The sequence below is a fragment of the Mobula birostris genome, chromosome 10, assembly GCF_030028105.1.
Source record: "Mobula birostris isolate sMobBir1 chromosome 10, sMobBir1.hap1, whole genome shotgun sequence".
In the NCBI taxonomy this organism is placed as follows: Eukaryota; Metazoa; Chordata; class Chondrichthyes; order Myliobatiformes; family Myliobatidae; genus Mobula; species Mobula birostris.
Genome location: NC_092379.1, coordinates 23571647 through 23715825, shown reverse-complemented (window position 1 = coordinate 23715825; position 144179 = coordinate 23571647). Strand labels below are relative to the sequence as shown.

The 144179-nt window shown below is 40.9% G+C and overlaps 1 protein-coding gene and 1 non-coding gene across 44 annotated transcripts; one reads left to right on the top strand and one right to left on the bottom strand.

Moving 5' to 3' along the window:
- The first annotated feature begins 22782 nt into the window (after window positions 1-22782).
- On the top strand, window positions 22783-132365 carry LOC140203921 (T cell receptor alpha chain MC.7.G5-like). Of its 43 annotated transcripts, XR_011887425.1 has the most exons (6): window positions 104835-104849; window positions 105929-106056; window positions 128580-128861; window positions 129797-129841; window positions 130566-130673; window positions 131135-132365. XR_011887425.1 is itself a non-coding variant. In XM_072270066.1 (5 exons), the coding sequence occupies exons 1-4, from the start codon at window positions 23838-23840 to the stop codon at window positions 130667-130669; spliced, it is 489 nt and encodes a 162-aa protein (XP_072126167.1). In that variant the 5' UTR covers window positions 23829-23837; the 3' UTR covers window positions 130670-130673; window positions 131135-132365. The 43 variants fall into 43 exon arrangements, 15 of the variants coding, with proteins under 15 accessions (XP_072126167.1, XP_072126168.1, XP_072126177.1 ...); XR_011887448.1 differs by lacking the exons at window positions 104835-104849; window positions 105929-106056 and adding an exon at window positions 22783-22801; XM_072270066.1 differs by lacking the exons at window positions 104835-104849; window positions 105929-106056 and adding an exon at window positions 23829-23895.
- On the bottom strand, window positions 122855-122927 carry trnak-uuu (transfer RNA lysine (anticodon UUU)). The gene has a single exon. It is a non-coding gene; the product is annotated as a tRNA-Lys (tRNA).
- Window positions 132366-144179: the final 11814 nt, after the last annotated feature.

The window sequence follows — 144179 nt, the reverse complement described above, 5'->3', positions numbered from 1 at the left end:
GGCTGCTGCAAACAGTGAAAACCCCGAGCTAGTTCAAAGACGAGCAATTAAGTTCAAAGGATAAGCAATCCAAAGAACAGTATGTACCCTCCAGATGACACTCAGAAAATACAGTCCACATACTAACTGAAAAAAATATATATTTTTCTTTCAAACAGCCCCTGGTGGTGACACATTGCGCACGCTAGGGTTTTTTTTTTTCTGGAGTGAAGGACACTGACAGGTGATATGATAGATGTATACAAGCTGATAAGAGGCAAAGATCGAGTGGTCAGCCAGACACTTTTTCCCGGGGAGGAAGTAGCTAATATGAAGAGGCATAATTTTAAGTTTATTTGGGTGAAGTATACAGAAGGATATCAGACATAAATGGCGTGTGACACACACTGCCAGGGGTAGTGTTAGATGCAGAGAAATTCAAGACATTTAAGAGATTTTTAGATAGGCAGATGGATGATAGAAACCTGAAGAGTTATCTGGTAGTAAGGGATTACATTGTTCGTGTTTGCTTAAAAAGTCGGCACAACATCGTGGGGCAAAGTGCCTGTGCAGTGCTGTAAAGCTGTGTTTCTACGTTCTGCCGTATCTAACTCCAGAGGACGAACAACAGATTTTGTTCGATTTTAGTTTCTCCCGATAAGATGTCAGCCTGTTTAAGACTATTTAAGACAGAAGTTCCCAACCTTCTTAGCATATTTCAAGGGGTGCGTGAACCCCAGGTAGGGAAGTCCTAGTTTAATTGAATCCTGGAATAGAAAATAGGCGCCCATAAGCACAGAAACAGCACACCATACCGATGCATACTATTAAATACTCACCTGCACTAATCCCACGTACATGAACTTGGCTCATAGATTCCTCTGCTCATGTGGATACTTCCTAAATATTGTGCATCAGCCGCCACAAACCCTTCAAGCAGTGTGAACAGCAGTAGGCCATTCGGCGATTCCAACCTGTACAGAAATTAATATTCAACTTATCATAATAATATATGCAACCCTCTCTCCCCGTCACCTTTGATGTCTGATTCGTCTGGATATCAATCCATTCTCTTCTTAAGCATTACCGCCACTTCATAGGTACTGTTTGCTTCTGTGTACGTTTCTGTGAATTTCTGTGATTTTATGTGATTTTTTTTTTAATTTCATAATTTATTTAGCTCCTTTCTCTTTATCTCTTCTAGTGACAAATTCAAGCAGAATTAATGCACAACTGCATAGATTGTCCTATTTCTGGAGAGAAATGCATTAAATGAGGGTAATAGCAGGCCTGACGTCCATGAGCTTCGATGGCCCATGCCCCAGATAGAAACTGAATATCTGTATACTTCAGTTGGATATTGTCCCTGAACTTAAGATGACATAAGTTTTGTGTTTTTAATCATCTTTGGGTTAAGGAAGGGGGAGGGGTGTATGACAACAATACTTGCTTCAGTTTATAGGGCAACCATGCAAGTGCAAAACAAAAATCGTGTTAAAGGAAAAGATGGCCAATTATCGTACCGGGTGGTCTCAGGAGCTCAGACTGCTGACTCTGTTCGTCCTGCGTTGTCATAATTGGCCTGCGCCGTCTTAATCGGATATCTCTTCCCCCTTGTGGAGGTACAGCATATTTTGGAATACAGAGCGTTTTCGGCCCAATGGAAGACTAGAGGTGTGATGAGCTTTAGGATAAAGGAAATGCAGCAGCGAATTTCCCCAAAGCAAGATTGGACACGTAACAATATGACATTGGTCAGAGGAAACACAACCATCAGTGTCGACAGACAGGTAGGCAGAGAGAGAGTGGGGTGGAGCTGATAGTAAAAAGAAAGGAAATCGAATGCTTTGAGAGAGGTGACATAGAATCAGTATATATAGAATCCTATGGGTAGCGAAAAGTATCTGCAAGGGTAAGACCCAGATGACAGCCGCATACAAGTCCCCGAACAGTAGCAAGGATGTGGATTATAAGTTTCAATGAAAAATAGCAAAGACGTGTAATAAGATTAAAGTTACGATAGTCATGGGCGATATCAGAATGCGTGTATTTTAGGAAAGTCAGTTTGGTGCTGATAGCCAAGAAAGGCAATTTGTAGAATGCCTATGAGATGGCTTTTAAAGTAGTTTGTGGTTGTGCCTACTAGGAAAGGCAATTCTGAATTGTTTATTGTGGGATGACGGCACAACAGCAATCGTTGGGGTTTCTGGGAGCAATTCGAACCGTGCAGGAAAGATCCATCCCAAAGATGAACACGTATTCCGAAGGTAGGATGAGGCAACCGTGGCTCACACGGGAAGTTAAGGAGAGGACAAAAGAAAAAGAGATGTCAGAATGACATATACTGTAATACAGCAAAAAAATGTAAAGTTACATAATTAGGAAGCTTTTAAAAACCAACATATCATAAACAACGTAAGGAAAGAAAAGATCAAGTGAATCGAAGGTGAAATATGAGAGTAAGCTAGCCAATCAAAAACGATACCATTAGATTCCTCTTTGTGAAAGAGAAGCAAGAGTGGAGAGTGGACACTGTACCGCTGAAAAATGACGCTGGACAGCTGGTAATGAGATCAAAGAAAATGCCAGGCGAACTACATAAGTATTTTACGACAGTTTTCACTGTGGAAGACACTAACAATATGCCTGAAATTCGAGAATTTCGTGGAAGAGAAGTGACGACAATTACTATTACTGAAGTGCAGTGCTTGGAAAGCTGAAGGATCTGAGGGTAGGTAGGTCACCTAGATCAGATGGACTAAAAACTAGGGTTCCGAACAATGTTGCTGAAGACATTGTGGAAGCATTAGTAATGGTCTTTCAAGAATCACTGGATTCTGGAATGGCTCGGACGGACTGGAAAACTGCAAATGTCTCTCCACTCGTTAAGAAGAGAAGGAGACAGAAGAAAATTATAGGCCAGTTAGCCTGACTTCAGCCATAGGCAAAATTTTGGAATCAATTGTTAAGGATAAGATCTGGGGGTATTAGAGGCGCATGATAAAGTAAGCCAACAGTCAGCATGGTTTCCTTTGAGAAGAAATCTTGTCTGACAACTCTGTTTGGAATTATTTGAAGAAATAGCACCAGGATAGACAAAGAAGAGTCGGTGGATTTTGTTTACTAGGGTTTTCTAAAGGCTTTTGACAAAGTGACTGACATGAAGTTGCTTAACAACATAAGAGCCCATGGTACTACATGAAACATACAAGCACGGAGAGAAGATTAGCTGACCGACAGGAGACAAAGAGACGGAATGAAGGAGGTCTATTCTGCTTAGCTACTTAGCTGCTAAGTGCTGTTTTGCAGAGTTAGGTACTTCCCCGCTTCTTTGCACGATATATGTCAGCGATTTGGACGACGGAATTGATGGCTTTGTAGCCAATTTACGATAGAACGGAAGGTGAAGGGACAGGTAGTATTAGGGAAGCAGGAAGTCTGCAGAAGCACTTGACGTATTGGGAGAATGGGCAAAGACATGGCAGATTTAATATTGTGTAGGGAAGTGTATGGTCATGAACTGTGGTAGAAGGAATAATGGCGTAGACTATTTTCTAAACGGGAAATTTTTCAAAAATTAGGGGTGTAAAGGGACATGGGAGTCCTTGAGCAGATTCCGTAAATGTTCAACTGCAAGTTGTAAGGAAGGTAAATGCAATGTTAGCATTCATTTCCAGCGGATTAGAAATTAAAAATAAGGATTTTATGCTGAGGTTTTAAAAGGTATTCGTCAGACGCTTTTAGAGTATTCAGACGCTTTTAGAGTATTGTGGACAGATTTGGTCCTCCAATCTAAAAGATGTGCTGGACTGGGAGAGTGTCCACGTGAGGTTCAAGAGAATTATTCAGGGAATGACAAGTTTAACGTCCGAGGAGCCTGTGTTCTCAAGAGTTTTGGAGAATGGGGTGGGGATCTTATTGATACCTATAGAATATTGAATGGCCCAGATAGAGTGGATGTGGAGAGGTTGTTTCCAATCGCGTGTGAGTCCAGGACCAGAAGAGAAAGTCTCAGAATACGGGGGTGTTCATTTAAAACAGAGATGAAAAAGTATTTGTTTAGCCAGAGGGTGGTGAATCTGCATGGACGACTGTGGAGGCCAAGACATCTCGAGCTTCCTACCGGGTCCAGGTATTGATTTTAACCGACATTTCATTGACAACCTCCGAAATTTTCATCAGGGATGATGCCTAGGCCTCTCTAGTCCGGTGGTATATATACTCGACCACAGTCACCCGTCCCTAGTAATTGGTTAGGCCTCAACAGTTCAGATTTCCACGGTCCCGCCTGGTTAACAATAGCATTCGAGCTCTTACTTAGAATGTGAAATTCGACTTTGTTGCAATTCTTAGGCTCTGGTCCTATTTCATTTGCATCCATCAGCAGGTAGTCCCAAAATTCATTGGCACAGAACAGTAGTTTCGAACAGTCGAAGTCAATCCTGTAGCCTTTGCATATACAATTTTCTGCTACCACTGATTTCTCACCTCCGATGCTCCTTTATGCACGTTCACACCGTCTGGCTGATGTACGCTGCTCCGCATCCACAGTGATTCCTGTATGTGCCTGCCGCCCTAGGTCCCAGTTTATTTTTGGCCCGCATACGCAGAGCTTTAAGCTTCCTTACGGGTTTCATGATGGTGATTATCCGGGCTTTTTTCGGGATCCTGGCGATCTTTCCAGAAACTATGGAAATATAGGGACAACAAGAGAGCACGTTGTTTCCGAATTAACCAAGAGATATTCAGGTGAGCGGCCGACAAAACTGGGTCATGGAGAAGCTGAATCCTCCTGCACCTGTGCAGTTTACCAGTAATCTAACTGAACATGCTCCAAACAGTAATTCAGTCTACAGAGTGGGGATAGAAAGTTTGTGAACCCGATAGAATTTTCTTTATTTCTGCATAAATATGATCTAAAATCTGATATCTTCACATAAGTCCAAAAGCTAGATAAAGAAACCCCGATTAAATAAGTAACATAAAAGACGTGATTAGTGTTCATTATGAAAAATGATCATATATTACATATATTTGTTGTAGAAAGTGTGTGAACCCTTGCTTTCAGTAACTGCTGACACCCCCTTGTACAGCAATAACTTCAACCAAACATTTCCAGTACATCTTAATCAGTCCTCAACATCAGCTTGGAGAAATTTTAGGCCATTCCTCCTTTCAAAACTGCTTCAACTTGGGTTCCTTGCGTCAGGTTCTTCACAACATTTCTATAGGATTAATGTCAAGACTTTGACTCAGCCATTCCAAAACATGAATTTTCTTATTTTTAAACCATTCTGTTGCTGATTTACTTCTGACTTTCGGGTCATTGTCTTGTTGCATTATCCGACTTCTATTAAGCTTCGGGTAAGGTATTGCTACGTTGACATTCTCCTGTAAAATGTCCTGATACAATTTTGAATTCAGTGTTCCCGCAACGCTGTAAGCTGTCTGACTGCCCAATCCTGAGGCAGCAAAGCAGCCCTAAACGATGATGCTCTTTCTGCCATGTTTCACAGTTGGGAAGAGGCTTTGCTGTTTCCTTCAAACATAGCAATATGCATTTCTGGCAAAAAGTTTAACTCTTGATTCATCTGTCCACGAAATATGGTCCAAGGAGGCTGTAGAACATCCAGATGGTCGTTTGCTAATTTGAGACGTACTGCAATGTCTTTGGAGAGCAGTGGTTTCCTCCGTCGTGTCCTTCCATTAACGTCATTTTTGTTCATTGATTTTTTTTCTCTTATAGTGCACACCTAAACAAAGAATTCAGCAAGTTCTAGAGATTTATGTAGGTCTTTTGCTGTTACGCTTAGATTCTTTTTCACCTCCTTCAGCATTGCACCTTATGTTTTGGTGTGATCTTTGCAGGATAACCACTCTTAGGGAGAGTTGCAGAAGTACTGAAGTTCCTCCATTTGTAGACAATTTCTCTTACTGTAGACAGATGAAAATGCAGGTCTTTTGAAATGTTTTTGTAGCCTTCTCCAGTTTCATTCATCTCTACAATTCTTATTCTAAGGTCTTCTGAAACCTGTTTTAATCGAGGCATGGTGTAAATAAACAGACCTTTCCTGCGTACAGCAGGGTCTGTCAGTAACCTGACTTTTTGTGTCTTTTTATAGGACAGGGCACATCTAGAACTCACACCTCCAATCTCATCTGATTGATTGGAACACCTGACTCAGAGGATCACACACTTTTTCCAACAAACACATGTGTTGTTGGATCACTTTTCTCAATTAATAAATGATCAAGTATAATATTTTGTGTTACTTATTTAATTAAACATAGAACATAGAAATTTACAGCACATTACAGGCCCTTCAGTTCACAATGTTGTGCCGACCATGTAACCTACTCTAGAAACTGCCTATAATTTTCCTACCGCATAGCCCTTTATTTTTCTAAGCTCCAGGTACCTGTCTACGAAGTTCATAAAAGACCCTATTGTATCCGCTTCCAGCACCACCGCCAGCAGTGCATTCCACGCACCCACAACTCTCTGTGTGAAAGACTTACCCCTGACATCTCCTGGATACCTATTTCCAAGCACCTTAAAACTATGCGCCACTCGTGTTAACCATTTCAACCGTGGGAAAAAGCCTCTGGCCATCCACACAATCAATGCCACACATCGTCTTATATACATCTATCAGGTAACCTTTCATCCTCCGTCGCTCCGAGGGAAAAAGGCCAAGTGCATTCAACATATTTTCATAAGGTACGCCGTCCAATCCAGGCAATATCCTTGTACATCTCCTCTGCACTCTCTCTATAGTGTCCACGTCCTTGCTGTAGTGAAGTGACCTGAACTGAACACAGTACTCCAAGTGGGCTCTGACCAAGGTCTTATATAGCTGTAACATTACCTCACGGTTTTTGAACTCAGTCCCACTGTTGTTGAATGCCAACACACCATAAGCCTTCTTAACAACACTGTCAACCTGCGACACAGACCCCAAGATCGCTCAGACTCTCCACAATGCCAGGAATCTTACCATTTATCTTATATATATATATTCTGCCTTCAATATGTAACTTCCAAAATGAACGTCTTCACACTTATCTGGGTTGAAGTCCATCTGCCAATTTTCAGCCCAGTGCTGTATCCTATCGATATCCGGCTATAACCTCTGACAACCCTCCAGACTATCTACAACTCCCTCAAACTTTGTGTCATCCACAAACTTACTAAACCTCCCTTCCACTTCTTGATCCAGGTCATTTATAAATATAAATATAACTAAGAAGAGGGGTCCCAGAACAGACCCCTGCGGAACACCACTGGTCACCGAATACGAACCATCTACAGGTACCTTTTGCCTTCTGCTGGCAAGCCAATTCTGGATCCACAAAGTAAGGTCTCCTTGGATCCTATGACTCCTTGCTCTCTGAAGGAGCCTTGCGTGGGAAACCTTATCAAATACCTTACTGAAAGACATATACGCTACATCCACAGCTTTACCTTCGTCAATGTATTTTGTTACTTCCTCAAAGTATTCAATCAGACTCGTAAGACAGGGCACTCCCTTGAAAAAGCCACGCTGACTATCCCTAAAAAAATTATGTCTCTCCAAATGCTCGTGAATCCTGCCTCTCAGGATTCTCTTCAACAACTTCCCCACCACTGAAATCAGTCTCACTGGTCTATAATTGCCTGGGTTATCTCTACTCCCTTTTTCGAACAAGGGAAGAACATTTGCAACCCTCCAATCATCCGGTACTTCTCCCGTTCGTATGGATGACGCAAAGATCATCGCAAGAGGCTCAGCAATCTCCTCCTTCGCTTCCCACTGTAACCTGGTCCTAGTGAATTGGATTCTCTTTATATGGTTTTAGGACACCCGTCACTTTTTAGATCACATTTATGCAGAAATAGAGAAAATTCTACGGGGTTCACAAACTTTTTAGCAGCAGTGTATTTAGCGGCTAGCGGACCGGAAGGGGCTGATGAAATATTGAAAGTGTTTATTCTTCTACATGTAATTGGACATCTATAACATCTTTCGAATGTACGATGCAGCTTTTACATTGGACAACCTGATGACGAAATTTGTGGAGTATTTTGTTCCAAGTAAAAACATCAAGTTTGAGAGACATAAATGTTTTTATTTTCCCTGTGACCGGAAACAAGGTGTTATATTTGAACAATACTTAGCTGAGCTTCACACATTGAGTAAGGCCTGTGAGTTTGGATATTTGAGAGACTCAAGATAGCGACAGAATAATTTGCGGAATTTCAGGTGAGAAACTCAGAGAAAGACTACTTCCGACAATAGAAATGGCTGCGAATATGTGCAGGGCAGCAGAGACCACACAAGCACAAGTTAAGGAGCTGCGCAGGACAAACACAACTGTGCACGTTGCGAAAACGCGGGACAGCTCAGTAAGCATTCCCTAAAGCAACAGCAAAGCAAAGAGATAGGCTCAAACAACAAATACAGCAAATGTGGATGTAGGCATATTCCAAAGACGTGGCCTGCTTATGGAAAGTCCTGCAATAATTGTGGGGCAAAGAATCGTTTTGCAAAGTGCTGCAAAGCTGTCATTAGGAAGAGAAAGGTGCACACGGTTGCTGAGGAAAATAAGGAAGTCTTTGCGGATTCTCTACAGACCGCTGGTGCTGGTAAATCAGAATTATTTGTTCCAGTGACTGTAAAAGAGACAGTAATTTAATTCAAGTTTGACACCATTGCCCAGGTTAATCCGTTATCCATGGATGAATTCGAAACTCTCAGAGTAAAGAGCAAGAATTACCCAGTGAAATCAAAAGTCACAGGCTATACTGCAGAGAACGTTCCAGTAAAAGGGAGCTGTATAGCGACTTTCAAACACAAGGGACAACAAGTAAGGGCACAGCTACTGGATTTAGAAAGGAGAGTACAGTCAACGTTAGATATGAGTGCATATGAAAAGCTCAACCTGGTGAAAATAATCTTTGTAGCAGGTTCCGAGAGCAAATATGACCAGATTTCTCTTAGGGAAGAGTACGCAATTTTCCTTGAAGGGCTTGTATGCTTATCTGGTGCACACAGACTCATGTGGATGACACAGTAGCTCCTGTTGTCCATGCATGCAGGAAAGTTCCGTTTACGTTTAGTACCAGATTTAAACAAGATACGCATAGCAGTGACAAATGTCATACAGAAGATCGAAGAAGCGGCAGATTTGTTGAGGTCTCTGTTAGTTGTATGAATGAAAAATCAATCATTGCGGATGACCCTAGAATTCTCAATAAATCCATCAAGAGACAGTATTTTAAGTTGCCAAGACGTGGGGAGATCATGTCGCGGTGTGCAGATGCCTTGTAGTTTAACAAACTCGATGTGTCATCTGGGTATCGGCACATGAAGCTGGATGGGGCATGTTCGAGACTGTGTACTTTTAATGCATCACAGGGAAGACATGTCTTTCTTCGGCTACTTTATGGGATCCTTTCCGAACCTAAAGTCTACCATAACACCATCCGCATGAGGGCATATCTGATGTCAAGACCATGATGAATGGCATCATCGTCTGGGGATCCAGCAAGGCTGAAGATGATGCACCACAGAGAAGGATGCTTGACGTCACATGGAATGTCAATTTGAAATTAAATAGAGAGAAAGAGTTTGGTATTAAGACACTGAATTTCAAACGAACTATCATTTTGGAAGAGGGAGTGAAGCCTGATGCAAGAATGAAGTCAGCTATTGAAAACATGGAGAGGTCTCAAACAAGGAAGAGGTGAGAAGTTTAATGGGGGGGGTGACTTATCTGTCTAAGTTCATCGCTAGACTGTCTACTGTGTCTGTACCATTTAGGTCACTCCTGCAGCAGCGAAATGAGTGGGTGTGGTCTCAGGAGAAAGAAGAGTGTTTCTAGATGCTGAAAAGAGTCCTAACTGAAGAGGCCTGCTGATGTTTTATGATCCGATAAGGTGTACTAGAATATCGGCAGATGTGTCCCGGTACGGCCTTGGAGCATTACTACTGCAGCAGCAAGATGGTACATGGCCTATGTATTAAGGGTTTTAACAAGTGCCAAAGCTTTTTAACAAATGCATGAAGATAATCCATACACTGGGAAAATATATATTTGTTGCTGATCAGATGTCTCCGGCAGTCAACATGAAAGAAAAAATATAACCAGGAGTCTGATGTAGATATACAAACCGATGGTGGCATGATTGTCGCTTCCATTGCTATATCTCCCGATAGAACAGAGATGAATAGGACAGTAGCAGTGACAGATGAAACAATCAAAGTACTCAAAGAGAGAATACTGAAATGATGGCCAGCAACTAAGGATGACTGCCGAATGTGTATTCGAGATTTTGGGGCAGACAGAGCTGAACTCTCAGTAGCCTTCAAAAGGGACAGGTTTGTGATTCCAGTGTTGCCACAAATAAACCCTCCAAAAGATGCATGAAGGTCAACTTGGTGAAGAAAAATATAAACGAAGAGCTCGTGTAGTGATGTTCTAGCCGAGAATGAACCAAGACATTAGCCATACCACTGCTTCATGTAAAATATGTCTACTTACAGACCAAAGAAGCAAGCTTACATCATTTCCAAGACAAGACAGGCTGTACTTGAAAGCTAGAGTGTTTTTTTTAATATGATAGGAAGAGTCACATTATTGTAACAGGCTACTTATCCAATTACCCAGCGCTTGCAACATTGCAATCAACATCTATTAAAGCGGCCATCACCTTTCTGAAAGCTGTTGCTTTTTCCATGAGAAGTGGTATCGGACAATGGTCCACAATTTTCAGGCTTTGAATTTGAGTCCTTTGCCACAGATTGTGAGATTTAGATATACATCTTCCAGCCCACATAGCAGGGAGGTAGGTCAAGGTAGAGATGGGGCCTCATGAAACAAGTGCACGGTGGACCAGGAGATTTCCACAAAAGTCTGGTGATGTACAGAAGTGCGCCATTATAGAATGGCCTGTCAGCAGCCCAAAAGCTAAAGGGCTGACGTATCCTTACGATACTTTAAGTGTCAACAGGTTTTCGTGCATCAGAAGGTTCTAGGATATGTGCAGGAGAAATTTGCTCCACATTACTACGGAGCGAAGAACACTTCTGCCAAGGAACCGTGTGGATCTACGATCGCAAGTTACAACCCATAGCTATGACATATCACCTGACAGTACATCAGAGGGGCGAGCAGAGACGTAAAAAATAAACTTGCTGATCAGAGTTGTCACAGGTATTAACGTAACAATTACAGTATAGCAGAATAAAATGGGCCATAAAACAACTTCAAATACTGAGTGAGAAAGGGACTGGCTGCAGAATGCAAATATCGTTTATGGAACGGATTGTTGGCTTTTGCAGGTTTGTGAGGGCATATTATTGTCTCTGTTTCTTAGGGAGGAAGATGTGGTACTATGTGTGCGCATAAAACGAAATTCTGTTCCCATTGGGCAACGCGGGCAGGTCGGAACTGGAAATGACGTTGGTGCGTCGATCGCACACGCTTAAGGGTGATCTAAAGCCACTCTGTAAAAAACTGTTCTAGCGTTAATCAACGCTGTTTATCTTTACTAAGAGCAAACATAACAATGCTCTTTCTCGCGGTCATTTCAAATCTGTCTGTTTTTGCCTCAACTTTATGCTGTATCAGTAGTTTTGTACTTTCTGTACTCATTTAATAGTACTGTTTGTCTTTACAAGGTGCGTGACCCGAGGTCTGTCGCTCACTGTCTTGTGTAAGGTAGCTGATGCATCTTCTATGAAACAGTTCAAGTAACTGCTGTTGGAGTTAATAGTGTGGACTCTGAGGCTTCTGTGCCTCCTGCCCGATGGTTTCTGTGAAAAGGTCACGTGGCCCGAATAATGGGTATCTTTGACGATCGATGTTGCCTATTTTTGGCAACACCTCCTGCAGATGCTACCTATAGTGGGGAAGAATGAGCACGTGATGGACTGGGTTAAGTCTGCTACTCCGCACCTTCCCACATCTCTGCCCATTGCAATTGTTGTACAGCGGGACAATTTAATTAAACTATCCACCAGTTCCTATGAAAAATGAAATATATATGTATATCAAACTATATAGAGAGCGAGAGGTCTACGAGCTGGTTTCGCTTTTCAATTTCGCTTTTCAACGTGGGAAAGTCTCTTCTCTTGGTCATGTGTAGTTTACAATGGCATAGGATAAATTCAGTCCAAAGAGACTAGAGAACTGGCTGCATTATGAGCCCTTTCGCAAACGAGGTAAAATGAATTACAGTCTCTAAATTGTTTTTCATCTCAGGTTGTGGCAGAGATCACATACTTGGCACACTACTGATTGCAGAACCGACAAAATTGTCAGCGTCTATCTCCTTCTGTTGAGTTATGAGTCTCAGATATCACCCACAAGCTAGAAACAAATGCGTAATGTAACTGTCAGGTACAACGAGGTAGTGACCGTCGCGAACGCTATCAATATATGCATGCAGGGAAATTTTATCAAATGTTTCTAGCATCTCAGTGGTATAACGATGTGTATTCTGGTGACTACACTAAAAAGAGACAATACAGGTTATACTCTGGTGGAAAGAATTCGACCTACAATACTAACTCTGTTTCTTCCTCTGCAGCTGCGCAAACAAGGGGCAGCACAAAAGAAAGCCATTTGACATGTCCATTCCATAATGGTTCTGAGGAAGAACAATGTAACTAGTCCCATTGTGCCGTACATCGTTTTCCATTCCTGCACAATTGACTTCTTTCCTGCTATTTAACAAGTCACAAGTTAAGGAGGTGGTCACGGGTGGCAAAGGAGGGGCTGCGGGACTGCTTCGAGTAGGTGAATAGACCATGTTCAAGTACTCATCGGGGGACCTCAATTAAGACGCCATGGTTGACACCGACATATGGAAGAACACTGTTGGACGACAGCATATGTACAGAGTGAAGTGACAGTTCGGAAATAAACTTGAATTACAGAAAGATGTTCAACCACTTTGCCAGGGCTTCAATGCCATCGGTTCTCTACAAAGCAAAAGCAAGAAGCCGAAAGACCGTAAGATCATAAGATGTAGGAGCAGAATTAAGCCATTTGGCCCATCGAGTCTGCTCCGCCATTTCATCATTCCCGATCCAATTATCCTCTCTGTCCCAACCTTCTGACTTTACCTCGTACCCCTTCATTCTCTGACCAATCAAGATTCTATCAAGCTCTGTCTTAAATATAGATAAAGACCATCTCCACAGCTGCCTATGGCAAGGAATTCCACAGGTTCGCCACCTTCTGGCTAAAGAAATTCATCCTCATCTCCGTTTTAAAAGGATGATCCTCTATTATGAAGCTATGTCCTCTGGTCTTAGACTCTCCCACACCAACTATAAAGGTCTTTGCACAGTTTGCTAGGTTTCAGTGAGGTCACCCCTCATTCTTCTGAATTCTGGTGAACAAAGGCCCAGTACCATGAAACGCTTTTCATATGAAAAGACATTCAATTCTGGAACATTTGTTGTGAACTTCCTTTGAAAGCGCTCTAGTTTCAACATAACTTTTCTAAGATAAGGCGCCCAAGCCTGCTCACAATATTCCAAATCAGGTCTCACAGGTGCTTTATAAAGTTTCAACATTATATCCTTACTTTTATATTCTAGTCTTCTTAAAATGAATGCCAACATCGCATTTGTCTTCCTCGCCACAGAATCAGCCTGAAAATTATCCGTCAGAGAATCTTGCACAAGGACTTCCAAGTGCCTTTGCGTGTCAGTGTTTGTATCATTTCCTCCGATTAGAAAAGAGTCAATCCTTTTATTTCTTTTACCAAAGTGCATGAGCATACATTTCCCGAAACTGTAGTTCATCTGCCATTTCTTTGCCCATTCTCCTAATCTGTCTTTCGTTCTCTATCCGCTCTAATTCTTCAAAACTACTTGCCCCTCCACCTATCTTCACATCGTCTGCAAACTTCGCAACAAATCTATCAATTCAATTTTCCAAATCATTGACGTATAACGTAAAAAAAATCGGTCGCAACACAGACTACTGCGGAACACCAATAATCACCAACAACCAGTCATAAAAGGCACTCTATATTACCGGTTTTTGCCACCTGCCAATCAGCCACTGCTTTATCCATGCTGGAATCTTTTCTGCAATACCAGTGGCTCGTAACTTCTTAAGCGGCCTCATGTAAGGTACCTTGTTAAAGGACTGAAAATCCAAGTACGCAGCATGAAGCGATTGTCCTTTGTCTATCCTGTTTGTTACTGTTTCAAAGAATTACAACGGATTTGTCAGGCAAGATTTCCCCTTGAGAAAACCATGCTGACTACGGCCTTTTTTATCAGATGTTTCCAGAACCCTGAGACCTCATCCTTAATAGTTGACATCTTCCCAAATATCAAACATTTTCCCAAACACTGAGGTCAGACTAACTGATCGATACTTTCCTTTCTTCTGCTTTCCCCCCTTCTTGAAGAGTGGAGCGACATTTGCAATTTTCCAGTCTTCTGGAAGCATTCCAGCATCTAGTGATTCTTCAAAGATCATTACTAATGCCTCTATGATCTCTGCAGTCAACACTTTCAAAGCTCTGGAGTGTTCAACATCTGTTCCAGGTGAACCTTTCAGTTTCCCAAGAACCTTCTCTGTAGTTATGGTAACTTCACAGACCTCATGCCCCCTGATACTTGAAACACCCACCATACTGCTAGTGTCTTCCACAGTGAAGACTGATACAAAATGCTCATTCAGTTTTTCCACTATTTTATTGTCCTCCCATTATAACCTCTCCATCTTCATTTTCCAGCTGTCCGGTATACACTCTTGCTTCTCTTTTACACGTTACGTATCTGAAGAAACGTTTGGTATCCTCAGACACTCTTGATATCCATATAAATGGCAATAAGGTTTTGCTTCCACATAAGCTCAATGCATATTATGTTCGCTTTGACGGACAGAACGTAGAGCTAACTTCACGAACCGCCATAACCTTTGAACTTGGTCCAGCGCACCAGCCCGAGTCCATAAGACCATAAGACCATAAGACAAAGGAGCAGAAGTAGGCTATTCAGCCCATCGAGTCTGCTCCGCCATTTTATCATGAGCTGATCCATTTTCTCCTATTTAGTCCCACTCCCCTGCCTTCTCACCATAACCTTTGATGCCCTGGCTACTCAGATACCTATGAATCTCTGTCTTAATTACACCCAATGACTTGGCCTCCACTGCTGCCCGTGGCAACAAATTCCATAGATTCACCACCCTCTGACTAAAAAAATTTCTTCGCATTTCTGTTCTGAAAGGGCGCTCTTCAATCCTTAAGTCATGCCCTCTCGTACTAGACTCCCCCATCATGAGAAACAACTTTGCCACATCCACTCTCCATGCTTTTTAACATTCGAAATGTTTCTATGAGGTCTCCCCTCATTCTTCTAAACTCCAAGGAATACAGTCCAAGAGCGGACAAACGTTCCTCATATGTTAACCCTCTCATTCCCGGAATCATTCTAGTGAATCTTCTCTGTACCCTCTCCAACGTCAGCACATCCTTTCTTAAATAAGGAGACCCAAACTGCCCACAGTACTCCGAGTGAGGTCTCACCAACGCCTTATACAGCCTCAACATCACATCCCTGCTCCTATTCTCTATTCCTCTAGAAATGAATGCCAACATTGCATTCGCCTTCTTCACTACTGACTTAACCTGGAGGTTAACTTTAAGGGTATCCTGTACGAGGACTCCCAAGTCCCGTTGCATCTCAGAACTTTGAATTCTTTTCCAATTTAAATAATAGTCTGCCCGTTTATTTTTTTCTGCCAAAGTGCATAACCATACACTTTCCAACATTGTACTTCATTTGCCACTTCTCTGCCCATTCTTCCAATCTAGCCAAGTCTCTCTGCAGACTCTCCGTTTCCTCAGCAATACCGGCCCCTCCACCTATCTTCGTATCATCAGCAAACTTAGCCACAAAGCCATCTATTCCATAATCTAAATCATTGATGTAGAATGTAAAAAGAAGCGGCCCCAACACTGATCCCAGCGGAACACCACTGGTAACCGGCAGCCAACCAGAATAGGATCCCTTTATTCCCACTCTCTGTTTCCTGCCAATCAGCCAACGCTCTATCCACGTATGTAACTTTCCCGTAATTCCATGGGCTCTTATCTTGTTAAGTAGCCTCATGTGTGGCACCTTGTCAAAGGCCTTCTGAAAATCCAAATATACAACATCCACTGCATCTCCCTTGTCTAGACTACTGGTAATTTCCTCAAAAAATTGTAATAGGTTTGTCAGGTAGGATTTTCCTTTAAGGAATCCATGCTGAGTTCTGCCTATCTTGTCATATGCCTCCAGGTACTCTGTAAACTCATCCTTGACAATCGACTCCAACAACTTCCCAACCATAGATGTCAAGCTAACAGGTCTGTAATTTCCTTTTTCGCTTCCTTGCCCCCTTCTTAAATAGCGGAGTGATATTTGCAATCTTCCAGTCCTCCGGAACCATGCCAGAATCTATCGACTTTTGAAAGATCATCGCTAATGCCCCTGCAATCTCTACAACTACTTCCTTCAGAACACGAGGGTGCATTCCATCTGGTCCAGGAGATTTATTGACCTTCAGCCTATTCATCTTCATAGAAACATAGAAACAGAGAAAATAGGTGCAGGAGTAGGCCATTCGGCCCTTCGAGCCTGCACCGCCATTTATTATGATCATGGCTGATCATCCAACTCAGAACCCCGCCCCAGCCTTCCTTCCATACCCCCTGACCCCCGTAGCCACAAGGGCCATATCTAACTCCCTCTTAAATATAACCAATGAACTGGCCTCAACTGTTTCCTGTGGCAGAGAATTCCACAGATTCACCACTCTCTGTGTGAAGAAGTTTTTCCTAATCTCGGTACTAAAAGGCTTCCCCTCTATCCTCAAACTGTGGCCCCTCATTCTGGACTTCCCCAACATCGGGAACAATTTTCCTGCATCTAGTCTGTCCAATCCCTTTAGGATTTTATACGTTTCAATCAGATCCCCCCTCAATCTTCTAAATCCCAACGAGTACAAGCCCAGTTCATCCAGTCTTTCTTCATATGAAAGTCCTGCCATCCCAGGAATCAATCTGGTGAACCTTCTCTGTACTCCCTCTATGGCAAGGATGTCTTTCCTCAGATTAGGGGACCAAAGCTGCACACAATACTCCAGGTGTGGTCTCACCAAGGCCTTGTACAACTGCAGTAGTACCTCCCTGCTCCTGTACTCGAATCTTCTCGCTATAAATGCCAGCATACCATTCGACTTTTTCACCGCCTGCTGTACCTGCATGCCCACTTTCAATGACTGGTGTATAATGACACCCAGGTCTCGTTGCACCTCCCCTTTTCCTAATCGGCCACCATTCAGATAATAATTTGTTTTCCTATTTTTGCCACCAAAGTGGATCACTTCACATTTATCCACATTAAATTGCATCTGCCATGAATTTGCCCACTCACCCAACCTATCCAAGTCACCCTGCATCCTCTTAGCATCCTCCTCACAGCCAACAGCGCCACCCAGCTTCGTGTCATCCGCAAACTTGGAGATGCTGCATTTAATTCCCTCATCCAAGTCATTAGTATATATTGTAAACAACTGGGGTCCCAGCACTGAGCCTTGAGGTACCCCACTAGTCACCGCCTGCCATTCTGAAAAGGTCCCGTTTATTCCCACTCTTTGCTTCCTGTCTGCTAACCAATTCTCCACCCACACCAATACCTTACCCCCAATACCGTGTGCTTTAAGTTTGCACACTAATCTGCTGTGTGGGACCTTGTCAAAAGCCTTTTGAAAATCCAAATATACCACATCCACTGGTTCTCCCCTATCCACTCTACTAGTTACATCCTCAAAAAATTCTATGAGATTCCTCAGACATGATTTTCCTTTCACAAATCCATGCTGACTTTGTCCGATCATTTCACCGCTTTCCAAATGTGCTGTTATCACATCCTTGATAACTGACTCCAGCAGTTTCCCCACCACCGACGTTAGGCGAACCGGTCTATAATTCCCCGGTTTCTCTCTCCCTCCTTTTTTAAAAAGTGGAGTTACATTAGCCACCCTCCAATCATCAGGAATTAGTCCAGAATCTAACGAGTTTTGAAAAATTTTCACTAATGCATCCACTATTTCTTGGGCTACTTCCTTAAGCACTCTAGGATGCAGACCATCTGGCCCTGGGGATTTATCTGCCTTCAATCCCTTCAATTTACCTAACACCACTTCCCTACTAACATGTATTTCGCTCAGTTCCTCCATCTCACTGGACCCTCTGTCCCCTACTATTTCTGGAAGATTATTTATGTCCTCCTTAGTGAAGACAGAACCAAAGTAATTATTCAATTGGTCTGCCATGTCCTTGCTCCCCATAATCAATTCACCTGTTTCTGTCTGCAGGGGACCTACATTTGTCTTTACCAGTCTTTTCCTTTTTACATATCTATAAAAGCTATTACAGTCCGTTTTTATGTTCCCTGCCAATTTTCTCTCATAATCTTTTTTCCCCTTCCTAATTAAGCCCTTTGTCCTCCTCTGCTGAACTCTGAATTTCTCCCAGTCCTCAGGTGAGCCACTTTCTCTGGCTAATTTGTATGCTTCTTCTTTGGAATTGATACTATCCCTAATTTCTCTTGTCAGCCACGGGTGCACTACCTTCCTTGATTTATTCTTTTGCCAAACTGGGATGAACAATTGTTGTAGTTCATCCATGCAACCTTTAAATGCTTGCCATTGCATATCCACCGTCAATCCTTTAAGTGTCATTTGCCAGTCTATCTTAGCTAATTCACGTCTCATACCTTCAAAGTTACCCCTCTTTAAGTTCAGAACCTTTGTTTCTGAATTAACTATGTCACTCTCCATCTTAATAAAGAATTCCACCATATTATGGTCACTCTTATCCAAGGGGCCTCTCACGACAAGATTGCTAATTAACCTTTCCTCATTGCTCAAAACCCAGTCCAGAATAGCCTGCTCTCTAGTTGGTTCCTCGACATGTTGGTTCAAAAAACTATCCCGCATACATTCCAAGAAATCCTCTTCCTCAGCACCTTTACCAATTTGGTTCACCCAATCTACATGTAGATTGAAGTCACCCATTATAACTGCTGTTCCTTTATTGCACCAATTTCTAATTTCCTGTTTAATACCATCTCCGACCGCACTACTACTGTTAGGTGGCCTGTACACAACTCCCAGCAGCGTCTTCTGCCCCTTAGTGTTACGCAGTTCTACCCATATCAATTCCACATCTTCCCGGCTTATGTCCTTCCTTTCTATTGCGTTAATCTCTTCTTTAACCAGCCACCCCACCTCCCCTTCCTTCATGTCTATCCCTCCTGAATATTGAATATCCCTGAACGTTGAGCTCCCATCCCTGGTCACCCTGGAGCCATGTGTCTGTGATCCCAACTATATCATAATTATTAATAACAATCTGCACTTTCAATTCATCCACCTTATTACAAATGCTCCTTGCATTGACACACAAGGCCTTCAGGCGCTCTTTTACAACTCTCAGGCGCTACAAAGCCCATCTTTGGGGAAGGGACCAAACTGACGGTGGAGCCAAGTGAGTAAACCAGACCTTCTCTTCATCAAACGAAATCCGCGATGCCTGCGGTAGAAATATTCACGGGTCATTAATTTGGGACTGGGAATAAGTACGTGGTATCCCCACTTCGTTTGTTTTAGAAGCCCATGTTAACTCACTACTAACATATAAATTCATCTAATGAATAGGATCTGTTCATTAGTTTCCGTAATGACTGATAAATGTTCAGATGTTTAGTTGGAACCAACAAGGAATTTGACTGAGTTACGCATTTTCTTCTCTAAACAAATGGTTAATGGGTTGGTAAATTTATCCGTTTTTTTTTTATTGAAGCAACACGGCTGAGGGAGCCGGTATAGTGGACCAGTGAAAATGTTTGCTTTTATGAGAGTGAGAGTGACAAAGGCATTCCAACTGATACTTCACTCAAGTGTAGGACATACGGCTGAGCCGAGCATTTTGCTTTTACTTACTGTGCATTACTTTTCGCCGAAGTAATATTCTCGAAGTTGCAAGCATACTGAATTTAGCAGACACATAATGGGAGAAAATGGATCAGCTCATGATAAAATGGCGGAGCAGACTCGATGGGCCGAATGGCCTACTTCTGCTCCTTTGTCTTATGGTCTTATGGTCTTATAATGTCTTCGATTAGCAGAATTGTGCTTCCTGCCAAAGTCCTGTCGATTAAAATGCAGAGAAAATATTCGCCAAAAAGACAGGTTTTTAAATTTTGATCATTGCCAGTTCTTCGGCTCAACAGGACAATGCGAATCATTATGCAATCATCTCTACTAGCTGCTAACTAATTCATTTTTATTACTAATAAGTGACAACTCATTAAGACTCCCATCACAATTTGGTTACTAACAGAATTGTTTCAAAGGGATTTTGTAAGCTGTAGTGTTGTTAATGATCTCGGATTAAAAAATAGGGCAATAAGAGCGAAAGATCCAGTTACACTGGATAAATATTTTCAATTATTTTGGACAATATAGTCTAAGATTCCAGCGAAGGGCTGGTGAGGTATTTTACAGTCATTTCTAAAGTTTTGTTGATAGGACCAGTAAACTTTGATATCAGAGCAGAAAAAGCGCGGGACTCCCGAACGCCATCAGACGAAGAATGCGCAATCCCCCAGCAGAAGTTGTTGACGAACCCAGTTCACGGTAGCTGGGAGGCAACAGCACTACCTGCTAAAGCACTGCTACGTTGTGGAAACTCTGCGCTGGCCTTAGTTTTTGCAGTGTGCTTCAACGCTCAGTGGGTGGTGATACAGGGTCGTATAGGATACCCTTCGCCGGTGGCACCAAGTTGCACATAGAACTCAGTCAGTACTCAAATATTAACGTTCTGTATAAAGTCTAACGTTGCTCGGTACAGCGGAGTTTTGAAACAAAAGTTGGTAGTTGATTTCGGTCAATTGTGGACATTGATAGATCCTCGTAGCTTTCTATCTCTGTCAGTCTCGAGACCGAATGACACAGGCAGAGAGTTCCAAGCTTCAAAAATGGAGTCCGGGTGAATGTCCAGGTGGTAGTGCAGAATCTTTTTTTTTAATATAGAAGTTGTTCCAAATGAGTTTCAGATAAGCACAGCAGGCAGTTTAGGTCATCAGCATAAGAAATAATCTGGAGTTGCAAGTATCCGTAGAAGCCACAAATAGGACAAAACAAAAAAGGCCATCGATAAAGTCATAGAGTGACTCTTCAGGGAAACAGAGGCTTCAACCCATCAGGTCTGCACCGACCATTAAGCGCCATTGTTGCACTAACTCTACATTAATCCCGTTTCTCAGTTCTTCCCACGATCGACCCCTCATCTCCACAATGCGGGCAATTTACAGTGGACAATTAACCCTCCAGCCGCACGTCTTCAGGCTGCGCGGGGTGAACTGTAGCACGCCGGAGAGAACGTGCCATCTCCACACAGGCAGTGAAGGGCAGAGGATAGGAGTATGCTGACCTGCGAGACGGTAGTTCTACTTCCTGCGAAGCCGTTGAACTGTGCTGCCCACTAAGAAAACAGGAAAATAAAATTAACATTTCTGAGCTCAAATGAAGCGTTATCGACCAAAAAGAATAATGTCGTTTTTCTCTCTCTGCAGTCGCTGTAGGCTCCGCTGACCATTTCCGGTATTTTATATTTTTATCATTGTAATTTATATTGTTATTATATAATTGTTATGATCATTATATTTTTTTCTGTGCTCAAACTGATAAAAACTTAAGTACGGGCATAACCAGGCATACTCATTTTTCAATTGCAAGGAACTTTTGGACTGTTCTAGCAGTTTTTAGCATTGTTGTTCTCAGGAGATTTACACAAATATTGGTCTGTTGGCTTAATTGTTTAATGCCGTTGTGTAGTGACTTTGGGATGGTACTTGTTGTAGATATTACTATTGGGGCAACGTATACCCTGTTCATGTTCCACTGTCTTACAATTTCCACTTTTCATTCAGCGTAGTTCAGCTATTTGTCACATTGATCTCTGTATGGTATATCTATTTGGAACGGCTATATTTATTTAGGAAGTTGTCCTAGCTTGTTTATCCTATTATTCATGTTGTTATTACTTGTACTGTTATTATCATCATTAACGATAACCAGTAGTTAAACTTTTGCAGATAACTTTATCCAGTGTTTAAAAGAAACAAAAGATGGGAGTGATGAAGGGAAGGGGGGAGGGGGTCACAAAAAATTGCTCTGTCAACTTAACAGCTGGCAGAGATTTTCTGGTGATGGGGACTTTGTCCTAAGGGACATTTGATGTGTTGGGAGTCTGGAGTAGGCTGTCGAGATCTGGCTCTGGCGACTTCCAATAAGTATGAATGACTCTCTTCTTATTTTCCGTCCATATACAGTATTGCGCAAAAGTCTTACACACATTTAAAGAATTATGTATAGCAAACATAGTTTTGTCATTCTAGGACAGTTTATAAACCATAATGCATCACGGAGATTGACATGTAAATGGCCCAGGTTGTTTCCGATCCTGAAATAAATGACTTCATTGATGAAAACAATACTGAACTGATCCAAATAACATTTGCAAGAGCTCAGAGGTTCTATCTATGGCTGGCATTTATCATCTCAAGCTCAAATAAAAAGCTTCAATATGGATTAAAAATGGCCTATACCCATCCAGACAACGTAGATCTGTCATGCAAGCACTCGAGGAGGAACGGGCAGTGTTTTTTTTCTTGAGGAATCTTTAACTGTGTGGACTACGAGACATGGAGCAAACTCAATTCTGGAGCAGGAACTCGTCCGATCGTGACCCCAGGTAAGTCTCCTGGTGTCTTATAGCGTCCGCAGAAACGAATCTATACCGGGTTTCCAACTCGAATCAAAATCCTAAACAGTAGCTAATAGTCCCGGTGCTGCCTGGTTGCTTCCGCAATCTGATTTTCGGTGCTTTCTGTCTGTTGGGTTTGAACTTACTCATTCTGACTGTGTTGTGCTCATTCTAGTGCTCCTGCTATCCTACGAGCAGGTGTATTGGCCATTGTAAATTGCCTTTAACACACATGGGAACTAATATCAGGGAGATGTATGTTGAAAGGACTAAATGGAGAATAAATGGGTTTAGTTTAAATTTCTCATTTATGGTTGCGGTGAACTCAGTGCAGCGGATGGCCTATTTCTGTGCCAATGAGGCGATGATAATGAAAGGTCTCTGGCCGAAACGTCAACGGTTCATGTTCCTCCATAGACATTATCTCACTTCATCAGATCCTCCAGCATTTTTGTGTGTGTTGTGTAAGCCAGCGATGCACTTCTGTGAATGCGACACAAATCACTGGAAAAAAAAATTCTTCAGTTAACTCCAGTTGGAAGTCAGCAACAGAGGCGGCGGGGGTGGAATTCAGACAAATAGCAGGAATAATTTTCCCAGAGAGTTGTGGGAAACGATGGGAAGAGGGACTACAAACTGGGTGGGGGAGGAAAGGTTGCTGGCATCAAGAACAGCAAGTAATTTTCTTTGCATTTGAAAAGTAATTGAATGAGCATTTCATATCCCGCATCTTTAAAGTGCTTTAGTCCCAGGTTTAGAACAATGGAATAGATGGCTAACATTCACAGAATCACAATCGGTTAAGGTGCTTTATTTGGTTTAAACAAAGTAGAACGAAGGCCATTCTTCTTTAGTGCAAGTTTCTATCATTCTAAGATCATTATTATTGGACAACAGTCCTCTATTCTATCAAGCTCCCGACTCTAGATTTCGTCGTTCACCCCCTGATAGCGTTGCACCCGCGTGTTGTGTGCGGTGAGAGGGCGGGAGTAGTTTTTGCCCGTATGTTTCTCGCTGTGTGACTATGGCAGGGTTAGAGAAGTTTCTGTTTGGATCTGGAACTAAACTCATTGTGATACCAAGTAAGTACTTCCATCTCCGCGACACTAGCTCTGCAGCCGGATTACAGCATTCCTCATTAAATACAGAGACGTAAGGCACGATTGCGGCACGATTGGCTGTACTGCCTAAAGGTCCAAGATTTTACAAATGGGGATCCATTGCAGTCAGACCGAGATTTCACCGAAACTTGAAGTTGTATTTATATATCTGGAAATAATCAGTGGACACACGAGAAACGAAAGCTGGTCGTTCAGCCCATGAGATGCATGTGGCTCTAAGTGGTGCTACCCTATCAGTCCTATCTCATTCGTCATGTTTTTTTTTCGAACTCTGTCACCTCCGCTTCGATAGTTAATTGCATCAAGGGGTAATTTGCAATTATTCTGCTGCATGTCTTCGGAATGTTGGGGAAAATAGAGCACCCGAGAGAAAACCGGGGAGAACGAGTAAACTGCACATAGTTAGTGTTGAATACGTTCTGTGTGGAGTTGATGACTGAACCCGTCCCTCTAACGCTCCGAGTTAGTAAACTACTAAAGGATAGTGCTATCGCGTTATAGTTAGATGTTTTGTTTGAGAAATAATTAGAACAATGTACAGTACCACTTCCGGGAGATTACCTTTATCTGGTAGGAAGGGGATTCTAATTTTGTAGGAGGGAAGGTTGAGAGTAATTTGAATGGGAATCTTAGCTCGGCAAAGGATTGAAACGGGTTGCTCGAGTGTAATTCATTGGAGTTACGGACAGGAAAATAAAAGGCAAAGAAGCGTTGATGCGATGAGATTATGTAAGATAGCTGTGTAGCAACATAAGTCGAGATGCGTAACACGAATCTGTTGTCCTTTTCCTGGGATGTGAATGTTTTGCAATACCTGGGCATAGTTCGCGAGACACTTTTAAGCAATAGTTTTGGCCAGGGATGTCTGCATGGTGTCTGCAGCTCTCCTTCAAATGTTAACTGACATCACGTCAGCTTCCAGTGGAAACTGTGGCTCAAAAAGATTCATTGATCCTCTTCCTGGCAGTCGCTGCAAATCTTTGAGGCAAGCAGAAAGGCTTAGAATCAGCTGTCGCCGCGAAATTGGCTTAAACTTAGAGAGCAAATGTGCGTGTTGTGTGGTAGGAAAGAAAGGACTTTGTTGAGCTGCGAAATAAAACTGCTGAGCTCCATGGGTTTCCTTTGCAAAATCGACTCTGGGGTTATCAATGAAAACTCTTCAGACTGGGTTGGGGGAAGGAATCTGCCTATTTGTAAAATCGAGCAGCTGATTTATTCTCTGTCGCTTTTCTAGCTTCTTCATATTAGAATAAAAGACAGTTTCATTGTATAAGGAGATCAAGTCTAACACTCATCCCCCCTCCATTTGACATTTTTCTCTTCACACTTGTTGATTCTACCTGTGTACACTTCGCTAGTCCCTGTTGCGGTCCTTGGAGGTACCCTAGGGGTAATCTGTGTTTCTCTCACATGCTGAAATATAAATTGTAAACCACTATTTCGTGTAAGAAAGGGACAAGAGAATCAAGAGAAGACGTCTGTGTTCAGGTTAAAGAGAGAAATTTAGCGAGTAAGTGGAAAAATATGAAGGACTTAACCATAATAAAGTAAGTTGTGTGCTTCTAATATTGTTCTTGCTCTTGGAGTCAAAATTCAATTAATGGTCCGAATAGCCTTCTCGTCCTGTGATGGTATCGGCCAGTCTCAATTGGGCATACACTTCACCGGTTCGCTGTACAGCTGTCACAATTTTGTACTTAACCCCCTTCACCATTGCTCATTGGAACGAGTGAGTTATTGTACAGGTGAGTGTCACTGTGTGGAAGATGTTGGAAGCTCTGAAAAGTTGATATTCGGTCCAGGAACGAAACTAACTGTGATAACCAGTAAGTTCCTTAACATGCATGTCCTTATGTACAATTGACGGGCATGAAAGTTGTATTTTTTTAGCAATCTTAAATAAAGCGGACTTGTAATCTTCTATGACAATTCTGCTAAAGAAAGGGCTAAAATAGTGAATGAATGAATATCACAGGACCTAGGGAATTATAGTCGTGTTTTTTTTTTCAATATATCCCTTTTAATTAGTATGTTGTACAGCAGCTTCGTAATTTATCTGACATCATGATAAAACGTCCATCCGGCTTTAATTCTTGCTCAAAGCTACTATATATTCAAAACTACAACATGCCAGAGTAGAGAGTGAAATAGTGTGTTGATCAAAAGTAACGGGATACAGTAATAATAGGTAGATAGCGCATTGCCCCACCTCAAATAATGCGATTGAGTACAATGGGTTTTTGTTAAGGCATAGTCTACTGTGTGATTATGGAGGCACGCAAGGAAAGTTAATATTTGGAGAAGGAACCCGCATAATCGTGGTACCAGGTAAGTGTGTTTCCATTAGCTGAGCTAATATAGAAACAGAACATAACCACAGAAGGATAACTTATATCTCCCAGGACATAATGCCCAGTACCCGCCTTTGCCCCATGTCAACTAATATTAATAAATCAATCGCATCCATGCTTAATTAACTAACAGAGACGCTATCTCTATTTGTCAAAGGCGTCTCCGACTTCGGCTATCCTGTGAGTGCATAATTCTACTGATAAAGACATAGATAAATGACTCTGGGCACGCGTCCATTCCCAATGGAGCAACACAATCACTCTCATTCCTCAACTCCCTATTTCCCTATGTCCTAGCAACATATTCTGCCTTTCATACACATGCCCTTGTTTATTCCTTGCCATTACTTACACTGCGGGGCAATTTATAGCAGCTTCTTATTCTACCAACGTGTCATTGGGAAACGGATGGAAGCTAGAGCATCTGCAGGATAGTCTCATGTTCACAGAACAAACATGTAAACTTAAAACAAGCTGCTTCGGATGTTAGAATTGAACTAGGGTCAATGGAGTACAGAACCCCAGACTTCCACGACAACGGGATTAATTTCTTTCTGCATTCGCAAATGTCTTTGTTGCTTGAAAATCTTTCTCGCTGATTGAATGCATTTGTAAGATGTTATGCCCCGGTTTGGCAAGACCAAATATGGTCCAAATGTTCGAAAGAAGGACCAAGATGATTCCAATCGCAGAATCACAGTTGGCTACGTCTTATTTGTTAAACAGTGCAGACGAAATGAAATTTATGAGACATAACTTTCTATTATTTCATAGTCAGGGATGATCATAAGATGGTGATTCCATCAAGTGCATTGCCCTCCGTGGAGCATGCGGCTCCCGTTAGGATACGTGCGGAATAACAGTCAGCGGGCGAGCGTTTGCTTGGACATTTATTGGTGTGCAAAGGCAGCAGGATCTAAATAGCTCATATTTGCCATAGTGACTAAATTCAATATGACATCGAGTAAATACTTTCTTCTCCTACCACCGCACCAAAGTCAGCAAAATGCCAGTTGCTAGATATTGCATAAATCAAAACTAACGATAATAAGCTAGTAATGGACATCGTAGCACTTCAAGTAATATGGTGGATCCCTGTAAAATTCAGTCTATCGTGTGATTATGAAGCCATGCAACGAAAGCTAGTATTTGCAGAATGAAACAGAATAAATTTGGTAGACAGTAAGTGTGACCGGGCGGAATTGAAGGGATTATAGAGAGAATAAAATGGTTTTAATGAAAGATCAGTGCACTTGGGTACTTGATGCTCTATGCGGAATCGATGGACAGCATAATGTAGTTCCACGATATTCGGTTATAATTCTAAAAAGGAATTAAGATTTTCCCAAAAATGTGGAGGGAAGAAAGTAGAGTTGAAAACAGGCCAGGAAGAAGATGGCGGGTTTCGAACTGGTGAGACAATTTAGTAAGGCAGAAAATAGTTTCAGAGTCAGGTCTGACTGCAAAAGGTTTTTTTTTGCTGGATATTGTGCGAATATAGCAGCAGGGATGCCGTTGATATTTGGCGTCGGAACCAAGCTGACAGTAGAACTCAGCAAGTAAGGCAATATTCTTATGAAAGCTTTAACAGCGATTGCCAGTTGAAAGCAAAAGTGTCGACAACGTATTTATTAACTCCTGCGGAAATTGTATCTTTAAACTAAATCCCTTTATTGTGCGGCCACATAACTCAGATACCGAAACTGCAGTCTCGACTGTAACCGCCGCTGTTTTCTGTCTGTTTGGAGCTTGAGCGTTCTCCTTCTGATAGTGTGGGATTGCTTCGGGATGTCTGGTTCCATCCACGTTACAAAGGCCTGCGAGTTTAGGGAAGGGTTTAGTTCGTCACTGGAATTTGGCACTGGCCGGTGGGTATGTGGTCAAATCTGGAGCGGGAGGGAACAGAATGTGATGGGCATGTGGGGAGAATACAATAGTACTGTTGTGGGTCGTGTTTGGTTGTCAGTATGCATCTTTCAGTCATTCCATTAACGTATTTAAATGTTCAACCAACAAACCTCTGTACCAAGATAACCTCTTGAGCTCCGAACTGCAGGAACTATAATTGGTTCTGTGCTCTTAACTGCTTGTAGAGGAAAATACGAACAGTATCGAAGAAGCATATCACAAAGTAAACCAGTAATGCCTATTATGCTCATAATGCTGCCCAGGCATTTCATTGCCGACTAATAATTATTATGTACACTAAAGCGAGGTTAATGAACAGGACTTCCTTCAGGCACCACTGCTACTGAGGAGTTATATGAAGCACAATGCTAATCATAATTTAAATGATTAAACCAAAATCGTGATTAATATAACTCCTCGTTCCTTCAATGGTGCAGTTTCATAATACAGGTAGCTATCATTATGTCAAAAACGTTAGGACGCGTGAAAAATTAATGTAGCACGTGAAAGAAATTGGAGTCAACCCATCCTCTACAGATCAATATAGACCAAGGTCATTTTGTATTGCCGGTTGGCACTGTGTGAATGTTGGTGGCGGTGCAGACAAACTGATATTCGGATCAGGGACCAAGTTAACCGTGACGCCCAGTAAGTATTTCAAAATAACCCTCGTTAATGTCCTTGCACTCGTAACAAAAAGATAATATCTGACCTAATCAACAGGTCAGACAGAAAGTATGGAAAAAGACTCTTCTGTATTAACGGTTCAGTTCGAAAACCCGACTTGTTCCGTGTTATCCGCCTATTCCCTCCTTAGTTCAGATTTCCAAACTCTTCAAGGACGTTTTACGGTTTGTAGTGCTGGTTTTAGTGTCCAATTTGTAAACAGACAAATTTTGTTCAATGCGCATTAGATGTAGGCACTCAGCAAATCAGGCAGCATCTGTGGAGGTAAATGAGACATCAATATAAGCTAGGAGTCCCATAACCGTTCACGATACAGCAATCTCATCTGACACTTCCCCTTTTTCCTGTATCCTTCAACTTATTCTCTCTCATATGCAAGACATTCAATCAATCAATAATTATAATTGTAAGGCTGACTATCAATCAATAATTATAATGGTAAACCCTCAACTCGACACCACATTAAGCAACTAGTTCAAACGGTTGCTCCGGATTTCAATGATCTATAATATTGGCCACGTACCGGCGTAACCGTGACAGCCAGTAAGTATTTGAGATAGGCAAGTCTCAAAATATTATCCTCTAATTTGTAAAACTGCTTTCCTGTCCTGCAAGACATTCGGGCGCAAGAATGCCACAGGCAATTATACTTAAGTTGAAATAATTTACGAGAACATAACAGTACAGCACAGATGGCACAGTGGCGCATCACACAGAGCTGGTGCCGTCCAGCTCCAGATATCAATTTTCAATCCTAACCTCCAATGCTAACTGCATGGAGCTTGCACGTTCTCGCGAAGACTGCGTGAAAATCCTCCCACAGCCTACAGATTTGCAGGTTGGGAAGTTAATTGGCCACTGTACATGAAAATTCTCCCCGGTTTACACGTGTAATCCGGCGGAATTGATAGGATTGCAGAGAGAATAAAATGGGTTCAGTGAAGGATCAATGTATCTGGGCTCTATGCGGAATCGATGGACAGAATTATGTGGCTGCGTAATATTCTATTATAATTCTGAAAGAAATAAAGACTTCAATGAAACATAAAGGATTTTATTGGGAACATGTGTCGAATGACAGAGATTCCCACAAATAGTGGAGAGGAGAAAACACTGTTGAAAGTCGACCAGTAAGGAGATGGCAAGTTTCCATCTGGTGGACAATTTAGTAAGGCAGAAGAAGATAGTTTCAGAGTTAGGTCTGACTGCAAAACGTTTTTGTGATGGAGTTGAACTATGTGTGAATACAGCACCAGGAACGCCGTTAATATTTGGCGTCGGATCCAAGCTGAGGGTAGAACTCAGTAAGTAGGGCAATATATTTATGAAAGCGTCAACAGCGATTGTCAATTGATAGCAAAGTGTCGACAATGTGTGTATTAACTCCTGCCAAATTTTTATCTTTAAACTAAATCCCTTTATTGTGCGGCAACATAACGCAGATATCGGAACTGCAGCCTCTACTCCAACCTCCGCTGTTTTCTGTCTGTGCATGGAGCTTGAGCGTTCTCCTTCTGACAGTGTGGGATTGCTTCGGGTCCTCTGGTTCCATCCACGTTACACAGACCTGCGAGTTTGGGGAAGGGTTTATTTCGTCACTGGAATTTGGCACTGGTGGGTGGGTACGTGGTCAAATCTGGAGCAGGAGGGAGAGAAGTTTTTTGGGTATCTGGATAGAATACAATGGTACTGATGTGGATCGTTGTCAAATAGTTGTTTGGCTGTCAGCATGCATCTTTCGGTGACTCCATTAACTTATTTAAAAGTTCAACAAATCTCTGTACCAAGATAACCTCTTCAGCTCCGAAATGTAGGAGCGTTAATTGGTCCTGTGCTCTTAACTGCTCATAGGGGAGAATACAAACAATGTCCAATAAATATATCACAAATTGAACTATTAATATGTGTTATAGAAACATAGAAAACATCGAAAATTGGTGCAGGAGTAGGCCATTCGGCCCTTCGAGCCTGCACCGCCATTCAGTATGATCATGGTTAATCATCCAACTCAGAACCCTGTGCCAGCCTTCCCTCCATACCCCTGATCCCTTTAGCCTCAAGGGCCATATCTAACTCCCTCTTAAATATAGCCAATGAACTGGCCTCAACTGTTTCCTGTGGCAGAGAATTCCACAGATTCACCACTCTCTGTGTGAAGTTTTTCCTAATCTCGGTCCTAAAAGGCTTCCCCTTTATCCTCAAACTGTGACCCCTCGTTCTGGAATTCCCCAACATCGGGAACAATCTTCCTGCATCTAGCCTGTCCAATCCCTTCAGGATTTTATACGTTTCAATAAGATCCCCCCTCAATCTTCTAAATTCCAACGAGTATAAGCCTAGTTGATCCAGTCTTTCATCATATGAAAGTCCTGCCATCCCAGGAATCAATCTGGTGAAGCTTCTTTGTACTCCCTCTATGGCAAGGATGGCTTTCCTCAGATTAGGGGACCAAAACTGCACATCCCTTATGCTGTCCAGACATTTCATTGTTGACTAATGGTAATTATGTACACACAAACGAAGTTAATGAACGGAACTCCCCTGAGGCACCACTGCTTCTGATGAGTTACATTAAGCACATTCCTGATTTAGATGACTGAACCGAGAATCGTTATTCATTTGACTCCTCGTTCCTTCAAAACGTTCCTTGGATAAAACGGCGACATGGCATTAGTATGGTTGCTTTCTCTGCCCACTTCGTTTCATGATACAGGTAGCTATCATTATGTCAAAAACGGTATGTCGCGTGAAAATTTAAAAAAGCCCGTGAAAGAAACTGGAGTCAACCCGTCGTCTACAGATCAATACAGTTCCAGAGCATTTTGTACTGCCAGTTGGCACTGTGTGAATACTGGGGCCAATGCGAACAAGCTGACATTCGGATCGGGGACCAAGTTAACCGTGACGCCCAGTAAGTGTATCAAAACAATGTTCGTTAATGTCCTTGCTCTCGTAACAAATAGATAAAATCTGAACATAATCAACAGGTCAGACGGAAGGTAGGGAAAGAGACACTTCTGTATTAACGGTTTACTTCGAAAACCTGATCTGTTCCGTGTTACTCGCGTATTCTCCTCTTAGTTCAGAATTCCAAACCCTTCAAGGATGTTTTATGATTTGCAGTGCTGCTTTTAGTGTCCAATTCGCAAATAGGCAAATTCTGCTCAATATGCAGAAGTTGTAGGCACTCAGCAAGTCAGGCAGCATCTGTGCAGGTAAATGAGCCATCAATATAAGCTAGGAGTCCCAGAGACATTCCTGATAGAGCAATCTCATCTAACTCTTTCACCTTTCCCCTGTATCCCCGCAAATTATTCTCTCTCATGTGAAAATTTCCTAGGCTGACTATCAATCAATAATTATTATAATAGTAAGCCCTCAACTGGACACATCGAATGTGTTCTTAAACTACTGGTTCAAACTGCTGCCCTGGCTTTCAATTATCTAAAATATCGGCGGCGTACCGGCGCAACCGAGACAGTCAGTAAGTGTTTGAGATAGGCAAGTCTCAAAAATATTATCCTCTAATTTTTTAATCTTCTCTCCTGTCTTGCAAGACATTCGGGCACACGAATACAGCAGGCAATTATACTAAATTTGAAATAATTTACGAGAACATAACAGTACAGCACAGATGGCAAAGTGGTGCCGTCCAACTCCAGCTATCATCTTTCAATCCTAACCTCCAATACTACCTGCATGGAGTTTGAATGTTCTCGCGAAGACTGCGTGAATTTCCTCCTATATCCTACTGATTTGCAGGTTGGTAAATAAATTGGCCACTGTAAATTCTCCCTGGTGTGCATATGTAATCATAAGGAATTGATAGGATTACAGAGAGAATAAAATGGGTTCAGTGAAGGATCCATGGACCTGGGTACTTGATGCTCTATGCGGAATCGATGGACAGAATTACTTGGTTCCGTGATATTCTATTATATTTCTAAAAGAAATAAAGAGTTCACTGAAGCATAAAGGAATTTATTGGGAACATTTGCCGAAAAACAGAGTTTCCCACAAATAGTGGAGGGGAGAAAACAGAGTCGGACGATGTGTGAATAGAGCAGCAGGAACGCCGTTGACATCTGGCGTCGGAACCAAGCTGACAGTAGAACTCAGTAAGTAGGGCAATATATTTATGAAAGTGTCAGCAGTGATTGTCAATTGATAGCAAAGTAATTGACAATGTGTGTATTAACTCCTGCCAATTTTTCATCGTTAAACTAAATCCCTTTATTGTGCGGCAACGTAACGCAGTTACCGAAACTGCAGCCACGACTCTGACCTGCAGTGTTTTCTGTCTGTATGGAGCGTGAGCGTTCTCCTTCTGATAGTGTGGTGTTGCTTCGGGTCCTCTGATTCCATCTACCTTCCAAATCCTTGCGAGTTTGGGGCGGGGTTTAGTTGGCCACCGGAAATAGGCACTGGCGGGTGGATATATGGAAACATCTAGAGCGGGGGCGGGATTTGATGGGAATGTAGGTAGAATACAATGGTACTGATGCGGATCGTTGTAAATCTCTGTGTGGTTGTCACTATGCATCTTTCCGTAACTCCATTGACCTATCTAAGAAAATTCAACAAACCACTGTACCTAGATAACCTCTTGTGCCCCGAACTGTAGGAACTTTAATTAGTCCTACGCTCTTAACTACATGTAGGGGAAACTACGATAATGTCGAAGAAACATATCACAAAGTAAACCAGTAGTGCGTATCACGTCCATTATTCTGTCCGGGCATTTCATTGCCGACTGATAATAATAATGTACACTACAACGAGGCTAATGAACAGGACTTCCCTGAGACACCACTGTTATTGAGGAGTTATATTAACCACAAAGCTAATTTAGATGATTGAGCCGAGAATCATGATTAATATAACTCCTCGTTCCTTCAGTGCTGCCGTGTTTTCAGATGCGAGCTATGCCGAGTTGAATAAAATGGCGAAATGTCAGTCGTATGGTTCCTTTCTCTGCCCAGTTCGTTTCGTGATACAGGTAGCTATCATTATGTCAAAAACGGTATGACGCGGGAAAATTAAACGTAGTCCGTGAAAGAAATGTGAGTCAACCCGTTGTCTACAGATCAATACAGCCACAGGGCATTTTGTACTGCCGGTTGGCACTGTGTGAATACTGGTAGCGGTGTGAGCAAACTGATATTCGGATCAGGGACCAAGTTAACCGTGACGCCCAGTAAGTGTATCAACTTAACGCTCGTTAATGTCCTTGTACTGGTAACAAAATGATAAAATCTGAACATAATCAACAAGTCAGACAGAAACTATGGAAAGAGACACTTCTGTATTGACGGTCCAGTTCGAAAACCCGACCTGCTCCGTGTTACCAGCGTATTCTCTCCTTAGTTTAGATTTCCAAACCCTTCAATGATGTGTTATGATTTGTAGTGCTGGTTTTAGTGTCCAATTTGCAAATAGGCAAATTCTGATCAATACGCAGAAGTTGTACGTACTCAGCAAGTCAGGCAGCATCTATGGAGGTAAATGGGCCATCGATCTACGATAGGAGTCTGCATACATATATAAATAATGCTGAAGATTAAAGGGCAATACTAGGAGAAGCCACACACTATGGGATACAGGTAGAACAGGAGGGATAACAATAAGATATAAAAATTGGAGTTATGTCAAAACGGAAAAGAATTGAATAACATTTTGTTTCAAGGTTTCTGAATTGTTCACCTTTGAGTCTGAAAGCAGCTCTTTAGAGTTGAGTAAATTTTGACCGGTAAAGATTTTGAGACGAGATTAAGCGTTTTGTATATACAGGAGAAACTCCACCGATATTTGAAAAGGGAGCCCAATTGAACATCATCCCCAGCAAAAAAAAAAAATTATGCTGATGAACCCATTCAGTGCCAAGCCCATTGCTCAGGAGGTACCTAGAACTGGGTGTGAAATATTACAAACTGCAAATGAAGTATATAAATACGGTTAATAAATAGTCAGCCTTGAAATAACTTCCGGGTCTGTGAATGAAGGATATGCTTTCCGCCCTCGGTATTTCTTTTAGTCAGAAAGCAGCCGTGGTGTTATTCTGAGAGTTAGCTTTTTTTTCCTGTTAATAGTGCCCAAAATGGGAATTAATTCGCAGGGGAGCGTAGCGAGGATTCACTTCACTGGTTACAGAGATGTCGAGTTTATTGACAGCAGTTGTGGAGAGTGCCAGCTTGAGACTTTATGAAATAAGAACAGATCTTTTCAAAGCTTGCAATATTATTCAAGTGATTGTCAGGCTGAATGTTTGCTATTCATAAGTGAACCTCAACAGCTCTTCAACCGTGAGTTATTTACAGTGAAATTAAAGAAAATGAATATGATATGGAAACAGTAAAATAATCGGTCCATATAATTATACGGTCTAGGAAGTTTTCGTTATGTTGTCGACAACACAAGACTTATCAAATAGAAACATTTATAAATATTACATTAGTGAGGCCCTTAATAAACGCACACAATCTCTAGATGTTTTGTACTGCTGGCTATTGCGGTGCAGGTACTCATACAAACGTCAATATGCTATCACTCGTCCGAGGAACGATGTTAGCCACTACACTCAGTAAGTGTTTCAGATGGTGATTACTGGTATCTAATTTCTAAACGTCCACTCCAGGTGATCGAAAAGCGTAAATGATTCACGGAAAGAGCCAGCATTAATTAGAGGGGCGAATGTCTGCCGTTAAATTGTAATATAGCATAAAAATATATATCGTTAACCTACAGTGTAAAACACGCAGAGTAAGTCCCAGTGGGCATAGTAGCGAAATTAGTTAACGTCGTTGCTGTTAGTAATGAAATGTCCATCCCTGGAAATGGGGTCAGAATTGGGCAATTGGGGAAAGGTTGGCGATAGACCCCCTTGAAGTATAAGCAGGAAAATTCACTGAGATTGCAGTGTGTCGAGATCTGAAGTTACTTAAGGAAAAGCTTCCATTTAACTTGACATGGCCACATATTAATCTTCCGCAATTAAAATAATCAGTTTACTCAAGGGATATAATTGTTCAACAGAATAGCTTGAAAAGAGTCATTTATTCGTTGCCTTCATGGCGTTTTTTGGTGGAAGAAGTGTCCTTTCTGGGACAGGAAGCGGCAAAAACTGTTAATGAGGAGACTGGGGAGGTTTTTGTGAAGGAGTCAGGCGTTGTGTGAATACTGGAGGAACTACCCCTCTGATATTTGGAAGTGGGACCAGGCTGACCATAGAACCAAGTAAGTAAGATAACATGCTAATAAATAGAATCGCCATCCACAGCCAGTCACTCTAATCGAAGTCAGAAATGTATAGTTCAGTAAAATATTATTAAAGAAGTGTATCTGTGAAACAGTATTTCCCTATCGGTACACCACCCAGACATGTAACCAAAAAAAAGTGTTAATATATATCTTGTTACCTCTCTTCGTTTGCTAATTCTCAACAAAATTTGTGGAATCTCACCATAGGAACAATAAGGGGACGGAAGCAATTAAGTGTGTGCAGACAAGGAACGGTGTTTTAGAATTGCATCGATTATTCAAGGGAAGTGATTGAGGTCAGATAAAACGTACGTTTTCGTAAGGCTCCTCAGATACAGAGGCCATCACATAAACCATAGCCTTTAAAAGTAAATGTGTAACAATTCTGTTCATTATAGCTGAAGGACGCTAAGTCCTCGAGTCTGACTTCTGCGGGAGGATGAGTCTGTTAAGATTAATGTAATTTGGAAAATGTGTTGAATCAACGATTCAGATAATCATATAATCAAGATAGGAATCGTTATCGTGAAGTCAACTCAAGATTTGATATGGAGAGGCAAAGTTTCACGCGGAGGGCGGTGTGTATATGGAATGACCTGCGAGAGAAAACTGTAGGGGCAGGGCAATCGCCAGGATTAACAGGCATTAGAGGTCAATACGTGGATATGGAAGGTAGAGAGATATGGAAAAAATGAAGGAAAATGGGACTAGCTAACGTTGACACCTTGGTTGCCATAGATGATTTGGCCCCAATACCCGGTTTCCATGCTGTCTAACACTATGATTCTGCTAAAAAGAAACAGTATTCATCCTGTTTATCTTTTCACTGATTCTGCTTGGTCTGCCGTGTTTTTACAGGATAGCATATTTAGTTGTAGATTTCCAGAATCTGCAATTATTTTATTTAAAATTCCAAGAATTTTATGAGAAGTCTGCCTTTATAGATATCAAAAGAGCTCCATTTTTTTTGAGTTGGTGAGTATCATTGTGTGAATGCTGGTGGATCCATAAGTGGGCTGACCTTTGGATCAGGAACCAAGTTAAGGGTGCTACCTGGTAAGTGCTTCAAACCCCAATTACGCTGTGTCCTTGGCAACATTTCGAATTTGGAGCACATCTTCAGAGGAAAAAAATGTTCTGAAGGAATCAATGGTGTACTGTATAGAAGCTATGTTTTAGCACATATATGCAAATATAAAACTAAATAATGCTCGTCCGAAGAAGTATGCTAAACATTCAATGAAATGAAACGATATGTTCAGACTGTATCAGGAGAAGGTCAATTAGGTACAGAACGTTGATGGAAGTTATTAAAATGTAATTTTTGGCTACCTTAATTGCGCATCAGAAAGCTATGAAGCAGCAAATGACCGGAGACCGCTATGTCACGGTTAGGTTTTAAGAGAGTGTGTTTTTCCAATACATTCTGTTATTTAAATGTGGCGTCTCAGAACACAAGAAGTAAGCCAGCTAACTGTATGAATGTAATGCACAAAAATAATCCCTCTAAAATGCAAAATGGTATGATAAAATCTTATAGGCGTGTGCAATGCAGTCTAGTTTTAAATATTTCTCACTGTTCTGTAAAGTATTAGGACAGTTTTGGCTAACATTTGGCTCGGGAGTTAAGTTAACCGCGACACCGAGTGAGTACCTCAGACCATGATTCTTAAATTTCCTTGAGCTCGGTTTAAGTTTGTGGATACGTCTCCACATAGTTGCCGCATAGCTCCCGTGACCTGCTTTCCATTCTGATCTCCGGTGCTTGCCGTTTGGGTTTTCAAGGTTCTGGTGAAGGAATGACTTTACCAGGGTGCTCCGTTTTCCTCCCACTTCCCAAAGTCGTGCTGACTCACAAGTGCATTTGCTGCTTCAATTTTTCTTCAGTGCGGGTGGGATCCAGGAGAGTTAGAACGAAAAGATTTTATATTCCACGTCTTCGAGGAATATAGGAAGGAGAGGATGATTTGTGGTATGTTCCAAGTACCTGCATGGGCTTGATACAGCCAATATATAACCAAAGATATATAACGAGTAAAATATAACCAATAGCTGTGCAAATCACTAAGATTTCATGCGCTCGTGTTTAACGAAGTTAGAGAGGCTGTTCCATGGTGAAATGATTTATGGATCATAAATGTTAACTTGGAGTGGTAAATTACGTAGCAGAAACATTACGCTTTTTCTGAAAAAGATTGAAATTTTAGTAACCTTTGCAAGGGTCTCAGGCATTGTGTGGATTAATGGAAGCACCAACAAGCTAACATTCGGGAGTGGAATCCGACTAATTGTAGAACTCACGAAGTTCTACTATTCTTATTTCGTAAACAAAATAAGTTGAAAAGTTGATTATTAGCGTCTTTTAAACTGACCTAACCCACAGGCTCCTATGATTAGAAAAAAAAATAGTTGTTCGTCGCTAAATCTGGTTTATAAAAAGACGCTCTGTGTATATTTCCCCTCTTCTGAATGACTGCGTGCCACGTATTTTCATCTAAGCGTGCGTGATGAAAGGTTCAGTGTCCACTGTAAACTGCCATAGCATATATGGATGATAGGAGAATTAGGAGGGAAAGAATATGAGAAAGAATAGTTTACACGGAAATAAGTGGAAACACGGAACTGAGGGAATGCTCAGAATAAACTAAATGAGACAAATGGCATCCTAAATTAATATGAAAATTGAATTAAGTCAATTTTATACAGTTTTTTGATAATTAAATGCAATGGAGTGTAATAGGACGTTTAGATGGAGAATGTACTCTATTACACAAGGCAACGCAAGTTATTTGCCCCCAGCACCCCAATAATGGATCAGGGAGATGAAAAGGGTGAACAGGAGAATGTACACGAAGAATAGGAATCGGATTTATTTTATTTCCATTATTCTATTGCCCTGTAACTGGACCAGAGAACTGAACGAATAAGTGTTCAGTCGGGGGGTTTTTGTGACAGGCTCACGCGTTGTGTGTATGGAGGAACAGCAACTCCTCTGATATTCGGAGGTGGGACGAAGCTGACCGTCGAGCCCAGTAAGTAGTACCAGGTGTTGTTAGTTACAGTCGGTTCCTCAAGAAGAATGTATGGTTTAGTAACATATCACCATACTGACATTAATCTGTGTTTGGAGAATATCTGGGCGAGTAAGGAAAGATATATAGTATATCCGATATAATACCTCGTACTTTAATGGTAGCAAGGTAAATGTTATCCCGTTTAGAGGGTAAAGCGGATATAAATTGCAGAAGGGCGAGAAATTGGTGTGATTCTAACTATCGGTTAAAAGGGAACGACAAATGATAGAATTTTGAAGTATAACTACAAAATTGGCAAGTCAACGGCGTCAATGGACAGAGAAGTAGAGTAATGTTTTAAGTCGAACACGCCATGTAAGTAGTGCATCTCTCAATATTGCCATAGGTAGTCCATCAATAGTCTTAAAAGACGAGTTCCGCTCAAGGTGCTTCAGATATTAACCTCTCTTTACGAAATGTTCATTATTACTGAACGGCTCCATTTAGTCGGGTGTGAGTGCAATGCAGTGTCCAGTCCAGTAAGTGACCACACACTGTTTCTTGCCATGATCAAGAACAATCTTAAAGATAAGATATAAACAAATAATTTATGCAAAAAAAATCTTTTGTCTAAAATGTTGCCAATATTAGCACTGCCTCTGGGTGTCTTAGCAAATGATGCGTCAGGTTCGCAACGCATCCAGGAGGCAGTCTGATAAGTCTAAGCCATATTTTTGATAAACACTAAACCCCCTGAAAGCATTATATCAGTGAACTGTCTGAACTGATTACAAACCGATTCCCCTTAAAATAAAGAGTTAATAAATGATCCCATAAACTGCAGGGTTTTCAATATTAGCGTAGATTTGATTTATCTGAGGATCAAAAGAGCATGCAAAGTAATTGTATTATATAAATCTGGAAGCATAATCTGTGCAATTGGAAATTTACTTAAAGGATTATCCATTGTATGGAAGGTAAAGCAGGATTAATATACACAATACATGGAAAGGAATGCAAGTATATAGAACGATACTGATGCTCTCGGACGTTTTTGCACTGTACATTAATACTGTGTGTATGCTGGTGATAATAGGTTAACATTCGGCCCTGGGACGAAGTTAATCGTTACAACCAGTGAGTGCTTCTTCGTGCAACACACATCAAAGTTGCTGGTGAACGCAGCAGGCCAGGTAGCATCTGTAGGAAGAGGTGCAGTCAACGTTTCAGGCCGAGACCCTGACGAGACCCTGGCCGAGACTTTGATGTGTGTTGCTTGAATTTCCAGCATCTGCAGAATTCTTGTTGTTAGTGCTTCTTCGTAATGCTTCTTTTTCTGGATTGATATAGTGCTGCAGGTGCACTTGAATGGGATATGGAATCTCTAGGAGAATGGTTTAGGAGATGGTACATATGGGGGAAATGCGACTTCATCCGATTTGATAGAATAAAGATAAATGTTGCTATTAGTTGTGGAAGCAGTTAATATTTAGAGGGAGATTTGTAACATGAATAGCAATGCACAAGCGAGGTAAACCAAGTAAAGTAAACTATATTACAAGCGAACCCCAATTGCAAAGTAAATGTACCCTACTACAATTATATTGGGTCCTGATCAGACGGTGCCTTAAATGCTCTTTGCAGAAAAGCCTTCCTAATTGAAGAAGAGATTACTAAAGATAGAGGAAGGTTATACAACCGTTGTCCAGATTTATTTCTGGGCCTGGGGGACGGCATTTGGTTATTTTGAGGACTGGGGCGAGATGTGGCTATTCCTGAGGAGACATCAAGTAGATTGACAATTTGAGGCTCAGACGAATGAGGTTTCATCCTGTGGAAAAATTGAAAATTCCTCTGGTTCCTCGCGGGGGGGAGTTTTAATTTTCACAATCAAAGACAATGCAAACCGCTTAATCTGGCAAGAATTCTCGTCCAAAGTAGCTCATAATCTAACGACTCAGGACAAAGGATGCTAGAGACAGCATGCTTACAGTAAGATGTAATCACTGAATAGGCGTCCGCTGGGAAGGTTCCTGTGAGGATGTTATGCATTGTGTGAGTTTAAGTGGTGTGAATCTAATGATATTTGGAAGAGGGACCAGACTGACCATAAAACCCAGTAAGTAAAACAACGCATTAATAAATTTAATGACCACCATTCTGTAGCTCCATTGCATTTCAATAAGATGGTGCTACTTACTGTCCAACGGGGAGAGCAATTTCGTATTTGGAAAAGGAAGATAGAACTGTGTACATAATACGTCAGTGTTCATTTGTAACCGAAATAGGTTATTTTGATTCTGAAGAGTTTCGGCCAAAAACGCATTTCTCCTTGAAACGCTTCAGATGTGAAATGCCAATGTCTAAATTCGCTTTATTTTTATATAAATAACTGTCTTTACTGATGTCCATTATCTTTCTTCTTTGTTGAGTTGCAGCTCGATCTGTTTAGTGAGGTTGCAAAAACTCTCATTTGGCAGAGCTATTATAAGGTCATGGAGCGAACCTCAACAATTCGAAGAGAACTTTGTCACACAAGTAGACGGTTTTATACTAGACTCTGAACGCTCTTCTGTATAACAAATTGTCCCAGGGTGTTTTTGCATCAGTGACAGTTACTGTCTGGGTGGATTCTGATAATTTCAGACTAACCTTGGACACGGGAACTGAGAATCAGAATCAGAATCAGGTTTAATATCACCGGCATATGTAATGACATCTGTTGTCTTTGCAGCAGCAGTACAATGCAATACATAATATTAGAGAAAGAAACTATGAATTACAATGAGTATATTTATTAAATGGTTAAATTAAATAAGTAGTGCAAAAAAATAAAAATAAAAATGTAGTGAGGTAGTGTTCATGGATTCAATGTCCATTCAACAATCGATGGCAGAGCGGGACAAACTGTGTCTGAATCGATGAGTGTGTGCCTTCAGGCTCTTGTCCCTCTTTCCTGATGAAAGCAATAACAACAGTGAATATCCTTGGGCCCTTAATGATGGATGCCTCTTTTTTGAGACATCGCTCCTTGAAGATTTCTTGGATACAATGGATGATAGTGTCCATGATGGAGCTAGGAATACAACTCTCTGCAGCTTATTTCGATCCCTTGCATTGGGTGCCCTCCACCCTGCCGTACCAGACGGTGATGCAGCCAGTTATTATGCCCTCCATGGGAGAAATTTACGAGTATCATAGTATGACATATAAAATCTCCTCAAACGCCAAACGCTGTCGAGCCTTCTTTGTAGCTGCACCGACATGCTAGGTCCTGGATAGTTCCTCGGAGATTTGATACCCAATGGCTTGGAATTGCTCACTCTGTCCATTTTCTGGTCCCTCTGTAATGATTGGTGTCCTTATAGAAGGTTCATAATCTCACAGTGACATCCAGTAAGTGGGAATTCTTCACTTATTCTCAAACATGGTGCTGACTGGCAGATCTGGTGACGGGTTCTTTCTTTTCAATTCACAAAGAAAACAAAATAAGGAATGTTCAGAAAGGAATTCGTGGAAAAAGAGGTTTTATAGGAATGAACGATGTTGGAATAGGAAGAACCCTATATTTCATATTTAAAAGCATTTTCAATGCTTTTCGTCTTTTTTCACATCGATGACATCTCAGGCATTAGAAAATCAACGAAACAAATTGGTGGAAGCCATTCCGTTGGAACGGATGAAGTAGTGAAGAGGTGATTGAATATGACCACAGAGGTTTTTGTGATGGTGTTAACGGTTGTGTGAATCAAGGAGTTGCTAATATATTGGAGTTTGGGAGTGGAACCAGACTTACGGTAAAACCCAGTAAGTAAGAAAGTCTGCTAAAATATTCAGTAATTAAGTGCCTTGTCATGCAGTAGCATATTCCTTAATCTATAACCAAAATTTTTCGATAAATTGATACAGCAGCTACCTTGCATTAAAATGACTACTGATTGGCAAACATGGCCATATTCTTTACATACCGCATATAATTCATTTGTAATTTAGAATGTGCCTTCTATTAATTCTATTTTTTAAAAAAAGCAATAACATTTTACAGAGCAGCACTTGGAAACATCACAGGAGAAGCCGGTAATTAGCATTATTCTGAATATCCTCTTCAAATACTCGATCTTAGATTCAAACTAATTATTGTCAAAAATAAGCCTCTTCAGGTTGATGCCACGTCAGATAGTAACAGACCGTGAATATTTTTCTTCATTCGTCATTATTACTGAGCAATAACTCTTCATTCGCCAGTGGTGTATAGTTTACTTTTCATATGTCTGTCATGATACTAAAAAATGCAACTCAGCCCATCACGTGCGTACCAGTTCATGGAAAAACAATCACATCAGTCCTATTCCATTTTTGACTTCCCTGTCTGTTGAATGCCCACAAACCCCCGTTTGCAGTCGCCAGATAACCTCCAAGCACTCCTTTAAAAAGTAGGAGGAAACCAGCGCCAGTGAGGGAAGCCTTCGCGATTACTGGGAAAAAGTGCAACCTCCACACAGCACACGGGATCAAATGCTGTGAATTATTTTGAAAGAGAACATGATTAAGATCGTCATACGTTAAAAGTCGATGAAAGTAACAGACTTAGAGACTAGCTTAATGCTTCGCTGTCTGATTATCCGAGGTTAGTTTTTATATTGGTGATAATGGCTGTGTGAATGTGGGTAATGACAGGCTAATATTCGCTGCGGGAACAAAACTAACCGTGATGCCAAGTAAGTGACTGAAATGGCTATTCCACAAAGATCCCATCGTCGGGCCTTCGGGTGTTTTTTTTTTTTTTTTAAATACACGGCTCTCCAGATAATGTCAGAGACAAAACGAAGCAATTAATTGTTTGTTTCCTGAAATTATTAACCAAAGTAGTCAATTGTTTTCCGGGGGTGGTGAATGATAAATGGAAACTCTAAATTATTTTCTAAGAGACTCTAATGTGCAGTTATCCGTAGAAATGCAGTAGTAGAGAAGTGAAAGGAATAATGTTAGAATCGGACGTTCCATTGCAGGTTCACTGAATATAATAACGATAGAGTTGATTGGTCGGGGAAGGTAATAGCGGAGGGAAGTTTGTTGGTAAGGATTTTGTGACCGTAATGGGCATCGTGTAGGATGCAATAAATCGATTGTTGTTTGGCAGGGGCAATTCTACTGATGAGCAACACAGGAGAAAATGTTGGAACAGCTCAGCAGATCAGACAAAATGTATGGAGGGAAATGAATAGTAGACATTTCGGGTCGAGAGGTCGACTCTTCTCGGTCAATTTAGTATCTCTCTCTCTCTCTATCTCTCTCTCTCTCTCTATTTATCTATCTATCCATCTATCTATCTCGGCGAGAAGGTCGCTGAGGGTAGAAGAGAATACGGAGCTGAAATATTAATTAGATCATCCAAGATATTTTTGAATCTGTGACCTGATTACTACGAGTGGTCTACATCTGTTCGCAATATGCAAGGTCAATTTCTCTTCATTCTTACAACTGTTCTTGAAGAGAATGCATCTTAATTGTTGCTAAAAATCGTTCCCCATGTAGAATTGGCACTTCGAACTCAAAAGCATCAATACTTGAGCAAGAATTTGAGCTTCAGCGAATTACTATTAAAAACGAACTTTAGTTGTAAATCACATCAAGGAAATATGGCTAGGTGATTTGCTCATCTAATAAACTGATCGAGAAATATTTCGCTCCCATGAAAGAGAATATTCCATCTGAAAAGTAAACCTGAAAGACTAGAGAAAAGAGAAGTCCTTCCCGTGACCAAAGATACTCCAATTTTTAGTACCGCTGATTGACACTGTGTGAGTTATAATTATGACAAGATAATATTCGGACGTGGTACCAGGTTAACTGTGAAACCGAGTGAGTTCCCTCTGCATGACCAAATCAGGACTTTGTTGTTCTAGCATTGAATTTGCAACTGAATTTTCACAAAGAAACTGTAGATATTGAAGAAAAATTATATAGTGTATGATCTAAACAGTCAGCAGGTAAGGCAGCTTCTGCCGATGGTCCTGGTGAAGCTGCTTAAATTTTGGCTTCGTTAGAAAACACGCACCTATTCTTAACCTGAAACAATTCAGAGAATAAGAAATCTTAGTTTATAAAAAGATATATTGGCGTGGAGATCCTGTGCCCCAATCAAGTAATATTGGGCGTATCTGGTGCTAAATTCCAAATGCAGACATTCCATTCCTCGCTCTACGAGGCCGATAGAGGGAAAAGTTCAGTGATATGTTAAATATTTAATGAACACCTGGCTCTATTTAACCTGTAGATTATTGGAATGGGTACCAGGAGCCTTTAATTTGCGTCGTTTAGGTGGATAGGCTCCTGTCTCTTCGTCTTTGCTCTCTTCTGAATCAAACTGCAGGCTTATCAAGATTTCACTCGCTTTCGTTTCTTTCTCCCTGTATCGTTTTAATTATGTTTCACATTCATCCAACATAAGCCTCAAGTGCATTTTAGAATGCAGTCTGTACAAATTAAAAATATCTCCGTACAATCCAAGAATAGAAACGAAAGAAAGACAGATCGAAAAAGAAATAGCAAGATGATGAGCTCAAGAGAGAAAATCAGTAAAATGATTGCAGAGCGGGTTTAATATTATTCCGCTGATGCTCCATTTTAACAATCGTAGCAATTCGTTAATCAGGAATTCAGGCATAGAACCCTTTTGACAAGGAAATCTTGTACTTTACAACGTGATTGATAAGCCTTTCATAAGTAACATTGAGAGCAGCACAATGACAAGCAGGCATAATAACTCAAAGATATCTGAAGTCAGTAGAATGATACCACTAGAAAGAATACAATTACTTTTAACCACACGGTGTTTTTGTAACTGTAGTTGGCATTGTGTGAATGAAGGTTCAGGATATGGAAAATTAATATTCGGCCAGGGAACCAAGTTAACCGTGACACCCAGTAAGTATATTAAGCAGAATTTGCAAATCTTATTGCCCTGGTGACAAAGGTGAGATCTTGTTCCCAGTGTTTCAAAAATCTTGTGGAAATCTAGACAAGGTATAATAGTCAGCAGCAAAAAATAAAGGAACCAGAGATGCCGAAAATGGGTGCATAGAGGTGTAGGTGAAGATTTGAGGAAGATGATGGGAATGTAGGGAGAATAGAATGGAATTCCTGTAGGATTTGTGTAAATGAGTTGTTGACTGACTCACTTGGCTGAAGGGCCATCTTTCCGTGATGTACGGCTCTGTGAATCTGTCCTGCAATATGTGTGCAATATTGTCTGTTTTGCAACAAGTCACTCGTGACAGTCAGCGCCAACAAGAAGTTATTCGGCTCCTTGCATGAAATATAACATCTAGAAATAGTGCCACTTTACTCTTGGAGTATCAGCAGTCTTTTAATATTTAATTAACAGCTGTGTGTTTTTGCTTAAGCGTCCAGCGTATAATCTAATGTCAAAATACCTCATATACAAGGATTCCTATGTATCTATCTGATCACGTTCAAGGAATAATATATGTATCTGAAAAGTAAAGGATGTTCTACATTTAATCACAAGAACAGCACGAAAATCCTTATTTCCTTTAATTATTTCTGTGAAGTCAATACTGCAGAACCGCGAGATTAAAGAACGCAGTTTGTTCAGCTGTACTAAAGTGATAGAAGCGCAGAACATTGAGCTGATAGTGATTATCTTCGAGAGAAATCGGTTATTGCATACGAAAAGGAGGTGGAAAATCAAATTGCAAAGAACTAAGATGTCAGTTCCAGGATCAAAATAAGCGTGGTGTTTTTGTATCAAGGATTAGCACTGTGTGGATGCTGGCAATCAGAAGCTAATATTCGGGTCAGGGACGAGATTAACAGTGACTCCAAGTAAGTGTTTCCGACAGAATTCTGTTCTATCTGTTACAGTTTTTGATCTGGACACGAGAACGGGCCCCATTCCAATTTATATATGCAGAAGCCTTCTTAAAGAATAGACTTTAATGTGCCGCAAATAGTATTGGCAGAAGATGTCCAGTTATAATCCGGAGAGGAGACAATCCTGTGTTGGGAATGAAAAGAGTGGGGTGGCGAACAAACGGAGGAAATATTCTGAAATGGACTAGGGGCAGGTCAGAGGGGAATTTAAGATAGACTGTTTGCTTCGCTGTGTAAGAGTTGATTGTGCTTCTCTTTTCGACGGGATTCACTGATGCTGGTGGGGGGGGAGAGAATGCGGGAACAGCAAGTTCACTGATATATGGAGGAGGGGTCAAACTGACCAAAGAACACAGAAGACAGAAGTCACGTTGTTGTTTCAGTTATCAACAACCACCAATTTGTCAAATACTAATAGAAAGATTATGTGCTTTTTTGAAGATTTGTTGCCATATACTCAAAGGATACCCTTAGATCCAAGAATAATTTCCTGTTGGAAGAACATCTAGGCATGTCAGCTACAATATGTTGTCCCCTTATGTCATTCCTGTGATCAATTGGATGCTCAATAATCATGATCCATTATGATTTATTTGCAAATGCTCACAGTTGTCTGCAGGTTCTTTTAGTAATGTTGTACCTGAATAGAAAAGTACATGTTAATCCACATCTGGAGAAATTTCCCGTTAGATAAACCCCCGGTAGGATCTAACAATACTGCTTAGCCTCTGCATTTCATATTAAAACTGTTTCGAAATCTAATCAGAAGTATACATTCCTTAATTCGAAGGACATGTTTCCCTAAGCTATTCCAGAAATTAAAGTCAGGTTACATTCAGGTGTCGGAGGTATATCTTGTTCCCTCTGGTTTATTGTTTATAATTCGTGCAACTGTTCATTTGAGAGTTCTACAGAGTGAACTATGGTAAAGTTTTCATATCAGTGAGCCATGTTTTTAATATTGTCATCGAGGGCACTCTTTTAACATAAAACAGAGAATTGTGTTCTGGCGAGATCATTATAAGGCTTGGGGCCCGAAATACAAACGGAACCCAAATATAAAGACAATTGAGGAATTGCGCATGAAACACTTATTGTCTGTAACAACGAATGCCCAGGTGTTTGTTTTTCTTTACTGGTAGTGGTACTGTGTGTATTACTGCTGGGGGTATTGGAGATTTAACGCTCGGTTCAGGAACAAGGTTAACCGCGACACTTAGTAAGTAAATTTAAACCCAATTCGCAAGTTTCCCAAACGATTGATCTAGTTCACGGACTGTCAAAGTCCTCGTCGAAATCAAAAGAGGAAGTAGCACGCAGAGAGCAAAAATTAAATTGTCAATGCTGAAAACTTGAAATGCAGGAAATATTTAGCAGTGATACACTGACACAAAGCTTCAACTCAGTGACACTGGCAGAGCAGGTTCAGCATCTACATCACAATTCTAGAGGCTCACCTCCAAACCAGCGATGTCTATGTGAAGTTTGCCATTCTCCCAGTGACCGAGTGGGTTTCCTCTGGCAATTTGTTCCCCTCACAAATCCTAAATAAGTACGTATCAGTAGGTTAATTTACCACTCTAAATTGCTCCTGACGTGTAGGTAAGATTCTGGGGTGTTGATGGGATTATGATGAATATACTATGGGATTCATGTAAGATTAGTGGAAATGGATGATGAACTCTATGAGCCGCAAAGCCTTTTTCCATGTTGTGTGACTCAATGATTCTGAGCTGCGGGATATGTCACGTATTTACAAATTTGCAACAAATTCATTTAGATATTTTGGTACCAACTTGCAGAAATCCCGGTCCCAATCTAATTGATAAAATCAAAAAATAAGATTTCCTTATTCCTTAAATCTGTTTCAGGCAGAGGGAGCAATCACTGGGCATTATTTCTCTAACGATCAGAGATCAATCTAACGTCAAGTTTCTAATGTATCGAACAGCCATCTTTTAGCCATTCCAGGAATCAAGATAAACCCAAAGTGTTTTTGTACCGGTGATTAATACTGTGTGAGTTCTGGTGGAGTAAAGCTAACGTTCGGCCCAGGGACGAAGTTAACAGTAACGCCTAGTAAGTGTTTCAAACAGAAATCCAACAATTTTTTCTCTGTCCGTTTTTTTCTGTCTGTTCATGGAGAGAAAAGAAGGAATTATTAAGGAAGTGGTCCCAATATGGACCAGGAACAGGTCAGGATGGAATGAAATTGGTGCCTAGTTCCAAAACTTGCTTTCTTTGGCTAGATTGCATAGGGTAAAAGAATAACTCAGTGATGACTGGAAATGATTTTTGTGACGGAGTTAAGCGTTGTGCGAATGGCATGGGAGCAACTCCTCTCATATTTGGCGGTGAGACCAAATTGACCGTAGAACCAAGTAAGTAGGAGAGTATTCTGGTGATCCAGTCATCAGCAATCAGCAGTTAGTCCAGTCCCAATATTAAGTCTATCTGGTTTAGTGAAGTATTAGTACTTCATACCAAGAGAGCCTAGTATCCTTTTCTGCTGGAACGAAATCCAGACATGGAAGCGACGATATCTTGCTAATTCATGGCCTTCTACTGCTCTCTTCAACAGTCAAGATATATTTCAGGGCATTATTTAGTTATAAATGTATGGAACTCTGTTGAAACTAAATTAAACAAAATAATTGTGATCCACATCTAGAGAAGTCTTCTGTTAAAAAAGTACTTGTATTTGTCTAAAAGTTCAGTTTCAATATTATATTTTTTGGTAAATCTAATCTAAAATTTTGTTAGAGGAGGCATTCCTAATTTGAAAGGACTGGTTTCTTAAAGATGCTTAAGAAACGCAGGATCTCAGTCTGATGTTAGAGATACATATTGATCCATATTGTTCGTTGTAATTAAGTCGAGAAACTGTTCAATTGCGGCTTCTACAGAATGAATTCCAGTAAGGTGATTTGGAGAAGAAGAGAGAATTCACTATGACAATCGTGGTATTTAATCTAATTTTGAATAGGGGATGTAGGCTGACGTGATAATTGAAAGGCTGGGAAACAGATTTGCAAAGTGGTCACAAAAACCATTGGGGAATGGCTAGTAAATGTTCTGCAGATCTTTCCTCGAGCAATGCAGAGCGTAATCTTTTTGTACTGCTAGTTACCACTATGTATACACTGAGTTCAGTTGCTGGAAAGATAATATTCAGACCAGGAACCAGGTTATTCGTGGCCCCCAGTAAGTGTTTCAAAATTGTTGGTTCCAATTTGCACAAATGGTTTCTAATCTTCTAAATAATCTGTCGAAACTTAAATCAGGCATAACACAGAAAAGGTCAAATGATCTGCAAATGCGGGAAATCTGAAACAGAATCAATAAATTCTGGAAATGAAAAGTACCATCAACGGGCCTTGCAATGATTTTGACTTTCTCTGTATAATCGTTTCTGCCTTTCACTCTCTCCTTCTTAACTTTTGTTCTTCTTCTCGTCTCCCGTTCTCTTCACCCCTTCGTTCTCCTCCATTTGTCTCAGTGCTTGCCTTGTTCCCTCCCTCTATGTGTCTCTGTACCTACCTATCTTCATCTTTCTATCTATCTCAAATCTGCTGCACTCACTTATTCTCTCCGTTTCCTTCTCTCACTGTCTGTCTTTACGTCTTGTCTTTCTCTCTTTCTCCCGTACGACCTTATTCCTAGTTTGTCTTTAAACAGAAGCAGCGATTACGCCAATCTACACAATAAGTATGTCACGATATTTCATGTCTTGAAAGTCCTTACTAGCATTCTGAAACATTTCAGACAACAATATTTGGAATCAGGAAATAATATAAATTCTGAAGATATTCACAAGCAAAATACGAAGAGACTTCATTCTCAAAATAGTTGGATCTCTTACAAAATCCATATAGCCCTGACGTGCGTTGTGCCAGCGGTTTGTACCGTCTAGATGTTATTAACGTTAAGGTAACGTTCGGCACATGAAAGAGGTTAGCAATATCTCCTAGGAAGTGTTTCAAATGGAAATTTATCAAAATTCTTGCCTTTGTATTTTGGTTGTTACCATAAACTTGGTACAAAATTGAACAATTCATTTTCTTCACAATTAACTTCAAAGAAATAATTTGAGTCAGATGCAAAGGATTAGAGAAGCATAGATCCTATTATAATTTATATCATCCAGAAGTATTTGAGAGATGTGACAGTAATCAGACATACAGATGCATTGCAATGAGATGTAATGTTAAAATACGGATAGGGGATAATCCTTTCCCAGGAACTGAGAAAGAAGGGGATGAAAAAGAGAAGGGAAGATCCCAAAACGTACCCGAAGCAAGGTAATTGTAATAAGATTGCAGTCGAATGTCATGACTTGGTTCCTCTCCAGTTAGACTACACAAAGAAAATGGATAACTGTGTAACTGATGACTGGAAATATTTTTGTGACGAGGTTAAGCATTATGTGAAAGGCATGGAAACAATTCCTCTCATTTTTTAGCGATGAGTCCAAACTGGCCGTGGATCCAAGCAAGTAGCTCATCACATTAACGGTTCAGCCATCAACAACCACTTCTTCCAGTACCAATATCAAATTTGTGTGGAGTAGTGCAGTGTATTATAACATAACTAAAGTCTACTCTGGCAGAAAACAATAATTTTCAAACAGTAGTTTTGAAAAAAAAATGTTGGCTCTCATTTGTAGAACTGGCTATCAATCTTTCTAATATCCTGTCAAAATTCAGGAAATACAGAGCAGTGGAAATGTCAAATGAACTGCAGTCTTTAGTGCACAAAAATCTGTACAGGTAGACAGCATTTTTCTAGCAGAAAGAGATGTCACATCCTAACAAGTCAATGAGGATTTCCTTGACTCCGTTACTGTCTCTCTCCCTCCCACCCACCTCTCTCTCTCTCCCTCTCTCTCTCTCTCTCTCTGTCTACCTAACTGTCTGTCTGCTTCTATCTATCTACTTATTTATGTGTTGATGGGATGTAAGGAAAATACTGTGGGATTTATGTAAGTTTAGTGCAAATGCGTGATGGACTCTGTGACCCGCAAAGCCCTTTTTCGTGCTGTGTGACTCCATGATCTTGAACTAGAGTTTTGCAACAAATTCATTAGTACTATTGGCACCAACATGCGGATACCAGGCTCCCAACCTAACTTATAGAATTTAAAAAAATAGTATTACATTATTCCTGAAGCTTGTCTTTAGGCAAAGGGAGCAAACTCTGGGCATTATTTCTCAAACGCCCAGAAGTCAATTTAACGTCAAGTTACCTCATCTGCCAGGAAGCCATCTTCTGATTATTCCAGGGATCAAAATAACACCGAAGTGTTTTTGTACTGGTGACTGGCACTGTGTGAAATCCGGGTTAGACACACTTACATTCGGCTCAGGAACGAAGTTAACAGTAACGCCTAGTAAGTGCTTCAAACACAAATCTATCCTATTCTTCCCTTTTTTCAATCGTTTGTGGATGTGGTCGCCAGATTTTCAGTAATGTGCTGTAAAACAGGGTAATGCGTAATATTCACAGATATTTGCAATGGAATAACTTCCTTCGGCTGTAATTTGTAACGGGAACATGGCACCTGGAGTTATTCGTATAAATTAGAGGCTGATAAAGCTGATGCCTGTTAAAATTCAGACTCGGGTGAATCTTGTTCCTGGAGGGGAAAGAAGGAATTCTAGAGGAAATGATCATGATATGGAACACAAACAGGTCAGAAGGGAATGAAGTTAGTGTTATATTTCATGACTTATTTCCTGTTTGGATTACTGCATGAGGTAAAAGTATAACTCTGAGATGACTGGAAATGTTTTTGTGACGGAGTTAAGCGTTGTGTGAATAATATGGGAGCAACTCCTCCCATATTTGGCGGTGGGACGAAATTGACCGTAGAACCAAGTAAGTAGTAAAGTATTTTGGTGTTCGGTCATCAGTAAACAACGGTTACTGCAGTCCCAATATCTAGTTTATCTGGTTTAATAAAGTATTATTACTGCATACCCAATTTTACCTAGAGAGCCAACAATCATTTTCGGCTGGAAGGATATATGGGCAAGTGAGCGACGATATTTTATTTAATCACTGCCTTCTACTGATCACTTCAAGATATATTTCAGGGGATTCATTGTTTGTACATGTAAGTGGATAGCCTTTGAAAGAAATTAATATTGATCCACATTAAGAGAAATCTTTCGTTGAGAATGTCCTTGGATCAATCTAAATCTACAGTTTGAATAACTAATTTGAAATTTTGTCAGTGGCGTGATTCTTCATTTGAAAGGATAGATTTTCTGAAGCAGGAAAGCAGGATCACAATCAAGAGTTAGAGAGACATCTTCTTCCATATTGTTCGCTGTTAATAAGTTGAGAAACTGTTCGGTTGCGAGTTCCGCAGGGTGACCTCCGATAAAGTGAATTTGAGAGGAAGCCAGGCATTTATTATTGCAGTCGTGGTATTTACTATAATTTTGATCGAAGCATGTGGCCTGACATGATAATCGAAAGGCTAGGGAACATATTTCCAAAGTAGTCTCAAAAGTGTCCACTGGGAAGTGGCTAGTGAATGTTCTGCAGATATTCGCGGGAGCAATACGGATACGAGTATTTTTGTATTTGTAGTTAGTACTGTGTGTACACTGATTCAGCAGCTGGAAAGTTAACATTCGGACCAGGAACTAAGTTAAACGTGGGCCCCAGTAAGTGTATCAAACTGCATATCGGCAATAATCTAGTTGTTGTCTCCAATTTCTGGAAATGGTTCCCAATTTTCCAAATAGTCTGTCAAGAATGAGGAAAATCATTACAACCGAAAGATCAAAACAACTGCAGCTGCGGGATGGCAGAAACAAATCTCTCTCTCTCTCTCTCTCTCTCTCTCTACCTATCTATCTATCTATCTATCTACTTGTCTAACTAAATCTTTGCCCGTTTCTATCGATCTACTTAACTATGTGATTATCGTTGTCCATCTCTATATCTCCTCCACCACCATACACTGCATCTCTTTTCCTCCCCTTTCACTCTTTCTGTCTCGAAACTCCCAGTATCTGTCGTTGTTTTTCTCCCTCCCAGTGCTCGTCCCTGCCTGTCTCACTCAGTCGCTTGCTTTCACCCAACATCTCTTTTTCTCACCCTCCCTCTCTCTATCTCTGGCTGTCTCTCCATCTTTCTCCTTGGCTCTCCTTCGCTCGATCCACCCCTCCCTCCCCCTCCCTTCATATCCCTGTTTACCTTATTCCTGACTAACGCTAAAGGGAATTAGCAAACTTTATGATTTGGTGTCTGGATGTTTAAAGCATTAAGCTCACCTTAATACTTGATTTACAAAGAGACCTTTGAAGCTCCTGATCACTTTATGAAAAGTTATATAAATGGATAATCTGAAGGTAACCACAAGGTAACAAATTATAAGGATAGTTGTCAAAATAGCTTGAACTCATATTAGATCATGTATGTATTGTTAAGTGGACTAAAGCACTTCGAGTACGAAAACAATTCATTGGAGACCTCTCCTTGATCAAACTTTAATTGAATTTTCTGAATTGTTCGAAGAAGGCTGATTATTTGGGAGTGTGCAGTAAGGGTTTACAAATGGATTGTAACCTATGTGGTTTCATGTGATAGATTTGGTTGTAGGTCATTGAAAAACTGATGCTTCCAGTCAAAAAGAGTTCAGAATCAGAACGTTGAAGAACTATTGTGTTATACCCAGATTCAAAAGAGCCCCCCGAGTTTGTGTATTCCTTGTTTGTTCAGTGTGTGTTATGGCAACGATAAAATAACATTCGACCAGGGAACAAGACTAACAATGACACCCATTTAGTGTTTTTGCAAACAGAAATTCTCCAGCAACTTTCTCTCTCTATGTTTAATTTGTGTATCTGTTTACCACTTTTCCATAAATACGCTATATAACTGAGTAATTCGTAATATTTAGGAATGCGCATCGAAGAAAATACTTTTATGCCTCATATGGCAACGAGAACAAGGGAAATGATGTTCCGGGAATGTAGGGTGTGTGAGGAAGGAGAAGCAAGATTAATTCCTATTTTATACCCTGCTTTGACCCTTGGAGCTACATGAGATTTCAGGATAACTGAGTAACTGTGGTCAGCGAAGTTTTTGTGACGGGATTAAGCGTTGTGTGAATACTCTAGGATCAAATACTCTCATATTTGGAGGTGGGACCAAACTCACTATCGAACCCAGTAAGTAGAACAATATGATGGTGGGCTCAGCCATCAGCTAACACCAGTTGCTCGAGTCTTAATATTTAATGAATATAGTTTTAACGAATTATTAACCTAACCTGAACCTTACATTTCGAACCAACTATAATGTGTTATGGAAAGAACATCTGGTATTATAGACAATCATATATCAATTATTGTTGGCTATCTGTTATCCATCTGAGCGATCAATACACACCGCAAAACATATTTTATTGATAACGGTAAGGAGTTGCTTCTTGGATCTTGTAATAAGGTTACAGTTTATTGGAAAGAGATGTTGTCCCACATGTGATGCAAATGCCAGCTGTTTCCTTCTCATTTCCAATGAAATAACGTAATCTTACAGAACACTTGCTGACTCACGTCTAATGCTAATCATATGCAAAGAAGTACTTGGAATTAATTTAATAATGCAGCTTGAGCTTATAGCAATACATGTTAAAACTCATTTGCGAAAACCTGTCAAAGTCCTGTCAAATAGAAATAGATCTCGTTACGCAGATGTTTTTTTATTCTCAATTGTTGCCAGGTTTTCATCTGTGAGTTGTGTAGAATGAGGCATAAGTATCATGACAAGAAACTCTGGAATGTAATAATAAATGGAATATTTCCATGTTAAAAGAACCCTGCGATAAAGGTGTCTTGCATACCAAGAGAGGCCGGGTAGGTCGGTTTGTATTTCTTAGAGCTTAGAGGAATAAGGATGGAGGTATCCGCTGTTTGTGGGAGATTAATGGACAAAGAAATGTAGTTACATTTTAAAGGCGGAAGCCATTTAAAACTGAGATGTGTAAAACCTCTCCGAGGGTATGGAATCGCTAGAATTAGGACTCTGAAATCCAGAACATTATAAGTATTAAAGACGGAGATGACTGGTTTCCTATTCCCGATCCTATTTTCGTGTGTTCCTGTGCTCCTTAAAAGAAACGAAAATAACCAGATTGAGGACGGAGGCGACAGGTTCACGCCAGCACTAAATTAGACTCTGACGTTTTTGCACTGCTGATTGCCACTGTGCGAATAATAGTGGAGGCGATAGGAAGTTAACATTCGGACCAGGAACCAGATTAACCGTGATTCCTAGTAAGTAATCCTGAACATTCTCTAGATTTTATGCCTGGATTATCAAAAAAAATGGAAACTAGAAAGGTTGAATGGTCAAAAATCCACACTCATCTAAATTTCAAGATACTGGGGGAGAAAAAAAAGAAATGAAAATGTGAAGTTAGAAAATATTCACCAGGTCAGCTAGCCTCGATGGAGAATGTGAAGGAGGGGGAAGAAGGAGAGTGTAAATGCCTCAGTTTAATAATCCATTTGTTGACTCTAATTCTTTCTGCGTAGTTTTCTCTCTGTGTGGTGTAACTCATCCATAACAACAAGAAGATAACCCTTTTCTATATTCACGGGTTCTCCAAATGGAAGGATGGAGTGAGAATTATATAGAGCTGAGTCTCTTTTCTCCGGACCAGAACAGCCCCAAAATGGCTTTGGTACTGGTGAATAGTACTATGAGAATTCCAGTATTGACTACCTAGCGTTGAAATCAGGAACGAACCTGACAGTCATACCAAGTAAGAATTTCGAAAGGAAATTCATCTGCATTAAACTCTTTGGGTTTTACATGTTAGAAAAATGGACCAAGTATATTCTCCCGACAAATATCTGAATATATTCCTGCAATGCATTTGTAAGGGGCACTAGGAGTGGGTTTCTCCGTTGCAATATCGATTGGGATGAATCCTGAGTAGTGACAGAGAGGGAAATGAGAACAATTGAAAATCCCAAGATGTAAAAATCCCAAGATATACGAAGAAGAGCGCAAGAGAAAACTAAAGATAAAGTAAAATTCTATTTGTCTGGAAGTTTGCTTGCATTCAGCAGGTAGCAGTACTAAGTAACTGTTGACAGGGGAAGATTTGCGACGGTGTTGGACATTGTGGAGTATAGGGAAAAAGTGTCCCCTCATATCTGGAAGCGGGACTAGACTGCCCTTAGTACTCTATAAGCAAGGTGTATATTTTGTGGAGACTTATACTGGCAACCATCTATTAATCCTGTTGAGCTCCTTGTTTAGAATTTCGTAAAAATAATTTCAAACCAAATATAAACATCATAATAATTTTTATCAGTCCAACGTCTGGGAATATGGATGAACTGCATTACTCAGCTTGAGCTCTGTTCCATATACTGGCAATATTAAATGTAATAATTCAGTAGGTGTACCAGTAGCTTTGGAGGGAGGCATGATGCCAACGTTTCAGGTCAAAGACATTTTTTTTTTAACACAGGCGAAATAGAATCAGTGAGCTCTAACGAGGTGCAGCACAAAAATCAATCCTTCAGCCTGCTGAGTTCGTGCAGACCATTCACATCAATCCTACATTACTACTTTATTTTATTCTCCTTTCTTTCTTGCACTTTCCTGCAAACTGGGAGCAATTTGCGGTGGTAATTCTCCGAAGGCTGTGGGGATAAAGAGTATCGCCGTCAGTTAATCAGGCAATCACAGGGAGAAACAGCAAACCCCACACATAAGGCACCCCAAGGGTAGACTGATCCTTTGTCTCCGTTCCAGCAACTTCGCTACCTGCGTTACTGCACCAGTGAAAGATCATCTTCCTAGGACGCTGGCTGTTGTCTCTCTAAATCCCTAAACTAATTTCAGAAATTTAAGAAATCTGTTATTCAAAGGCAAAAGGTAAGTATGGGGAGTCAGTGGACTTTGACAGGCTGCCTGGCTGAGAGGTAGACAGTGGCAAACTGAGTTAGCATTGTCTGGAAATGTTCCCGTCACTGGGTAAGATGTTGTAGGAGGAATGTGTCCTCACGGAAGGATTCGAGGGTGAATCGTTTGAAAGATAATGACGGTTTAGAAAAGAATTGAAGTGCCAGAACAGAGTAGAATTGAGAAACAATTGTGTTAAAATGTTGCCCCTATAGTTTACCCATCAGAAGGTCATCATGAGTACGTAAATATTCATTGAACAAGTTTTTGTGGCGGGGTTAGACACTGTGTGTATACAGGAGCAACAGATCAACTGATATTTGGAGGTGGAACTCGGTTGATCATCGAACCGAGTAAGTAGTTCAGCATGTTGACGAGTTCATCAGATTCTTCCCAGTCCGAATTTTAAGAAATAAATGGTGATGCTCAGCAGGAAAGGCAGCACCCGTGTAAATGGAATTGAAGACAACATTGTAGGCCAGTTTCTATTTCCACAGTATCTGCCTGACCTGCTGGATTTTTCCATGAAAAATAATCAAATTTTTCGAGAGCAGTCTGATGTGTTTGTTTTATCATGAAAGGTTTTACATAAGTCGAGGTAACACTTTCTCAACATTGAGTCGAGCTCTTGTAACTGTTATTTTCTCTGCTATTTCCTTCAATTTGAAAGAGAACCTTGCTGATCTTATGTCATTAAAATCACAAAGGGCATTAAACAATTCCCCATTAATTAATATGTCTAACAAAAAAAAGCAAAGCAGCTTAAACGAAGACCTCTTACGAAATCTCCACGAAAGGATATCATTCCAACAACACAGCTTAAACAGTATGTCGTTGTTAATAACATTATGCAAAACAAAATTCTCATGCAATAGCGCAAAATACGTCTCTTGGTGATATAACACAAACGACAATATTCCCATAATAAAGCTTAAACATTATTTCATATTAATGTTTCACAGAGCAAAGTAGTCTAAAATACAGCTTGAATGCGTCTTATTAATATATCATTAATAACACTGTGTCTTCCTGTAATTCAGTAAGAGCGAAAGACTTGGAACAAAATTTGCTTCCAAAGGCTAGCATCGGAAATAATTAGCCAGCTCTTGCGAAGGCTTAAGGAAATCCCTGTGCTGATTGATAAGAGACTTGTCGTTTAAGCTCCATTGATAGACTAAATTTTGTTCTGCATAATGTTATTAACAACGACATACTGTTTGAAGTAAAGTGAAGTAAACAAAAAGTGGTAAAGTGAAAACTTAACAGTGTTCTCTTAATAATGTGATTAATGCAGTCAGTATTATTTATCAACACCCCGAATGTAATGTTGGAGAGCGTTTATCATGATGGACGCTCAGGTGCAAAGGGGATGTTTTTTGTACATTAGCTTCTCACTGTGGGATATGATGGATCTGGCTCTCGGCTTATATTTGCAGCTGGGACCAAGCTCACTGTAATTCCAAGTGAGTATTGATTATTCCGATTATAATTTGAGTTTTCAAGCTATGTAAAATGTAACTAATGAATGAAATACGACTTAGCATTGATGTCCATAACGTTAGGTTGGATAAACCTATAGAGCAGATAGCTTAATTAGCAAAACAGCCGAAAATGGGTCCTTGGCAATAGTATCTACCATTTCTCCGGACGATATCTTCATAGGCTGTACATAGTTGATAGAATGCTTCCGGGGTTTGTGTTATCGGGTAGGATGAAGTAGATCATCACTAACAAATTGAGTTTTGAAAAAAGGGCAATATTAATCGTATAACCAATTACGTATGGCAAATGGGCACATTTCATTATAGAATGTTCACGGCACAAAATTACATAATTCTATGCATTGGGAATTGCTTTTGCGGTCATTGGAATTCACACAGTTCCGCAGATTAGATTTACCGTGGTGTTCTTCTATCTTTTAGTTTAGTCTGTCTCCTCTGCCTTACAACGGACATGTTCCAAATTATAGCTTTTCCCAATATAAGTAGGAATATCCTCACCTCCACAGCCCCCATAGTTTGAAACATGTGCCAAACTAAAACAGAAGAGTTTCTCTCCTATTCATCGTCTCTAACCCTATCTCCGCAGCCAATAAATACCCCAGAGACAAATTTCACTCGTATAAGGATTACGGTAGTCTTTACAGTACAGCAAGGTAACTGAAAACATAATTAGCCCCATTGATATAACTGGGGAGTTTCTATAGAGATGACGACGATCATTTTCTTAGGGACTATGCAATGAAAGATTCCAAAGATAGAATGCAAGGAAAACACTTTAAATTTGTCGATACATGGTGGATTTACCCACCATAATGCAACCCATGAAATTCAACCCAGCGGTAGGCAAACAATTTTGGTTAATAGATTGAGTTTACACCGTTGCTATATTTCTATTGTTTCAGCATTTGATGGCGTACTGAAAGAATGCAACAGTGAAACGTTGATAAGTATGCATCAGAATCACGTCTAGTCATCAGAATTGGAATGGTGCTGCTGCTAGAGCTCTTGTTTCACAGCTCCAGAGTCCCGGGTTCTATCCTGACCTCTGGTGCTGTCTTTATGGAGTTTATAACTTCTCCTTATGACGGAGTGGGATTCCTGCTGTTCCCTGATGTATTATTAGGTGAAGAGGATTAATAGGTTAATTGGTTCTGTGCCTGCGAGCCTTAGGAAGTAGATGGTAAAATGTTGTAACAAGTAAGAACAGTGAGCTGAGGGAACCTTCACTAATTGTGTAATAGATGCAAAAAGTTCTGAAAATGTTCCACATTGCGGGTAGAGCTTGTGGAGAAAAAGCAGGGTTTAAATTATCTCTGTTACAAAACACATAGCATTTCATACAGTTGCCCAGGAGTTTTTGAGCGCCATGTTGCCACTGTGCGAATGATGGTTACACCCTCACATTTGGATCTGGAACAAAGCTGTCTGTTATTCCGAGTAAGTTTGGAATAGTTTGCATTTGGTTTGTGTCATGCCGGAGTAATTACAGCAAGTTTCACCAAAACTGCTGTGTGCAAATTTGAATGTTTGGAAGCTTGAGTTATAAGGTTGAATTGGATTTGAACTATTGACTCCAGTTAAAATGGCGTCACAGTGGCGTAGAAGTTAGGTCGTCAGAGTTTGGAGTTCTCCCCGAGACTCGACTTAACGACTGAGGAACAACGATCTCTAAATAAATAGAGATTGTTTATTTAGACTTAGACTCAGGCTTAGACTCTTCTTTGGACTGGAACAGACTATGTAGTAACCTTTACAGTCATGAATGGGATAGATAGTTCCAGTCTTTCCCTCAGGGTCATTGAGTCTGAACACAAAGGCATTGGTTAAAAGGGGAAAGGGACCCTTGAAAGGAAGATTAGGGGCTCATTATATGGAATAGGCTGTCAGAGGAAATGATAGAGGCAGCATAATTATGGTGTCTAAAGATCACTTCGCCAGGTACTTGGTTGGGAAACGTTTGGGGGGTGGGGTTTGGTTAAAGCAAAAAGCGAATGCAAATAGGATATGAAAATATATACATCGTGGTTGGCATAGACGTGTTCTGTCGAAGTTCCTTATTATCTGTTCTGCTATTTAATAAGATCGTTGAAATCATCTTCCTACCTTTCCCACTACCCCTAGATTTTTTTCTAAAATATAATCCACGCTTATAAATATGATCAAAGATTCAGCCTCTACAGCCGTTCAGCGGACAGAATTCCAAAAGTACATAACTCTGGAAGAGGAGGTATTTCTCTTGAATCCAATCCCAAATTGATAACCACTGGTTGTGTGATTGTCCGAAAATTATTTTGAGAGTTGTTGCTCATTTGGATTTCGGCCAGAAACGTCGCCTGTACTCTCTTCCATAGATGCTGCCTGGCCGACTGAGTTCCTCCAGCATTTTGCATGTGCTGCCCACTTATAGGACTTTGTAGTTTGTTGCTCACCTCTGACAATGTTTTTTGTCAACCTCTCACACACTGTGGGTGAATGATGCTGGATACAAGCTCATATTTGGATCTGGTACCAAACTCACTGTTCAACCAAGTACGTAACAGAAAAATTACCTGAGCTATTGGTGAAGAGTTTTGATCTGTTTTAAATAGCTGTCATGTATGCTGCGATGATGTTACAGAAGATAAAATAAGCATGAGATCAATACCAGCATCTATATTTATTAATAAGACCATAAAATATGCAAACAGAATTCGTCTTTGTTACTTCTACGCGTTTTGCTGTTTTATCTGAGTGCTACAATGAGTTGATTATGCAGGAATGGTCAGAAGGAAGTGAGGGGTTTGTGTTTGGGGATATGGCACTGTGTGACTTATGGCAACACCAACATTTTAACTTTTGGAACTGGGACACGCCTAACTGTACAGCCTAGTAAGTCTTATTTTGTACTTCTAACAGCACAGAAAGAGACTGCTGACACATCGCCTTAGATTAATGTGATTGTCATAGACGATTACAAGATAATCACGTCCATGAATTAACGTATTTGGAATCTTTGGGGTAATTCTTTATAGCTCAGAGCGAGGACTAAACAAGAGTGCTGTAATTTTATTTAGAACATGAAGAAGCGATGTATCTGGCGATGGAATGTATATAAGGGCTTCGGTAGTGTAAGGAAGCGTTGTGCAGTACTTTCGTAGGACTTTGGTTTGGCCACAACTGGAGCATTGTATCCATTTCTGGCAGCTAAACTTTCAAAGCAACTGGGATTAGAAGGGACTTGGAAAGTGTGTCCATAGGCCGAAAGATAGAATGGGTAAATCTGGCGTGTTTCCACTCTGAAAAGACAAGGCGAGGGAGTACATGAGATAATTGTCCATTGAAGTTAATGGCAGGCAGATGAAGGGAAAAAAACACTCCAACTGACAGAAGCATCGAGATTGAGACACAGATATGAGATCACTAGCCAGGAAGAATTTATTCAATGAGAAGCTTTGGTCTACAGCTTAGTGAAGGGGATTTGGAAGCACATTCCACCGTAGTTTTCATAGGGAATGTGGATTTCTACGTGTGGCGGAGTGGAAGGGATGTAGACAGATAAGGAAGGGGACTGGTGATGAAAAGTATTTGACTTTGATTTTACAGAAAAGGTCTTCACAGGCTAAAAGTGCCGATTAACCCCAAAATGTACTGTTTGAGCTTTCTCTATAATCAAAGAACATGCCGAGGCAGAATCGCCGCTGTGAATCAGATCTTTCTTAACACAGGATAAACTGGTGTCAATTAACATTTAACAGTTGGGAATAATTAAATGTGTCATCGATTCATACAATTTAGAGCTTTTGCATTCATTTTATATTTCTAAGAGGCTTGACCAGGAGTTTGCTCAGTACATATATTCAGAAACATATTTGCTAATAAGGAATAAAATACATTGCATTATTATACATCACTGGAAATAATGAGATTTTAGGCAATTTGGACAGTCATATACAGCTCTTGTGATATAGTCCTGCATTGAGAAATGGGAGCGTAACGTCTGACCAGCAAATGTTTTGTTACTGGGATTTCATGCTGTGTGAACCTTGCTAACAACATCATCTTTGGATCTGGCACGAGGCTTCATGTTATGCCTAGTAAGTAGGAGTTTTAGCATATTGTATTTATGAATTGGGAGTCAGATGTATCACAGAAGTTGAGCAGAAAAGTGTGTCAACTTGTATCAACATGATTTCTCTCTAAAGTCCTTCTACCTCCATGGACAGCAGAAATGAACTGCTTCAAAATGTTGATCAAAGTAATCCATATCATCTCCTAGAAACTTGAGTCTGTCTGTCTGTCTGTCTCTCTCTCTCTCTCTCTCTCTCTCACTCTCTCTCACTCACTCTCTCTGTCTTGGAATGAAAGAGACTGTGTGAGAAATTTATAGCTAATAATACCACTATGGGGGACATGCATAGGGTAAAAACCTCCAGTCTTTCTCTCAGGGTCATGGAACCTGACTTTAGAGCTGTTGGCTTATAGGAAGAAGGGAAAGAATTAAAGGGGAGCTGAGGGGAATGTGTTCAGGTGGTTAGAATATGGAATAAGCTGCCAGAGTAAGAGATAGAGGCGGCACAATTATGGTATGTGAAAAAACAGTTGGAAAATTACTTGGTTGGGAAAAGTTCGGGGTGAGGCGATTATAGATAAAAAAAAATCAAACGCAAACCGAATAAGCACAGAAATGAACATAGAACATAGAATAATACAGCGTAGTACAGGCCCTTCGGCCCACAATGTTGTGCCGACACTTAAACGCTGCCTCCCATATAACCCCCCACCTTAAATTCCTCCATATACCTGTCTAGTAGTCTCTTAAATTTCACTAGTGTATCTGCCTCCACCACTGGCTCAGGCAGTGCATTCCGCGCACCAACCACTCTCTGAGTAAAAAATCTTCCTCTAATATCCACGCTTGAACTTCACGCCCCTTACTTTAAAGCCATGTCCTCTTTTATTGAGCAGTGGTGCCCTGGGGAAGAGGCGCCGGCTGTCCACTCTATCTATTCCTCTTAATATCTTATATACTTCTATCATGTCTCCTCTCACCCTCCTTCTCTCCAAAGAGTAAAGCCCTAGCTCCCTTAATCTCTGATCATAATGCATACTCTCCAAACCAGGCAGCATCCTGGTAAATCTCCTCTGTACCCTTTCCAATGCTTCTACATCCTGGTCCGAAGTGTCTGTTTGCATGTTGTATTACTGTATGGATCTGATACAACTGCAATCTTCTTAACAAACCACACAGCAAACTCCTTCGACTATGGAAAGGATTCGGTTAGGAAACACAACAAACGAAATGTAGCTGGAAGCCAGTGCCGTTAACCTTCATCAATATTCCTTTTAATAGTGGTCCGATAGGGAAGTAAAGCCTGAGGAACAAAGGCAGGGAGAGCCCATTGAGCCCCTCCAGTCTGTTAAATCGATGAAATCAACCTCCTATCTTTCTTTTGATTTCTTTAATTATAATTCCACTGTTGTGGATGCGGTTAGCGCTTCATCATCCACAGTCTTTCAGCGGAGAGAATTCAAAATATATATCTGCCTGTGAGTGAAGGTATTCCTCTTTAATTCAATGCGAAATAGACGTGCACTGATGGCGAGACTATCCCAAAAATTCCTTTGAGGGCTGTTGCCCATTTATAAGACTTTGTACTTTGCTGCTTACCTCTGACAAGTGGTTTTTGTCAACCTCTCACACACTGTGGGCGAATGCTGGTGGATACAATCTCATATTTGGATCTGGTACTAAACTCACTGTTAAACCAAGTAGGTGTCAGACAATTTACCAGGGTTAATCGTGAAGGGTGTGGATTTGTATTAAATGGCTGTCATGTATATTGTAATGATGTAACAGAAGATGAAATAAGCATGCGATCAATACTGCTATAATAATACCATAAGATATAGTAACAGAATTGTGCCATTCGGCCCATCGAGTCCTTGTTTGTGCGTTTTGGTATCTACGCTTTTGGCTGTTTTAGCTGAGTACTACAATGAGTTGATTATGTAGGAATAGTCAGAATGAAGTGGGGGGTTTGTGTTTGGGGATAGGGCACTGTGTGGCTTATGACAGCACAAACGTGTTAACCTTTGGAACTGGGACACGTCTAACTGTACAGCCCGGTAAATCTTATTTTGTACTTCTAATAGAACAGAAAGAGGCCATTGATATGTTAGATTAATGCGATTATCGCGAACGATTACAAGATAATCACTTACATAAATTGACTCATTTGGATGATCTTTGAGATAATTCTTTATGGCTGTGAGCAAGGACAGACTAACGATTATATGCTTTTATTTGGATCACAAAGAGGCGACGTGACATAACGAGGAATATAAAAGGGTGGGGATCAAAGGGAAATCGAGTATATGCCGATGGTAACAGGATAGCGTGAGAAAACATCGGATGAAAATGCAGGGGACCCGGCAGAAAATTATGCAGCACTATCTTAGGATGCTGGTTTGGCCACAACTGGAGCACTGTATCCATTTCTGGCCCCCAATCTTTCGAAACAATTAGACTTAGAAGAGAGGTTGGAAGTGTTTCCTTGGGTAGAGGGATAGAATGGGTAAATCTGGCGTCTTTCCGGCCATAAACGTCAACAGTACTCTTTTCCATAAGAAAAGGCAAGTCGAGGGAGGACATGAGATAGATGTTCATTCAAGTTAATGGCAGGCAAAGGAAAAGGTAACCACTCCCATTGTCAGAAGGGATACCGAGACTGAGACATAGATGTGAAGTCATTAGCCAGGGAGAATTGACGACTCGAGATGTTATGGTCTACAACTCAGTCAGGAGACTTAGAAGCAAATCCCACCGTAGTTTTCATAGAGGATGTCGATTTTTTCCTTGTAGAAATACGTACGAACTCTAGACGCATAAAGAACGGGTCAAGGGATAGAAAATGTTTGATAATAAGGAAAAATCTTCACAGGTTAGAAGTGCCAATTATCCTCAGACTGTACTCTTTGAGGTTTCTCAGTAATCAAAACACATACGGAGAGACAGAGACAGAAGGACAAAGAGAGAGAGAGAGAGGGGGGGGGAGGGGAGAGGTGGTGTCGCTTTTGTGGCTCAGAGCTTCATTAACACAGAATAATCTGGTGTCAATTAACATTTAACAGTTGGGAATAATTAAATATGTAATAGATTCATACAATTTAGACAATTTGTAGTCATTTAATGTTTCTAAATGGCTTGGCCAGGAGTTAACTCAAAGCATATATTCAGAAACAAATTTGCTAATCAAGAATAAAATGCATTTCATTATTATACATCACTGGAAATAATAAGATTTTGGGCTACTTTCGACAGTTATTCATAGCTCCTGTAATGTAGTCTTGCATTCAGAGCTGGCAGTGTAACGTCTGACCCGCAAAGGTTTTTGGTACTAGGATTTCATGCTGTGTGAACGTTGGTAACGACATCATCTTTGGATCTGGCACGAGGCTCCGTATCACGCCTAGTAAGTAGGAGCTTTTGGGATATCATATTTATGTATTGAGAGTCAGGTGTATCTTACGAACTGAGCAGAAACGTAGATAAACTTTTGTTTCTCTGATCGCTTTCAAAGCCCTTCTGCGTTTACGTACAGTGAGAGGGAATTGCTTACAGATCGTCTCAATGAAACTTGAATCATTCTTCAAAATTATAATTTATTCCATAGATAAGTTAATGTTGATCACTACAAAATGGTAGTTAGGGATTCTCGCTGTCTGTCTGTCTGTCTGTCTCTGACTCTGTCTCTCTCTCTCTCTCTCTCTCTCTCTCTCTCTCTCTCTCTCTCTCTCTCTCTCTCTCTCTCTCTCCTCCCTCCCTCTCTCTCTCTCTTTGTCCCTCTGTCTCTGTCTCCGTGCCTCTTTCTCTCTCTCTGTCTCTCTCTCTCTCCCCTCTTTCTGCTCCCCCCCCCCTTCAGTAGACCTCTAAAATGAAATCATTAGTAGACTTTTTTAAACAAAATCATTTGTTCTTTAAACTTCAAATCCATAGTCAGACTATTTGAGGAGAAAGGGTCGGAATGTTGGTCATTTCCCGGAAATGTACGGGTTCGTTCTATTTAAATGCCTTTTAAACATATTTATAACTTCTTGTGCAGCTCCTTCCATAAACACACCATCATTCGGTTTTGTAAAATTTGCTTCTCAAGTCCTCTTTATGTCTTTTTCTTCTCACCTTCAACCTATACTATCCAGTATTACACTCCCCTAAATGATTGTTCACTTTTTCTATTCTACTCGTCGTTTTATATGCTTCTATATGTCACCCCAAATCTTCCTGCGCTTCAAGAAATGAAGCTCAATTTGTCCACACTTTCCTAACAACTCAGGATCTCTGGTCCCTGTAATGGACCCATGCAAATCTTTTCTGCATCCTTTACAATTTAATGCCAACCTCTTCCTATAGCAGTGTTTGGGTGATCTGCTTTAGCAATCATCTTCTCTTCTGAGCTCTTTCTCCATATGCTTCATTTCCAGTTCCTTCAAACAGTCAATTCCATCTTCTCATACTGCACCCAGTAATCTAGTTGCCACAGCTCTCTGATGCAGAGATTTCCAGAGATTCACCAAGGAGTCTTATGGCAAGCCATTCGCTTTCGTGGTCGTCATTGCCGAGACGAGTTTGCCGTTTCCATTTCAAATTGACCTTCTTGAATATCAATCATTAACCACTACGGTTAAGTTTCATATTCAAGTCCTTGGATAATTGTTGCAGAAGTTCAATTGCTTGTTCACTAACAAAGATTACACTATCATGTGCCACTTTAAAATTAATAATAACTAAGCAGAGTATGGTTTTTAAACAAAAATCTCTTTCAAAGTAATTAATGAGTGTTGATCAGCATTCCTTTGAAAATGAGCGTCCTGTGGATAATTCCATTGAATGATTCCAAGCATTCAGATCTAGCAACCAATAGGTGTGGTTATCTACTAATTCTGGCCTAATGAGAGTTTTTGGTTTGGAGTATAGTACTGTGTGAATGCAGGAGCTAATACCAAACTTATCTTTGGAACTGGGACTAAGCTATCTGTGTTGTTAAGTAAGTATTAATTAACATTTAACCTGAGTCTATTTCCTACAAGTGTATAGAAGTTCAATTTCTCGATATCCATGCATTATGTACTTTAGTTCCCTGTTATATTTAATAAGCTGGAGTCTGAATTCATTTGGTTATGACTACTCAGGGCAATGGCAGAACCGTTCATTTCCTAACACTTGATATGTTTGTAGCTTTAAAGAATTCTTAGAAGTAGAATTTGGATTACAGGAAAATAAATGCAATGGGAATGAAAGGTTTGTTTTAAGGGCCGGTATGGGCTTCTGGTAAGGAAATTGCAGAAATATGATAAGCCAAATCTACTCTTCTGAAAAAAAAAATTCAGATAACGTGTGCTGTCAAACAATTTAGTGTACTAAAACATGACTCTTGTCACTGGACCAGTAACTGGCGATTATGCTCATCGATTCAGGGACAGGAAATTAGACCTTTGGAACACCTAGACAATTCCGGTCTCGCCTTTTAGAAATGCTCTCATCTTAAAGTAACTTATTTTCTCACTTTATGTTTCTTATGAAGGCTCTTAGACCAGATCCATCTGCTCTGTTTCTCTTTGCACATTTGCTACCGGGCCTACTGAGTGATTCCAGCATTTCCTGTTCTACTAGATCCATGAAAATTTTGTTCGTGCTCTGACTCAAATAGCGAAGTGTACTGGAATATTTCAATCGTTTTAGAAAGTATCACAAATCTCAGCAGGTCTAACCTGTATTCAGAGTGAAAGAAAATCTGAATCAAAATTTCAGATCACGAAAATTGTACTGAAGATTTGACAGTTCAGAATTCACGGCAAGTGGAAGATCAGTTCCTTTTCTGCTACAAAATGCTATAACAGCAGTAGCATGTCTTTTTGGTTAAATAGGTGAATTCTTAACTAGTGAGAATGGGTTAACTTAACTGAAAATGGGTTTATGTTATGGCATGGCTTACTGTGTGGACTATGGACAGATACTCTTATTTGGTACAGGGAGTAAGCTGACAGTTTTACCAAGTAAGTTCAATGATATCCTGCATCCAATAAACTAGTGTTTTAGGATATTACTTTGAAAATCTGAATTCCTGTTTGTTATCTTTAAATCTTTGAAAACTCATGTTTTGCAAATGGTCTGCATGCTTAGGATCAAATGGGGTTTCAGTACTGATGTGTAACACTGTGCGTTTGCTGGCAACGAGATAATATTTGGATCTGGGACCAAACTCACCGTACAACCAGGTAAGTGTGGCAATGCCAGACTCTGGAGTTCTCTGTTCATAACTATTGTGAGATTGTTAGAATTAAAACAGTAAATAGTTTCCCAGGTCATCTTTAGATGAAGTCCTCCTTTATAAACAAGTTGGATGAATGATAATCTAATAAAGAATGTCTCTAATTATATAGACATAAGGAAAGGCAGATATTGAGAAGATCTCTCTGATTTTAAGGAAGAACAAAATTAGGCATCTAAATGAGGTACCGTCTGATAGATCCAATTCGTTATAGCATTCTTTGCATGAGGAGGAGATATAAAGCAGATATACGTCAGAAATAGCCTAGATACCTGTGGGAAATTCGAGCAAGACCTGTATGAAGGAACATTTAAAGATATACAAAAGTGAGGCAAGTTCTGGCAAGTTGGATTTTCAATTAGCTCAATAGATGGAAAGAAGAGACGACAGTTCTAAGTGTTAAGATGCAGATAGGGAAGGGGGAGAAGAAATATATAGACTTAGCCTAAATGCTCTGTAGTTTAGAACACTGAGAGGGCATCTTCCATGCCGCTACCTCACTGGGGTGGACCGGGGTGTATGTTCTCTCGGGCGCGGAATCGAGAACAATGTGCCACAATACACAATAAGGGGTATGACTGGGATATGCAGCAGTTCCTTCGTTTGGAGGAAGTGAGTCTTTGGAATTCTCTAACCGGATCGGAGAAATGTGAAGGTTCGGGCATTAATTTCATTCAAAACGGCGTGGGGTGGTATTTGAATTCATGGATACTAGGTGGAATCAAGGGATCTGAAGCTGACGAGTAACAATATCTGTCATGATCTTGGAAATTGGAGAGCAGGAAGAAAGGTCGAAGGGCCCAGTTCCTATTGTCTTGCTAATGGTTCAGGACGTCGGATTTCCATCAGGACTGGTGGTGAAATAAAGGGAAAACAAGTATTTGGATTCTGTAAACAGGGGAGCGGAAGGTGGAATAGTTTAGAAGGAACAGGACAGCTGAATGGTGGTGACCACCGTGTGATTAGCAGAGAGCAGAACTGAAAGAGAAGGAAGTTGGAAAATAATTTCGCATCAATATGGGCTGCAGGAATTATATCACTGCAATCATCCAACACGTGAAAAAAAAGGGATCTTCCCTTGGCGTGCATTGGAAGAAACAAAGTTGAATCAATAGATTTTTGTCTGAGGGTATGATGCTGTGTGGATGATAACACTGGCAGGCTGACATTTGGATCTGGAACAAGGCTTAAAGTTCAACCTAGTGAGTGGTTTAATATCTCCTCAGTTTTTTGCATAATCTTTTAAGCTGTGTACGACACATTTTATTTTTAAAAGCAAAAGGTGTTTTCAATCTCATTGTCAATCTTACCATAAACAATGAGTAAACTGAAGTGCTTTCCATATGTGTTGCTTGTAGAAAAATACATAACTATATTAAACTTCTCTCGGAATGTGTGACATTCTTCACTAATGTGATAAGGGCTTCCAAAGTCATGAATGGTAGCTGAGATTGAAACTACCCGAATGAGTAATACCACACAATCATTCCGATGCTCTTAAATGCTTTGTTATATCCCCTGCTAATGTTTGGAGTAGGATAATAGTTATGTAACTCTATACAGTTCTATTGTACAATTAAGGGATTTTAACTCCAGTGGGGTAATGGAGATACCTATCGTTAATATATTACCAGCCAGAGTAATCACACTGCTAATGACCGAGGGAAAATCATGGCACAACCAGGCCGTAAAACATCATAACTCCACTGATTTAATTGAATAACCTCCACATTTTGCCCTACATGATGTTTGGGTGTAGTTTGAGGATAAAAGCACAAATTCCCCTACTGTGCTTTCTATTCTCTTCACCCTGGATAATTTGTCTCATTGACATCTGACACATGCCTTCGCCCCTCCAGTCCAATTCCGCTTCCTCTATCTGTCCCCGCTCGGGAATTTACGGCAAACTTGTATGTCGGTATCTTTGCGCTCTGTCACGGGAGCAGACGCTTGGAACAACCAAGCAACAGAAGACCCACTCTTTCTGCTGAGACTATGTAAGGGCCTTTTAGAGGGTAGGTATTTTCCATACCCTGTCCTGGGCTACATCATTAATATAATGCCGATAACATTCACAATTTAACCTAAATTCAGTCAGTGTAAATATTCATTCAATTACAAAATACTTAGTATCTTTCCATATTTTAGCAACTTCAAACCCGTACAAATTTTGCGTTATTGCCAGGCAAACATGGTGCAGTCTCGAATGATGTAGGAGTCAAACAGAAAATGGCAAAGAATACATGGATTCGGTAAATATCGTCCTTTGAACCGATGTGACATTACTTCCGTGGAAATATTCTCGTTTATTTGCAATGAAGCATTCAGTGTGCTTAAGAAGTCGGGTTATATTAATGAAGTGAAGACAATACACTTTTGGCACTGACTCGCTTTTCTATGGTCCCTTGGAATACTACTGTGATTAGTTTCCGAAGTGTAATTGAAATCTCTGTAGATACTGTCAGCACTGCATCAAGTTGAGTGTGTGTTGTGTCAAAGGTTACGTAGGAACGTAATGTTCTTGAGGTTGTTATCTATTGTCCAGTGTGGAACTCGACATCGGAATAGGGTGATAGGTTTTCCCACTAATATGACGTGCAATGTGATATATGAGAAGCTTACGTTCGGGTCTGGATCCAAGCCAACAGTAACACCAGGGAAGTAAATTGTAATAAGAATGTGATAAGTGGAGGATAATGGATCAAATGTTTGGGGTGCTAGTTACACAGTCCATGATCCTATCTTCGTTGTCCTATTATTAATATGTAACCAAATCAGATTATACATATTCCGGAGTATCTTGTCAAATTAGCGAATTCTCCAACTTCATGTAGCAGAAACAGACATTTGCACCAGTTGTCACTAGGCTCGGTTTTTCTTACCCCTTGGCTCTGTCTCACAACGCTTTCCCAACGCTTTGCACAAACTAAGGTTGTTAAATGCGTTTGTACTATCCTCATTCATCTACTTAGCCTTTCCTATCAGATATTTTTCCTACACATTGTCTCTCCTACTGAAAACTCCCTTTTCTTTTGTTCTTTCCATTCTAGGACACAGAACGCTTAATGTTTTACTTTACACAGTTGCTGCCTGGCCTGTAGAGTGTTTCCAGCATTTTCAGATTTTACTTTAAATTTCTACTATCAGCAGTTATTATTTTCCACTTGTTTACTGGATGATTTTGTGACTTCTTCTCTATAGTTCGTCTACACCTGGGAGAAAAGTTTGGAATCTATTACTAAAGCCCTTATATTAAACTGGGACTAAACTAAAACCTTTGGACATTGTTGAAAACTAGCATCCAATGTTTGTTATAATTTCAAGGGGAATTCTTAGAGAACTTTGCCTCAGAGGACCTTGTCTTAATAAAAGCAAAGCTACGAACAAGATCAAACAATTTTAACTCAAATTTACCAATTCACGTTGAACGAGACTAAATGAGTAGTTACCAATGAGGTTGCTAATGAAAATTAACTAAACAGTGGGAATTGGTTAACAAATTGCTTTTTGTAGAGGGGGCAGTCACCGTGTGAATTTTGCACAACAGTTAATATTTGGAAGCGGAACTAGAGTGACTGTTGAACCTAGTAAGTAAATAAATGGCACATCCTAAAGAACAATTTACCTTGGACAGTACAGAGAATGTGATCAATTTTTAATATTGCGTGTAACTTCTGTTAAATGATGTGATAAAATTCTCAAGATGCTTTATCCTTCATAATTATGGATCGGCTTTGTAATTGATATCCTCAGGTTAGAAAAATTGATAGCATTATATTTTGTGAAAGCTCTTTGTGAAGGATGGGCTGCATTTTTCACAGATAAGACAGGCGCTGGTTTGGCCAGAAAGTATTTTTGAAGGAGGGCCGGGGACTGTGTGAATCTTGGAGGCAATAACAAGCTGATATTTGGAGGAGGAACTAGACTAATTGTAGAACCCAGTAAGTGCGATTTTGGTATTAGTTCTCATAACTTAGTAAATAGATACATTCTAACTTTAATTAATAGATTGGACCACTAAAAAGTCCAAGGGATATGCAGTAGTTTGTATCTTCCTAAACAAAATGCGTATAAATTATGTTCCAACGGCGATTTCACCAAGAACAACCAAACAAAACTCAGTCAAATACCATATTCCAGCAGCCAGTTATGCAAACAGATGCATATAGACAGGCAAATACATAACAGGATAGATGGACAAAAAGAAGGTGTGGAAAAGGAGAAAACTAGATAGTCAGACAAATATACGGGCAACATTTCTAGAAGGATATACAGAGAGCTTGATAGAGACGGGGGAGGGAGGAGATGGATAAGCAACCACTCGAATCAAAATATGTCACTGTTTCCCATAACCGTATAGAACTAGAGCAAATCGCAAAATGATGAGGAAGAAGTATACATAGGGGTCGGGCAAGGAGTAAATTATGTGGGCAGCAATTTAATATTTGCAATTTGAACCGCTAAATTGGCACACCTCATGTTTGTTTCTTTCAGTGTTTTCCAATAGTTAGCGCAGGAGTATGTCAAAGATTAGAAACCCTTGCTTATATTTTTGGGATGGTGCATGATTATTTGTGGATCTCAGTAAGCATTGTACTTTGATAAATAAGGCTCCAGATCTGCAGAAAGAAAAAGCTATTTTCCGAACTGATCAGGATATGGAGGAATACTACTTGCGAGGGTATTTATTTCTGTGTGTATTCTGGAGGGCTTATCAAATTAGTATTTGGAGGCGGCACTGCAATATTCTTAATGCTCGTGTTAACCAATATTGAAAATTAGTTTTCAAGCAAATTCTATATCCTGGTTTACATTACATTTGTAAAGGAATAACAAAAGGTTACCCTGTTTTCTGTAGTAACAGAGTACACAATATGTGAAAACAACTAAATCTACACCGATTCGTTACATGGAATGAAATTTATATGTTTTAACAACTGAACATGGGCATGGTGAACAAACTTCCATTGTGCTGTATGAATATAAGACTCTATAGCAAAAGTTGAATATGAGACCAGGGAAGGAGTTTCTGCCCTGGTGTGTAGTGCTGTGTGAATAACATCAATCAGATAACATTTGGATCTGGAACCAATTTAAAGGTGAAACCCAGTAAGTCCAATTCGTCATATAATGTCCCTACATTATGTGTGTCGGAATGTAGTTCTGGTGTTAGATGTGGGTTTACATTTAGTTAAATAAAATTGTAGAGATTAGGAGTGAATGAGAGTATAACCTATTAAGTGATTTCTACCAATGGTTTAACATGAGGAAACCAATAACTACACTTCAAGGGGCATTCAAAACTGGTAACTATTAAAATGAGGTAGAAAGTAGCCAAATTAGTGAATATTTTATTAATCGAATAGGGATTGAAGATGTCGCCTTCTCACCCAGAGAACAGTTTACAGGAAGTGTATACTGCAATTTAAAATGATTCTTGGACATTTATTGACCTCAGGATAATGGGTGCAGGAAGAAAGAGACAAATCAAGTTGAAGTTGTTGTGGAAGAGATGGAGCGGCCACTGGGAATACCCCTGAGAAAATAAGATTGGCGACAAAAGCAGCAAATGCTGGAAACACTCAGAAATTAGGCAGATGGCAACATCTTCCCATCTCTGAACCACTCGCCCCGACCTTCCCTCAAGTTCAGAACGAAGCTCTTTTCTCTCTTCCCCAGTTATAATCAAAGGTCTTTGACCTGAAGCTCTCATTGTTTCTCTCTCCACTGACGCTGCCCGACCTGCTGAATTCTTCCACTATTATGTGATTTTCCATAGAATTGATTGAGAGGTCAATAACTTTGGGAAGGTTGCTGGAAGAGTGCAATAGTGATATATTATCATATGACATAGAAGAAGGCCACTCGGGCCATTGTGTCTCTGCCTGCTCATATAGTAATCAATTCGCCTTCTAATTTTTTGTAATACCTTTTCCCACCACAACCTCGACAATTCTTTCTTCCACCTCACCTGCAGCAGTTCAAAGTAGACTATGAACCTACAGACCCGCGTATTTTGGGGATTTAGGAAAAAGGAGCTCCCTCGGGAGACAGGACAGAGATAGAAATGTCTGAGCAAATGAGGACGAACGAGACAGAAATTGCGGAAGTGACTTTCAGCAATAAGATGTTTTTTGAGAATTAATGATACAGAGGTAACTCTAAGGAGAAAAGGATCATAAGAAATTATGTGCATGATTCTCTTGAGGTAATACGGATAAATCTTATTTTATGATTATGTTACGTACGCTTATAGAAACTAAGTTGCAAACGAACTTATTGTCTGCATGAGGCCGATATTGAGCAGGACAGATAGTACAAGACATGAAACTATTTAATAAAATTAAAATATCTTGAAGAAAAAATATTAAATGGAGATGGCTTTGCGCTCACTAATTGAATTATGCTGAGTTAGGCATTGTCAACAATGTTAAAAGCAGTGTGTGTATTTGTAAGGGGATCAAGCGCTGTGTGGGTTATGGAGGCAACAGTGAAATAATATTTGGAACCGGCACTCGAGTAATTGTTCAACCAAGTAAGTACTGATAGGGCCTCTACATCTGACAACAACAAAAAAAAAGCTCGCTTACTCAGAATTTTCACTACATTTTCGAACATAATAAATTGTCAATCACACAACTGAAACAAAGCTACCGACAGGTGGGCAGGTATACGGACAGCTAGACAGAAAGAAGAAAATAGATAAATATGTAGATGGGCGTGAGCTGCAGGGACACTGTGAGATTCAGATAGTTACACAAGCGGACATACTAATTGGCCAATTCATAAGCACGTTAAAATAAGTAGCTATTTGCATTATTACTTCAAGCAATCAGCTAATATTGCATTCGAAGGTTCTAATTTGTCAGAGGTTTGAGCACTGTGAGAAGTATGCAGGCAGCAAGCTGATATTTGGAAGTGGAATCAGAGTGAAGGTAGAACCAAATAAGTGTTACATTCCTAATGCAACTTCTATTTCGGTTTCCATCTGTTAGTGCAGGAAGTGTGTGTTGACGGTTGTAAACTCGTGTCTATATTTGCAGGGAGAATTTTCTGAAATCTGACTCTCCGCAGGCATTGTATTTTGCAGGAATAACGTTTCAAATCTGAAAGTAAGCTTTTTTCTCCAGATTAATGACGGTCACTTGACGAATAGGTGAAAGGTTGATTTTATATTCGGGTTAAAATGAGCAATATCAATAGTGCACTGGGGACACTGGGACAGCCTTTAATCCGAGCTCAGGGGATCATTTGCTTAATATGATCTTCAGGGATCAATAAGTTGGTGTTTCGAAGCGGCCCCAAATTTATTATTAATCCTGATAAGATGTTAATATGGAATATGAGTTTTCAAACAAATTCGATATACTGGCCATCCTAACATACAATGAGTAATGGATGCCAATAGATTGCAGCTATATCTTGCAATAACATACATTGGGACTACCTATACGTGAAAAGAACTGAATCTACAAGGATATGATTCGTTAGATAAAATTAAATGTATATATATTTAATTTAAATACAAATGAACATGGCGGGCCGAAGTGACTGTTTCAAGTTCTTGGAATCTAAGAGTCCACAATATAGGTTGAATTTTGGCGAATGCTCTTCACTATTCACTATGCTCCTCCCTTTTCTCTCAGATACTGTATCACCTGCTGAGTGTTGCCATTATTGTCTGCTTTGAATGGAATTGGTTAGTTGTTCAATAAGGATGTGTTGATTCTAAGGAAAATGAAAATGGGATTTATTAGGAGCAAGCAAGTAAGGGTGAACGATAAGGAAATTACTGAAATCTTTTTCAACACTGAACTTTTTCTACGGAGAATCATATACGCAGAAAGCACTCCGATGAATAATAGAATTACATAGATACCTGTGCACTGATTTCCTTTGAATTATACATATAAGCATTATTTTTTTTGTCGTGATTTATTATTTTCCGGGAACTAAGTTGGCCAGGATTTCGATGTTGTGTGCTGCAGGTATTGGGGAGGAGTCAAGTGAATTATATAGGTCTCAGAAAGATTTCAACCTATTCAGAAAAAAAAATAGAGTAGATTGAAGAAGAATCCGTAGCTATCAAAAGCCTTGCAATGTTCAGAGGAAGACTCTAACAAAGACCAAAGGGTGTATTTGTAAGGGACCCAGGCACTGTGTGGGCAATGAAGTCAACACTGGGTTAACATTTGGAACCGGGACTTGGGTAATTGTTAAACCAAGTAAGTGGTGAGAAAGCCATTCTGTCTTTCACTCAAAATAAAACATCTCGCATTTTCAGATTTGTTGCTGCATCTTCACAGATAATAAACTGGACAGCACGCAAGTTAATTTAAACCACAGGCATACGGACGGATATACAGTTGGATAAACAGAGTAAAAGATTGAGAAGTAGAGAGAAGGTGGGCCCTAGACAGAGAGATAGAGAGAAAGAGAAATTAACACAGACAGGTAGCTACAGAGATATGTAATATGAATGTGCAAGAAATGAGTTGCTAACTGCCATGTTGCTTCATTCAGTTAGATAGTTTTAAATTGTCCTGGGTTTTTTTGTAAGAGGGTTCAGCACCGTGTGAACTATGGAGACAAGCTAATATTTGGAAGTGGAACCAAGGTGACTGTAGAACCCAGTAAGTGCAGACATCCCTAATATGTGGTCTATATTGATGGTTTCCATCTGTGAGTGAAAAAGCTTGTCAATAATTGACCATTCGTGGTTATATTTTGAGGAGGCATTTAATTAATTGTGGGTCCTAGTAACAATTATTGTACTTTGAATGAATGATGCCTGGAATCTGAAAGTAAACTATTCTGCCAACGTATCAAGAAAAAATTCCTAAGTGATGAATGTTTCTTTGAAATAAAATAATCAATGACAATAGTGCACAGGAAGCAGTCACGAAACAGAGTTTTGTCAGGCGGGTCGTTTATCGTGCGGTTTCTGGAGGACTGGACTAAAATGTTTTCGAACTCGGCACCAGACATATTTCGAATACTAGTAAGGTGGCAATTTATAATTCAGTTTCAAGCAAGTGCTATATTCTGGTCAATATAATATGATGTAAGCAGTGGGCGCTGGAAGAGTTCATTTGTATTTTATTAACTTACGTATGCTCCGCTAACACTTATAGACAACTAAAATCCACACAGATCCAACTTATCGGATGGAATTATCGATGTTAATTTAAAGTTAACTTAATAAGCCTGAAAGTGCTGGACCGTAAGCCTATCTCATGCCGGGGAAATCGAAGAGCCTATAACGTGGGTTGAGTTTGCGACCACCTAAGGGTTTTCTATACTGGTCTATGGTGCTTTGAGTTGAGTATAATTTCAATGTGCTGACAAATTGATCTGAAGCTAGTGAAGAAAGTTTATTAGGTTGTGTCACTACAGCCTAGGTACCTTATGCAGTTTTGCTGATGGAGGTCAGGTTGCTGGCATTAGAAGCAAACGTTAGAGATTAAAAGAGATTGGGTACTGGAAAGTATTATAGTAGGTGCTTGTGCACAAGTTTAATAAAATAGAAATAAAAACAACTTAAGAGGTGTACAAAATCCCTAGCCATTAGACTACAGTAATGAGTAGCCAATTAATTCAACAGTGTGCTAATTCAACAGAGAATACGAAGGAAGCTTCCTTGTCTGAAGTATAATTTACAGGAGGTGCATACTGTTAAATTGAATAAGATTCTTGGGCATTTCCTGTCTTGAGGGTAGTGGGGTCAGTGTAGGGAATACAAATTTGAATAAATCAATTCAAAGATACAGAGGAGGTAGGGAGGGATGTTAGGGTCACTGGGAACATTTCTGACGGAGTGAGATGGGAGACAAATTCAGAAAATACTGGAAAACCTCAGGGATTAGGCAGATGGCAATCCAGTCCACTCTCCCCGAATCTCTGTCATGCCCAGAACCAAAACCTCTCTTCTCTCGTTCCCAGTTTTGATCAAAGGCTTTTGATCTGAAGCATTCATTGCTTCTGTCTCCACAGACGCTCTCTGACCTGTTGAAATCTTCCTGTATTAGCTAATTTTCAATGGATAACACTACGTCCATAACTTTGGGAAGATTGCTAGGAGAGTGCAAAAGTGATATATTAGCATTAGACATAGAAGCTGGCCAGTCACGCCAAAGTGTCTCGGTCTGTTCATATAGTAATCAATCCCTCATCAAATTTTCTTTAATACCTTTTCTCACCATAACCTCGACAATTCTTTCTCGCACCTCACTTAGAGCAGTTCACAGTGGGCTACTAACCTATCATCTCGCATAGTTTAGGAATGTGAGAAAAAGACAGAGCACCCTAGGGAGGCAGGGCGGAGAGAGAGAAATGACTGAGCAAACAAGGGCGAACAATAGAAAAATTACGGAAATGATTTTCAGCCATACAGATTTTTTTTTCTGAGAGTCAAAGATACAGATGTAACTCTAAAGAGCAATAAAATCACACAAAAATATACGCAATGATTCTCTTTGGATCAAACAGATAAATCCTATTTTTTTTTATTCTGTTACCTTCACTTATGGAAGCTAAATTGCGTACGAACCTATTGTCTGCATAAGGCCGATATTGAGCTGAATAGATGGATAAAACTATTTTTTAAAGAATGAAAGTATCTTGAAAAAATGTTAAATTGTGTTGGGTTTGCACTCGCTACATTGCATGTGTGGAGTAAGACGATGTGAACAATGCTAAAAGCAGTGTGTGTATTTGTAAGGTGGTCAAGCACTGTGTGGATTATGGAGGGAACACTGGGTTAATATTTGGAACCGGCACGCGAGTAATTGTTCAACCAAGTAAGTACTGAGAAGGCCAATCAGCAACAAAAAATAGTCGAGTACTCAGAGTTATTGCCTCATTTTCCCTGATCATAAATAATGATAAGTTTCACTAATAAGTTTCCCTGTTACTAGGTTAAACAAAGCTACAGGAGGGGGCAGAAAATATCCAGATAGGCAGACAGAAAGAAAAAAAAAGATGGATATGTAAAGTAAGAGGAAGCTATAAAGCAGCAGTGAGATTCAGATAGATGCACAGGCGGACATACCGATTGACTAATACATATGGAAAATAAATACGCTAAAATGAGTGCCTATCTGCATTATTGCTTCAACGGTTAGCTAATATTGCATTGGAAGGCTGTATTTTGTAAGAGGGTTGAGCACTGTGTGAGTTATGCAGGCAACGAGCTAATATTTGGAAGTGGAACCATAGTGACGGTAGAACCAAGTAAGTGTTGACATTCCTACTGCAATTTCCCACTTCAGTTTCCATCTGTTGGTGCGAGTGCTGATTAATGGTTGGAAACCCGTCTTTATACTTACAGGGAGAATTTTCTGAAATCTAGGTCACAGCAAGCATTGTATTTTGCAGGAATGATGTTTCAAAATAAGCTTTATTTTCTCCAACCTAATCAAATCCACTTGCCGTATCTGTGATGAAGTGATTTTAGTATTTAGAAATGTAATTGGCAATGATAATAGTGCACTGGTAACGGCCACTAAATTCAGTGCTCAATAAATTGCTGTTTGGAAGCAGCACCTAAATTATTGTTAATCCCGGTAAGATGTTAATATTGAAAATCATGTTTCAAACAAATTCGATATTCTAGTCATCCTAACATGAAGTAGGCAATGGGCGCCAAGAGATTTCAGTTATATGCTGCATCATACATCACTACTAATAGGGGAAAAGAACTTAATCTACACAGATATGATATATCATATAAAATGAGATCTAGGTATTTTAATTTAAATTGACACGGACATGGTAGGCCAAAGAAACTGCTTCGTGTTCTAGAAATCTAAGTCTTCATAACGTAAGTTGAATTTGGGGTGTGGGTAGTGTTTGTATATTGGCAGTGCTGTATGAATACCTTCAATGTGATAACATTTGGATCTGTGGCCAAACTGAAGTAACACCCAGGAAATCCGACTTGTTATGTCATTTGTCTAATTTCTGCAGAGCAAAATGCAGTTTTGCTTTTATGTGCATTTTTCATCGTCATTAAAGACAAATTATAGAGATTATTAGTGATTGCTAGTGTGGGTGTATCGTGCTGAGTCCATTCTGTGCAAGGTTTCTGAGGTGGGAAACAGGAGTTATTTAAAAAGCTGTTCAAAATATGCCACTATTAAAATAAGGTAGCAGATAACTCAACAGCTTGTTAATCCAATAGAAATACAGAAGAAGCCTCCTTATCTGGAGAGTGATTTGTAGGAGGTGTAGATTGTCACTTTGAATGTGCTTTTTGAGCATTTCTGGAATTGAGATTCATGGGATCAGTGCAGGGAAGAGGAAAGTTAGAAAAACAAGTTCACTTTGTGGACAGACTGGGAAGGAAGCATCTTACAGCCAAAAACGGGAAGGAAACAAACAACAATCTAGCATTTTCAGAATTATTGCTACATCTTTACTGGTAATAAATTGGCTATCGTGCATCAAACAAAGCAGGGACACTGGGAATATTTCTGACTGTGTGACGTTGGAGACTAATGCAGAAAATGTTGGAAATACTCAGATGTCAGGTGAATGGCATTCATCTTCCTGCTGACCAGTTAATCCACCCAACACCCGCCACCCTCCCCACCCACTCCCCCCCCCCACAACATCCCCAGCCTCCCTAAAGCTCAAAACCGTAGTGTCGTATGCCTTTCCTGATTCTGGCGAATGGACTTCGCTGTTCACCATGCTCCTCTCTCTGCTCTCAGATAGTGTATCCCCTGCTGAGTGTTACCACCATTCTCTGAATTGAATGGAATTGGTTAATTGTTCAATGAAGGTGTAATGATTCTAGGGAAAATGAAAATGGAATTTAACAGGGCCAAGTGAGTAAGGGCAAACAATAGGGAAATGAGGGAAATCTTTATAAACTCTGAACTTTTTCTACTGAGAATCACATATCCAGAGAGTCTCTGAGAAGGAATAAAATTTCATTGATACCTGTGCACTGATTTCCTTTGGATTATGCACATTGCCATTTTCTTTTCTTGCTAAATTATTTTGTGGGAATTACGTTGGACAGAAATTCGATGTTGTATAGTGCAGATATAGGGCTGGAGTCAAGGAAATTAGAGAGGTTTCATAAAGATTTCAACCTATTCAGAAAAAAAATAGTGTGGATTGAGGAAGCATTCTTAGCCTTAAGAAGCCATGTAATGTTTAGAGGATGACTGTTCTAATGAAACCCAATGGGTGTATTTGTAAGGGAACCAGGCACTGTGTGGGTTATGGAGTCAACACTGAGCTAACGTTTGGAACCGGGACCCGGGTAATTGTTGAACCAAGTAAGTGGTGAGAAAACCATTCTGTCCTTCAATCAAAAAAAAATCTCGCATGTTCAGAGTTGTTACTGTATCTTCACTGATAATAAACTGGCCATCACGCATGTTACTTAAAACCACAGGCATACAGATGATATGAAGATAGATAGATACAGAGTAAAAGATGGAGAAGTAGAGACATGGTGGACTCTAGAGAGAAAGAGAGATGAGCACAGACAGACATTTAGTTGCATAGATAGGTAATATGAATGTGCAAGAAATGAGTTGCTAACTGTCATGTTGCTTCATTCAGTTAGCCAATGTTTGATTAGCATGGGGTATTTTGTAAGAGGGTTCAGCACTGTGTGAATTATGGTGGTAACAAGCTGATCTTTGGAAGTGGAACCAAGGTGACTGTAGAACCCAGTAAGTGCAGACATCCCTAATATGTGGTCTATTTTGATGGTTCTCATCTGTGAGTGCAAGAGCTTCGTGGTTATATTTTGAGGAAGTATTTAATTAATTATGGGTCCTAGTAACAATTATTGTACTTTGAATGAATGATGCTTCGAATATAAAAGTAAGCTATTTTCCCAACGTATCGAGCAAAATTACCAAATAATTGATGAATGTTTCTTTGAAATAAAATAATCAATGCCAATGGTGCACAGGAAGCAGTCACTAAACGGAGTTCTTGTCAGGTGGGTCACTTACTGTGCGGTTTCTAGAGGACTGGACAAAATGTGCTTGAAATCGGCACCAGACGTATTGTGAATCCCAATACGATGGCAATTTTCTAATTCACTTTCCAAGCAAATGCTATATTTTGGTCAATATCATGTGATGTGGGCAATGGAGGCTGAGTGGGTTCCTCTATATATTTTATAACTAAGTAGGGACCACTATAACAGATTCGACATATCGTATAGAATGCTCCAATTTTAAGCGATCTTTATAAGCATGAACATACTGGACCGAAAGTTTATTTCATGCTGTAGAAATCTAAGACTATAACCTAGCTTGATTTGCGCCCAGGTAAGAAGTTTCTATAGTGACCCATGGTGCTCTGTGAATAACCTAAATGTACTGACATTTGAGTCTTGAACTAGTGAAGATGAGACACTTTAAGTCTGTATAATTGTGCAGTGCCTCTGCATTGTAGAGTGTCAAATGCAGTTTTGCTGATGGAAGTCGGTTTGCTGGCATTAGGACAATTGGTACAGATTAAAACAAATTCGGAGGTCTTATAGTGGGTGCTTTTGCTCAGGTTAAATAAAATAGAAATAAAAGCAGCTAAAGCGTTGTACAATAGGTCGCAGGTTAATTCACAGAATTCAGACGGAAGTTCGTTACCTGGAGTATGATTCACAGGAGGTGCATACTGCTACTTGGAATATGACCTTGAGAATTTACTGTCTTGAGGTTATTGGGGTCAGTGTAGGGAAGATAAAAAGAAATAAATCAATTCAAAGTTTCAGAGAGGGTGGGGAGGGATGGTGGTGTCACCGAGAATATTTATAACAGATTGAGATGGGACACAACATCAAGAAATATTGGAAACCTTCAGAAGTGGAACGAAAATAAAACCGCTCTCATTCTGCCCTGCAGAGCTGATGTACGGTTAGAATGACAATGAATTTTTTGAATCTTGAAATCTTAAATCTTGAATAGCAACATTTTCCCACTGTCTGATCTGTACCTTTCCTACCTTACCAGAAATTCAAAACCGATCTATCCTCTCATTCCTACGCCTGTCGTAGGTTCTTCCACCTGAAATGTTTACTGTTGCGAGCTCCACAAGTGCTACCTGACCCGCTGTGTGTTTCTACCATTCTCTGTTTCTGTATGGTATTTATCAGTATGTCAATAAGGATGTGAATGTTCTATGCTCTGTTCAACATACTATGGTATGGATAATGGATGCTATAAGATTTCAGCTATATTTTATCACAACATACACATGTACCATGAGTGTGTGAATGAGCTGAATCTACATTAATTCATTGGTTCGGGTGAAAGGTGCATATTTTAACTTAAATAATTATGATCGTTGGACTGAATGTCCTGCTTTCCTGCTATATTCATCTGAGACTCGATGACGTAGATTGAATATAGGGACAGGTAAAGGGTTTATGCATTGTTGTATAGTGATGTGTGAATAGCTACACTGAGCTAACATTTGGATCTGGAACCAGACTAATGGTGGAACCCAGTAAGTCCAACTTATGATGTAACATGCCTACATTCCAGAGTGCAAAAAGCCATTTCATTAACAGACATTTGTTGTATTCATAGAGAGCACTTTATAAAGATTAGAAGTGACTAGGGCGTGTGGCTTCTTCTTCTTCTAATACGTAGCCCGGTAGCTCAATATCTTGCTAATCCAATGAAGGATTTATTAATGAAAATTTTCCTTCCTATTAAATAATTTCTGGGAAGTATGCACTGCTGCGGTGAATATGATCCTTGGGCATTTGTTGAGTTGATGGTAAGAAGGCCAGTACAGGAAAGAGGAAAAAGGGAAAATAAATTAAGGTGCAGACAGAGGCTATAGAGGAGGCACTGAAAATAACTCTGACAGATCAGGTCAGAGTAAGGTTAGTTAAAATCAGATTCAAAATCATAAGATGTTACAAACATTCAGACATTAATCGGATGGCACAATCTTCCCATTGTCTAACATATCCCTTCTCAACCCTTCCACAAACTCAGAACCATCCTGTCTTCTCTCTGCCTGTTCTGACGAAGGGTTTTCCACCTGAAACGATTCCACTTGTTCTTCTCCCCACAGATGCTGCATGGCCTGCTTAGTACTTCCAGCATTCAATGTTTCTGAGTGGAATTAATTAGTGGATCAATAAGGATGTGACATTTTTTGGGATGGTTCAAAATGAATTTATTAGCCTACGACAAAGAAAGCGACTATTCGGTTTACCGAGTCTCTACTGTTCAGAGAGCAATCCTATTCACCCAGTAATTTCCCCTGCAACTCCTTTCGCACATTTCCAAAAATTCTACCTCACATCATCTCTGTAAGCAGTTTAGAGCAGCCAGCTAATGTATCTGGCACACACCTTTCGGATGTGGGAGAAATCCGGAGAGCCTAGTTGAAACTTACACTGCAGAGAGGGGGAAATCACAGTGCAAATGAGGGAGTCAAAAATGCGATTTTTTTCTTCCAAGCATCTTTAACTGGGAATCAAACATACAGAGGCATCTGTGAAGCGAAGTTAAATCGTACAGAAACCTAGCCAAACATTTTTGGTAGTGAAACACGGTTGCAATAATGCTTGATTCCTTGATTCAATCCAAGTTCAACAGGACTTAGTTGACTGCATGGGGCAGATCTGGGGTTCAGCCATAGGATTTAGATGACTGTAAAATTATTTAAAGCTATTTACTAAAATGAAGCTAGAATAAAGAAAAATAACTTCGATATAATGGACATTTCGGCCAATACGTCGCATTATTTGAAATAAGGTAGCGTGGACATAGTGGGGACCATTTAGTGTATTTGTAAAGGGGTTAGGCACCGTGCTAATAATACAGCCAGCACGGGGTTACTATTTGGAACTGGGACTCGAATAATTGTCCAACCAAGTAAGTGCTGCGAAATGCATTTTCTCCTAGAACTGCAGGTTAAATCATTTTATTATTATTATTTATTTTAAATGATCGCGCTTATAAATTTCATGTGATCGATCTCCTCAGCTGGAAAAGAAAATGTATTCTGTAAACCATGTTCTGCATTTGATGCCGGCCAAAGAATAATTTCCTTGTTGTTCATTCCTACTCTTGGTTCTGTGATTTTCCACTTGTAGTTTCGATTAGTTAGTACAAAATAATGTCATTATTCGTAAATTAGTTGATTATTTCACATGTACTGATGTAGAGTGAGATTTTCTCTTGTATAGAGTCATGCATCTGCTTTATTGAGGTGTTTGATAAATCATGGACCCCAGTATCAATTGGACTTCGGATGAATAATGCTCCAAAATCTAATATAATCCATTTTCCTAAATTGTCAGTCTTTAATCTTCGAAGTGAAATATCCAAAGACAACAATGCACATTGAGCAGCCAATAAATTGAGCTCTTGAGAAGGAGAGGTGGTTGCTCTCTTCGTTCTGGTGAGCTCTGCAAATTAATGCTGGAAGTGACACCAGAATTCTTTATCTTGTTCAGGTGTTAATATTCAAAATCGATGTTTAAAGAAATTCTATATCCTGGTCAATATATTATGGGATATGTAAAGGATCACAGTAGATTTCAGTGATATCTTACCATTAAATTCATAAGTGCTATAACACGTGAAAACCATTCTACCAACATTAATTCATCAGATGCAATGGAAGGGGACTTAAATAAGTATGTATTCATATGGCTGAATGATCTGTTTTGTTCTAGATGGAATGAATGTTGAAGTTGGGACTAGGTGAGGGGTTTCTGTACAAGTCTGTGGTGCTGTGTGAATAACATGAATGTACTGACATTTGGATCTGGAACCAAACTGAAGGTGAAACCCAGTAAGTCTGGTTTATTATGCAATGTCTCACATGCCAGGAATTCACAATGAAATTTGATGATCAGCGTCATATTGGTGCCGTAAAAGTAACTTGTAGTGATCAGAAGATGAGGTTTGTCGGAGTGGGTGACTTCTATGCTAGGTATTGATAAAATGGATATAAATACGCAAGCTAAAAAGAAAATTCAAAACGTGGTGCTATGAAAATACATAATAAATAACCAATTCAATTAACAGGAAGCTTCTGTACCCAGAGAATGATTTATAGGAGATATCCACTGTCACTTTAAATATGATTCTTCAGCATTTATTGACTTAAGGGTAATTCTTCTGGTGTGGTTAAGTGAAAAGAGAAAACAAGTTAAAGTCGCAGAGTGGCTGCGGAGGGATGAAGGGGTCAGAGGGAATGTCTCCGACAAGATGAATTTGGGGACAAAAAAAAATCAGAAAATGCTTGGAACACTCAGAAGTTAACCCCAGCTTGCCTTTTTGCTTCCCAGTTCACTGTTTTTGAATTAAAGTGTTGATCAGGTCAATAAGAAAGTAAACCTTCTAGAAAGAGGGCAAAGGGGATTTATTTCAAAACGACATTCAAGAAGTCTAGTCAGCACAAGAACCTCTGCCGTTCACAAAGCAATCAAATTCCTCCACAGTTTTTCCTTGTGACTTCTATTCCGAGAATTTCAAACACTTCTACCTTCCATTATCATTCAGCGCAGTTGACACCTATCAACTAATCTACCGACCTGCAGATCTGTGGGATGTTGGAAACACTGGGGATAACCCGATCAAACCCATAGGACAGTAAGGGGGAACTACCCGAGCATATTCAAGAGAAGTTACATCAATATCTTTCACCCTAGTCACCTGCTTATAGAAATTAATCATGCAGATGGCACTCTGAGGGAAAATAAAATCGCACACAATCTTACACATTAATTCCCTCGGGGCCCATAGATAAATCACGGGACCATATATTTTTATTGTGTTACCTAAACACCTGTTACCGGGATTAAAAAAAAATACAGAGGGAACACTGAAGATGAAACAAAACACACACAAGCTATTAAAATTATTTCCTTTAGGTCCCATAGATAAATCATGTACGGGACCATGTATTCTTATTATGATATATTTGTGTGTGAAGACTAAGTTGAACAGGAACTTAGTGACTTTATGAGTAGGAACTTGGGCTGCAATGAAGTGAATTTGAATGGTGTGAAAATTATTGTAATTGCTTCCTAAACTAAGGCCAGATTGACGAAAAAATGAAACTTCAGGGTCATTGAGGTCGCTGAATTGCATTATTTGGGAGAAAACCACGGGGATATTGTTAAGACTAGAAAATGTATTTGTAAAGGGGGCAGGCACCGTGTGAATTCTGGAGGCAGCTGGCAGTTAATATTTGGAACTGGAACTCGAGTAATTGTCGAACCAAGTAAGTTTCAAAAAACCCATTCTTCCCTAGAATTCTTGATTAAAATTCCAAACCATCTTATAAATTCTAAAAACAAGACTTCAGAAAAAATGTAAATGTAACCTCATCTCCTGTTAGGTAATATACTATGTTTCTTAATGGCCCACATCAAGAAAGAGTATGTCACTTAATACATTCTATCATAAAATTATTTTCGCATTTTCAGAGTTTTTGCTCCAGGTTTGCAAGTTAAATAAAACTGCAGACAGACGAGGAGACACTAATACGTTTAGATGGAGCTGGAGAGAGGGAGAGAGGAAGAGCGGGGAGATAAGAGCGAGGAACAGAGAGGAAGGTGCGCAGACGGAAGTATAGAAGACAATATATATATAATAAATATGATACACTGAGTATCCATCTGCAATATTGTTTCACACAGTCTGCCAATATTGGATAGGCAGGGAGAATTTTGTAAGAGGGTTGAACACTGTGTGGATGCTGGAGGCACAAAACTAATATTTGGAAGTGGAACCAGAGTGACTGTGGAACCCAGTAAGTGCTGAATCTATGTTCTACTTTGGTAATTTTCATGAGTTAGTACAAGAGTGCGTTAATAATTGGAAACTTCTACTCATAATTTCATCAAGTGTTGATAAATTGTGGGTCCCAATAACACTTTCCATTGAATGATCAGTGCCTCAAATCGGAAAAGCAGCTGTTATCCTAAACTGTCAAACAAAATTACGAAGTAGATGATGAAGTTATTTTACTGCTGGAATTAAATATGTCATGCCGATAGTGCACAGGGAGCAGCAATTGAAATGTGTTCTTGCAAAAGAGCCATTTACTGTGTGGTCTCTGCACTCTTCAGCAAATTAGAGTTTGGAAGCGGCACCAGGCTTATTGTTAAACTTAGTAAGTTATCAATATTCAAAATTAGATTCCAATCCCATTCTGTAACTTGAGCAACCTGACATGAACTGGGAAATAGACACCAATAGATGTCAGCTATATTTTGTCATAAACTACTTAGGTATCAGTAATACGGGAAGATAACTCGGGCTGCACTGAATTGATTCATCAGGTAAAATGCAAGATGAATATTTGAACGTATATGATTGATAATTCGCAACTATAGCTTCTAATCTGGAACCAAACTGAGGGTGGAACCCATTAAGGCCAATTCATCATGTGATGCGTCGAAATTCTGAAGACTGCAAATTTTATTTTGTTAATATATATCATGTTCTACTCATTTAAAGCGAATTGTTGAGATTAGGAATGATTGAGTGGATGGGTGTGTCTTTGTAGTTGACTACAGTGCAAGGATTGATGGGATACCAAAACAACCTAAACTTAAAGAGCTTTTCAACATTTAGATAATGTAGTAAAAAAAAACAAATAACTCAACGGCTTATTAATTCATTGGAAAATATAGATATAAAAATGCTCTCCTGTAGGTGCTTTCCCTATCACTTTGAATGTGATTGTTGGGTGTTAAAGGAATTGAAGGTAATGAGATCAGTTTTGGAAGGAGGAATCTGAGAAAACCGGTTAAAATTTCAGATGAGGATAAGGAAGGGATGGTGGGGTCGTTGAGAATATCTCTGAGAGTGTGAGATCAGAAACAATTTAGAAACCCACGGAATTCAGACAATGACATCATCCTCCAGTTGTCCAATCCATACTACGTGACCCTCTCTAAAACTTAAAGCTAACTAGTCTTCGCTCTTTCTCAGATTGGAGAAAGTGCACCGTGGGGGGAGAGGGAATCTCTGAACAAATGAGAGTGAACAGCGAAGAGGTTACTCAATTTTTCACCTATAAACTTTTTGCTGGGAATCATAGATACACAGAAAACTCTGAAACGACAGAAAATCACGTGCAAACACTGGCAGTTATTTTGTTTCCAGAGCCCAGATAAATCTTGCTTACTTTTAATTATGTTGCATTATTTTCTGGAATTCAATACATTTATGCAACATGATTGCACAGATTCAAAGGAATTAAATAGCTGGAAAATAATTAAACATTATTTACCAAAGGCGAAGAGATTGACGAGAAAAATCTGAGGTTTAATGGGCGTTGCTGTCGCTACATTTCATTTTCTTAGAAGAAGGCATTGTGGACATGGTTAAAGCCAGTAGATGTATTTGTAAGGGGGTCAGGTACTGTGTGAATTCTGCTAGCAACGTGAAGTTAATATTTGGAACGGGGACTAGAGTAATTGTTGTACCAAGTAAGTGTTAAGAAAGCAATCATACTTACAACTCCTATTGAAATTAAATATAACTGTCATTTATTCTAATTGCAGCCTTACAGCAAATATGGCAATGCCATGAGATGTGGCCGCTGTATCTTAATTTAGAACACGGTTTTCCGCACAATCTGGACAACCAACCAATTCCCCGTTTTCAGGATTGTTCCAACATTGTACTCGTAATTAACTGGTTATCACCCCTGTTAAAGGAAGCTATGGGTGGCTGGAGAGTTTGGACAGGTTAACAGGCAGAGATAAAAATTTGAGAGACAGATAGAAAGAGACAGAACGTGATGTAGGGAAAGTGAGGGACAGCAGCTGACAACAGCTCAATACGTGCACAGTATGTATTGCTCCAGTCATGAAGGTGGGTCTCGGCACAAAACATTCACTTCCACGGATGCTGCCTGATCTGCACAGTTCTTCCAGCATCTTGTGTATGTTGCTATGGATTTCTAGCATCTGCATAATTCCTTATGCTTTGAATACATATATGATATAAGTATCTAAAACGTGGAGTTATCTACATTATTGCTTCAATCAGCCAATCTTCGATTGTCAAAGTTTTATTTTCTAAGTGTTCAGCATTGTCTGAATTATGCAAGCAACCAGCTAATCTGTGGAAGAGACAACAGGGTGATTGCAGAGCCCAGTGAGTGCTGAGTATCTCACTTCGTTTCCCTCCAGTTAGTGCAAGAGTGTATCAAAAGTTCGAAATCCGTGGTTGTATTTTGAGGAGTTATTTGATAAATTGAGGGTCCTAGTAAGCATTATACTTTTAATGAATATTACTCCAAATATGAAACCAATTATTCCCTCAACTAGGCAACGAAAATGACCAAATAGATGAAGTTATTTTAAGGTTTGAAATAAATATGTGGTGCCAATAGCGCACAAGGGGGGAGCCACTGAAATGAATTCTTGTCAGGGGCTCATTTACTGTGTGAATTCCGGGGGGATCGACAAGTTAGTGTTTGGAAACGGCACAAGGCTTATTGTTAAACCTGGTAAGTTATCAATACAGTATTCATTATTAGATTCTAATCACATTCGGTATTCAGATCAAATGATATGCTGTTGGTAATGGACGTCATCTATGCTTTCTCATAACATGATTAGGTGCTCCAAAACCATGGAAGCAACTGAATCCACACTAATTTCATTCATCAAATAAAATCTTAGGTGAATTCTGTGAATCATAATTCATAATGATAACTTGGGCATAGACTTAGAGTAACCAGTAAATGTTTAAATGGGGTACAAAGAAGAAATTCTATTTATGCAGTGTATGTAGTAATCTGGCAGGCACTGCTGAAGAAGTGATAGTGACAGGGACTCTCGCGCAATTAAGGACTTGAGTCGCCAATGCCCAATGAGTGACAGTCATATAGCAAGGAAACAGACCTTTCGTCCACAAACCTGTGTAGATCATCAACTACCCAGTTTCACTTAACTCACAAAATCCCATCCATGCTCCAAATACTCCTCTCACATCTCCCCAGAATCTGCCATTCAGCCACACACAGGAGACAACTATTACCAGCCAACTCTCTCACTCAGGGAGGGATTGCAGTCTGTCTGAGAACTTGGTGGAGGCAGTTACAAAACTAACAAGTATGTGGACAGGCTCTTGAATCACTACTCCATAGAAGGCTATGGATCAAGTGTAGGATAATAGGAGTGGAAGGTTATAATAAGGCTTAATACTTTATGCTAAGGCTTATTAAGGTATTGATCAGACCTTGCTTGGAATATTGTGAGCAGTTCTGGTCCCCCTTATCTAAGAAAGAATATGTTGGCGTTGGAGAGGTCTAGAAGAGGTTCACGAGAATGATCCCAGGAATGAGAGCTTTAACGCATGAGGAGCGTTTGATGGCTCTGGGCCTGTATTCGCTGAAGTTCTGAGGAACGGCAGAAGGGGGTCTCATTGAAACCTGCATAATATATATTGGCCTAGATGGAAGGGATACGCAGAGGATATTTCCTATAATGGGGAATCTAGGACCAGAGGGCACAGCCTAGGAATTAGAGGGCTTCCCTTTAGAACAGAGATGAGGAGGAATTTCTTCAGCCAGAGGGTGGTGAATCTGTGGAACTCATTGCCACAGGTGGTTGTGGAGGCCAAGTCCATGGACATATTTAAAGATGAAGTTGATAGGTGTTGATTAGTAAGGGCTTCAAAGGTCACGGGGAGAAGGGGGTTGACGGGGATAATAAATCAGTCATGATGAAATAGCGGAAGGTCAACGAGCCGAATGGCCTAATTCTGTTCCTGTGTATTATTGTCTTATATTTATCTGATGGGCAGCATGCAATACTGGCCGAAGGGTCTGTAATTGTGCTTTGTGAATGTAAGACTCTGTGGCGTATGTAGAACCTGAGACCAGAAGCATGTTTCTGTACTGGTGTGTAGTACTGTGTGGATTCCTTCAATGTCATAACATTTGGATCTGGAACCAAGCTGAACGTGGAACCTAGTAAGTTCGACTTTCGGTGTTAAAAAATGTTGCTTTGGTGACAAATATCAGAGTCTTGGCATTCAAAGAAAATTGCAAAGATTATGCATGATTGAGAGGAAAAGGTGTGTCCAGTGTGTAACCTCTGTACAAGGGTTTGATAAGATAGAAAAATGCATAAAGTTAAAGAGATGTTCACCATATCAATATGATAGTACATATCAAAATATCTAAATAGTTTGTTAATCTAGTAGAAAATTCAGAGAAAGCCTCCTTACATACAGATTGATTTATAGGAGATAAATATTGCCCCATTTGGAATATGATCCTTACGTATTTATGGAATTGAGGGTACTGTAGTTCAGTCAGGGAGGATGAAAAAAAAAGAAAGCAGATTAACGTTGCAAAATTGATAAGGGACGAATGGTGTAATCACTGGGAATATCTCTGAAAGCGTGAGATTGGAGAAAGAATCAGAAAACACTGCAGTCATTCAGAAGTCAGGCAGCTAACATCATCATCCTGTTGTCCAATCCATCCCTAAAACGGAAACCCATCCTGTCTTCTCCCTTTCTCTGTTCTAACAAGGGGTCTCCGACCTGAAATGTTCGCTAGTTCTCTCTCCAGAGATGTTGCCTGACCCGCTGTTTTGTTTTCCGCTATTCTCCATTTTTGGATGAAAGTTATTAGAGGGCCAATAAGGATGTAGAGAATGGGCAAAAGGAATTTCTTTCCATACGACTTAAGGGGAGGCCATTTGCATTTGCTCTCAAATATTCCCTGTAACCACTTCTCCCCACTTTCCAGTAATTCGGCAGGAAGCAGTGTATACCAGTCACCTAACCGTAATGCACATCCTTGGGATCTGGGAGAAAACCAAAACACTCTGGGAGAAACACATTACAGAAGTGTTGGGGCGAGCAAACAACTAAAAAATGAGGAAGAACAAAACTAAAATGTTGAAAATCGAAGCTCCGTAGAAGTCTTAGGAGAAATAATAACAAACACAACTATAACACGATTGCGCAAATAAATCTTGTTTCATTCTGGGTTGTTTTGTGGATGTTCGGTTTGAAATGAACTCAGCAGCAGAGTGGGGCAGCCTTGGAGGTGGTGTCCACAGGAAGAGAAGGTTATTAAAAATATTTTAAAACTATTTATAAAAATAAAGACCAGATGACTAACACACATCTTAGGTTTAGGGGGTATTGCGATCAATGCATTGTTATTTGGGAAAGGGCTAGTGGAGATTGTTAAGGCCAGTAGGTGTATTTGTAAGGGGGGCAGGCACTGTGTGAATTTTGGAGGCAGCCAACAGATAATATTTGGAGCTGGAACTCGAGTGATTATTGTACCGAGTAAGTTTCAAGAAAGCCATTTTTGTCTTACTTCATAATTAAAGTCGAACGTGTGTAATTTATTCTAAATGCTAGGTTTAAGCAAATAGGAAAAGAGTCTATGAGATGTTATTTCCCATTGCTGAAAAAGGTGGAAGTACCCAAGCGTTAGACAACTAGCATCATCTTCCAGTTGCCCGATATATCCCTCTCACACCCACACTGAAAATTAAGAACAACTTGTCCTCTGTCTTTCACACTTCTGACAAAGGGTCTCAGACCTGAAATATGCGCGGTTCCTCTCTCCACAGATGCTGCCTGGCATGTTGGGTGTTTTATTTTTCTGTCATTGATTTGAATTTATTGGTCTGTTAACGAAGATGTGAAAGTCCGAAGGCGAATTAATAGAAGTGTACTTTCATAAGACATAGAAGGTCAATCGGCCCACTGAGCTTCTGCCCGCTCACAGAGCAATTCTATTCACCGAATAATTTTCCTTGTAACCTCACATATTCCCAAATATTTTGCTCCCAGTTTCACAAGGGGAAGCTTACAGCAGCTAATCATCTTGCTGATTCGCACATCCTTGGGATGCGGAAGTAAAACAGCATTCTGAGGAGTCCCATGTGACGGGGAGGAGGAGATGTCTGATAAAATGAGAACCAGCAAGAATTAAAATTTTCATTTTCACCCGTATTTTACTTTACTGGAAATAATGGATACAGGTGAAACTCTGACATAGAGAATATTAAATCCTACAGAGACGTTGGCAGTGATTTCGTTTGGAGCGCAAGATAATTCTTATTTCTATTGAGTTGTAGTCTTTTTGTGGAAGTTAAGTCGAGCAGGAATTCTGTACAAATCAGCTTTGGGTCTGGAATTAAATAGCTCAGAAAGCGATTAAAGTTGTTTCCTAAAATTAGATCAAAGAAAAAAAACTTTGGGGTTAATATTTGGAACCGGACCAGGTATGGTGATAGTGGCAAATACGGTTTTAAGAGACGTTTAGATAGGCACATGGATGTAAGGAAGAAGTGGAGATATCGACATTGTGCGGGTAGGAGGGATTAGTGTTTGGATGTTTTTGATTTGTTTTTTTTAGATGGTCAGCACAACATTTTAGCCTTTTCCTGCGTTGTACTGTTGTATATTTTATGAATAATTGTTTGACCAAGTAGGTGAGGAGAAAACCAGTCTGTCTCACAGCACTTGACTCAATGAAAAACATTCGCTATTTGTCCTAAATGGGACATTTTAGCAAATACGCAAATGACAAGAGATGTTATTGTATATCCCAAATTAAAGAAGGGAGCATATTAATTAATGTACATTCTTCAGAAAATGCGTATCAGTGAGTTATTTTCCTATTTTCGGAATTGGTATTTCATTGTTGCTGAAAATGACCGGGCTATCAAACAGGTTAAGCATAGCTGCAAGCAAGCATACAGACGTACAGAGGAGAAGATAAACAAGTGCATAGGTGGACTGTTAGTTAAACAGATATTCAATAAGAAAAACTGAATTCTAAATTAAAAATGCTGAAAACCGGGTCAGGCAGGCAGCATCTGTGGAGATGAGAAGTGTTAATAGAACCTTTGGCCCAGGCCCCCTTAAGGTATTACAATATCATATAGAATACTAATTGCATTAAGTGTAATCGGCATAGATGTTACGGGGTTCTGTAGAAAGACGAATATTTCAGTAAAAGTCGTTCAGAACTTTATCCCATAAAACTCATCTCTCCATTGGCCACGGTGTTGAGTTTTTGTGTGGTTTTCTGATGCTGTGTGTCTAGTACTTATGAAATAACATTTGGGTCTGGTACCAGACTGACCGTGACACCAAGTAAGTAATGTACTCTGTAATAAATGCCTAATTAACAATATTGGAAACAATTAACGTTTATGAAGAAATGAAATGCATTACACGCAATATATATTTTAATTGAATTGTGAAAGAACAAAACGATATGAAGGACAGATCGAAGCAAAGTTGCGGAAAGTTCTATTGAAAGATCAGATTCTGGGTGCCTATAGATTGCTCCGCCACTACCACTAAATAGGGTGAACATCAGTTGTCGTGGAATGTTTTAATCTCCGTGTTTATTGGGATAACTGAATTGGCTAGGATATTGCAGAGAAGGTATTTGTGAATTACGTCAGGGATCGCTATGCTACAGAACCTACCAGGAACAGGCAATGTAAGATTTGATCATGAACTGTGGGGAAGAATCCTCAAGAGAACTTGCGGTGAAATATCTCCTAGAAGTAGTGACCATGATCCAAGTTCAGTTTGAGGAAAAGCATGACGGGACCAATCACACTGTCTTCGGCTTCAAGAAAAGCAATTATAATAGTGTGGTGGTGGAGTTGTCGAAAATGGAGTGGAAACATAAGTTGATGATTTGGTTGATGACGAGAGTCAAAAGGTGAACACATTAGTCCATAACACTCAAAAAGAAAGAGTGATACCCTGAGAAAGATGCAAAATCTGGTTCATAAATTAGGTCTAGGATCATGCGAAAATTAAGGGATGGGGCATCCAAAATAGCAAGGACTGATAGTAGGCCAAAGAACTAGGATTCCTTTAGGATCAAGCAAAGAAAGACTAAAATGGTCACAGAAGGGTCGAATTTGTTTTTCAGAGAAAACTTCCACGCAATAACAAATCAAGCAATAAGAGTTTCTATCGATATATAAGCATGAAGAAGGAAATACTGTTTGTGTCGGACCTCTAGAGAACGAAGATGATGAATTAATAACAGGAAAGAAAGAAATTGAGGATAATACAGATGGTTCTCGGTGTTCTAGTGTGTAAATCACAGAAGGCAGATGCTCAGTAGGAACACAAATTTTATTATTTCTTGTGAATCTGACTAAAGTTTAAGAATAGGGCGATTTTGTTTCAATTTTACAGAAATAATGAGGTGTTTTCTGGAATATTATGTACATATATAGTGTCATTAGCAGTCCAAATGAAAATCCCCAGGCTAATTCATGGGTCGGAGTGTTGTCCTATCAAGAGACGCTTCCCTCATGCTCTAAATTACTGCCACTTTCTCAAGGGCAATAAATGCTGATTGACCAGCTCTGCCCAGATCCCCAAAATAAGGAAAGGTTATTTGGAATTTCATATGAGAATTTCAGGAAACGAGAATGGAAACAAGCCTAAGTGTATCGACCAATAAACATAGGAAGTATGATTATGTTCTCATTCTTGGCAAACCAAAGACTATACAACAATGTTAATTGCTGTAAGAACTTAAAGTTGGCAATAAAGTATCATGAAGTACTCAACTATCCATTTAGTAAACAGAGTCGATATACACTAGTTAACACAAATTCTGGTTGAGATATATAAGATTCTGAGGGTGACAGATTGCGTAAATAGTAAATATTTCCTATGGTCGTGACATCAAAAACAATGGGGAGAGGGTTTAAAGTGGGGGACGGAGCTTCATAGGGGTTCTGTGGGGAGGTGATTATTTTTTTTCACACAGTGATTGATATCTGGAATGACTGCTAGAAGAGGTGGTGGAATGAAATAAAATCCCGTAGGTAGTGTCATTTAGAGAGACATATTAACAGGCAAGTGATAAGATATGGTGGTCATGCCAGGAAATTGAATTAATATAGACGGGCAAAAGGGAGGGATAAAAATGTTAGGCTATTGGACTAGCTTCTCTGCTGTCCAGCTCTGTAACTGTAAAAACATAAAATACTGGAAACACTCAGCAGGTCAGACACCAGCCATGGAAAGAGAAGCAGAGATAAAGTTTCAAGTCAAAGGCTCTTGATCAAGCTTATAAATAACTCCTGTTCTGCTTCCACAGACGCCACTAAGCCTGTTAATTTTCCCTGCACTTTCTGTTTTAATATAGAGAAATAGACAGATTGATGAAATCATGACAAGCACATATTAAAAGCATTCATAATCATGTGATTAATAATGAATAATTTTAAGATTCATTCGTAATTCCTGTAAGTCTCTTAATATCATCAATAGTAGTCAGTAGTTTTATCTCTTAATCTGCAGCATGAAAGTAATATTTAGCTGTATACGGTAAAAAGCAACTGGTAATGGCACAGAGGTTTTATGTGAGTGAATGTCTCCATGTGAACAATAATTACAGACTATTTTTTGGATCAGAGACCAAAATCGTTGTAATTCCAATTAAGTTACTCTTGGTTCCAAATTTTTAAAAATCCTTTATTATTTCTAATTGACCAGAGATTGACCAGAGATATTTCTGTTAGGAGGTCGTTGTGTGCTGAGATTTTCAGAAAAACAACATGGATTGGCTAGTGGTGTTATTGTATGAGAATCAGGTACTGTGTGAATTATGGAGCGGGAGACAAGCTGGTATTTGGAAGTGGAACGAGACTGATTGTGGAACCTAGTAAGTGTGAAACAATCGTTATTTTGCAGCAATTTTGCTTAAAACATATTTGTGTGTTTTTTTTTCATAAAAAGTAGGAAAATGTCATTTGTCTGCTCTATCTCTTAAATCAAACCCAGAGGGTGTTGCAAATCATGTTCAATATGAAACGATTGTTATGACGGTTATGTTGATCGGTGGACCTGCAGAGATAGAGAAAAATGTGCAGGAAAATAATATAAGAGAAGATAAAAAGAGGAAGTTAAAATGGATGGAGAATGCAAGCGGTAAATGATTCCAATGTAAGCTCATTCATTCACTGAAAAGTAATACTTGTTAAAATGGCCGCTATATTTCAAAACTAATTATGAGCATATTATTTCCATTATAGCAGACTTCTCCTCTTTAATTGCTGCTGAGGTTGTTGGTATTTATTTGCCTAGTCAGCAAAATCTTTAATACAGCCCCTGCAGTTTACTGCATTGCCCTATCTCGGCCATCTCAAAGTCCCTCACAGTCTCTCACAACCCCACGTCCCATCGCCTGCAAATGTCCAGTGAAGAACTGTCTTGACTCTGCATAATTCGAGGGTCATTTTGGGAGTTAGCACCAACGTTTACATGCGGAGCTGGCTTGTTGCATCTGGAAAATATATTTGTTATCCTTTTTTCCACAAGCTGGCAGTGGCTAATCTTTCAAAGTGCTGTATTGACAGTGAACTGAGTTAGGGATGCGAGGCATGCTATAGAAATACAATCCTTTGGACATTTAGTTGGTTTCTATGGAATTACGGTGGTTGTTCTCAGGGATAAAACTTACAAAATATTGACATCAATTGGGGTCAGTTAACGAGGAAGGCCCTTCACAAAGTAGGATGAATTGGATGAAAGAGAGTGAAGCGGATATATTTGAAAGAGGGTCAATCATTATGTGAATTATATGGGTAATAACACTTTAATTTTTGAGATTGGGACAAGTGTGACTATGGAACCCAATAAGTGTTTACATTTGTAGATCATGAAACATAAATTGTAACACATACGGCATGAAAATGTAGCTTGAAGCAACTTCCAACCCGTAAATCTAGTTACAGGTCAATTTGGCTGAGGCAAAATATATTCTCTTTTCCAAATTATTTCCTTCTTGATAACCAGATGAAAATAAAATTGAAATACACACTCTTTAATTGAAAGGACTTGAACTTCATGTATCAGTGCATGGATGGGGAGATCTTTTTTGGGAGAATAGAAAATTGAAGAGATAAACGTCACACACAGATGGCACAGTGGAGAAGGTGGTAAAGCCACTACAGCTCCAGAGATCCACATTCCATCTTTAGTTCCTGGGATGACTGCACAGAGTTTGCAGGTTCTTCCTGTGATCTACAGGATTGTTGTAATTCCTCCCTCGTTCTAAAGGAAGAGAAGTTAGTAGTCTAATTCGTTACTGCAAATTGCTGCTGGAATCTGAAAGGAGCTGATGTGCAAGAGGGTCAGTCAGATTCATTGAGCCAAACGGCCTCAATCTGTGTTGTATGATCCTATGATTAGTACAAATTAGTGTTTGATGGTCAGAACGGACTCATTCAGCTGAATGGCGCGTTTCTGAGTTATATCATTTTGTGACTATGAGCTAATATGTCCACTCCTCAACTGATGCCTACGTTAGCAAAGAAAATTAAAGTAAGATATCAGCAATTACTTATACAAATTGAATTTGTAGTTTACGAAGAAGAAAAGCAAACGTTATAGTTGGGTGCACTCATTAATATTTCCCTTAATAGCTCAGGGTTATTGTAAGACCATCTAACAGTGTGTGAATAGTGGCCTACCATTAACATTTGGATCAGGAACCATACTGAATGTGATTCCAAGTAAGTCGCCAACACTCATTGTTAGCACAGACTGCTTATCGTTATTACCGACATTTAAGATTCATTTTGATAGCTAGTTTGCCTTCTTTTTTTTTAAATACTGTAAGGGGTTAGCCAGCGGGTATTTTCTGTAAGAAGATCAGGCATTGTATATATTACCCAATGGGCAACAAATTAAAGTTTGGAAGAGAAACAAAAATCTTCGTGGAATCCAGTAAGCAAACTAGCAGTGTCTTCCTTTCTCAGTAAAGGAAAACACAAGACATTTAATTAGTTAAGCAGAGAATGGAAGCTCTATCTTCGAAGAAAAAGTGTAAAATTTGCAATTAACTCGCAGGATTTGAGAGCAAAATTACCCTTAGATTGTACAGAATCAATCTATTCAGTCCATCACAACTACCACAATCTTCGAATTTCTACCTATATTATTCAGAAATAAAAGCACTTCGTTCATGTCCTTTCATGTCTCAGGGATTCCAGTCCTCGTCTACGTATTTCTTAAATGTTGTGAGTACTGCTTATTTCACTCCATCAAGCAATGTGTTCTAGATACCAGCCATCCTCATGGTGGAAAAAAAACACGATCCTCCAATTATTCCCACAAGGATTTTTATATTTCCCTAAGCCTTTGTCCTCTATTGTTGTTTAATTTTGCTACAGGAGAATGTTTGCTACTGTATCTTAATGCCTCATAATTGTGCGCACAGTTATCAGGTCCTTCCTCCACTCAATATCCCTCGCTTCAAAGTAGTCAAACCCAGACTATACAGTCTCACAACATACCGAAACGTTCTATCCCAGACAGCAACCAGGTGAACTTTCTCTGTACGCTCTCCAGTGCGAGTAATTCTTCCTGTAGTGAGACGTACAGAACGCTTAATAACATTACAGCTGAGGCAAATGATCCTTTTGCCTCTTTCACCATTTTCTGCTTCTTTTAAAAATCACTTTCAGAACTCACAGACTAGGAAAGTAATTTTCGACTGTAACCTATAATTTAGTATATAGATAGACAGGCTGGTGAATTGAGGGTCAGACGAATGGGCGAACTACTGTAAAAGATACTTGAGAGACTGAGAGGTGTATGAGGGGAATATTCAGTCTGATGCATGGTGTAGTATCGGTAGATTGATAGATGGGCAGGTAGATACAAGAACAGCCAGCATATAGACTGATAGATGCTGACTCCTGAAAGATCGACAGGAATAATATGGATGCAATGTTATTATTATATCTCAAATGCAATGCTCTATCACTATTGGCAGTAATTATATCGTTGCAAAAAGCGCCCAGATATAGTATATGGCACTGAGATGGTGGATCAACCATGATTGCATTGAATGACAGAACCAACTCGGAGGGAAAAACAGTTGATTCCTGCCCCTGTGCCTGTTTTCTGGAATACAATTTCCCTCCAAAATGAGAAGTGTGAGCATCATATTTATGTGTACAGTATCCCATGAGCCAAACGCCACGAATGACCGCTTTTGGGTGGAGGTGTCAGACTGTGTGAATGACAACCTCAAAGTAATCTTTGGATCCGGAACCAAACTCACTGTAACTCCGAGTAAGTCACCCTTGTTCTTCAAACACTTGGTCCATTGTTCCCGCTTGGCATCATTATCGTCTAGATATATTAACAGTGAGATGCTTTCTGTGGACTTACTGGTGGGATTGATACCATATACGTATCTTGGTATTAGGTCAGACACTGCTTGCATCTGACGAAGACAGTGCTATAATATTCAGTAGTGCGACCATCCTCCTTGTACAAAGTGTTGAAAAGTTAGATTAAAGACATGTCAGAAGAATGATGGGTGATCTTATTGAAACGTGTAAGATTCCGAGAAGGCTTGACAGTTTGATGAGGAGATGTGTCCACCAGTTAACATTTTTGAATAAGGGACAAACAAGGGAAGGGATCTTTAATTTGAAGCTGTGGAATTGGAGATTTACGCTTTCATGGAGAGTGAATCGCTGGAATTCCATACCACAGCCGGTTGTAAGGGTTGGACCATCAACGATATTGAAGGACTAATTAGATATAATTCTGGAAGATCGGAAAATACAGAGCAAATCTCGTACAGCAGAGTAGATGGAGTCTGGGGACAATCAGTTCATGTTGAATAGTGGAGCAGGTCCGAGGGACCGAGTGGCCTATTCCTGGTTCTTAAGTGTTTCTTTGTCATCCGAAAAAAAAAAGCAGCTGCTGCAAACCCAAGATTAAAAATAAATAGCGAATCCTGGTAAATTTCAGTCCTGGGGCCATCAAATTCCGTAGCCACCAGTCCCAAAGGTTTACATATCTATAGTTCCAATCACACGTGCTTTTTGTGAGGCTATCCGCTACTGTGTGGGTGGCAACTATGAAATAACATTTGGATTAGGAACCAGCCTGACTGTATCTCCGCGTAAGTCGACTTTGCTTGTATTGTGTGCAAATTATCACTAAGAGAACTTTGTAAGTGTGAAATCAGGAAAATCTGGCTGAATTGTGTCAGGTGACAAAAGGCATATAATCCAAAGGTTCTAAAAGCTCAAAGGTTCATTGATTATCAAAGTATTGATGCAGCACTCTGAAGTTATTCTTCTCCAGGTAGCCTCAAAACAAAGAAAAACCACGGAAGTCAGATCAGAGAGAAACAGCAAACCCAGGCAGGCTGAAACGCGAAAATATATACTGCTCCTCTTTTTGAATATAAAATGGCAAAATTGTTGTCCCTAGCAGCTGACATTTTCGATCAATTTATATATTCGGATACTGTACAGAATTTCAATCAGATATTTTCTACCATTACCTATTGCCTATCGTGGTCCATTTTGGATCCAATTAGCTAAATCGCCATGACTCTCATCTACCTTAACCATTCTTGATCACGTAGAATTTTGTGGTAGAACCATCAGGGAAGCCTTGCTGAAGTTCATATAGGCAACGTCTACTATCCTGCCTTCATAAGTCTTAGCTGCCTCCTCAAAAAAATCAATCATATTAGTGAGACAAAATTTACCACACTATACCATGCTGACTACTTTATGTATCATTGTTTTCCCAAATGTACAGAATTCCTGCTCCTTAGAATTTTTTTCAACCACTGACCACTGACTTTAGGCTCACCCCTGTAATTCTCTGCTGTAGCCATATTGCTGAAATAATAGAAAAAGCTAGGTGACTTCCAAAGTTTTGACACCTCACCTATGACTACAGAAGATGCAAGATCTCCATCAGAATCTCAGTAATATTTCCTTTGTTTTGTATAGTATTCTGGGAAACATTTCACCGACTTCTCTCTCTCTCTCTCTCTCTCTCTCTCTCTCTCTCTCTCTCTCTCTCTCTCACACACACACACACACACACACACACACACACACACACACACGCACACACACGCACACGTTTCGCTATCCTTCATGTCCATATCCTTGGCGATTACTGACAAGCAGTACTAATTTAAGACGTCGCCCTCATACACTAGATTCAAAAATAGACGGCATCTTTTGGGACAGTTTGGACTGCAAGGTTCGGACTGAACCTTTCTGCACAAGAGGTGGCTAAACCTTCAGAAGCTACATTGGCTGTAAACTACTTCAGGTTTTTGATGTGTCTGTAGAAAGACAACTGGGCTGGTTTCTGTGGAAATACTATCGTTGGTCTCAGGGATAAAACTTAACTTAATATTTTTTATCATTTAGCGTCAATTAACAAGGAAGGTTTTAAAACTGAAGCGGATACTTTTCAAAGAGAGTCAAGTACTTTGTGAATCACATAGGCAATAACAAGTTATTATTCAGGAGTAGGACCAATATACTATGGAACCCAGTAAGAGTTCATATTTGTCTAAATTGAAGAAAGAAGTGTAAAGTTGGGACATAACATGTTTGAAAATATGATTTGGTGCAACTTCTAACCCTTAAACAAATTAGTTAGCTTTCAGTATCGTTGTAGGTCAATTACTTTCAGATAAATATGTTCCTTCACTAAATGGTTACCTTCTCAAAGATTAGTTGAAAATATAACTGGTTAACGCACATTTTTATTGAAAAGTTTTTCTGTTTAGATGGACCGGTGGGGAGAAAAACAGAGTTAATAGAAAGTCAGAAAGAAATATATGTCACAAATAGATGAGATGGCAGAGTGAGGAAACTGGCAACGCCACGACAGCTCCAGAGATCCAATTTCCATCCTCGGCTACACAGCTGAATGTGTGCAGTTGGCCTGATTTTCCTGCGACCCTGTAGATTTTCTCCGACTGCCTTGGATGGGTAATTGGTTACTGTAAATTTCCCCCAGTGTGTGGGAGAGTGCTGGAATCTGAAAGGATTTCATGAAAATTTGGGAAGAGAAAATAGCTAGGGTACAATGCTGTAATTGGGTACAAGAAGGTCGGTGACGACTGATTCGGCCTAAGGGCCAGTGTCGGTGCTGTAAGACAATAGAATTAGTGCAAACGAGTGTTTGATGGTCAGCAAGACTTGCTGGGCGGAAGGGTCTGTTTCTAAGATGAATTTTTCTGTGACTGAGCTAATATGTCCATTCATAGATTGATACATACTTTAGCAAATAGAAGTAAAATGATGTATCTGCAAATGCTTACATTAGTTATGTTTCTGTTTTATAATGCAACAGGGCAGACATTATAGTTTCCATAAAGTGTCCTTTACTGGATCCGAGTTATTGTAATGTTATCTAACGGTGTGTGAATAACAACTTACCACTAACCTTTGGACCAGGATCCAGATTGACTGTAATTCCAAGTAAGTCACCCGCACCTGCTGCTAACATGGAAGGTTTATAAGCATAATTAGCTCCAATGTGCCTGAATTTAGGATTTGCTGCGATAACCAGGTTGTTTTCTTTTTCAGGTACTATAATGGGTTGGTCAGATGATATTTGTTATATAAGTTTCAGTTGCTGTATGAAGTATGGAATGAGCAACAAATTAATGTTTTTTTTTATTTTTTATATTAAATTTGAAGTTAATATAAAAGTTACAGTGCAGAGAATGAGCTGTTTCAGCTCAACATATCCACACCAATAATGAGCTTTCTACCTACCCATTTTTCAACGGATCCCCAGAGAACTTGATGAATTGGCAATTCAAGTTGTCGTCTACATAATTCTGAAACACTGTGCGTACTGCTTCCACCACTTTGAGCAGTGCATTCCAGATCCCAACCATCCACTAGATGAAAGCTCTCTCTATGAATAACCATAAAAGATCTAATCCTCTCTAAACCTATGTTCTCTATCTTTAAGTATCTTTGCCATAGCCAAATTTTGACACAAACTGGGGCTATCAGTTATAGCTAAAACTCTTCATCCTGGGCAGCAGCCTGATTAATCTTTTTTGGCACACTCCAAAACAATCAAATCCTTCCTATAGACTGGCTGTAGAATATTCCAAGAGTGACCAAACCAATCGTTTGTAAATATGTTCCATAACCTTCCTGCTGTTATCTGGCTGGTAAAGACAAGTACTCTGTATGCTTGCTTCAACACTTTCTCCTTCTTTTGAAAACCATTTTCAGATGTCACAGACTGGGAAAAAGTATCAACTATAGCCTACAATCTAGTAAGACAGACAAACAGGCAGACCGATGAATCGAGATTCACATGAATAGAATAACTGAAATATGCAGAGTCAGAGACGGTTACGGGAAAACAAACAGGCTGATGAATGGCAAAATGTATATAGACAAATAGATAGCTGAATGGATAAGTGCTAGGATGGATCTGTTTCTGCGTTGTAAATTTTCGTGACTGGGCTAATACGTCCATTAATAACTTATTGCATGCATTAGCAAATAGAAGTAAAATAATGTATCAGCAGTCGCTTACATAAGTTGCATTTGTGGTTTATAATGAAGCAGAGCAAACATTGTATTTAAGTGGACTCACTAATATTTCCCATAATGAGTCCCTCAGTGGCTCTGGGTTATTGTAATGTTCTCCAACAGTGTGTGAATGGCAACTTACCATTAACCTTTGGATCGGGAACTAGACTGCCTGTGATTCCAAGTAAGTCACCCTCAGCTGCTCTTAACATAGACGGTTTATGATGGTAATCCGCATTCATATGCCTGAATTTGGCATTCGCTGGAATAAACGGACTGATTTCTTTTTGAAACACTACAATGAGTTAGTCAGCGGATATTTGTGCAAGAGTTTCTTTTCCTGCGTAGACTATGGAATGGGCAGTAAATTAATGTTTAGAAGTGGAACAAGACTCTTTTTGGAACACAGAAAGCAAAATGACTGAGTTTCTCTTCCTCAGTGAAGGAAATGCAGGACATGCTATTTATTATGCCGAGAATGGAAGCCGCATATGTCAAACCAGGCAAAATATGCAACTAACTCACAGAATTTTAAGGTAATATAAAAGTTAGAATGCAAGACATGCGGCCTTTCAGCACATCATATTCAAGCCAATCATCAGCTTTCTACCTACTCAATTACGAATTAATCGCCTATACACTTTGATCATTTGACCATTCACGCTATCCTCTACATAATTCTTAAATAACATGCGTACTGACCCATCCATCCTCTGGGTGAAAAAAAACCCTCTTTGGATAACCCTAAGAGCTCTAATCGTTCCCTAAACCTATGTCCTCTAACTTTAAGTACCTTTTTCATGAACTTTAGTTGGCCAGCTCCAAAAGCAACAAACTGACGTTATCAATCATAATTGAAACGCCCCAACCTGGGCGACAACCTCACGAATCTTTTATGCACACTCTCCAACACAACCAAATCCTTCCTATAGTGAGGCGTGCACAACATTCCAAGAATATTCCAAGAGTGACCAAACCAATCTTTTGAAAACTTGTTCCATAACCTTTCTGCTTCTGTATTCTATTGCCTAGCTAATGAAGACAAGTATTCTGTGTGACTCGTTCAACACTTCCTTCTTCTTTCAAAACCATTTTCAGGTCTCACAGACTAGGATAGCAAATATTCACCGTAACCTATAATCTAGTTGGACAGACAGATTAATCGAGATTCAGACGAATGGACGAAGCGACAGGTACACAGACAAAGAGATTCTGATTCATTCTGATGCATGGGAAAATACAGATAGATCGATAGATGGGTAGGTAGGTTAGTACACGGACTGACAACATATAGACAGAAAAGTGCTTACTCTTGACAGATAGATTGTCAGGAATTGCATGTATGGAATGTTACCATTATATCTCAAATGCAGTGCTCTGTCACTTATTTCCCGATAATTATCCCTATGCAAAAAGCACCCTGAAGTGGTGTATGGCATTGAGATGGTGGATCGTCATGATTGTACTGAGTGACAGAGCCAGCAAGGAGAACCAAATTGTTGATTCCTGCCCCTGGGTCTTTCCCTAGAATACAATTCCCCTCCACAATGAGAAGTATGAATATCATATCTATGTGCACAGAATCTCATGAGCCAAACGCCACATCTGGCAATGGGGCCAAGTTTTTGGGTGGACGTCTCACACTGTGCGAATAATAACGTCAAAGTAATATTTGGATCGGGAACCAGGCTCACTGTAACTCCAAGTAAGTCACCCTTGTTCACCAATCACTTGGTCCATTATTCCTGCTTGGCATTATTGCCGCCTAGAAATATTTACTTTCTGGTCTTTCTGTGGCCTTGCTGGCGGGATTGATAGTATCTTGATATTGGCTTAGCTACTGTACGGATCTGAAGCCGACAGCTGTTATAATAGTTGTTAGTGCGACCACGCACCTTGTACAAAATGTTGAAAAGTTAGAGTTACGATCTATTGGAAGAACGATAGGTGATCTTATTGAAAAGTGTGGATTTCGAAAAGGTTTGACAGTTAGATGAGAAGATGTTTCCACCATTTGAAGACCAGTAAATGAGGGACAAGCAAGGGAAAGGATCTGTTATTTGAAACTGTGCATTTAGAGATTTATTCTTTCAGGGACGAGTGAATCTCTGGAAGTCCACACCGCAACTGATTGTGAGAGGTGGACCATCGGTGATATTGAAGGAGTAAGTAGATGAATTTCTGTGTGATTGGAAAATTCAAGCTTATGACGATCTCGTGCAAAAGAGGAGATGGGACCTGGGACAAATCAGTTCATGTTGAATAGAGGGGCAGGTCTGAGTGACAGAGTGGCCTCCTGTCCATAAGAGTTTCTTTCTAATCAGAAAACAAAAACAAATTCTGCTACCCCGAGATTTTTTTTAAAAAAGAAACTCCTGCTAAGTTTCAGTCCTGGGACCACCGCAATCTACAGCCATCATTACCAAAACAAAGGTTTACATTTCTATAGCGCCTAGCACACGAGTTTTTGAGAGGCTGCCCACTACTGTGTGGGTCAGAGCTACCGAATAACATTTGGATTAGGAACCAGCCTGACTGTAACTCCACGTAAGTCGACTTTGCTTGTGCTGTGTGCAATATATCCCTGAGTGAACTTCGTAAGTTTAAAAATCAAGAAAACCTGGTTGAATTGTGTCATGTGAGAACAGGAGTAGACTCCAAGGTGAAAAGCAAATACACACACACACACACACACACACACACACACTGCTTCTTTGAAAGTAAATTGGGATATATGTCCTATTGCTGCTGCGAGCTGATGGCATTTAAATATTAATATATTCAGATACTAGAATTCAATCAGAAAAGAAAATTATTTTACCATTACCAATTTATTCCTATCATAAAGTCCATTTTGCATCCAATTAGCAAAATAGCTGTGACTCTCATCTGCATCATTCTGAATCATGCTACCACGCACGTCTTTAGTGGTAGGACCATCGGTAACGTCTTACTGAAGTTTGTAGAGACATCTATTGCCCTAGCTTCGTAAGTCTTCTCGGTATTCTCCTTTTACAAAATCAATCAAATTAGTAAGGCAGAATTTACCACACACTACACCATGCGAACTGCCTTTATGTATTTCGTTTTGCCAAATCTACAAAATTCCTGCTCCTTAAAATTTACTCCATCCACCGACCACTGATTTTAGGTTCACCAGCCTATTTTAGCCATACTGCTGAAATAACAGAAAACGCGAGGAGTCCTCCAGTGTTTTGACACCTTAACTGTGAACACGAAGATGTAAAATTCTCCATCGGGATGCAGCAATATTTCCCTGGTTTTCCACAGTATTCTGGAAAACGTTTCACCGATTTTGGGGAGTTAAGTTATCCATCCATATGCGTTCCAAGCCACATTTTCAGAACTGTTCTATATCCAACCCACCACGTTAACCGCTATCCTTCATGTCTTTATCCCTGTCGATTACTGATCATCAGTGCTAATATAAGACCTCTCCCACATCTCCTAGATTCAGATACAGACGACATCATTGATAAAACCTACTTAGTATTTTTACTAATTAGGGTCAATTAACCAGGAAGGTATTGCAAATGACCCTTTCAAAATATAATGAAACTGGTTCATTTCAAAAAGGGTCAAGTAGTTTGTGAATCATACAGGCAATAGCAAGTTAATATCCGGGAACACGAGGAATTCTGCAGATGCTGGAAATTCAAGTTGCTGGTGAACGCAGCAGACCAGGCAGCATCTCTAGGAAGAGGTACAGTCGACGTTTCAGCCCGAGACCCTACGTCAGAATATCCGGGAGTAGGACCAATGTAATTATGGAAACCAGTAGGTGCTCATGTATGGCTATCCTAAAGGAAGAAGTGTAAAGATGGGACATAACATGTTTGAAAATACGATTTGGTGCAACCTCTAACCCTTAAATAGATCGGTTAGCTTTCAATATGGTTGCAGGTCAATTTACTTCAGGTAAAATATATTCCTTTTCCAAGTGATACCTTCTCAATGATTAGTTGAAAATAAAATTGGATAACGGACTCTTTTTATTGAAATGTCTTAAACTTTACGTACATATGGAGGGGCAGGAAGACAAAGAGTGCTAATTGAAAGACAAAAAGAGATATAAGTCCCACATAGATGAGACGGCAGAGTGGGGCAGTAGGTAACGCCACGACAGCTCCAGAGATCCTCATTACATCGACAGCTCCAAAGCTGAATGTGTGCAGTTGGCCTGAATTTCCTGCCGACCTTGTAGATTTTCTCTGACTTCCTTCCTCGTTTCAATGTCAAGCAGTTTGGAAGGATAATGGACATATTGCCTCCAATGTGTGTCCGAATGCAGGAATCTGAAAAGACTTGATGAAAATTTGGGAAGAGAAAAATAGCTAGGGTAGGATTTCTGTAATTACGTACAAGAGGGTCTAACTGGGCTTAAGGGCCAGTGTCGGTGCTGTACGATCTTATGATTAGTGCAAGTGGGCGTTTGATGGTCAGCACGACTCGTTGGGCTGAAGGGTCTGTTTCTAAGATGTATCTTTCTGTGACCGAGCTAATATGTTCATTTATAGGTTGAGACATACTTTAACAAATAGAAATAAAATAATGTATCCGCAAATACTTACATTAGTTATATTTGTGGTTTATAATGCAGCAGGACAGACATTATATTTAAGGTCACTTATCAATATTTCCCATAAAGTGTCATTTACTGGTTCAGGGTTATTGTAATGTTATCTAACAGTGTGTGAATAACATGCAACCATTAACCTTTGGACCAGGAACAAGAGTGACTGTGATTCCAAGTAAGTCACCCTCACCTGCTCTTAACATGGAAGGTTTATGAGCATAATTAGCTCCAATATGCCTGAATTTAGGATTCACTGCGGTAACTAGGCTGTTTCATTTTTGGGGTATTATAATGGGGTGGTCAGCGGGTATTTATTGCATTAAGCTCAGTTTCTGTGTGATATATGGAATAGGCAACAAGTTAACGTTTGGAAGTGGGACAAAACTCGTTGTTCAACCTAGTAAGTAAAATGGCAGATTTTCTCTTCATTAGAAAAGGAAACGTAGGACATGTTATTGATTAACTCACAGAATTTGAAGGTAATATTACTGTTACAGTGCACAGCCCAACAAATCCACGCCAGTAACGAGCTTTCTACCTACCCATTTTTCGATGGATCCCCATAGACTTTGATGATTTGGCGATTCAAGTTGTCGTCTACATAATTCTGAAATATTTTGCATACAGCTTCCACCACTTTTGACAGGGCGTCCGGTATCCTAACCATCCTCTAGATGAAAGATCCCTCTATCAATAACTATAAAAGCTCCACTCCTCTCTAAACCTGTGTCCTCCATCCTTACGTACCTTTAGCGTAGCCAACTTTTGTTGCTGAAGTTAGCACCAGACCACTGTGTGCAACTTAACCAGGACACTCTCACCTTCGCCAGATCCAAGTGAAACAAACTGAGACTATCAATTATAGCTGAAACTTTCCAACCTGGGCAACAGCCTGATGAATCTTTTCTTTACACTCTCTAACACCATCAAATCCTTCCTATAGAGTGCCTGCATAATATTCCAAGAGTGACCAAACCAATTGTTTCTAATTTTCTTCCATAAATTTCCTGCACTTATCTGGCTGGTGAAGGCAAATATTCTGTATGCCTCCTTCAACACTTACTCCTTCTTTTGAAAACCATTTTCAGATGTCACAGACTAGGAAAAAAAATGTCCACTATAGCCTATAATCTAGTTAGACAGACAAATAGACAGACCGATGAATCGAGGTTCACATGAATAGACGAACTGAAAAATGCAGAGTCACAGAAAACAATTGGGAAAACAAATAGTCTGATGAATGGTAAAATGTAGATAGACAAATAGATAGCTGAATGAATAAGTGATAGGATGGATCTGTTTCTGTTTCGTAAATTTTCGTGTCTGGCCTAATACGTCCATTAGTAAATTCATACATTCATTAGCAAACAGAAGTAAAATAATGTATCAGCAGTTGCTTACATAAGTTGCAATTCTGTTTTATAATGAAGCAGAGCAAGTATTATGTTTAAGTGGACTCACTAATATTTCCCATAAAGAGCCCCTTAGTGGCTCCGGGTTATTGTAATGTTATCCAACAGTGTGTGAAAAGCAACTTACCAATAATCTTTGGATCGGGAACTAGACTGACTGTGATTCCAAGTAAGTCACCCTCAGCTGCTCTTAACATAAACGGTTTATGAGTGTAATCGGCATTCATATGCCTGAATTTGGGATTCGCTGGAATAAAAGTACTGATTTCTTTTTGAAACACTACAATGGGTTAGTCAGCGGATATTATTGTAAGAGTTTCTTTTCCTGTGTAAATTGTGGAATGGGCAGTAAATTAATGTTTAGAAGTGGACCAAGACTCCTTGTGGAACACAGAAAGCAAAATGACCGAGTTTCTCTTCCTCAGCGAAGGAAATGCAGGACATTCTGCCTTTTTGCCAAAACAGGCAAAATATGCAACTAACTCACAGAATTTTAAGGTAATATAAAAGTTAGAATGTAAGGAATACGGCCTTTCAGCCCATCATATTCACGCCAATCATCAGCTTTCTACCTACCCAAATACGAATTAATCGCCTATACACTTTGATCATTTGACCATTCACGCTATCCTCTACATAATTCTTAAATAACGTGCATACCGACCCATCCATCCTCTGGGTGAAAAAAAAACCCTCTTTGGATAACCCTAAGAGCTCTAATCGTTCCCTAAACCTATGTCCTCTAACTTTAAGTACCTTTTTCATGAACGTTTGCTGGACAGCTCCAAGAGCAACAAACGGACGCTATCAATCATAATTGAATTGCTCCAACCTGGGCGACAACCTTACGCATCTTTTATGCACATCCCCAACACAATCAATTCCTTTCTATAGTGAGGCGTCCATAACATTGCATAATATTCCAAGAGTGACCAAACCAATCTTTTGAAAACTTGTTACATAACCTTCCTGCTTTTGTGTTCTATTGCCTGGTTAGTGAAGACAAGTACTCTGTGTGACTCACTCAACACTTCCATCTTTTTTCAAATCGATTTTCAGGTCTCGTAGCCTAGGAGAGCAAATGCCCACCATAACTTGTAATCTAGTTGGACAGACAGATTAATCGAGATTCAGACAAATGGACGAAACGAAAGGTACACAGACAAAGAGATTCTGATTCATTCTGATGCATGGGAAAATACAGATAGATCGATAGATGGGTAGGTAGGTAAGTACACGGACTGACAACATATAGACAGATAAGTGCTTACTCTTTACAGATAGATTGTCAGGAATTGCATGTATGGAATGTTACCATTATATCTCAAAGGCAGTGCTCTGTCACTAATTTCCCGATAATTATCCCTATGCAAGAAGCACCCTGAAGTAGTGCATGGCATTGAGATGGTGGATCGTCATGATTGTACTAAGTGACAGAGCCAGCAAGGAGAACCAAATTGTTGATTCCTGCCCCTGGGTCTTTCCCTAGAATACAATTCCCCTCCACAATGAGAAGTATGAATATCATATCTATGTGCACAGAATCTCATGAGCCAAAGGCCACATCTGGCAATGGGGCCAAGTTTTTGGGTGGACGTCTCACACTGTGCGAATAATAACGTCAAAGTAATATTTGGATCGGGAACCAGGCTCACTGTAACTCCAAGTAAGTCACCCTTGTTCACCAATCACTTGGTCCATTATTCCTGCTTGGCATTATTGCCGCCTAGAAATATTTACTTTCTGGTCTTTCTGTGGCCTTGCTGGCGGGATTGATAGTATCTTGATATTGGCTTAGCTACTGTACGGATCTGAAGCCGACAGCTGTTATAATAGTTGTTAGTGCGACCACGCACCTTGTACAAAATGTTGAAAAGTTAGAGTTACGATCTATTGGAAGAACGATAGGTGATCTTATTGAAAAGTGTGGATTTCGAAAAGGTTTGACAGTTAGATGAGAAGATGTTTCCACCATTTGAAGACCAGTAAATGAGGGACAAGCAAGGGAAAGGATCTATTATTTGAAACTGTGCATTTAGAGATTTATTCTTTCAGGGACGAGTGAATCTCTGGAAGTCCACACCGCAACTGATTGTGAGAGGTGGACCATCGGTGATATTGAAGGAGTAAGTAGATGAATTTCTGTGTGATTGGAAAATTCAAGCTTATGACGATCTCGTGCAAAAGAGGAGATGGGACCTGGGACATATCAGTTCATGTTGAATAGTAGGGCAGGTCTGAGTGACAGGGTGGCCTACTGTCCTTAAGTGTTTATTTCTAATCAGAATAAAACAAATTCTGCTACCCCGAGATTTTTTTAAAAAAGAAACTCCTGGTAAGTTTCAGTCCTGGGGACATCACAATCTACAGTCATCATTACCAAAACAAACGTTTACATTTCTATAGCACCTAGCAGACGTGTTTTTGTGAGGCTGCCCACTGCTGTGTGGGTCAGAGCTACGGAATAACATTTGGATAAGGAACCAGCCTAACTGTAACTCCACGCAAGTCGACTTTGCTTGTATTGGGTGCAATATATCCCTGAGTGAACTTTGTAAGTTTAAAAATCAAGAAAGTCTTGTTGAATTGTGTCACGTGAGAACAGTAGTAGACTCCAAGGTGAAAAGCAAATATATATGTGCATATATATATATGTATACACACACACATACACTGCTTCTGTCTTTGAAAGTAGATAGGGAGTATATGTCCTATTGCTGCTGCGAGCTGATGGCATTTAAATATTAATATATTCAGATACTAAAATTCAATCATAAAAGAAAATTGTTTTACCATTACCCATTTCTTCCTATCATAAAGTCCATTTTGCATCCAATTAGCAAAATAGCTGTGACTCTCATCTGCATCATTCTGAATCATGCTACCACGCAGGTCTTTAGTGGTAGGACCATCGGTAACGCCTTACTGAAGTTTGTAGAGACATCTATTGCCCTAGCTTCGTAAGTCTTCTCGGTATTCTCCTTTAAAAAATTCAATCAAATTAGTAAGGCAGAATTTACCACACACTATAGCATGCGAACTGCCCTTATGTATCTTTGTTTTGCCAAATCTACAGAATTCCTGCTCCTTAGAATTTTCTTCATCCACCGACCACTGATTTTGGGTTCACCAGCCTCTTTTAGCCATACTGCTGAAATAACAGAAAACGCCAGGTGTCCTCCAGTGTTTTGACACCTCAACTGTGACCACGAAGATGTAAAATTCTCCATCAGGATATCAGCAATATTTGCTGGTGAACACAGCAGACCAGGCAGCATCTCTAGGAGGAGGTACAGTCGACGTTTAGGCCGAGACCCTTCGTCAGGACTAACTGAAGAAAGAGCCTGAAACGTCAACTGTACCTCTTCCTAGAGATGCTGCCTGGCCTGCTGCGTTCACCGGCATTTTTGATGTGTGTTCCTTGAATTTCCAGTATCTGCAGAATTCCTCGTGTTAGCAGCAATATTTCCCTTGTTTTCCATAGTATTCTGGAAAACGTTTCACCGACTTTGGGGAGTTAAGCTATCCACCCATATGCGTTCCAAGCCACTTTCTCTGAACTGTTATATATCCAACCTACCACATTAACCGCTATCCTTCGTGTCTCAATCCCTGTCGATTACTGATCAACAGTTCTAATATAAGACCTCTCCCACATCCCCTAGATTCAGATACAGACGACATCATTGACAAAACCTTCTTAGTACTTTTATTAATTAGGGTCAATTGACAAGGAAGGCATTGCAAATGACCCTTTTAAAATATAATGAAACGGGTTCATTTCAAAGAGGGTCAAATACTTTGTGAATGATACAGGCATTAGCAAGTTAATATCCGGGAGTAGGACCAACGTGATTATAGACCCAGTAAGTGCTCATGTTTGGCTACCCTAAAGGATGAAGTGTAAATCTGGGACACAACATGTTTGAAAATACGATTTGGTGCAACCTCTAACCCTTAAATAGATCGGTTAGCTTTCAATCTGGTTGCAGGTCAATTTACTTCAGGTGAAATAAATTCCTTTTCCAGGTGATTACCTTTTTAATGATTAGTTGAAAATAAAATTGGATACCGGACTCTTTTTATTGAAATGTCTTAAACCACGTATAAATGGAGGGGCGGGAAGGCAAAGAGTGTTAATTGAAAGACAAAAAGAGATATAAGTCCCACATAGATGAGACGGCAGAGTGGGGCAGTAGGTAACGCCACGACAGCTCCAGAGATCTGCATTCCATCCTCAGCTCCAGAGCTGAATGTGTGCAGTTGGCCTGAATTTCCTGCGACCTTGTAGATTTTCTCTGACTTCCTTCCCCGTTTCAATGTCAAGCAGTTTGGAAGGATAATGGACATATTGCCTCCAGTGTGTGTGCGAATGCAGGAGTCTGAAAAGAGTTGATGAAAATTTGGGAAGAGATAAATAGTTAGGGTAGGATTTATATAATTACGTGCAAGAGGGTCTAACTGGGCTTAGGGGCCAGTGTCGGTGCTGTACGATCTTATGATTAGTGCAAGTGGGCGTTTAATGGTCAGCACGACTCGTTGGGCTGAAGGGTCTGTTTCTAAGATGTATCTTTCTGTGACTGAGCTAATATGTCCATTTATAGATTGAGACGTACTTTAACAAATAGAAATAAAATAATGTATCAGCAAATACTTACATTAGTTATATTCGTAGTTTATAATGCAGCACAGCAGACACTATATTTAAGGCCACTTATCAATATTTCCCATAAAGTGTCATTTACTCGATCCGGGTTATTGTAATGTTATCTAACAGTGTGTGACTAACATCCAACCATTAACCTTTGGACCAGGAACTAGAGTCACTGTGATTCCAAATAAGTCACCCTCACCTGCTCTTAACATGGAAGGTTTATGAGAATAATTAGCTCCAATGTGCCTGAATTTGGGATTGGCTGCGGTAACCAGGCTGTTTCATTTTTGGAGTATTATAATGGGGTGGTCAGCGGGTATTTATTGTATTAAATTCAGTTATTGTGTGATATATGGAATGGGCAACAAGTTAACGTTTGGAAGTGGGACAAAACTCGTTGTTCAACTTAGTAAGTAAAATGGCAGAGTTTCTCTTCATCAGAAAAGTAAAAAGTAGGACATGTTGTTGATTAACTCACAGAATTTGAAGGTAATATTACTGTTACAGTCCACAGCCCAACATATCCACGCCAATAATGAGCTTCCTACCTACCCATTTTTCGACGGATACCCATAGATTTTGATGATTTGGCGATTCAAGTTGTCGTCTACGTATTTCTGAAATATTTTGCGTAGAGCTTCCACGACTTTTGGCTGGGCATTCCGGATCCCGGCCATCATCTAGATGAAAGATTCCTCTATGAATAACCATCCAATCCTCTCTAAACCTATGTCCTCCATCGTTACGTACCTTTCCCATAGCCAACTTTTGCTGCTGAAGTTAGCCCGAGACCACTGTGTACACCTTAACCAGGACACTCTCACCTTCGCCAGATCCAAGGGAAACAAACTGAGACTATCAATTATAGCTGAAACTCTCCAACCTGAGCAACAGCTTAATGAATCTTTTTCTGGACACTCTCCAACACCATCAAATCCTTCCTATAGAGTGGCTGCATAATATTCCAAGAGTGACCAAACCAATTGTTTCTAATTTTCTTCCATAAAGTTCCTGCAGTTAGCTGCCTGGTGAAGACAAATATTCTGTATGCCTCTTTCAACACTTTCTCCTTCTTTTGAAAACCATTTTCAGATGTCACAGACTAGGAATAAAATGTCCACTGTACTCTGTAATCTAGTTAGACGGACAAACAGGCAGACCGATGAACTGAGATTCAAATGAATAGCCGAACTGAAAGATAGAGTCAGAGACGTGTATGAAAAAACAGACAGGCTGATAAGTGGTTAAATGTAGATAGACGGCTGGATAGCTGGATGGATAAAAAAGATAAGGTGGAAAGATAGATAAATAGATAGCAATTATGCATATCTATTATTGGCTTTATAGATTTTAAAAAGATGTTTTAGCCAATTGTGTACTCAGCAGCTAATTATGTCTATGCATAAAGCACGGAGAAGTACAGGGCGAGTTGTGCATGTTATTGCGATGGTGGATCAACCATGTTGTATTGACTGGTAAAACCGGCTCAGAGGGCCAGACGAGCGACTCTTGTCCATATGTTTTCATTTCTTCGTTCGGTGCACAATTTCCTTCCAAAGCGTGAAGTGTGAGCATCATTTAAATGTGCACAGTATCCCACGGGCCGCACGCCACAATTGATCGTAGAGATTTTGAGTGGATGTGTCACACCGTGTGAAGAGTGATTTCAAAATAATATTTGGACCTGGAACTGGACTGACTGTAACTCCAAGTAAGTCATCCTTGCTTATCAATCATTTGATCTGTTATTCCCTCTTGGAGCATAGAAATATTGACAGAAAAGGCGCTCTGTTGACCTGTTGGTGCGATTGGCACCATAAAGGTATCTTTTAAGTGATCAGGGACTCTGTATACCTTTATCCGTCAGCACATCAATACTTGCTACTTAGATCATGCTTCTTGTACAACCAAGTAAGTCTTGAAAATAAGCATATTAGAAGGATGATAGCTGATCTTATTGAACCGAGTAAGATTAAGAGAAAGCTGGGAGGTTGGGTGAGGAGGATTTTCACCAACTGAAGATTCTTGTCTAAAGAACATATGGGGGAAGGGATCTTTTATTTAAAATTGAGGATTCCTGTGATTTCTTCTCCTTTAAATTGCGCCATTTATTTCTTCCTTCTGGGTGTTTCTGAGTGTTGGACTATCAACGGGTGAAGTTCTGGATGATCAGAAAATAGAAACAGATGGCTAAAGCGGTTCTGCAGGTATTAGTAATAATCTTTCAAGAAGTGATGGAGCATGGTTCCAGGGGACTGTAAAATTGAAAACGTCACTCCACTCTTCAAAAGAATAGAGAGGGAAAAGAAATGAAATGAAAGCCTGTTATTATGACCTCAGTGGTTGGGAAGATGTTTGAGTTGATAGTTAAAGCTGTGGTTTCAGTGTACGTGGAGGCACATGTGAAAATACGCCGTAGTCAACATGGTTTCCTTAAGCGAAAATCTTGCCTAATAAATCTGCTCATATTCTTTAAAGAATGAACAAGCAGGGGTATCGGTGGATGTTGTACACTTGGATTTTCAGAACGCCTTTGCCAAGGTGCCACGCATGAGGGCTCTTTAGCAAGTTAAGAGCCCATCGTATTTCAGGGAAGATATTAGCATGGATATAGCATTGGCTGATTGACAGGAGGTAAAAAGTGGGAATAAAGGAAGCTTTTTCTGGTTGGCTGCGGGTGACTAGTAGTGTTCCACAAGGGTCTGTTTTGGGACCGCTTCTTTTTACGTTATATGTCAATGACTTGGATGACAAAATTGGTGGCTTTGTGGCCAAGTTTGCGGATGATACGAAGATAGGTGGAAGGACAGGTAGTTTTGAAGAATCAGAGATGCTCCGGAAGGATTTATACAAATTAGGGCAATGGCCACAGAGTGGAAGATGGAACACAGTGTCGGGAAATGCATGGCCATGCACTTTGGTAGAAGAAATAAAAACGTGTTTTCGAAATTGAGAGGAAATTCAGAAGTCTGAGGTGCAAAGGGATTTAGGAGTCCTCCTGCAGGATTCTCTAAAGGATAACTTGCAGGTTGATTCCGACGGTGAGGAATGCAAATACGATGTTGGCATTCATTTCGAGCGGACTAGAATATAAAAGCAAGGATGTAATATTGAGGCTTTGTAAGGCACTCGCTTGGAGTATTATGAGCGGTTTTGGCCTCTTATTTAAGAAAGTATGTGCTGACGTTGGAGAGGGTTCAGGAAAATTATTCCGGGTGTTTGCTGGCTCCAGGCATGTACACTCTAGAATTCAGAAGAATGGAGGGGGCGTGAATCTCATTGAAACCTATCGAATGTTGAAAGGCCTTGGAGAAGATGTTTCCTAAGGTGGGGTAGTCCAAGACCAGAGAACATTGCCTCAGAATAGAGGAACATCCATTTAGAATGGAGATGAGGAGCAGCTTCCATAACCAGAGTGTGGTAAATCTGTGGAATTTGTTGCTACAGGTGGCTGTGGAGGCCAAGTCATTGGGTTTATTCAAAGCAAAGGTTAAGGGATTCTTGATTAGTCAGGGCATGAAGGGATTCGGGATGAGAGGGAAATGATCAGCTACGATTAATTGCCAGAGCAGACTCGATGGGCCAAATGACCGAATTCTGCTCCTGTCTTAAGATAGAAGGCTGTGGAGAACTTTCACAGTCAGGAGATCGAACCTGGGACAAATCAGTTCAAGTTCAAGACAGGCTTGAGGGTCTAATCCTGTACCCTAAATGTTTTTGTGTTGTCACAAAAACCACAGATGCTGGAACCCTGAGATAAAAGATAGATGTAAAATTATAAAGTCCTGTTAAAGTCCAGGGACCATTGCGTTCTATATTCATCAGTCCCAAAGGTTTGTATTTCTGTACCACTTCATAGACATTGTTTTGGTGAGGTTTTCGCCCCAGTTTGGGTAAAAGCCGGCGAATAATATTTGTACCTGGGTTCAGCTTGACACTCGCTCCACGTAAGTAGTGTTTTCGTGAGGCTGTCCAGTACTGTGTGGGTATCAGCAACAAAATAACATTTGGATCTGGCACGATTGTGACTGTAACTCCACGTAAGTCAACCTTGATTTTGTTTGGTACAATTCATCTCAGAAAGAAAAATCCTTCGTTATAAATCAAGGGAAACTGGCTGAATTGGGTCAGGGGGCAATACGATTAGAATCCAGGGTGAAAAGTTGAAATGATATACTGCTGTCCATTGCTGTTCCCGAAAGATACCATTTTGGTTCAATTTAAATATTTGGATGCCGCCTTCCAATCAGACAAATATCTTTCCAGCTTTACCCTCTGTCTCCTATCCTGAAGCTCATTTTCGATGCAATTAGCTGAACAGTCTTAACTCTCATCTAACTTAGCCTTCTGGATCAGACTACCACGCAGGGCCCTGTGGTAGAGCCTTCCATAAGGCCTTTACTGAAGTCCACAGACAATGCCTTCTGCCCTTCCTTCTCAGTTGCCTCCTCAAAAAACTCAATCGTGTTAGTGAGGCAGACTTTCCCAACGCAAGGCCACGCTGCCTATCCGTCAGTACACCCTGTCTTTCCAAATGTCCCCCTTATAATTATCTCCAATAATTTCCCTACCACTGACATCAGGCTCACTATTCTGATGTTACTGGATTATCTATGCTGCACTTCTGAAATAAAGGAAAGATTCGAGCTATCCTCCAGGTTGCTCAGACCTTACCTATGACTAAAGAAGATGCAAAAGTCTCCATCGAGATCCCAGTAATCTTCCCCTATTTTCCCACAGTATTCTGCGAAAGAACATATGGCCCTCTGTTGCAAGGAATGTGGGAAAGGTCCTAAATGAATAGTCCTGATTTGTAATTGTCAAGGAGAAAGACTTGGAGCCTCGTGAGTTCAAGGACGGATACACAAATAGCTTGGAGCATGTGTGTGTTTGTGTGTTAGATCAGTTAGAACGCGTACTTCCCAAGCTTATGTACTCCATTCAACCACCACCATGTGTGTGGAATATCCTTCAAATTTCCAAAAATAAAGCCTTGAGATGTCTTCGATAATATCGTCTACTAAAGGCAGTTTACTGTTCCGAATTGAAAAGCAGCACCTGGACAGGGACTTGAACCCTGGCCCCTCAGATTAAAAGTCTGATGCTCTACCGACTGAGCTACCCAGGCTCTGCCTGGAAGTATAGTGAATCTCTGAAATTCTCTACCCCAGAATGAAGATGAAAGGCAGGTCATTTGATATATTTATAGATTCGTGGAAATTCATCGATTTGTACAGTACAGAACAGGCCTTTGGCCTTACTCGCCCAAGCTGACCACGATGCCAAACGAAAATAAGGCCATTGAGCTGCATTTGCCGCATATCCCTTTAAACACTTCATATTCATGAATTTGGTTATGTTCCAATTTGTAATGATACCAGCCTCTAACACCTCTCCTAGCAGCACATTCCCTGTACCGATTACTGCCCGTCTAAATAAACGATAACGTGGAGATAGATAAATACTAAGGCCGAGGAACTGGGGCGTTTGGGAAAATAGCACAGAAAAAGTGTTGAGGTCAGACATGATCATAATTAATAGTGAAAAGGCTTGACGAGCTTACTCCCGCTCTTATTTCGCTGTTATTGTGTTATGAAATTCTCTCCTACATCTTTTATATTGCTCAACGGATTTGCTTGTTTGTACTGATCATCCATTCACTTTTTTTTCCTGATCCAAACTTCAACAATGTTTGTCATTCAAGGTTCCATAATCTTGGACGAAAGGAAGTTTTACGTTGTAGAGAAGGTAGAAAGAGGCGGGGTTAATGAATATAGATGGGTACTTGATACTTTACATGGACAGGATGGGTTAAAGGGCCTGTTTCTGTGTTGTATGGACCCTATGGCTCTAGAACTCAATGACACTGGTTCCGCCACCGAGTAGAGGGTCGGAAACTTTGAACTTTGAAGTGTATTATCTGATAATATTTGAACGTAGAACTAAAGAGAGTATCGGAGCCAGTGAGTGCGTTGGGAGTTATTATGTTTTCAGCTGTTAGTAAAACAAAATACACATATTTCTCAGCAATTAGTTTAATAGATAAAAAGTAAACAGATTTCTCAGCAATTAGTTTAATAGATATGTAATCTTCATCTGCTAAATAGTTGGTAAACCAATTCACTTAATTCTCATCCCAAATTAAAGGCAGTTTAATAGATCTGTCTTTTAAAAATTGTTACATTCGCTCTAAGTTGGTAATTAAAATATTAACTCTAATATTAAAGCTGTAACAGTAAATGAAATGTTTCCAATAAACCACAATATTGCTACAAAGACAAAGAACAATTACAGAGAGAAGCAAACTAATGGACAGACTGGAAGATAAACAAATACATAGATAGGGCGCTGTCGGATAGACAAATACAGACAGATGAGATATGGTTGAAATGTATGTAGAGAGTAATGTAAGTTGAGAGACACATATATAGATAAATAATTACTGAGACGTAAAGAGAAGGGGGATCAGAGGGAAGTAAGCAGAAGAGAAAATGACTGATATCAGTAGGTAGAATAAAGCACGTTGGTAGATAGATAGAGTGAGCAATGTGGGAGAGTGCAAGGGTGAGAGAGGGTAAGTATAAGAGTGCGATGGGAGAAATTCCTGAAATCTAAGCTATAGTTGGTCCGACTTTCAGATAATATGCTCTAGGACATGGTCTATTTAGCAGAAAATTGCCCGCAATCCAGAGACATTCCAGAGAGTGTAAGTGGGAATGTGATACCTCAATGCACTCTTCGTGAACCCTGTAAGATACACTTGCTACACATACAACCATGGCACAGAGCTTATGTGTGGACAAGTGATGCTGTGTGAACGATACGAGTAGCATAGATTATAACTCTATGTGAATCTGCCTTGCTTGGAAATAAGCAAACGGCAAGTCTGGTTCGTTGATTGAACTAGTTTCCTCGTTTAGGAAAGACTGGGGACTTCTGACGCATGTGGTGTTGAATGTTTGTTTGGACCTGACTGTTAGGTCGAAGAACTTGGAAAGGAACCCCAGCTCCCCTGTTCAATACTTCACTCAGTTCCCTACCAAATGCTATGTTTTCTGGATTTTATCTTGCCTTAGGTCAAGACTACTGTGAAACCATCACCCTTACGGAGCTGTCCAGAAGGACTTATTCAGAAGGGAAAGATGTCCAGCTGGAGGGGAACATTAGTGGGTATTGGAGGAAGGACGAAGAAGGGAGTTGATATAGAGACTGTAGACTAGGGGGTTCCAAACTTTTTTATGTCATGGACCCCTACCGTTAACCCCAGATTGGAAAATTCTACTGCAAATAGATCCCAACGACCAGAAGCTTCTTCACCAAATACTCTTTATTCAGCTTCACCTGACTGTAGTTTCCACTGACATATTCTTGGCATCCAGACATCACTGGCTCTAAACCTTGGGACTCCCTCCCAGACAGCATGGTAGCAGCACCTTCACCAGGGCGTCAGCCGTGTTTCAAAAGGATTGCTCACTTCCTAACATCCAGACACACTACATGTGGTGTGGTGAATCCAATCCAGCGGCACAGCAGGCACAACCGCTGCCTCGCCGTTCTAGCAACTGGGTTCCATCCCGACTTCCCGGTCTTTTCCACAAACTTCCACCACCAAACACCTCCCCCACCCCACCCCCCAACACACACACACACACACACACACACACACACACACACACACACACACGCCACCGGCTTAGTCACTTCAGGTTGACCATAAGGTGTAGGTGAGAGGTTTATTGGTTTGTCCGGACGAATTTTAATGTGGATCCAATAAAATGAGACCATTCTAGAATTAATGCAAACATGTGCTTGATGGACCCAATATGTAAAAAGGGTTGTTTCCCTGTCGATTGCTTCAATGACTAATAACGGTTAGAGATAAGCATTATTCATGTTAATTGGAAGAGCGTGTAAAACAAATGTTCCTGTGAGATATAATCTCCACTTCCTACATTCTTCCTACAACTAAAACCACGAGTTCAGTCATACAGCATAAAACAACAAGTTCAGGAGCTAAGAATATGCCAGCTATCAGGCACCCAGAACTCCCGTAGCACCCAGTACCCACTTAATGGCGCATAGTATGTTCTTTATATGACATGGTTAACTTCTGAATTCTCATTCTGGTCAGAGGACATTTCAGCTTGATATGTTTTTGTGCTCCGAATAGCATTTGTAAAGTTGACGGCTTGCAGGCAATCTAATTATCTGCTGATTAAAACCGGGGAATCGACGGACGGATAATGTGCAGGGTCAGGTGGGAATGAGAAAGATGCAGACAAGCAGAGACAATACGTTAATAAAGGACATGTAATGTAAATATCACTTTAATATATTAGTCATGTGTACGTAGTGTAATTGTATATTAGAAAGTAGCATGTTCAACAAAAATAGCGTTTGATTGAATTTAATGTAACATTTAAACCTCATTTTTGTACGATTTTCTGAAACTCTGCATATAATAACTACTACGAATACAAACTGATAGTTTGATTTGGAACTTGATTAACCACAACTTCATCTAAGTCAAACTTGATCCAGTTTGAGATCCCTCACCTTTAGAAATGTTAACAGAAAGTGCTGGAAAATTCGGTAGGTAGGGTAGCATCTGTGGGGAGACGAATCGTTGGCGTTACAAGCCAAAGTCCCTTTGTACAGAACCAAGAAATCGGAAAACCGAGTTAGTTTTCACTGCTACTGCAAATTAACTTGCTTTCTCTTTTATCCCGTTCTGACCCCAAAGCCCCAGAACTGAAATGTTAACTCCGTTTCCCTCTCTACCGATGCTGCCTGATCTGTTGAGGATTTTCTTCATTTTCCGTTTTTATTGCAGTTTCCAAGCGTCTGCCACCTCTTTAATTAACTTCACTGAGATGGCTCTGACAAGGAGTAAATTGTGACAAAAGAGAGTTATTATTGAATCGAATACTATCAAACAAATCCAGACTTTGACCTGTTTGATGGCTCTAGACCGCTACTCACTGGAATTCAGAAGAAGGGGGGGGTGGAGGGGAGGGCTCATCGAAACCTAGAGAATGTTGAAAGGCCTCGATAGAGTGGATGTGGAGAGAATGTTTCTTATGGTGGGGGAGTCTCAGACCAGAGGACACAGACTCAGAATACAGGGACGTCCGTTTAGATCGGAAATGATGAGGCCTGTCTTTAGCCAGCGGGTGGTGAATCTATGGAATTCGTTGCCACGGGCAGCTATGGAAGCCGAGTCATTGGGTATATTCAAAGAAGAGTTTGATATATCCTTGATTAGTTAGAGCATAAAGGGATACGGGGAGACGGCAGGGGATAACGGCTGAGATGGAAATTGATCAGCCATGATGAAATGACGGAGCAAGCTAACTGGACCAATGGCCTAATTCTGCTCCTATATCTGATGGTCTTAGTGTCTGATCATATTAAATTATCACTGCTTCCTATAGGTCCCCTACCACTCCCTCTTTCTGTCTGGTTACGAGGCCGGGTACACATACCTCCTGCCCCCATCCCATGTACTATGGTAAACCTTTAGAATTTTCATACAAGGAGGACAGTGAGCCCTCACCCCTCACTCTTTTAGCTCATTCGAAACCATGGTCAGAAAGCCAAGGCAAAAAAGAATGAAGGGAACTGAATGTGGCCATAGGACAAGACCATAGGACAAGGCCCTTTGGCCGAAGATGATGCCAAATTATACTAAAGCCTGTACATAATCCATAACCTTCTGTTCTCTTGCATGTTGTGTGTCTATCCAAATACGTCTCCAGGTCCCTGTCGCTATATTTGTAAAAGCAAATTACCCCAAAATTTCCATCAAACATTCCCCCTTTCACCTTTAAACTATGTCCTCCAGTCTGTGACATTTCTAGTCTGGGGGTGGATGTTCTGCCCTATCTATGCCGCTCAGAATTTTTTTAAAAAACACTTGTCAGTTCAAACCCCAGCATCCGACGCTCCAGAGAAATCAGCCCAACCTCGCCTTATAGCCAATACCAGCGTCTTGTAAAGTTACAAGGTTTAGATCTGATATTATAAGAAACCACCTCTGAAGGCAAGAGGGTGAATGTAAGGTACGGGAACAGGATTCGCCCATCCAGGCAATTGAGTCCGCACCGTCATTCAATTGTGGCTGAATTGTTCAACCTCATTCATCCATTCTCAGCTCTTAGCATAGTTCCCAATCAGAATCTGTTAATCTCCTCATTAAATCCACCCAGTTGGTCTCCGCCGCCCTTCTGGGCAAAGAGTTTCACCGATTCCGCATCCTCAGGCTGATGAAATTCTTCCTCACCTCAGTTCTAAAGGAACGCTCTTTTCCTCTTAGCCGGTGCCCTAGGATCCTCGACTACAGCTCTACCGGAAGCATCCTCTCTAAGGCATCCAGGCCTTATGCCTTCTGAAGCCATATGGCTTATACACCGCCATATCCACTTGTGCTGCCACTTTCAAAGAGCTAGAAACCAAAGCCTAAATGCCCTTATGTTCATCGACAGAAATGCCATGCGATGTATGCCCTACCCTATTTGACTTCCCAGAAAGCACCACGTTTCACGTTTTCGATGGTCTATCCACACTCGGTGGGCCGAAAAGCCTGTGCTGTGTCGCTGTATGTCCAGGACAGAGGAGGGAAAGGGATCTGAGGTATATAGTAAACACGCGCAGTGTGCCGAATGGCCTGTGTCTAAGCTGTGACCGTTCTGACAGTCACAGGGTTCGGTCCGGGATCGGCGGAAGTACGAGCAAGACCGCTGACCAAGGGGTTCACCTTGTCTTCTTCTTTCCTCTGCAGATCGGCGTAACCCACTGAAGCCGTCCGTCTATTTTCTCCGACCCTCTCCGCCGAACGCCAGCGACGCACAGGTACCGGCTGCCTGCCTTGCCACTGACTACTTCCCCAATGATTACAACCTCGAAGTGTCGGTAGGCAGCGATAGCCAGCGGAGAAATAAAAACGATTTTCACGTCTCCATTGAGGACAGAAGTTACAGCTTACTGGCTTTCCTGACTGCGCCATGGTCCAGTGTGAAGAATGAAATGAAATGCCTACTCAACGATACCAACTACTCAGACGGTACGTTGATCGTTTTAACACGAAAACTCGACTCAAATGGCATATGTTAATGCGCTGAAAAAAAAATTGCACTGTAATATTTCAGTAAATCTGGCGGGATTCAAGGGTGGGAAAGAACCAGGGACACAGTGAGTGGGAAAGCTTCCGCGGGAACTGGGGCACTAGTGAGTGGAATTTGCAAACGTCATCTACCGAGCAAGAGCCCAAAACATCAGTAGTTCGGGTGCCGAACTACAGAAGCCCACGGGGAAACGGCTAGGAAGTGAACTAAATGGTTATAGAATCACAAGTGGCGGTCATCTCTCATCTGTATTTACCAGGTCTTTCCGCAGCTTTGTTTGGGATCATTCCCATAAACTCAACCTCACACCCAGGGGGTGAATTCCGTTCCTCCATGATTTAAAGTGTGAACTTCTTACTCTTTCTCCCAGACCAGGAAATCCTCGCTCAGCAAATATCCTTGTAATAAAACCACTATGCAAACGCTAGTAACTCTCCATATAACTTGTTTATTCCCCCGACACCAGCGTTGAACTCACTTGTTCATTCTTCAGCCTTGAATCGACCTGCCCAACTGGCAATCACAGTGTTGACCCACTTTCCTCGTTCCAACTCCACTGCTGACCCAATCTATTTATTCCTCAATACCACTGCTGACCGAACCTTTTCATTCAGCAACCACAGTGCTGATGCAACCATTTCACCCGAAACACCACTGTTGATCCAACCTGTCCATTCCCCAAATTCATTGCTGTCCTCCAGCACGCTCATTCTTCAACTCCACTATCGAACTAACCTGTTCATTCCCCAACTCCAGCGTTGACAGAACCTGCTCATTCCCCGACCCTGGTGCGCTCCTTACCCTGTCTGATCAGTGTGACATTTGATGACTGTCCATGGACTAGACTCATGATGTTACTTTGTATCTCTTTCAGATGATGTCCAGGCGGGTTGCATTGAATTTGACAATGATACAGACGGTAAGTTCTTGCTATAAATATTCGATGCAAACTTTACGCTTGAAGGAATTTTGGGAATACCAACTGCAATCCACTGTAGCCCACTATATTCTCAGAAACTATAGATAGAAGCTAAAGTAAGGAGAGTTGGGTATGAGCAATAGTATCGGTTAACAGGCGGGTTGGGAAATAAGCAGGCTGAATCAACAGTGCGGTTGGAGAGTGAAAATCTCGGGTCCATTATGGGGTTGGGGAATGGGCCGCATGACTCAACAGTGCGGTCAGGAAGTAAACAGGTTGGGTCAAGTGTGGGGTTTGGGAATGAGCAGGCTGGGTCAATAATAGGGTAGGTAGGTAATTCTATTCAAAGAGGTTGTGCGGGACTTTGATAGAGAGTGAGGATTAGAGGGGAGATTCCCATTGTGGATTTGGTCCCAACACTATGTAGCGGGCCCAAATTTCAGGAAAGGTGCCATTTAAGACGGGAAGGAGTACGTGTCTTCCTGGAGGAGAAAAGTACATCTGTGGACCTGACACCAGGTAGCTGTGGAGATCAAGTCCCTGGACATATCCGAAGCCATGATGAGCGAGAGATTTGACTAAGCTTAGAATAGAGAGTGGTAGGCAACAGGCAGGAAGATGCAGATATGGCTAAGTGAATCCACGACTCCTGTTCCGTTTTCTCGTATTCCCAAGGGCAACTTGGAATGCCATCTCATTGTTCCTCTCCTTTCTCCCCCGGTAGGAGAAGAAGTACGAGAGCTCTCACTCACAGTCTTCGGATTGAGGATTCTGTTCTTCAAAAGCGTTATCTTCAACATCTTGATGACTGCTCGTGCTTGGATATAATAAGGTGAGGGGCAGAACTAACAGAGGGTCGACGAACCGAACGGCTTCTGGTAGCGTGGAAGCCCGAAGTCCTAAACGCTGTGAATAGCTGATTTGATGGTAATTGCAGAATTAAAGAGGACTGTTAACATTAGCAGCACTGCAGTGCACTCCTCCATCAGCACCATCCCTCTCACAGATCTCCCTCAGTACCAATCCACCCAAAGTGCCGCACTTCCTCAAAGCGCCCCTTCCACGTTGAGACGCTCCCTTAGCATCCATGCTGACAGTATGATGTGGCTGAAGGGTGGGGTTCAATAACAGAGAGCAGAACCTCGAACATGTTGAGCCAAATCGGCTGGCTGTGCACTGCAACAGTTTGACAGTAAACTGCAGGCCTGGCCTATAGGGACCGCGGTTAGACCAATTTGGGTGGACAGAGAAACAGTGAGAAAACTAAGCTCTTCCCCCTCTCTCCCCATCTAGATGGAGACAGAACCAGGGACCTGTCGGCTACCTGGAACCCTGGCGTGAAGCCAAACCGGAGCCAGGAGTGGTGGACTCGCTGAAAAATGTTTAAAGCGATCCAAATCCAGAGGCAGTAACTCCGCTGTAATCGACAGAAGTTTCCTGCTGTTGTAAATGCCTGACGTATATCGCCTTTCCTTTGCAACCTCAACATCTTGTAAAAAAAACCCTTTCTCCTGCATTTACGTATACAATATATTATACTGTTCGCTCCTGTAAGGTTTAGATTTTATCAGCTTTGCATCATTTTCTTATCTCTATATAAACGGCTTTGCATTATGAATGCCCCTTACCCTGAGAGTGCTTACAAGGTAGGAGGTTGGTCGGCCCATTGAGTCCGTGCCGACTCCCAGAGAACTCTTCCTGATTCGTGCTCCTTTCCCCGACCCTGCCAATTCTTTTCTTGTTCCTTTCATTCGCTTTCAGTGCCCCTCATGACCCTTCTGCCAGCAACAGTACCCTTTCCTCCTTCTCAGTTTGAACCCGCTTCCATTGAATCTCCTCTTTCACTCCGCTGAGAAGAGTGGTTCCCGCCCCGCGGAACATCCCGCATCCCCGGCGCGGGCTCCCAGTAAATTTGGGGGTGGACCGGTCCTTAGATGGACGTGCCTGTATAAAAAATCCAACGTCTGAAGTTCAAATTGCACGACTACCTTCTGAAGAATTCAAATTCAAGAAATAATCTGAAATTTGGGAAGGGGGATTTTTTCCACATTTATTCAGTTTAAAACCAGTCAACTGTGATGTTAAAATCCCTGTCTGTGATGGAAAAAATTCCTCCTCGTGGACGCAGAATGGGCCCACATATTGAGTCCAGATCCTACCACAGCCCGCTAACTCTTTCAGCCAGCCTAGTTGCTCATGCAGTTATCACCATGAACAATAAAATGGACTTGATAACCTTGACGCAAGGGTAAAGAACGTCGCCCCTTCCCCCATTCCCTTAAGCTTCCCTGGCACAGAGGGCAGACCATGAGGGAAGTCAAGCTATTATGGAATATAAGCTCTCTATACCCAATCATTTTCTTGGCGAACTAATGTAAATATTTCAAGAGTTTTGTAAATGGTAACAAATGAAAAAATAGCTCTCGCTCATTGCCTAAGCCAAACAATACAGATATCATGTGGGTTTCAATTGAAGTGTGGCTTTCCAAACCGTTCCGTCATATCAATAAATTCTATGTTGATATCACTCAGTAGCTCCTTGTGATTCATTTCATTGCATCAGTTTTGGTTAAGGAACTATCCGTCAAAATCCCCGCAGAGTTTCTGCGACTTCAACGAAAATGGACAAGGGTGATGTCGGGCCTCGCATCTCTCCCTGCAAACATTGGTCCCATCTAGTCCCCTGAGACTTGGACGCACTCCAACGTATCTGTATTTAAACCCTGGTTGTGATCCAGAAGCTCTTGGTACCAGTACTTATCATGTGTCAAAATCCAGCCACAAAACAAGACGTTAGGCCGGAACTAACAATAGTTAGGTCACACTTGGAACATCGCCATCTAGGAGAAAGAAAATGGTTCGGTCAGGAATATTAGTTCACCCTTCATTCTCATGAATTCTTGTTAACACAGGCCCAGAGCATTTGACGGTTCTGGGACTGTATTCACTAAAATTCAGAAGTATGAAGGGGGTGCTTATTGAAACCTATCGAATGATGAAAAGCCTTGACAGAGTGGATGTGGAGAGAATGTTTCCTATGGTTGGAGAGTCTTAGACCAGAGGACACAGCCTCAGAATAGAGTGGCGTTCTTTTAGAATGGAGAGGAAGAGGAATTTCTTCAGCTAGAGAGTGGTGAAGCTGTGGAACCCTTTACCACAAGTCAGCTGCGGAGGCCAAGCCTTTATGTATACAGTATTTAATGGGGAGGGTGATAGATTCTTCATTGGTCAGGGCATGAAGGCATACGGTCGTCAAGCCAGAAGATTGGTGCCGAGAGGAAAATTTGATAAGCCATGATGAAATGGCAGAGCAGACTTGTGGCCCAAATGGCCTTATTCTGCTCCCATATCTTATGGCCTTATGGTCTTCTGAAATGATGCGGTGAAGATTCAGCGCTTTGGAGAAGTTGAGTTACCAGGGGAGAATGGATCCCCTCCCCCTCCCCCCCCCCCCCCACACAAACACCCCGGAGCAAACAAGGCGACGTTATAGAAGTATAATCAAATCGGGAGAGACATAAAAAGGGTGACTACACAGAGTCTGTTTCCCATGTTAGGGGAGTTTAAAACAAGAAGGCGCGGGCTTAAGTCGAGAGACAACAGACTTAAATTGGATCAGAGGGGATCTTTTTCACACAAAGAGCAGCTGGTGTCGGGAATGAGCTGCCAGATGGGATGGAGGCAGAAACATTACACAACCCGCATCGGGGCGGGTACATGAATGGGTAGAGAGTGGTGTATAATCGATGACGGCAAGTGGCATCAGTATAGATAAGCATAATTGTTGGCATAGATGAGTCAAAATGTCTACTCTATGTCTCGCTGATTTTATCTGAAGGACAGATGTTCTAGGCTGTCAGAGGAAGTGGATAGGAAAGGATTAAATTTATATGGGCTAGATGTAAAAAATGTGATCCGCATATTGGCCAGCATGGACGAATCGGGCCCAAGGGCCTGTTAATGTGCTCTATGACTCTATCATTCTATGAGAGGAGTCATTGTGGTTAGAGACACTTCAAGAGTCCTATTGAAGCAATACTATAATTTTACAAACGGATCGGGCCGAAGGGCCTGTTACTGTGGTCTATGACTCTATCGTTCTATGAGGGAAATCACTGGGGTTGGAGTTACTTCTAGTGTCCTATTGAAGCAATGTTATAATTTTGAAATTTTGATGAAGGTTCTTCAACCTGAAACGAGAATTCTGCTTCTGTCTTCTCAGATGCTGCAACACCGGTCGAATTATTCCCCATTTAATGTCCTGCTTCAGACTATCAGCATCTGTGATCGTTGCTTTTGGGTCTTTTAGAAATCACATTCCAGCTTGCCTCCAAAGTCCTCAGACCCAATACCCCATCTCATCTCTGCAAACCGCTCCAGTTCCTTCACCATTCCCTGTCTCCTCCCCGACACCCTTCCCATTCTCTGTAGCGCCCTCCAGCCCCTACACCTTTCCAATCCCTGTAACCTCCTCTGTCCCCCTAAAGCGTTCCCTATCTCTGTAACCCTCATCCACTTCCCAACTCTCTGGTCACTACACCTTCCCTGTTTCTGTAACTCCCTCCAGAGACCCACCCCCCTTTCTTCTCTGTAAACCCGCACTGCCCTAACAAACCTCACTTTCTCTGTAAACTCCTCTGAATCCTATACTGCTCCCGTCTCTGTAAACCCCTCCAGGCTCTATACTGCTTCCTATCTCTATAACACTTTGAGATCTCTACACCCTTCCCCGGTCTCTTATAGACCTTTCGGGCCTCCACACCATGGTTTATCTCTATAACTCCTTGCTTCCCTTACAGCGTTCCCCGTCCTTATCTCAGTGAACTATTCGGCCACACGCTTCTCCCTGTCTCTGTAATCCCATATGGTCCATCATCCCTTGTAACTCCGCCCCCCCCACACACACACACACACCTCTTCCTGCCTCTGTAAACCGAACTGTCTCCTATACCACCCTGTGCCATTGTAATCCCACCCCACTGCCCCTGCCCCTACATACTTCCCTATCTATGTAACCCCCAAGGGCACGGCGCCTCTCGTTATTTCTGTAAACCCCTCGGCCTCTTCACCCCTTCCCTGACCATGTAACCTCTCCAGCCCACCCGCCTCTGTAACTCCCACAGGCCCCCACAGCCCCCTGGTAACTGTAATCTCTACTGACATAAATGGGCTTTTCCTCTTACTGATGACGAGAGCATTTAAGATACCTGTATTAAAAACTTAAAATTAAAACAACATCTGTATACGTTGGAAATCTTAAACTAATGAGGAAGCACTCAGCAAATCAGTCAGCATATACGGAGAGAAACTGGGTCATCGTGTTAACTTTTATTGGAAACTTTCATCCAATAGCCCAGTTCAGATGTATTCGCGAATGCCCAATTAAAAAAACACATTTCAGAAGGAAAGATACGTCGAAAATTCATATTTTGTGAAATAAAACGATCTCCAGTGCACGAAACCTTCAAAGTTTGTCCCGATTCATTGCCATTCTATGTGTTGTCTCGGCTTTTGCCTTGCAGCGTACAGGCGTCTACTAGACCCGGCTGCTGGTGATGAGGCAACGCTGGGTTTGCTCCGCACTGCGGGGCAAAAGGCAGAGGCGAGGAGCGCCGCACTGCGGGAGGCCCGGTGCTGAGGCAGGAGTGACGTCGAGGGAGTACTGCACATCCAACGGGTCAAAGTTCAAAATACGTTTATTGTCAAAGTAAATATTAGTCACTTGAGAATCATTTTTTGCGGGCAAATTCTGCAAATTCAATCGTCACAGTCGTGAAACACCGCACCCAACAGACTGCGCAAATGCAAAAAGAAATAATAATAGTAATTAGTAAATAACCGATAAACTTCGAGAACATGAGACAAAGAGTTCTCCCTGAAAGTGAGTCAGTACGATGAAGCCAGTTGCTGGGGGCCTCAGCAGAGCAGGCAGCATCGGTGGAGGGAAATGGACAGTCGATGTCCTGAACCTGAGACGTCGATTATCTGTTTCCCTTCACAGATGCTTCACAACCCGCTATTTTCGTTCGTCCAGCGCCCTGTGGGAAAATCCGGCTCAAGACAATTTATCTGCTGCCAGTTTAGGCCAGCTTGGGACAACAAGTCCAATCCCGGCCAAACAACAGCAGCTGTGTTTTGTTTTGGTTGCTTGTTTGTGTGTGTATGCGCGCGTGTGAGTATTAGTTATCGGAACATCCTTTAGCACTTTATTCCAAAACAAGGATTGACACCTGTCACTTCAAGGACAATCCATTTGCGTGAGGGAAACTCGGTGAACCAATTATTCTTTTCTTGAGTGAGACAGGCAACGGGAGGAAGTCTCTCAGCCCAAAGAAATAAACATGTTTTTCTCATAAGTTGCAGGTGATCGTTATCTCACTTCCTGTTGTAGCTGCAATCACCCGAAACCTGCGGTTGTTGATGTCGCCTGTCTCCCCTTCCTGCTGAATTGCAAGGCAGCGTCATTCGCAGCCTTCCCCCAAGCCCGACTCTTCTGAGCGTTTGACCCACTTAGACACGCGTTCGCCGGAAGCAAAGAACCGGGCTGTGGGAACTCAGTGCGTCCCGGAAAGTGGGTCAGTCAGCAGGTGTCGGGCAATGGAAAGTATCTCAGAGACGTATAGTTTCCACTGCCTTGAAGAGGCTAGGACCAGTCCTCAGCTGGCGCACGCCGGGGGGTGGGGGGAGTCCGTTGGACCGCAAGTGGGCGGTTTGAAAATTGCAAAGAACAAACACCCTCCCAGACACGCGCGCTTGAAAACGCACACACACATACAGACACACACACACACACACACACACACACACACGCACAACTGCTTAAGTCGAGTGCACTACAGGCAGTGTTCACAATGAAGTTCCCGAGACGGGAGAAACCAGGACCAGGTCACGGACTGGGCCATCTCTTGGCGTGGCTACTGCACTCAGACGTCAGCAGCGACCTATCACTTTCACTTCCCACCCCACTCTCACGATGACCTCTTTGCACTGTTTCAAGGATACGTGAATGAAACTATTTTCCATCTGGACACATTACAGTCAGGAGAACTCATATCAAATTCCCCAACTGTAACTCTGAGTCAAATTCTCCGCTGAATTTGACTGGAGGTGGTCTATTTGTATACCAGGACTGTAAAACATTCGCAGCTCTGTCTCCCCCTCCCTCTCCATCTCCCTCTATCTCTCTCTCTCTCCTTCTCCCTCTCCCCCTCCCTCTCTCTCTCCCTCTCCCTCTCTCTGTCTCTCTCCCTCTCTCTCTGTCTGTCTCCCTCTCCCTCTCTCTCCCCCTCCCCCTCCCTCTCCCTCTCTCTCTCTCTCTTTCTCTCTCTCTTTCTCTCTCTCTGTCTCTCTCTCGCTCACTCTCTGTCTCTCTCTCTTTCTCTCTCTCCTTCTCTCTCTGTCTCTCTCTCCCTCTCTCTCTCTCTCTGTCTGTCTCTCTCTGTCTGTCTCTCTCTATCTGTCTCTCTCTCTGTCTCTCTCTCTATCTCTCTCTCTTTCTCTCTCTCTCTGTCTGTCTCTCCCTCCCTCTCTCTCTCTCTATCTATCCCTATCTTTCTATATCTCTATCTATCTATCTATCTGTCCACCTATCTCTCTCTCTCTCTCTCTCTCTCTCTCCATCCCTGCCCTTGGACACTCTCTGTATCTCTTCCCCATTGCCCCTCCGCCTGCCTCTTACTTTGCTTTTTACTCTGTCCCCTCTCCCTCTGCCTTGCTCTCTCTTTCTCTGTCCAGCTCGCCATCTTCATCTGCCTCTTACTCTGAAGTTGTCTTGCTGAACCCCTTTTACTGTACCCCTTTCTCTGCATTTCTCTCACTCTTCCATTCTGTCCCCCTCTCTCCATCGACTCTCTCCATTTAACTTTCTGCCTCTCTCCAACTCTGCCTCACCTTTTCTCTGCCTCCCTGTTTACTTCTCTGTCTCACTCTCTTTCTCTCTCTCTGTCTCACTCTCTGCATTTGCCACTCTGCCCTGTCTCTGCATTCCTCCCTTTCTCTCAGACTCACTTTCTCTCCGTCTGCCTCTCTCTCTCTGTCTGTCTCTTTCTGCCATTCTCTCTACATCTCCCACTCTGCATCTATCTCTTGCTCTCTTCGCCTGCATGTTTCTGTCTCTTTCCGCCAATCTCTCCTCCTGCCTCTCTCTCACTGCATTATTCTCAGTCTGCATTCTCTTGTTCTGTCACTGTGCCCACACTGTCTTCTCTCTTTGTCTCTCTGTCTCTCTCCCTGCTATCTTCCTTTCCCTCTCTCCTTCTCCTTGCCTCTATCTTTGTCTGTCTTTTTCTCTCTTTGCCTTCATTTCTCTGCTCTCTTTCATTCTTCCCATCTGATTCTTTTACCTTCTCTCCACCTCTTTCTCCCCTGCTTCCCTTTTTCTCTTCACTCTTCACTCTCTCTCACCCTCTCTCTCCCTCCCTCCCTCTCCCTACCTCTCTCTCTCCGTCTCTCTCTGACTCTTTCTCTCTCTCTCTCTCTCACCCTCTCTCTCCTTCCCTCCCTCTCCCTACCTCTGTCTCTCTCTGACTGACTCTTCTCTCTCTCTCTCTCTCTCTCTCTCTCTCTCTCTCTCTCTCTCTCTCTCTCTCTCTCTCTCAATCTATCTATTCATCTCTGCGTGGTGTGTGCTCACAGTACAATCCGCGATGAGGGGGCAGAAGGTAGGAACTTATAAACACGGGGCCATGGATGTCAGGACGGACTTATACCTGATTGCTTCAGTCCTGTTGGGAACATCTCTGTACGCTAGCTGTGATTATGTGCGAGATGTCCCCCTCTGTTCACCTAGGGAGAGAGTGAGCTACCTTCTCCCATTTCCAGGAGTAATATTCATGAATTGGAGCTAAAGTGTAGATGGTGAGAGTAATTGATGTCAGTGGAAACTGTTCGCGATCACAGACTCAGTGGACCAAAGGGCGTGTTTCCATGCTCAGTCACTAACCTCAATGTACAAACAAAAACAGGAGCTGCCAGGCAATGGCTTTGGTGAGAGACAGAGTTTACACTTCTGTTGGGAGACCTTACATCAAGGCAAATGCGCTGAAGATCTTTGCTGTTAAAACCGTAACATTTGTTTATCTTACACACATGCTTCCTGACCTCGCGAGATTCCCACAGAACTGACCGTAAGCACCACACAATGACGCTACTGAACCCACTGAGCAAGCACTTACCCGCCTGAAAATGCGCACAGATTCTGTAGCACTTAAATATTAAAAGTAAAAAAGGCACGGAGAAAATGTTCCAATAATGATCAGTCCTCCAAACTCCCCAGGAACCGACTGTAAAATATAGACATGTACCATCACTCAATATCTACCATCACTGACCTCATCAACTCTGGGGAACTCCCATCTACTGCCACCAAACACATAATTCCATTGCCCCGCACTACTCTCTTCTACCTCCTACCCGAGACCTACAAACATGACAGTCAGGGCAGGCCTATTGTCTCTGTCTGCTCCTGCCCCACTGAACTCATGTCCTCATACCCTGACTGCATTCTACCCCCTTGTTTCAGTCCCTTCCCACCTACATCTGTTTCACTTCTCATACTTTCAATCTCTTCAGTAGCTTTCAATTACCTGGGCCTGACTACCTCATTTTCACCATGGATATCCAGCTCCTAAATCTCCCAGCACAAGTGCCTTAAATCTCTGCACTTCTTTCTCAATAAAAGAACCGACCAGTTCCCCTCCAGCACCACCTTCCTCCTTCTGGTAGAACTGGCCCTCACCCTCAGCAATATTTCCTTCAGCTCCTCCCACTTTCTCCATACTCCGTGGTAGCCACAGGCACCCTCATGGGCCCCAGATATGCTTGCCTCTTCATGGGCTACCTAGAACAATTCACGTCCAAAGCTTTCCCTGGTAATACTCCCCAACCTTTCCTCCACTACATTGACGACTGCAATGGTGCTGCTTTATGCGCTCATGCAGAGTGCATCAGTTTCATCAACTTTGCCTCTAAGTTCCACCCTGCCCTAAAATTTACTTGATCCATCTCTGACACTTCCTTCCTATTTTGCAATTTCTCTGCTTCCATATCTGGAGACGAACATTTATAAACCAACATCTTTTATAAACCTACTGACTCCCATGTTTATCTTGACTGTACATCTTCCCACTCTATCTCCTGTAAAAGTGCTATACCCCTTTCTCAGTTCCTTCGCCTCCATTGCATCTGTTCCCAGGAAGCAACTTTCCATTGCAGGACATCAGAGATGACCCCCTTCTTTAAAGAACGGGGTTTCCATCTCTCCACTATTGATGATGCTCTCACCTGCATTTTCTTTATTTCCTAAACAGCAGCACTTGCCCCATCTTCCTGCTGACTTAACAGTGATAGAATTATTCTTGTCCTGACCTACCACTCAATTAGCCTCCAAATACGACACATCACCCTCCTCAAGTTCCGCTATCACCAAAGGGATCCTATCATTAAACATATCTTTACCTCTACCCCCTCCACTTTCTGTGATTCCCTTGTCCATTGGTCCCTCCTCACTAATCTCCCTCCTGGCACATCCCTGCTAGCAGCCAAAGTGCTACATCTGCCCATTCACCTCCTCCCTCAGCTCCATTCAGGGCAGCAAGCAGTCCTTGCCGGTCAGGCAACATCTCACCAGTGAATCTTCTGTGGTCATCTATTGCGTCCAGTGCTTCCGATGTGGCCTCCCCTACACTGGTGAGACCTGTCGTCAATTGAGAAACCACTTTATCGAGCACCGCCACTCCATCCACCACAAGCGGAATTTCCCAGTGGACAACTATTTTAATTCCAACTGCTATTCCCATTCCAGCATGTCGGTCCTTGGTCTCTTCTTGTACTAGGTGAGGGCACCCTCAGGGTGGAGGAACAACACCTTATATTCCATCTGGGAGTCTCCAATCTGGAGACATGAATATCAATTTCTCCTTCCGGTAGAAAAATATCAACACCTCCTTTCTATTCCCCACTCTGACCTTTTATCTCTTCTCACCTGCCTATCATCTCCCCCTGGGTCCCTTCCTCCTTTTCTTTCTCCTATAGTCCACTCTTCTCTCCTGATCAGATTCATTTTTCTCCGGCTCTGATCTTTCCCACACACCTGGCTTCACCTATCACCTTCCAGCTAGCCTCCTTCCCCTTTGCCCCCCAACACCTTTCTATTCTGGCATCTTCCCTCTTCCTTCTCGGTGTTGAAGGGTCTCAGCCCAAAATGTCAACTGTTTATTCATATCCACAGATGCTGCCTGACCTGCTGAGTTCCTCCAACAATTTTGTGTGTGATACTCCTCAGGACCTTCAATAAATACTGACCAGCTCCCTGGGAGCCCCTGTAAATATCGATACACTGTCCTGGGACTTCCTGTAAATACAAAACCACTCCACAGGACACCCTATAAATACTAACTCACATCCTGGATCCCCTCCCTAAAAACACTGAAACATGCCATGGTAAACCGATATAAATACTGACAAACTTGACAAGGGCACACTGTAAATACAGACCCACTCCTAGGACATCCTGTAAATAGTGACATCTTCCCTGGAGCCCCCTGCATAATCTGACAATCTCCCCAAGGCTTCCCTGTAAATACAAAAACAACACCCAGGGACACACTGTAAATACAGAAACATTCCTCCGGCACCCCTAGTAAATACAGGCACTCTTACCCATACCGATATTGATCCTACCATTCTCCCCAAATCCCCTTGTAAATATTGACACTCTCTCCAGAAGCCCTTGCAGATACTAATCCACCCAGGACCCCCTGTAACTACTGGCACACTCTCTTGAACCCCTATAAATATCATTGCACACCCCTGGACCCCATGTAATATTGACACACTCCTTAGAACTCCCTTTAAATACTGACACACTCCTTGGGACACCCTGTATGTGCTGAGACACTGCCTGGTACCTCTACAAATACTGACCCACTCCCCGGGACCCCACAGTGAAACTCAGTAAATCTCTGGACATTCCCAGGGCCCCACTGTAAATACTGACAAGGTCCCCGGTGCCCCTGAAAACACTAACACACTCCACAGTACCTCTGGAAATACTGACACACTCCCCAGGATCCCCTGGAAATCACTTACCAGAACCCACTAAAAATAATGACACCCTCCACAAACTGCCAGTAAAAGCAGTCATATTCCAAAGGACCCTTGTAAGTAATGACACACTACCCAGAGACATGATGTAAATACAGACACACACACCAGGATGACACAGATTCTCTGAGACACCCTGTCTATACTGATACACACTGTCTCGGACCCCCCTGTCTATACTGACACTACCTCTCTGAGACCACCTGTCTATATGGACACACACTCTCTGGGACCCCTGTCTATACTGACAAGCACTCTCTGGGACCCCCTGTCTATACTGACACACTCCACGGGATGTCATGTAAACACTGGCACACTGCCCAAAGGACATGCTGTAAAAGCTGATGCCTTGTAAATACTAGCACACTCCACAGGGCCCACTTGTGAAAACAATCACTCTTCCCAAGAATCCTGTAAGTCCTGACACACTCCTCAATTAACCCCCATAGGTAACAATACACTCCCTGGGGCTCCTGAAAATACAGACACACACTCCAGGACCATTTGTAACTACCGACACACTCCACTGGACATCCTCACTCCCCGGGACAGTCTGTAAATTCTGACCCACACCTTGAAACCTTCTATAGATACTGTTGCTCTCCCCAGGGCCCCTGTAAATACTGACACATTCCCTGGGACCTTCTCTAAATACTGTACACACTGCCTAAAACCCCTAGTAAATACTGACACACTCCCTGAAACCCCCTGTAAATACCGAGTCTCTGGGACCCCCTGTAAATACTGAGTCTCTGGGACAACTTGTGTATGCTGACACACTCCCTGGGTCCCGCGGTAAATACCGACACATTCCCTAAATCCCCCTGTAAGTACCGACACACTCTCTGGGACCCCCTGTAAATACTGACACACTTTCTGAGACCCTCTGCAAATACTGACACACTCCCTAAAACCCCCCTGTAAAAACTGACACATACCCTGGGTCCCACTGTAAGTACTGACACACTCCCTAGGTCCCACTGTAAATACTGACACACTTCCTGGATCCCACTGTAAATACTGACACATTTGCTGGGACCCCCCAGTAAATACTGACATACTCCCTAAAAGCTCTGGTAAATACTGACACGCTCCCTGGGACCCCTGGTAAATACCGACACATTCCTTAAATCCCTCTGTAAATAGTGGCACATTTCCTAAAACTCCTTATAAATACTGACACACTCCCTAAAAGACCCGGTAAAAACTGACACATTCCCTAAAACACGCTGTAAATACTGATACACTCCCTAAAACCCCTATAAATACTGACACTCCCTGGGACCCCCTGGTAAATACTGATACACCAGCTGGGTCGCACAGCAAATACTGACGCATTCCCTGGGACCCCCTGTAATACTGACACACTCCCTAAAAGCTCCGGTAAATACTGACACACTCCCTGGGACCCCCGGTAAATAACAACACATTCCTAAATCCCTCTGTAAATACTGGCACATTCCTTAAAACCCCCTGTAAATACTGACACATTCTCTGGGACCCCCTGTAAATACTGACACACGCCCTGGGTCCAACTGCAAATACAGACACACTCACTGGGACTCACTATAAATACTGACACACTCCCTAGGACCCCTTGTAAATACTGACACACTCCCTAGGACCCCTTGTAAATACTGACACGTTCCCTGGGACCCCCTGTAAATACGGACACACTCCTTGGGTCCCACTGTAAATAGTGACACACTTGCTGGGGCCCACTGTAAATAATGACACACTTCCGAAAAGCTCCGGTAAACACTGACACACCCCTTGGGTCCCCCCGTAATTACCGACACATTCCTTAAATCCCTCTGTAAATACTGACACACTCCCTGGGTCCCATTGTAAATACTGACACACTTGCTGGGACCCCCTGTAAATACTGACACACTCCCTAAATGACCTGGTAAAAACTGACACATTCCTTAAAACCCGCTGCAAATACTGACACACCAATTGGGTCTCACTGTAAATACTGATACACTCCCTGCGACCCCCGGTAAATACCACCACATTCCTTAAATCCCTCTGTAAATACAGGCATATTCCCTAAAAGTCCCTGTAAATACTGTCACACTCCCTAAATGCCCCGGTAAAAACTGACACATTCCTTAAAACCCACTGCAAATACTGACACACCAACTGGGTCCCACTGTAAATACTGATACACTCCCTGGGACCCCCGGTAAATACTGACACACTCCTTAAATTCCTCTGTAAATACTGGCACATT

Bases quoted from the DNA above. Each gene is read 5' to 3' on its own strand.
- LOC140203921 (XM_072270063.1), top strand. From the start codon at position 107,215: ATGAGTCCCTCAGTGGCTCTGGGTTATTGTAATGTTCTCCAACAGTGT. The intron at 128,862-129,796 runs GTACGTTGATCG...TATCTCTTTCAG, and splicing joins CGATACCAACTACTCAGACG to ATGATGTCCAGGCGGGTTGC. The intron at 129,842-130,565 runs GTAAGTTCTTGC...CTCCCCCGGTAG, and splicing joins ATTTGACAATGATACAGACG to GAGAAGAAGTACGAGAGCTC.